Raw genomic sequence first — 129,867 nt, 5'->3', positions numbered from 1 at the left:
AGCCAGCCAAGGAGAACTTTCCTCAAAAAGCAAACATCTTTTTGTCTGGGACAGGCAAAACTTTTGCTTTCTCCTAATTCTCCCTAAAGCTAACCTGGTTTCCAAGGGTGGTGAGCTGCTGGTGCTCCCTCCCTCATCCGTCCATCACAAACTACTCTGGCCACAGCCTTGAGCTGTCTGCTTGGTTTTTAATGCATTTACTCTTCAAGCTGAACATCACAACAGCTTCTAGAGGTCAGGTAACCCTCCTGTGCTTTGGTTCTGTTCCTTTCTGCAGGGTTCTCTGCTGGCTGCTGAGTTGACGAAGCCGCAGTAGAAGAAGGGTGTTGGGAGCTTCCTCAACTCCATGTTCTTCTACAACTGCTGCCCTGGGATCTCACCGACCTCCAGGATGCAAGGTGGAAGACATCACCACTCAGCAGAAAGTTTAGGCAAGAAATGGGAATGAAATTTGGGCTGGAAACAGCACAGCCAAGACTTGTAGGAGCAGTGACTCACGTGGTGGATCCAGCGCCGCAGCTGGCGGTGCCGAGCTTCGCCTTTGAGGAAGCCCCAGGCCCACTTTGCTCTGCTTTGAGCCAGACCTCAAAGAGATGAACACTGGAAGACAACCACTTTGCCTGCTTCAGCTACCTGCTGCTTGTCTAGAAATGGCTTTTATTTGCATCAGGGACAGAGAGGGAGAAAAGTTAGGTTGGAAACTTTTCTTCCCCTTCCGAACAGCACCTGACCTGCCCGAATCATGATTGGTTGGGTATTGGGCACAGGTGATTCAGGGAAGAACAACCCTAGAGGTGCAGCTAAATTCCTGTTGTGTGATCACTGTTTATGTACACAATGACTGTACAGACCTGTGGACCTTCCATCCCCCTGGACCTTCCATCCCCGTGGACCTTCCACCCTGTGGACCTTCCATCCCCGCGGTCCTTCCCTCTCCACAGTCCTTTCATCCCCCTGGACCTTCCATCCCTGTGGACCTGTTCCCTGCACACCCCTAATGACTGGTTTCATGGGAGCACCACTAAGGAACTCCAGGCAGCTTGGGATGTTCCCAGGGAATAATTCTCCTTTGCTCTGTTCTGTACAGTCTGTCTCAATTCATCTGAGATGATTTTTGTATGTTGTATAATTTTATATTTTTTTAGGTTGATTTTTTTGTTTTTACTTTTATAGTTTTGTTTGTATTATAAACTTTTTATACTTTTTTTTACTTGATTGATTTTTTTTTTTTTTCCTCTGGACTAGAATCAGAAGCTTACAACTAAAATGGGAGAAGCCACAATCTCTGTTGTGTTACTCTGTCAGCAGTGTCTGTACCACAGAAGTGGAAAGGGTTTGGAAAGAATTCCAGAATCCCAGCATGGTGAGGGTTGGAAGAGACCTCTGGAGCTCACCCAGTCCAACCCCCTGCTCCAGCAGGGCACCCACAGCAGCTTGCCCAGCAGCACAATGCCCAGGGGGGGTTGGAAGCTCTCCACACAAGGACACTCCACAACCTCTCTGGGCAGCCTGCTCCAGGCCTCCAGCACCCTCACACCAAACAACTTTCTCCTCCTCTTCAGATGGAACCTCCTGGGTTCCACTTTGTGCCCATTGCCCCTTGGCCTGTCCCTGGGCACCACTGAGCAGAGTCTGGCCCCAGCCTCTTGCCCCCCACAGCTCCTTTGTCTCTTGCTGAGCATTGCTCAGCTCCCCTCTGGGGCTGCTCTTCTGCAGGCTCTCAGCTCCAGGGCTCTCAGCCTTTGCTCCTCACAGAGATGCTCCTCACAGGACCCTCAGCAGCTCTGTATCCCCCTCTGGACTCTCTCCAGCAGTTCTCTGTCTCTCTTGAACTGCGGAGCCCAGAATGGGACCCAGTACTCCATCTGTGGCCTTGCTAGGGCTGAGTAGATTTTTTTGTTCTTCTTTGCAAGTCCCCAGAAAAGCTATTTGGGTCTCCTCATCTCTGTAGCCCTCAAGGATGAGATTTGCAGGAGTCAGCTCTGATACAGGAGATGATTATCTTGCTCTTCAAGATGCAGCACTCTGTAGATCCTCTTCCTCTGTGTGTGTGTCTCAAAGACAAAGCCTCCTTGAAAGAAATCAGGATTGAAGAGGAAACGTTTGCACTATTGTTTGGAGGTTGGTTTCTTATTTGAGCTGTTGGCTGAAGTGTTGAATGGTTGTGGTATGTTCTGGGCTCTCTTTCTGCTTCCAATATATTTCATAGAAGGGTTGGGGTTGGAAGGGATCTCAAAGCTCATCCAGTTCCAACCCCTCTGCCATGGCCAGGGACACCTCTCAACTAGACTCAGCTGCTCAAGGCCTCATCCAGCCTGGCTGTGAACACCTCCAGGGAGGAGGTATCCACAGTGTACCTGGGCAACCTGTTCCAGTGTTTCCTCACCCTTACTGGAAAGAATTTCTTCCTCATCTCCAGTCTCAATCTGCCCTCCTCAAGCTTCAATCCATTCTCCCTTGTCCTTTATGTTCCACTGCTGCATCTCTCCCAGGTGCTGGCTGAGGAAAAAGGCTGTGTTGGTGCCCCAGGACCTTCTGCTGAGGGAAAGAAGCTGTGGGAGGCAGGGAGGTGCCATGGGGCTCTCTCTTCACTCCTGGGTAATGCTGCTGTGGGCTCCCCTCTCTGTGATCAGAAGGGGGAAACAGGAACAGGTTGCCCAAGGAAGTTGGAAATTCCATCCCTGGAGGGCTTCAATGGCCACTTTGGGACATGGTGTAGTGGCCATGGTGATGTTGGGTTGACAGTTGGACTTGGTGGTCTTAGAGGTGTTTTCCAACCTTTGTCATGCTGTAAAAATGCCATCAGGGGCATCTGTAGCTTCTGGTCAGAAGAACCTCTGGTCAGAAGCTGAAAAAAGAAGTGCTGTTTTGTTTTATTTTTTTTTTTTTTAATAATGAGGGTAGCTGGACAGTGTAGCAGATGATGACAAGAGGTGATGAGGTCTTCAACCTTAAAATCAAAGGGAAGAAGGCTGTAAAGAAAAAAAAATAAAATAAAAATTATATTTCTGTGGACTTCAGATGGGCTCTGTCCAGTTCTTGCCAGCAAAAGGAGTTAAGGCATTGGAGTTGAGTGCCAGCACTGAGGGGTGAAGTGGCTCTTAATTTACAACTTGGTGTATGGTGTAGGGCTGGTCTGGGAGTAGGGACCATGGGCGTTTAGGTGGTCAGATGTTAAGGGCTGGTGTGGTGTGCAGGTAACACCAACCCTTGGGGAGGAGCAGAGAGCAGGAGGAAAGCAGCTGTGCCCTTAGCATCTGAAAGAGATGGGGGTTCCACCAGCCCCTCAGCTTCAAAGGAGGCTGCTTGGGGGTTCTCAAAGAACAGACCTTGGAGCAACCAAGCCATGGGAGACAGCTGAAGGCCAATCACAGCCTGGGCTGCATCCAAAGCAGCACTGCCAGAGAGCCAGAGAGGTGATTCTGCCACTTTGCTCTGCTCTGCTGAGACCTCACCTGCAGTGCTGTGTGCAGGGCTGGAGCCCTCAGTACAGGAAGGACATGGAGCTGATGGAGAGGGTCCAGAGGAGGCCAGGAAAATGCTCAGGGGGTTGGAGCAGCTCTGCTCTGAGGCCAGGCTGAGGGAGCTGGGGGTGTTCAGCCTGCAGAAGAGAAGGCTCCAGGGAGACCTAAGAGCAGCCTGCCAGGACCTGAAGGGGGCTACAGGAAGCTGCAGAGAGACTGTTGCAAAGGCTGCAGGGACAGGACCAGGGACAATGGCTTCAGACTAGAGCAGAGCAGATTGAGATTGGATGTGAGGAACAAGTTCTTCACTGTGAGGGTGGTAAAACACTGGAACAGGTTGCCCAGGGAGGTGGTTGAGGCTCCATCCCTGGAGATATTGAAGGTGAGGCTGGAGAGGGCTGTGGGCAACCTGATCTAGTTGGGGATGTCCCTGCTGAGTGCAGGGGGTTGGACTGGATGAGCTTTGGAGGTCCCTTCCAGCCCAGACCATTTTATGGTGGATGCTGATGGGCAGTGCAGGCAGCATGGATGCTGGCTGGGACATGGCCAAAGTCACAGCTCACACACTGAGGAGGATGGAGACCTTCATCTGGGTTGGCTTAGGTACTGCAATAGGAACTGGGAAGGGAATCAATCCAGCATCCCTCCTGGCCTTCCAAGTTCAGCATCATTCCTGGCCTCCCTGCAACAAAAGAATTCAGCCACTGGCTTTGGTGGGACCATGATTCAGAATCATAAAATTGTCAGGGTTGGGAGGGACCTCAAGGCTCAACCAGTCCCAACCCCCCTGCCATAGGCAGGGACACCTCACACTACAGCAGGTTGCTCACAGCCACATCCAGCCTGGCTGCAAAAACCTCCAGGCATGAGGCTTCCACCACCTCCCTGGGCAACCTCTGCCAGTCTCTCACCACCCTCATGGGGAAGAACTTCAGCCCAGGAACTGCAGCCAGCTGGAACATGGCTGGAAATGAGGATGGAACTGAGCAGGTTGCTTTGGGTGCTGAGTCTGGGAGGGGAGCCAGAAGGAGCAAGTCTGAAGTGAGCAGTAAGGTGGCCACAGGGTTCTAACATGGGATATCAGTGCTGAATGTTGCTCTGGAGCACCTCTACACGTCAGCATCTTCAAAGTGTTTTAAAGGCACACTTGGTGTCACATCATTGCATCTCCACAGGTCTGGTGAGGAGCAGCTGAGGGAGCTGGGGTTGTTCAGCCTGGAGAACAGGAGGCTGAGGGGTGACCTTCTGGCTCTTGATAACTCCCTGAAAGGAGGCTGGAGCCAGGTGGGGGTTGGTCTCTTCTCCCAGGAAACAAGCAACAGGATGAGAGGAAATGGTCTCAAGTTGTCCCAGGGACAGTTTAGGTTGGAGATGAGGAACAATTTCTTCCCCAAAAGGGTTGTGAAGGCCCGGACCAAGCTGCCCAGGGCAGTGGTGGAGTCCCCATCCCTAGAGGGGTTTCAAAGCTTTGTAGATGTGGTGCTGAGGACCATGGTTGAGTGGTGAGCTGGCAGTGCTGGGTTAAGGGTTGGACTGGATGACCTTAAAGGTCTCTTCCTACCAAAACCATCCCATGGTTCTATGGATCGCTTTGATACCTCAAAGAAGAGCAAAACTCACCACAATTACAGTTTGTTGCTTTTTTTTTTTTTTCTGATGTAAACTTCCACTTTATTAGGCAATAAATAGAAAAAATAAGAAATAATAAATAGATAAATTAATTGTCACAAACAAGTTTCTGTTCCTGACAACTGCAGCTGAATAAATAGAAGAGTGGAGACCAATTCCAGTGAAGTGTTTTGGGGGGATGGAGACACTTGAGAACATGGTGTGGCTTATCTCCTAGAAACCCAGAAGTTCAACCTGAGAACTCCAAAGGCTACAACATCATTTTTAAGGAACTCCATGAAAGGTTAGGAGCTGGATCCCTCAAAGCCCCCCAAACATCTCACAGGCTACCTACTCTACTATTGTTTTGGTTTGGTTTTTTTTTTTTTTTTGTCTTCTCCACAGGTCAAACATCTCCCCAAGGTTGTGGAGAACCAGGGGGCTCACAGGGAGCTGTCTGGAGAGCTGAGGTGATTCATCAGCCTGTCGATGGTGACCGTGCGGATTTGAAAGGCATGGAAGATGCTGCAGAGCTTCATTCTCTCCTTGAAGGACATCTGCCCTGCACTCACCAATGCCTGTGGGACATTGCTGCTGGGCTTCAGGGCCTGGGGAGAGGAAGGGGTGTTACAAACCATCCCAGAGAGTGGAGAAAACAGAAGCTCTTTAGGCTTTTTGCCCCCCTGAGTGATAAATGACAAGACTTAGACACTAGGATGTGTTCTCCTAAATGACAGATTTGATGATACCTTCAATGAAGAGACTGACCCCAACCCAAACCCTCAGCACACAGCTACACAGCTTTGAAACCTCTCCAGGCATGGGGTCTCCACCACTGTCCTGGGCAGCCTGGCCCAGGTCTTGACAACTCTCAGGAGGAAAAAATTGTTCCTCATGTCCAACCTAAACCTTCTCTGGGTCAGCTTGAGGCCATTCTCTCTTGCCCTATCTCTTGTTTCTTGAGAGAAGAGACCAATCCCCACCTGGCTCCAACCTCCTTTCAGGGAGTCAGGAGAGCCAGAAGGTCGCCCCTCAGCCTCCTCTTCTCCAGGCTGAACACCCCCAGCTCCCTCAGCTGCTCCTCCCCAGCCCTGTTCTCCAGACCCTTCCCCAGTTTCATTGCTCTTCTCTGGACCTGCTCCAGCCCTCAATGTCCTTCTTGGAGTAAGGTCCCCAAAATGGACCCCAGGATTCAAGGTGTGGCCTCACCAGTGCCCAGCACAGGCAGACAATCCCTACCCTTCTCCTGCTGGCCACACTGATCCAGGCCAGGATGCTGGTGGCCTTCTTGACCACCTGGGCACACTGCTGGCTCATCTTCAGCCAGCTGGCAACCAAACTCCCCTTGCCCCTTTCCACTGGTCAGTTTCCAGCTGTGGAAGCCTGGAGCACTCATGGGGTTGTTGTGACCCAAGTGCAAGACCCAACACTTGGCCTTGTTGAACCTCAAGTAGCAGCAAGGAAGGACAGCAACCCTTACTCTCATCATCTCATCAATAGCTGCCAGCAGCTTTTGGTCACTGAGGTTCTTCAGCTCTGCCCTGTAGGCTTTCAGATCCTCATAGATGCCCTGCAGGCACTGGCTCTGCAAAAAGGCAAAAGCATGAAGAGTTCAAAGCTTTAAACACAGAGCAAGGAACAGGAGGAGCTCTCTTGGGAAGCTCTTTACCATGTCAAAAGTAGATCTTTCCAGGCCCAGACAGTTTCCAGTCTGCAAATGAAAGAAGGAATGAGAGATGAGAATGATTTTTGTGGCAGTGTGAATTGTGTGGCTGTAGCAGGACAACAGGATGCTGAAACTTGAGATGTGTCCATGCAGACTGAATTTCTTTCTTTCTTTTTTCTATACCTCTGGGTCCTGAGCTATGCAAGCTCTGATGGTGTTGATTTGCTTCTTGGTGATGTCTTCAAGATCAATTTCTTCAAGGGTACATTCAAAGCCCAGGCTGTCAGGCTCCTGTGTGGGAAGGGGGGTAAGAAGGGTTGGTTGTTGGGTTTAATGGGAATGAGCTCAGGCTTTGCCCAGATTTTAGGTAGAATCATGGAAGCATTTTGGTCAGAACAGACCTTCAAGACCATCAGGTCCAGCCTTTGCTTTAAGTTATTCTCCCAGACATCAAATCTATCCAGGGCTTTGCATCACTATGGTTTTAAATGTAAAAGAACTCTTAGAGAGGGAAAACTGAATGATGGCATCTACCCAGAGCTTTCAGAGTGCTCGCTGAGCCAGTGCTAGGGAGGGCACAAAGTACCTCTTCAGTGGTGGGGGCTTTTCTGTCTCTCTCAGGTGGAGCTTGCAATGGTAACAGGGAGTTTTAGCAGGGAAAAAGTCCCCTTGGCACGGTTGCCAGGGGGGGCTTCATGGTGGGAAGAAGTTTCAGCACCAAACCAACCACCCTGCCAGCAGCAGCACGAGAAGGTGACCAAGTTAAGAGCAAGGATTTGCTCCTTGCTGCAAGGATTCCCCCAGCTCTGCAGGGCCTTGGGGAAAGGGCTCAAACCTGAGAGTGCTCAAAGCAGTAAAGGGCCTTGAGGATGAGCAGAGGGCTGGAGCTGCTCTGCTCTGGAGACAGCCTGAGAGAGTTGGGGTTTGCAGTCTGGAGAGGAGAAGGCTCCCAGGAGACCTCCCTGTGGCCTTCCAGGATCTGAAGGGGGCTCCAAGAAAGCTGGGGAGGGACTTTTGAGGGTGTCAGGGAGTGATAGGACTGGGGGGAATGGAGCAAAACTAGAAGTGGGGAGATTTAGATTGGATGTTAAGGAGAAATTCTTCCCCATGAGAGTGGTGAGAGACTGACACAGGTTGCCCAGGGAGGTGGTGGAAGCCTCCTGCCTGGAGGTTTTTGCAGCCAGGCTGGATGTGGCTGTGAGCAACCTGCTGTAGTGTGAGGTGTCCCTGCCCATGGCAGGGGGGTTGGAACTGGCTGAGCCTTGAGGTCCCTTCCACCCCTGACAATTCCATGAGTCTATGATGATGTCCATGCTTGTGAGGGCTGAGAAGGACACCTCTCCTAAAGCCTTGGTCAGGGGAGGCAGGAAAGCAAAAACCAGGCATAGAGTCTCAAAGGGAGGCAACAGAGGGCATCCAGCCTCTGGGGTACCTTCAGCAACCCATCACTGCCCCATCAATTCCTGCCTGGGTTCCACCACTGCTTCATCACCTGCTGGCTCAGCGCTATGACTGCTTCATCACTGCCTGGTTCAATACCATCACCACTTCATCCCCTCCTGCCTCTAGGTACCATCGTTGTCCCCTCACTGCCCACCACTCACCCATCACCTCCTACCCAGGTACTATTGCTGCCTCCTTCAGTATCCTCACTTTCTATCACTGCCTTCCTGGGTACCAACCTGTCCTATTACTGCCTGCCTGGCTACCATCCCTGTCTCCTTACTGCCTGGCTTGGTATCCTCACCAACCCATCACCAGGAGGTCACCACCTGGATATCATCATCACCTTCCTGGGTACCAACTGTCCTCCCCAACCCATCACCAGCCACCTGAAGATCATCACTGCCCCATCACTGCCCACTTGGGCACCACCTCCAATCCATCTCCACCCTCCTGAGAACCATGACTGCCCCATCACTGACTCCCTGGGTACCATCTCCAACCCATCACCACCCTCCTGGGTACCAGCACTTTTCCATCATTTCCCTCTTGGCTACCAGCCATCCTCCCCAAACCCATCACCACTCTCTTGGGTCCCACCACTGCCCCATCACTCCCCACTGCCCACCCAAGCCCTGTCAGACCTTCAGCCGATGGAGGGAGACGTTGGCAGCTGCCAGCAGCTCCCGGGAGTGGTTCAGCCAACGGGTCCGGTTGTGCCGGGGGGGTGGTAGTGCCCAGGCAGGGGTCGGAAGTGCCAACGCCAGGCAGAGCAGGGGCAGCAGCCGCCAGCCTGCTGCCCGCTGCCGCCTGCGGAGCCGGGGCTGGGCACGGCGAGGCGCTGCCTGCCCGCGGCTGCCGCTGCTGCCGGTACCGCTCCGCTCCATGCCGCCGCCGGGGGAGGGATGCTGCTGTCGGCCGGACCTCGGCGGCTTTTATAGAGGGGCGGAAGAAGCGGGGGTTCCCTTTCTTCTCCTTCCCTTTTCCAGGAGCAGCCCGGGGAGCACTGGGCAGCCCGGGAATCCCGGGGCACCGAGGGAGGAGGAGGGGGGGGAATGGAGCTTCTTGGGGGGTTGCCAGAGCCTGAGGATGCTGTGGAGTAGAGCTGGGCACTGGGAAGGCTGCAAGTGCTTGGTCAGGAACCACATGGAGGGGCAACAAGGCCACCAGCATCCTGGCTTGGGTCATCAACAGCGTGGCCAACAGGAGCAGGGCAGGTGTTGTGCCCCTGGACTGGGCACTGGTGAGGCTGCACCTTGAATCCCAAGGTCAGTTTTGGGCTCCTCATTCCAAGAAGGACATTGAGAGGCTGGAGTGGGTTCAGAGAAGGGTGAAAAAGCTGGGGAAGGGTCTGGAGAGGAGCATCTGAGGGAGGTGGGGTTTGTTCAGCCTGGAGAAAAGGAGGCTGAGGGGAGACCTGGTTCTCTCCAACTCCCTTAAAGGAGGTTGGAGCCAGGTGGGGGTTGGTCTCTTCTTCCAAGGAACAAGTGACAGGATGAGAGGAAAAGGCCTCAAGCTACATCAGGGGAGGTTTAGACTAGACATGAGGAACGATTTCTTCCCACTGAGGGTTGTCAAGCCCTGGGCCAGGCTGCCCAGGGCAGTGGTAGAGTCCCCATCCCTGGAGGGGTTTCAGAGCTGTGCAGATGGGGTGCTGAAGGACATGGTTCAGTGGTGAGCTGGCAGTGCTGGGTTTATGGTTGGACTGGATGAGCTTGGAGATCTTTTCCAATCTAAATGATTCTTTGTTTCTAAGTGCAAGGTCATGCACAAGCTGGCAATGAAGGAGAGCAGCCCTGAGGAAAAGGACTTGGGGGTCCTGAGCGGGTGTGTGTAAAGCTGGACGTGAGGCAGCACCGAGCACTGCCAGCCCAGAGCCAGATGTATCCTGGGCTGATCCCCAGCAGGGTGGGCAGCAGGGGCAGGGAGGGGATTCTGCCCCTCTGCTGTGCTCTGCTGAGACCCTCCCTGCAGTGCTGGGGCAGCTCTGGAGTCCTCAGCACAGACAGGGACCTGTTGGGGCAGGGCCAGAGGAGGCCACAGCAATGCTGGCAGGGCTGGAAGCCCTCTGCTGGGAGCCAGGCTGAGAGAGTTGAGGTTGTGCAGCCTGGAGAGGAGAAGGCTCCAGGGAGACCTTCTGGTGGCCTGGCAGTGCTGAAAGGAGCTGAGCAGGAAGCTGGGGACAGACTTCTGAGCAGGGCCTGTTGGGACAGGACATGGGGGATGGTTTGAACTAAAAGAGGGAGGTTTAGATGGAGAGAAGGAGGAAATATTTTTAAGGTGAGGATGGTGAGAGCCTGCCCCAGGTTGCCCACAGAGGTGGGAGATGCCCCATGGCTGGAAGCATCCCAGGTGAGGTTGTTTGGGACTCTGAGCAACCTGCTCTAGTTGGGGCTGTCCCTGCTGACTGCAGAGGGGTTGGGGTAGATGACCTTGAGAGGTCCCTTCCAACCCAAACTATTGAACTATTCCCTTCCCAAGCAGCATGCTTATAGAAAAGGAAGAATTACTCAAAGTATTTTTATGATCCATGGATAAGCTTTAATTTTCCATTGTTTATTACGGAAAATGAGAACAAGGAGATATCGTTAATGAATATTCATGAGAGCCTGCCCAGATATTTGCCTTTTTGTTGTTGTCATACTTGCTATAATCCCCCAATACTTCAACATGAATTGATGCTACACATGCCCCTAGAGTCACAGAATTGTTTGGGTTGCAAAACCCCTCTGAGATCATCCAACCATCAACCCAACACCACCTTGGCCACTAAACCATGTCCGCAAGTGCCATGGCCACAGATTTCTTGATCACCTCCAGGGATGGGGACTCCACCACCTCCCTGGGCAGCCTGTTCCAATCCCTGACAACTCTTGCAGCAAAGAAATTGTTCTGAATCTTCAACCAAACCCTTCCCTGGCACAGTTTCAGGCCATTTGCTCTCCTTCTATCACCTGAGCCTAGGGAGAAGAACCCAACCAACACCTCAATGCAACCTCCTCTTTTCAGGGGGGAGCTGTAGAGAGCCAGAAGGTCTCCCCTCAGCCTCCTTTTCTCCAAGCTGAACACCCTCAGCTCCCTCAGCTGCTCCATCCCCAACCCTTTTCTCCAGACCCTCCAACCTAAACCTCCCTGGCACAATTTTCACTCTTAGCCTGCCCCCCCCAAAAAAAAACAGCTGGAGAAGCTTTATCCATCCCTGAGCTCTGCTGGGAAGTCAGTGGGAATTCTGCTGTTGGGAGCAGGATGAATCAGGAGCTTTACAAAGGGCCTTTTTCAGGTTCTTTTTTATTTGAATTGCTCTTTGTTTCCCATAAGCAGGTGGTGGTGGCTCTGCAGCCTGGCTGCTGTGGGTGACCAGCACTGCCTGGTTTCCCAGCCTGGCTGTGTGTTTTCCACTCCAGCACCAGTCACTGGTCATGGGCTGTGGTTTTTCAGCTGCTGCAGGACACTTTCTGGTTTCTGACAGAGAAGTGAGAGGGACCTGCAGGGTCTCCTTGCATGCCTGTTCTTGAAAAGGCACAGCTCTGGCTTTCCAGGTTTCCTTGCTCAGTCATTGCATTGCCTTCAGCAGGAGGTTTGCCCTTCACTGAGGCACAGTCTCAGAGAATCATAGAATGCTCTGGGCTGGAAGGGACCTCCAGAGATCATCAGGTCCAACCCCCCTGCCAGAGCAGCATCACCCAGGGCAGTCTGCACAGGAATGCATCCAGGTGGGTTTGGAATGTCTCCACAGAAGGAGACTCCACAACCTGTCTGGGCAACCTGCTCCAGGGCTCTGTCATCCTCACACCAAAGAAGTTTCTCCTCATGTTGAGCTGGAATCTTCTATGTTCCAGTTTGTCTCCATTGTTCCTTGTGCTATCACTGTGCAGCACCCAAAAGAGCCTGGCCCCCTCCACTTGACCCCCACCCCTCAGCTATTGATAGACATTGATCAGATCCCTCTCAGCCTTCTCCTCTCCACACTAAACAGCCCCAGGGCTCTCAGGCTCTCTTCACAGGAAGATGCTCAAGTCCCCTAAGCATCCTCCTGCCTCTCCCTTGGACTCTCTCCAGCAGGTCTCTGTCTCTTGAATTGGGGAGCCCCAAACTGGACACAGGATTGCAGCTGTGGTCTCAGCAGGGCAGAGTAGGTCATCCAGTCCAACCCCCCTGCAGTCAGCAGGGGCATTGAGGCACTTAGTGCCATGGTCTAAGTTGACCTGGTAGTATTGGGTGATCAGTTCGACTTGGTGATCTTGGAGGTCTCTTCCAACCTGGTTGATTCTGTGACAGCCCCAACTGGATCAGGTTGCCCACAGCCCTCTCCAGCCTCACCTTCAATATCTCCAGGGATGGAGCCTCAACCACCTCCCTGGGCAACCTGTTCCAGTGTTCCACCAGCCTCATGGCAAAGAACTTGTTCCTCACATCCAATCTCAATCTGCTCTGCTCTAGTCTGAAGCCATTGTCCCTGGTCCTGTCCCTGCAGGCCTTTGCAAACAGTCTCTCTGCATTCTTCTTGCAGCCCCCTTCAGGTCCTGGCAGGCTGCTATTAGGTCTCCCTGGAGCCTTCTCTTCTCCAGGCTGAACACCACCAGCTCCCTCAGCCTGGCCTCAGAGCAGAGCTGCTCCAACCCCCTGAGCATTTTCCTGGCCTCCTCTGGACCCTCTCCATCAGCTCCATGTCCTTCCTGTACTGAGGGCTCCAGACCTGCACACAGCACTGCAGGTGAGGTCTCAGCAGAGCAAAGTGGCAGAATCACCTCTCTGGCTCTGCTGCCAACACTGCTTTGGATGCAGCCCAGATTGTGATTGGCCTTCTGGGCTTCAAATTGGACACCAGCTTCTGGTTTGTGGTGTTCCTGTGCTGCACTTCAGCATCTACTGGGATGTAAGTTAAGGTTCTTTGGTCCACAAAGAGTAAGATTTAGCTTGAATACCTTTAGAGGTCTTTGTGTCATAGACCCATGGAATACATTGGTTTGGAAGGGACCTTTCAAGGTCATCCAGTCCAAACCCCCTGCAGTCAGCAGGGACATCCCCAACTAGAGCAGGGCTCTCAGAGTGCAGCTGCTATTGAGTGGATGTTGTGTGTAGAGCAGTATCTCAGAGGAAGCTTTGCCTGGAGGGGCCTCTTTGTCCTTGTCCACAGCAGAAGGGTTGGAACTGGATTATCCTTAAGCTCCCTTCCAACCCAAACCAGTCTCTGTTTCTCTGATTCACAGTGAGAGCCAGGAGAAAGGACTTTCCTTCCTTCTCCTGAGTCTCAGCTCCCAGAGAGTTTTCTTTGTGATCTGAGGTAGTGAGATGGGGCAGAAACTGGGGCTAGAGTGTCCAAGATGTGCTGCTGAAAGCTTGCTGTGATGGCAAGGGCATCATCCCAGAGGACATCCCCTCCAAAAGGCCATGGAGGAGTGAAAAATAGAAGCCACACAAGTAGGGCAACCACATAAGTAGGACACTTCTGACTCCCTTTTATGCAAGTCACTTAACTATATTTTGCTTTCTCCCAGTAATTTCTCTCTCCTGTGGCTCACAGACAGCTTGCAGAACACATCCTGTGGTTGCTCAGCTGTCTCCAAAGCAGAGAGGTGCTCTTGGGCAGCATTCCCCCAGCCCAGGGGTTGGCTAAGGCGTCTCTGAAAGGTGAGGGAGGTTAAAATTGCTGAGAAAATGGGATCACAGAAATCACAGAAGCACTCAGGTTGGAACAGACTCTCAGCATCACCAAGTCCAACCATGAACCCTACTCCACAAGGCTCACTCCTAAACCATAGCCCCAAGCACCACAGCCAAACCACCTTGAAACACAGCCAGGCTTGGGGACTCCACCACCTCCCTGGGCAGCACATTCCAATCCCTGATGGGAAAAATGTTTCCTGCTGTCCAATCTAAACCTGCCCAGACATATCCTGAGGCCATTCCCTCTTGTTCTGTCACTAATTCCCTGTGAGGAGAGACCAGCACCAACCTCTCCACAACCTCCTTTCAGGTAGTTGTAGACAGCCATGAGGTCTCCCTCAGCCTCCTCTGTTTCACACTAACCATCCCCAGCTCCTTCAGTCTCTCTCCATCAGATTTATTCTCCAGGCCCTTCACAGCTTCCTTGCCCTCCTCTGCCCTGGCTTCAGCACCTCCACATCTCTCTTAAATTGGACCTGCTGAAACTCCAGCACTCTGCAGACCCAAATCCTCCCAGAGCAACAATCTCACAGGTTTCATGGGGAGAATCCCCAGAGCAGAGGCTGAACACGGTGCTGACAGGGTGGTTGTGGTGCTTTGGATGGCTGGTGAGTTGAAACTGGTCCTTTTCTGCTCTTTTTGCCCAGGAGGGACGTGGATCTGCTGGGGTGGGTCCAGGGGAGGCCAGGTTGGAGGGCTGGGGAGCCTCTGCTGCAGGGACAGGCTGGGAGAGTTGGGGCTGTTCAGCCTGGGCAAGAGAGGGCTCCAGGGAGCAACCTTTCAGTACCTGAGGGGGCTGCAGGAGAGCTGGGGAGGGACTGTTTAGAAGGGCTTGGAGTGATAGGATGAGGGATGATAGTTTGAAACTGGAGCAGGACACATTTAGGTTGGACATGAGGAGAAGTTCTGCACAAGGAGGGTGGGAAGACACTGGAACAGGCTGCCTGAGGATGTGGCTGAGGCCCCATCCCTGCAGACATTCCAGATCAGACTTGATGTGTCTCTGAGCAGCCTGCTCTGGCTGGAGGTGTCCCTGCTGCCTGCAGGGGGGTTGCACAAGATGACCTTGGAGGGTCCCTTCCAAGCTGATGCAATCTGTGCTATCTGTAGTCTCTGCCTGCCTGCACTCCTGGTTTGGATGTGGGCTGAAGGGGGAGTGCATGGTGTGAGGCTCCTTTAGCTGAGGCTTACCTCAGAGAGATGTATCAGATATTAACTGCTGAGTCCTCACAAGGAGGCAATGAAGCCTTCACAACACATTTACTGTGGGCAGCTGGTCTGTCTGGTTTTCACTCCCAGCCTCATCCATCTGTCTGCCTCCTCCCTCTCAGTGCCTCCTGGATCTCACCAGCCTTGAGTCTGAGCAAAGCATTTGCTAACTCCTGTGCCTGCTCTGCTCCCACAGCAGCTCTCTGTCCAGCTGATTTGCTCAGGGCTGGTGGCCAGCCTGGAGGAGGAGGAGGCCACACACCTCACCATCAGGACTGGTCCCCTCCCAGTTATTAAAGGCCTGTCTGATGTAGCCACACAAATCAGAGTAATTTTAGATCTGTGGGGTGGGCTCTAGTGTTCCCCAGTGGTTAGGTGTAGTCTGACATCTAAGAGTAATATTATTTGGGGGAGCTAGATGGAAGGATATTTTCCATGCCAGCAGCATCCAGAAGTGTCTAGACGGCTGGGTGCCAGATGAGTGCCAGAGGCTCTTCAGGAAGCCCTCTGCCTTCCCTAGGAGAAGAGAAAGGGAAGAAGGGAGAGAGACTGAGGGGCTGGGAAAGAAACTAAGGCAGCTGGGATGGAAAGAAGAACAATGCCATGGGATAGAGACACAGAGACACAAAGCAACATGGAACCCAAGCCCTGAGGGCAAGGATGGCACCACTGGCACCACTGCTGCTGGGGGCAGGCACTGGGCAAGTCCCAGCCTGGGCTCAGCAGCAGATGGGAACCAGATTCAGGAGCTGGATTCTGGAGCTGGGTTGAGGAAGACAGGGATGGGGCTGGAAGGCAGAAGGGACAGAGTTCTGCTGGGACAGCAGCCAGGGAAGAAGAGGCTTGAGCCTGGGGATCCCTCAGCTTGCTGCTGCAGATGGCCTCCATGGGCTGCAATCCCTTGGTGGGCACTTGAGGCTCAGCTGTGCTGTCTGCTCCTCCCCACAGCTGCCCCCTCTGCCTTCCTGCTCCCCAAGGTGGGGCAGAGCTGTGGCAGTGCCCTTGGTGTGCAGAGCAGCAAGTGTGAGGCAGAGGCTTTGTGCCCCCCAGGCCTTGGCAGGACCTCTGCCCATCAGCTTCTGCCTGCTAGCAGCAGCCCCTGGCTGTGCCAAGCTGCCCTGAGCTTCAGCAAGAGCCTGAGTGAGCAGAGCCTGAGCTGGGCACTCACAGCCCCCAGCAGAACTGGTGCTGGTGCAGCTCAGAGCAGGCCAAAAAAAAAAAAAAACAACCATTTGGTTTGCAATGTAAAAAACCAATCCATGTTTCTTTCCTGCCTGTGCTGTCTTGCTCTCAGGCAGCCAGGTAGGGTCGTGGGGGTGGTGAATTATTGAAGCAACAAAGCGAGGAGCAGATCATGCCCACCTTTGGGAGCAGAGAGCAGTAATTGCCTACCTTGGGAGTGCTGTGATTTTACACAAGGAAAAATCATTCCACTGCCTTTTTTTTTTTTTTTTTTTATCTTTTTCAGCCAGGAACTGCTCAGGCTGAGATGAACCTCCAGAGAAGAAGGAGAAGCAGAACCATCCTGGCTATCAAACTGCGCTGTAGTCAAACTCTGAGCCTAGCTGAAAGAGAAGGGAATAATAACAATGGTAATAAGGATGAGGATAAGAAGAAAGAATAAGGATGAAGATTATTATTAATTATTAATTAATATGCTATTAACATGGAATTAATAACAATAAATAAAAATAATGATAATAATAATCATAAAGATGATAATAATAATTATAATGATAACAATAATTATAATAATGATGATACTAATAATGATAAAGATGATAATAATGATAACAATAATGATGATAATGATAATGATGATAATTATAATAATGATACTAATAATGATAAAGATGATAATAATAATAATGATAATGATGATGATAAGAAGAAAGAATAATAGTAAGGATGAAGATGATTATTAATTATTAATTAATATACTATTAACATGGAATTAATAACAATTAAAATAATAATGATAATGATAATTATAATGGTGATAATAATGATAATTATAATAATGATAATGATACTAATAATGATAAAGATGATAATAATGATAATGATAATGATGATAATAATAATTATAAAGATAATTATAATAATGATAATGATACTAATAACGATAAAGATGATAATAATGATAATAATGATGATATGAAGAAAGAATAATAATATGGATGAAGATGATTATTAATTATTAATTAATATATTATTAACATGGAATTAATAACAATAAATAAAAATAAGAATGCTAATAATGCTAATAATGCTAATGATATAATGATAATAATAATTATTATAATGATAAGATGATGATAATGATAATGATGATGATCATGATAATGATAATGATAACGATGATGATAATGATAGTAATGATAATGATGATGATAATGATAGTAATGATAATGATGATAATGATATAATGATAATGATAATGATAATGATAATGATAATGATAATGATAATAATGATGATGATAATGATAACAACAACAACAAAGGAACCCACTTAGGAAAAAAAAAAAACAACCAACCCAACCCTCCCCCCCCCCCAACCCCTCAGGCCAGCTTGGTTTTGAAGACTTTAAAAAGAGAGTGGTGAGGACCAGGGGGGATCTGCTCCAGCCACATCCTTCTAAAAAACTGGGAGATTCCTGGAAATGTTTGGTGAGCCCTAAGGCACTGCCTGGCAACCTCTGGTGTCAGCCTGGGCTTGTCCGCTCTCCCCTCCTACAACCAACAACTCAGTTTTGTCTTCAGTGTGAGGAAGAAATTCTTTGCAGTGAGGGTGGGGAGACACTGGCACAGGTTGCCCAGGGAGGCTGTGGATGCTTCCTGCCTGGAGGTGTTCAAGGTCAAGTTGGATGAGACCTTGAGTGACCTGGGCTGATGGGAGGTGTCCCTGCTCATGGGAGGGGGGGGGGTTGGAACTGGATGATCCTTGAGGTCCCTTCCAACCTAAAGCAGTCTGGGATTCTGTGAGTCGTGGTTGCTCTCCAAGCCCAAGTGAAATGAAGGCCTCTATGCTTGCAGAGTAGAAGAGTCATGAACACCACTCCCTGTCAGCTCCATCCCCACAGCTTCTCAATGCTGACCAATACTCAAAGGGTGGGTGGCAGGAGGATGTGGCCAGGCTTTGTTCAGTGGTGCCCAGTGACCGGACAAGGAGGAACTGACACAAACATCAGAAGTTCCAGCTAAACATGATGAGGAACTTCTGTAATTGAAGGGTGGCAGAGCCCTGGTGCAGGCTGCCCAGAGAGGTGGTGGAGTCTCCTTGTGTGGAGAGCTTCCAACCCCCACCTTGGCCATTGTGCTGCTGGGCAAGCTGCTGTGGGTGCCCTGCTTTAGCAGGGGGTTGGACTGGATGATCTCCAGATGTCCCTTCCAACCCCACCATGCTGGGATTCTATGACAAGCTGGACTGATGGCCCAAGGACAATGGGATGAGGTTCTACAAGGCCAGGTACCAAGTCACAGAATTAACCTGGTTGGAAAAGACCTTTGAGATCATCCAGTCCAACCCAGCACCCAGCACCATCCAATTAACATGGAAAAAGTCCTGCAACTGGGATTTTTGGTTTGGTTTTGGTTTTGGTTTACTGATTTACTACTCCTTATTCAAAGTGATTGGACTGGATGCTCTCCAGAGGTCGCTTCCAACCTCCACCATGCTGGGAGTCTGTGATTCTATGACAAGCTGGATTGATGGGCCAAGGACAATGGGATGAGGTTCTACAAGGCCAGCTACCAAGTCACAGAATCAGCCTGGTTGGAAAAGACCTTTGAGATCATCAGGTCCAACCTATCACCCAGCAGCATCCAATCGACACAGAAAAAGTTCTGCAACTGGGACATTTTTTTTTTTAACTGATTTACTACTCCTTATTCAAACTGGTTGGACTGGATGTTCTCCAGAAGTCCCTTCCAACCTCCACCATGCTGGGATTCTGTGACAAGCTGGACTGATGGGCCAAGGACAATGGGATGAGGTTCTACAAGGCCAGGTACCAAGTCACAAAAGCACAGAATTAACCTGGTTGGAAAAGATCTTTGAGATCATCCAGTCCAACCCAGCACCCAGCACCATCCAATCAACACAGGAAAAGTCCTGCAACAGGAATTTTTGTTTTGTTTTTGGTTTTGTTTTACTGATTTACTACTCCTTATTCAAACTGGTTGGACTGGATGCTCTCCAGAGGTCACTCCCAACCCCTCCCCATGCTGGGGGTGCCGTGGGCTGCACTGAGCTGGGTATTTCCTACCCAGGACAGCAGCTCTGTGATATTCTCTCTACCCTAACATGTAAAACTGCAGGCTGGGCTGGATGATCTCAGAGGTCTTTCCCAGCCTTGAGGACTCTGTTATTGTGAACTAGGGGAGTTTTCTCCACCAGCAGGTCCTCTCTGAAGGCCAGGTGGCACCTTGTAACACATCTTCCCTGGGAAGAGAGGGGCTGTCTGTGGGAGGAGAGGAGGTGCTTGTAAGGAGAATCCTAGTCCCTGCAATTATAATTAGGTCTAATTCTGCAATAATTGCATGGATCTCTGTAATTATGCAGTAATTACCCACACACAGATCCAGACACATATGTAAATTCAAGCCTCAGCAGCATCATCATCATAGAGAATGGTTTGGGCTGGAAGGGACCTCTCAAGGTCACAGAGTCCAACCCCCCCCTGCAGCTAGCAGGGACAGCTGCAGCTAGAGCAGGATGCTCAGAGCCCCAAACAACCTCACCTGGGATGCTTCCAGCCATGGGGCTTCTCCCGCTTCTCTGGGCAACCTGGGGCAGGATCTCCCCACCCTCTTCTTAAAAACATTTCCTCCTTCTCCACAGTCCGAGTCTCCCTCTTTCAGTTCAAATCCTCCCCCCTTGTCCTGTCCCAACAGGCCCTGCTCAAAAGTCTGTCCCCAGCTTTCTGCTCAGCTCCTTTCAGCACTGAGAGGCCACCAGAAGCTCTCCCTGGAGCCTTCTCCTCTCCAGGCTGCACAACCTCAACTCTCTCAGCCTGGCTCCCAGCAGAGAGGTTCTTCAGCCCTTCTTTATATCCCAGCCAGGCTAACAGCTCCTCCTGGATGGCTGCTCCCTAAAAAGCAGCAAAAAAACCTTTGTGTGGAGTAAGATTTGCAGATGCTGCAGTAGACAAACCTGATTTTTAGGCTACCTCTCTCTCTCTCTTAGGGAGGATTGACCCTGGATCAGTTGTCTTGCTCCTGGATGATATTTTGAATGACCCAGGGTCACCACAACAGAAGCTTCTGATTTCTGTTGGCAAAGCGAAGAGTTGAAACCTGCCTGGGTGTTTTTTCAGCTGTTGGTGATTTGCCACTGAGGAATCCCCTGCAAGACGTAACCTCAGGCATGTTCTGAGGGCTCATGAATGTGAAAGCTCAAGTTGCATCATCAGATGTGACTTCTGAGTCAAAGTGACTTTCCTGACCCTGCACTCAGCTCTGGGAAACCCGGAAGATCTGAGTGTCAATCACCTCCACCTCCTGCCTCTTCTCCCTGTTGGCTACCAACGAAGCTTCTGTCGTTTTCCCCTCAATCCTGCCATGACCCACAGACTCCTCTCCTTCTCCCTCTCTCTCTCCCTCTCCCTCTCCCTCTCTCTCTCCCTCTCCCTCTCTCTCTCTCTCTCCCTCTCCCTCTCTCTCTCCCTCTCCCTCTCCCTCTCCCTTTCCCTCTCCCTCTCCCTCTCCCCCTTGTGTCCTTAGGTGGATAGTCAGACTGCCCCCCCCCAATCCATGGGTGTTTGCTTGCAGGGCCCCTTCCCAAGCTTGCATCCTGATGTCATGAGGCATCACATTTGGATTGCTCAAAGGGAAAGGGATGGAGCTGGTGGTGTCCACGGGAGGGGTGCAGGGATCCCCTCAAAGCAAGGGTTGCTGTCTGGGAAGTAACTTCTCACACTGCAATGAGAGGAGTGTTTGAAGACCAGCCTAGAACATGAGAGGTTTTCCTCAGTCACTGTCTGCCTGAGATAAGGCAGGAGCTGCACTTTTTTATCCCTTTCCCCCCCTTTCCTTTTTTCCCCCAGTAACTTTTCCAGTTGGATTTTGGAGCTCATCAACTGACTGCAAGGTTGACTGCAAAATTTTCTGTTCAAAGCCCAGCAGCAGCAGCAGCTGCAGTGCCACCACTGCCACTCTGAGGGATGCTGCACTCTGCTTGGGATGCTTTACAGCAAACAGGAGATGTGGGCAAGCTGCAGCAACCCTTCCCCACCCAACCAGGCTTGGTGGTGTGGGTAAACCCCACAACCACTCTGGCTTTTGTTTCACAGAATGATGAATGCTGAGGGATGGAAAGGACCTCTGGAGATCACCCACTCCAACCCCCCCTGCTCCAGCAGGGCACCCCCAGCAGCTTGCCCAGCAGCACAATGCCCAGGGGGGGTGTGATGGTTTGAAACTGTCTTTTTAATTTTTCCTTGCAAAGTTCAGAACAGAGAAAGTGAAAGAATGTAAATAAGTCACTATTGGGTGTAAGAAAGCAAAATAACGATTGTTCTAAACACTTCCATTGGATAGATAGAAATGTTTAAGAACTATTACCCAAAACAAAGTGGGCACTCTGCACATTCTGCGTTCGGCAGTGGGGGCAGTTGCTGGGCTGTCTGGCTGCTGTTTCTTCTTCTCTTCTGGCTGAAGATAACACGTACTGACCTTGGCAGCTAAGTTAACAACTTTCTGCTTAACTAACTCTGCTTCTCTGTCCAGGGGGGTCTGGGGGTGAAGCTCCTGGGAGAGAGAGGCCCCTTTGGGAGGGTCCCCTTGGGGGGAAGCAAAGGGAGATCGGTTGTGCTTTTTCTGTTGATTGTATATATTTGTGAATGTTGTGAATTTTGTATATTTGTACATATTCATTGCATTTCATTGTAGATTTTAGACTCTGCTTGTAAATACAGCTTTTCATTTGCTTCCAGACTGAGCTAGCCTGGTTATTGTTGGTGGGGGGGAATTTCAGCTCACACCGACACAGGGGGTTGGAAGCTCTCCACACAAGGAGACTCCACAACCTCTCTGGGCAGCCTGCTCCAGGCCTCCAGCACCCTCACACCAAACAACTTTCTCCTCCTCTTCAGATGCAACCTCCTGGGTTCCACTTTGTGCCCACTCCCCCTTGGCCTGTCCCTGGGCACCACTGAGCAGAGTCTGGCCCCAGCCTCTTGCCCCCCACAGCTCCTTTGTCTCTTGCTGAGCATTGCTCAGCTCCCCTCTGGGGCTGCTCTTCTGCAGGCTCTCAGCCCCAGGGCTCTCAGCCTTTGCTCCTCACAGAGCTGTTTCAGGTCACTTCAGCATCTTTGTAGCCTCCCCTGGACTCTCTCCAGCAGTTCCCTGTCTCTCTTGAACTGGGGAGCCCAGACTGGACCCAGGACTCCAGCTGTGGCCTCAGTAGGGCAGAGCAGAGGGTGAGAACCTTCCTCAACCTGCTGGCCACACTCTTCATGCAGCCCAGGACCCCATTTGCCTTCTTGGCCCCCAGGGCACCTTGCTGGCTGGTTGTGAACTTCTTGCTCCCCAGCACTCCCTAGTTCTTCTCCACAGATCTTCTCCAGCAGGTTCACAGCACCACAGCACATTAGAGGTTGGAAGGGACCTCCAGAGTTCATCAGGTCCAAGCCCCCTGCCAGAGCAGCATCACCCAGGGCAGTCTGCACAGGAATGCATCCAGCTGGGTTTGGAAAGTCTCCAGAGAAGGAGACTCCACAACCCCCCTGGGCAGCCTGCTCCAGGGCTCTGGCACTCTCACTGTGAAGAAGTTTCTCCTCATGTTGAGCTGCAATATTCTATGTTCAAATTTGAACCTACTGTTCCTTGTCTTATCGCTGTGCACCACCCAAAAGAGCCTGGCCCCCTCCACTTGACCCCCACCCCTCACATATTGATACACATTGATGAGGCTCACTCCATCAACTCTCTGGGTTTTGTTCTAAAGTTTTATTACGTTAATAGAATTAAAAGTCTCCCATGAGGAGCCTCATGAGGCTGGATTGGTGCTGCAGTGCAGGGGGATGTGGCACTGTGCTGTGCCTGCAGCTGAGCAGCAATGCCTTTCTCACCCATCACCCTCCAGCCTTCCGATGGGCATCAGCTGCTCCTCCATCTCTCCACCCTCTCTTCCCCTCCCAGCCCTGAAATCACCCTGGTGAGTAATGTGGCTGGTGGCAGTGGCTGCTGTGGTTCGTGTGTGGGCAGGGAGCTCTGGTTTCTGCTGAGCCCAGCGCGGCCAAGCTGCTGCCACCACTTTCAACACTGCTTTCACTTTCCGTTCCCACTCCCTGCAGCAGTTCTCATCCGGGGTTGGTGGGGGGCGGGGTGGGTTCCCTGCCCTTTCATCCTTCCCCTCCATCTCCTGTCTCCTGCCTCTGGGGCTCTGCAGCTGTGGTGGGAGAAAGAGGTGGCTCTGGCTGTGCTCTTTTTTTGCTGCTTTTGTCGTCTCCAGTTTAAAGGGCAGGAGAATGGGGCCAGGATTTGTTCAGTTGTGCCCAGTGACAGGACAAGAGGTAAGGGGCACACACTGGAACATCAAAGAACCACAGAATCAACCAGGTTGACCTCCGAGATCATCAAGTCCAACCTATCACCTAATCCCCAACACCTCCTGACAACTAACCCATGGCTCCAAGTGCCACATCCAAGCTTGTTTTGAACCCCTCCAGGGATGGTGACTCCACCACCTCCCTGGGCAGCACATCCCATGGCCAATTACTCTCTCCGTGAAGAACTTTCTCCTTACCTCCAGCCTAAACCTCCCCTGGGGCAGCTTGACACTGTGTCCTCTCCTTCTGTCACTGGGTGCCTGGGAGAAGAGCCCAACCCCCACCTGGCTACAACCTCCCTTCAGGTAGTTGTAGACAGCAATGAGGTCTGCCCTGAGCCTCCTCTTCTCCAGGCTGAACACCCCCAGCTCCCTCAGCCTCTCCTCACAGGGCTGTGCTCCAGACCCCTCCCCAGCCTTGCTGCCCTTCTCTGGACACCTTCCAGCATCTCAACATCTTTCTTGAATTGAGGAGCCCAGAACTGGACACAGCACTCAAGGTGTGGTCTAACCAGAGCTGAGCACAGGGCAGGATGACTTCCCTGCTCCTGCTGGCCACACTATTGCTGATCCAGGCCAGGATGCCATTGGCCTTCTTGGCCACCTGGGCACACTGCTGGCTCCTGTTCAGCTGCTGTCACCCAGCACCCTCAGGTCCCTTTCCACCTGGCTGCTCTCCAGCCACTCTGTCCCCAGCCTGTAGTGCTGCTTGGGGTTGTTGTGGCCAAAGTGCAGCACCTGGCACTTGGATTTGTTGAATGCCATCCTGTTGGACTCTGTCCACCTGTCCAGCCTGGCAAGATCCCTCTGCAGAGCCCTCCCAGCCTCCAACAGATCAACTCCTGCCCCCAACTTGGTGTCATCTGCAAACTCACTGATGGTGAACTCTATCCCCTCATCCAGACCATCAATAAAAACATTGAACAGGATGGGGCCCAGCACTAGTGCCTGGCTGCCAGTGGCACCATTCATCATCACTCTCTGGGCTCAGCCATCCAGCCAGTTCCTAACCCAGTGCAGAGTGCTCCTGTCAGTTCCATCTGAACATGAGGAGGGACTTCTGTGATTTAAAGGTCACAGAGCCCTGGAGCAGGCTGCCCAGGGAGGTGGTGGAGCCTCCACTTCTGGAGAGATTCCAAACCCACCTGGACACGTTCCTGTGTGACCTTCTCTAGGTGACCCTGCCTTGGCAGAGGGCTTTGACTCAATGGTCTCCAGATGTCACTGCCAACCCCTCCCATCCCCTGATTTCACCTGGCTGTGGTCTTTCACCCAGTGAACAGGAGAGGCATTGATCTCAGCTGAGCAGGAGATGCCTCAGCATGGTTGGAGGCTGGATGAGGCCTTGAGCAACCTGGGCTAGTGGAAGGAGACCCTGCCCATGGCAGGGGGCTGGACCTGGGTGATCTTTAAGGTCCCTTCCAACCCAAACCACTCATTCTATGATGGCTTTTTGCATTTCTTTGGTGTGTGATTGCCATTAACGATGGATCCAAGCCGCCACCTCACCCTGAGGAAGCAGGATGAGGCCATGGCTCATGCTTTTGGTGCTGAGCCAGCTGATGATTCAATACCCCTAAATAGTTCTGAGATGCACAGTGCAGGGTTTCGGGTGCCTGGGGATACCCAGGGAGCTGCTGCCATGACTCATGGGGAGAGCATTCTCTGGGGAGAGGGAAACAAGAGGCAGGCCAAAGGACCTGGAGGAGTTGGCTGAGGACCCATCCTGCTCTGCCTAGAATGTGGTGGAAGGAAGTCCTGAGTGAAAGGAGCTCCTAGGGCTTGGTGGGGAGGGTGGGAAAGGGAGCAGCTCTTCCCCCTAAAGCAAGCAACCTGCCCTAGTAGCAGATGCCCCTGGTGAGTGCAGGGGGATTGGGTGACCTTGGAAGGTCCCTTCCAACCCAAACAATTCTCTGATTTTTAAATGCTTAGATGAAAATAATTATAGCCTGGGTTGGGTTGGAAGGGACCTCTCAAGGTCATGCCAGTCCAACCCCACAGCAGTCAGCAAGGACATCCCCAACCAGAGCAGGCTGCTCAGAGCCCCAGACAGCCTGACCTGGGATGGTTCCAGGGATGGGGCTTCTACCACCTCTCTGGGCATGACCTCTAAGGCCATGTAGATTCTGTGGTGTGAGCAAAGTGCCACCTGACTTCCAGTGCTGAGTCCCACAGCTCAGCTGGATGCCTGCTAGCCATCCTCATTCCACCAAAGCTGGGTCACATCGTGTTCCTGGAGATGCCTTCCCACCAGGTCAGGGTAAGGGCAGGCCCTGCTGTAAGAGGTGGTGGGAAACAGAGGGGGGGTTGGGTTTGGCCCAGGTCAGTGAGCCAGCTCCTGTCTGCTTGTAGGTTGTCAGAGCAGAAGATGCTCTGTGTGAGCAGTGATTCCTGAGCAAGCTTTATGGCTGCCCCCTCCCTGGAGCTGTTCAAGGCCAGGTTGGATCAGACCTTGAGCAGCTTGGGCTGGTGGGAGGTGTCCCTGCCCATGGCAGGGGCCTTGGAGATGGATGATCTTCAAGGTCCCTTCATAGAATCATAGAATCAACCAGGTTGGAAGAGACCTCCAAGACCATCCAGCCCAACCTATCCCCCAGCCCTATCCAATCACCCAGACCATGGCACCAAGTGCCTCATTCAGGCTTCTCTTGAACACCTCCAGGGATGGTGACTCCACCACCTCCCTGGGCAGCACATTCCAATGGCAAATCTCTCTCTGTGTGAAGAACTTCCTCCTAACATCCAGCCTAGACCTCCCCTGGCACAACTTGAGACTGTGTCCCCTCCTTCTGCTGCTGAGTGCCTGGGAGAAGAGCCCAACCCCGACCTGGCTACAACCTCCCTTCAGGTAGTTGTAGACAGCAATGAGGTCTGCCCTGAGCCTCCTCTTCTCCAGGCTAAACACCCCCAGCTCCCTCAGCCTCTCCTCACAGGGCTGTGCTCCAGACCCCTCCCCAGCCTCGTTGCCCTTCTCTGGACACATTCAAGTCTCTCAATGTCCTTCTTGAACTGAGGAGCCCAGAACTGGACACAGCACTCAAGGTGTGGCCCATCCCAACCCAGTCTATTCTGTTCCATGAATCTAAGCAGAGGGACTAGCTGGCTTGCTGAGTCCATGGGGAAGGTGACCACCTTAGAATAGAATCACAGAATCAGTCAGGGTTGGAAGGGACCACAAGGCTCAGCCAGTTCCAACCCCCCCTGCCATGGGCAGGGACACCTCACACCAGATCAGGCTGGCCAGAGCCTCATCCAGCCTGGCCTGCAAACACCTCCAGGGATGGGGCCTCAACCACCTCCCTGGACAACCCATTCCAGGCTCTCACCACTCTCATGGGGAAGAACTTCTTCCTCATGTCCAGTCTGAATCCCCCCACTTCCAGCTTTGTTCCATTCCCCCCAGTCCTGTCACTACCTGAGATCCTAAAAAGTCCCTCCCCTTGCAAACAAAGAACCTTTTGGTGCTTAAAACCATCCCAGCTAAGAACAGTTAAAAACACTCACAGCAGCTGCTGTGCTTCCAAAGCCCAGGTTGCCTCATCCTCAGAAACAAAAGGGGAAGGTTTGCAGAAGGGCCTGAGCCCAGGGTTTGGGGTGGCAGTTGGAATGTTCATCTCTTTGGGACTGGGCAGTGCCAGGGGGCACTCAGGGCTGTGCTTGTGGCACAGCCACTGGCACTGGCTTGGGCTGAGCCATGAGAAAACCACTCTGTGGAAAGGTGCCCATAACACACAGCACAGCCACATGGAGTCACAGGGTGGCTTTGGTTGGAAGACCTTTCAGATCATCCAGTCCAACCCCTAACCCAGCACCGCCAGCTCACCCCTAAACCAAGGCCCTCAGCACCACAGCTCCACAGCTTGGATACCCCTCCAGGGATGGGGACTCCACCACTGCCCTGGGCAGTGAAAAAATTCTTCCTCAAGTCCAACCTAACCCTCCCCCGGGGCAACTTGAGGCTGTTTTCTCTTGTCCTACTGCTTGTCCCCTGGGAAGTGAAGCCAACCTCTCAGCTCATTTCACCTCAAGGCCTTTAGAAAGGGTTTGCCTTCATGTTCCAGGTTGCTCTCAATGGCAGTCATTGCAAGTCCATATTAACTTGGGTTTTTTTCTCCATGTGAGGTCACTTCTGGGAGGGATGGCAACATTCACCTCCAGCCTTTCAGCCAGAACAGCCAGCAGAGGACAAGGCTGGACCAGGGATCAGTTTCACCTTCACATTTTGGCCATTAAGAGGAAGTTCTTCACACTGAGGATAATGAAATGCTGGAACAGGTTCTCCAGAGATGTGATGGAGGCCCCATCCCTGCAGCCATTTGAGGTCAAACTTGATAGGACCCTGAGCAAACTGATCTAGTTGGAGATGTTCCTGCTGAGTGCAGGGGGGTTGGACAGGATGCTCTTCAAGGTCCCTTCCAACCAAATGCATTCTGTGATTCACCTGAAGATCCAGCATGTGTGGGAGGGCAAAGTCCTTACACAGGCTGGGGAGCTGAAGCCCTTCAAGGCTGGAGCACTGCTTTTCTTCCCCTGGTTTCCACCAAAGAGGAGTGAGGAGCCTGCAGATGGTTAACTCCTCATGTAGCTGCTGGCTGCCTGCTTCAGCATCAGCAGAGCAAAGCTGCTGGCTGCCTGCTTCAGCATCCCAGATGCTTCAGCAACTGCATCCAGTTCTGGAGCCTCTGTTACAAGAGGGATCTGGACATGCTGGAAGGGCCCAGAGAAGGGCCATGAGGATGAGCAGAGGGCTGGAGCTGCTCTGCTCTGGAGACAGCCTGAGAGAGTTGGGGTTGTGCAGTCTGGAGAGGAGAAGGCTCCCAGGAGACCTTCTTGTGGCCTTTCAGTGTCTGAAGGGGGCTCCAAGAAAGCTGGGGAGGGACTTTTGAGGGTGTCAGGGAGTGATAGGACTGGGGGAATGGAACAAAGCTGGAAGTGGGGAGATTCAGACTAGAAGTGAGGAAGAAGTTCTTCCCCATGAGAGTGGTGAGAGCCTGGAATGGGTTGTCCAGGGAGGTGGTTGAGGCCCCATCCCTGGAGGTGTTTGCAGCCAGGCTGGATGAGGCTCTGGCCAGCCTGATCTGGTGTGAGGTGTCCCTGCCCATGGCAGGGGGTTGGAACTGGCTGAGCCTTGTGGTCCCTTCCAACCCTGACTGATTCTATGATTCTATGATCAGCAAATCAAAGCTCTGGCTGCCCTGAGTCCAGCAGCTGCCTTTCCACTCTTGGACCTTCTTGCAGCATGTGCTGTGGGTGAGGTTGGGCTTTGTGTGAATAGTGGCAGTGGGGAAGTGGTGTGGATCCCTGTTCCACATCCCCAAATGGCTCTCCAGATCGTTTTGAAGCCGCAGAGCTCTGCAAAGTCCTTCTCCATCTGCTTTAGTTGCTTTGGGGGAGGGGATCGATCCTTGCAGCTGCAGCTGCTGGCTGCTCCAGCAAAGCTTCCTGAGTGTTCCAAGCTGGAGCCTGCCCGAGGGTGTCAGCCCTACCTTTGCACCTGGGGAAGTTCCTCCTCCCACAGCTCAGCTGGCAGTTCCAGTGCCGGGCAGCGGCGGAGTGCTGAGCTGGCTGCCTGGAAATGACGACTCAGGAGCTCCACCCGAAACCCTGCAATTCCCTTTTGTCACCCAGCTGAAGCTGTTTCACTTTTCTTTTTGAAGGCAACTTTCTTCCCCAAGCCTGCAGTCGCTGGGAAGCTGAGAGCTGGCTGGGTACAGTGGTGACCAGGATCTTCTGCCAGCCTCTGATGGCTTCAATCTTTCCATCAGCAACAAAAGCAGCATCCCCAGGTCACAGAGTCACAGGCTGATCTGGACTGGAAAGGACCACAAAGATCATCCAGTTCCAACCCCCCCTGCCATGGACACCTCCTGCTAGCCCAGGTTGCTCAAGGCCTCATCCAGCCTGGCTTTGAACACTTCCAGGCTCAGAGCTTCCACAACTTCATCAGCTAAGGTGACCTCATTTCATTTTCTAATGAAGCACAATTGGGCATCAAGTCCTTCAGGGTTGGGCCAGATGATCCTTGGGGTCCCTTCCAACCTGGCATTGGAGCCTCCACAACTTCATCACCTAAACATAATGGGTGGTGACCCCGTGTCATTTTCTAATGAAGCACAATTGGGCATCAAGTCCTTCAGGGTTGGACCAGATGATCCTTGGGGTCCCTTCCAACCATGGCATTCTGTGAAGTCATGGACTGGAAGAGGCTGTGAAGGGGCACCACTGAGAACTGGGATCATTTGTTTTACATTGATTCTTTTGTCACAGAATCACAGAAAATTGTCAGATTTGGAACGGACCTCAAGGCTCAGCCAGTTCCAACCCCCCTGCCATGGGCAGGGACACCTCACACTACAGCAGGTTGCTCACAGCCACATCCAGCCTGGCTGCAAAAACCTCCAGGCATGAGGCTTCCACCACCTCCCTGGGCAACCTCTGCCAGTGTCTCACCACCCTCATGGGGAAGAACTTCTTCCTGACATCCAATCTGAATCTCCCCATTTCTAGTTTTGCTCCATCCCCCCCAGTCCTATCACTCCCTCACACCCTCAAAAGTCCCTCCCCAGCTTTCTTGGAGCCCCCTTCAGATCCTGGAAGGCCACAAGAAGGTCTCCTGGGAGCCGCCTTCTCTCCAGACTGCACAACCCCAACTCAGCCTTCAAAGCCTCCAGGGATGAGGCTTCCACCACCTTCCTGGACAACCTGTCCACCCCAAAATTAAAATGGTAAATAATATTCCAGCACCAAGGAGGACCTGCTGGTTGGCAGCAGGGCAGAAGGAAGGTTGATTTCCCCTTCCACCACCAAGTGCCTGAGAAAAGCTGCTGTAGGCTGAGCCATGGCACTTGCGGGCAAACCCCCAGTGGCTCTGCTGCTGCTGGTGGCCCTGCCTAGCATGCAGGATGTTCTTGGTCACCCCCACAGCAGAGGGTGGAGGATGAAGGCTCTCTCTCACACATGAGTTTCGTTTTTATTTACAATAAGAAGGAAGAGAAAGTCCCTGGGGGCAGGGGTGGGTCCTGCAAGGAAGCGAGACCTGACCAGAAGCCTCCTGGAGGTGACTTCTCCTTGGGGATGCCATCAGCAAGGCTGAGCCTCCCTGGGGCTCACTCAGGATGGCTTTGCTTTCAAGGGCTTGGGGTGGGTTGAAAGTCCCTTGCCATATTGACACCACCAGACTAGCTCAGTTTGGAAGCAAATGAAGCATCTAGTTACAGGCAAAACCAACAGTCTGCAATGGAACTTGGTGCCAAGGTTTAGTGGTCATGAGGTCTTGGGTGACAGGTTGGACTTGATAATCTTTGAGGTCTTTTCCAACCTTGTTGATGATTCTGTGCTTCAGGTGTTGATCTGTTGGAGGGTAGAAGGGCCCTGCAGAGGGACCTGGACAGGCTGGCTGGGTGGGCAGAGGCCAATGGGATGAAATTTAACAACACTAAGTGCAAGGTTCTACACTTTGGCCACAACAACCCCAAACAGTGCTACAGGCTGGGGACAGAGTGGCTGGAGAGCAGCCAGGCAGAGAGGGACCTGGGGGTGCTGGGTGACAGCAGCTGAACAGGAGCCAGCAGTGTGCCCAGGTGGCCAAGAAGGCCAATGGCATCCTGGCCTGGGTCAGGAGTAGTGTGGCCAGCAGGACAAGGGAGGTTATTCTGCCCTGTACTCAGCACTGGTCAGGACACACCTTGAGTGCTGTGTCCAGTTCTGGGCTCCTCAATTCAAGAGAGATGTTGAGGTACTGGAAGGTGTCCAGAGAATGGCAGCAAGGCTGGGGAGGGGTCTGGAGCACAGCCCTGTGAGGAGAGGCTGAGGGAGCTGGGGGTGTTCAGCCTGGTGTGCTGGTTTGGGGCCAGACACAGATCCTCTCTTGCCCCGAAAGGGACAAAAGAATGAGACTCACACAAACGGATTGGAGAGTGATGGAAAGTTTAAATGGAAAAAGCAATTGGTGAAGCTACAGAGAACTACAAACCACAAAGCATAGTGACAAAGAGTATCCCAAAGCGTACAGAACCCCTCACAGTATTCCCAAAGCTTCCCAATCCTTCCCTTCTTCCCACCTGAGGGTAAACCCAAACCCCCAGGGCTCTTTCTTCCCCCTCCCACTGCTAGGCAAGTCTCAGGCTGGCCAGGTCTGAGACTGCCCCCCCCTCCATTCTCCTCCTGGCATTAGGCCTAGTCAGGCCTAAGAGGCCTTGAGGATACTCCCCCGGCATTACCCGATAAGAGAGGACATCTCCCATGGGAGCAGAGAGGGAAGAAAGAGGAAGAGAATGACTTTGCAGATGGCCTTATAGGGTGCAGGATTTATGGGTAGAAATACGTCGTTTCCTGTGTCCAGCCCTGTGGGTGGGCACCCAGGACACCAGAGGTGTATCTCATGCGGCAGTGGCAGGGGGCACCCAGCCTAAACTGCCACACCTGGAGAGGAGGAGGCTCAGGGCAGAACTCATTGCTGTCTACAACTACCTGAAGGGAGGTTGTAGCCAGGTGGGGGTTGGGCTCTTCTCCCAGGCAACCAGCACCAGAACAAGAGGACACAGTCTCAAGCTGTGCCAAGGGAGGTATAGGCTGGATGTGAGGAGGAAGTTCTTCACAGAGAGGGTGATTGCCCATTGGAATGTGCTGCCCAGGGAGGTGGTGGAGTCACCATCCCTGGCGGTGTTCAAGAGAAGCCTGGATGAGGCACTTAGTGCCATGGTCTGGGTGATTGGATAGGGCTGGGGGATAGGTTGTGCTGGATGATCTTGGAGGTCTCTTCCAAACTGGTTGATTCTATGATTCTATGATTCTATAATTCTATGAATGCAATGAATAGGTGCAAATATACACTATCTACATTAGATATGTGCAGCTAACAGAAACAGCACAAAGCCAGGAAAGCTGTCCCTCTGCCTCCTCCGCCTTCCCTGCCTTCTCCAGACCCCCTCCTGGCAAAAGGAAGGAAAGCCAAGAAGCAGAGAGGCTGTTAGAACTTAGCTTTGAAGGTCAGTAGGTTATCTTCTTCAGGCAAGAAAGCCAGAAGAGAAAGGCAGAAGCACCCTGCTAGACTGGCCAGCAGGAACACACCAGGCAGACTGAACTTTGGGTTGAGTACTGACTCTTAAAGGTTTCTATCTCCCCAATGGAAGTGTTTGCTGAAGAGAATCCAAGGGAGAGCCAGGAGGATGCTTAGGGGACTTGAGCATCTCCCCTGTGAAGAGAGATGAGAGCCCTGGGGCTGTTTAGTGTGGAGAGGAGAAGGCTGAGAGGGATCTGATCAATGTCTATCAATAGCTGAGGGCTGGGGGTCAGGAGGGAGGGGACAGGGACAGGCTCTGCTCAGTTGCACCCTGGGATAGGACAAGGGGCAATGGATGGAAACTGCAGCACAGGAGGTTCCACCTCAGCATGAGGAGGAACTTCTTCACTGGAAGGGTCCCAGAGCCCTGGCACAGGCTGCCCAGAGAGGTTGTGGAGTCTCCTTCTCTGGAGCCTTTGCAGCCCTGTCTGGATGTGTTCCTGTGTGAGCTGTGCTGGATTCTCTGGTCCTGCTCTGGCAGGGGGGTTGGACTGGAAGATCTCCAGAGGTCCCTTCCAACCCCAACTTCCATCCTGTGAGCTGTGATCCTGTGAGGTGATGCTCACCATGCCCACGCCCTGTGTGCTGCTCCTCTGCCCTTGGGATCTGCTGAGTGGGTTCACAAAAAACCCAAACCAAACCCAAGCAGCAAACTAACAACAAACCAAAACCAAAACCAACCACGGAGGGGGAAAAAATACCATGAGAAGCCAAGCCACAAGGTTTGGTTTAGGGGAAGCATCTGGCTCATAAATGAGGTCTCTGTTCCCAAGGGTTGTGTTGATGTCAGCAAGATGTTAGCTCAGAGCAGAATGAATTTGTTATCAAATTTCCTGATTTAGTTTTAAGCTCATAGGTGAATTTAGGACCAAGGAAGAGACTTGAACACTTCAGAAATACGATGGTGAGAGGCCAGCTGGAGACAGGCAAGGAAAACCAAGCAGAATTTTCCCTGAGTGGGGAGGATGGGCTTAAGAAAGGGGTGTCAGAGGGGAGTGGATGGGAGCAGAGCATGGCACAGCATGGAGCAGGTCCTTACTGCCCAGGTCTTCAGGCAGCATGCAAAAAAATCCATGAGGAACATCAGAACAACTGAAAACCAAGCTCCAAACCAGCTTCCAGAGCTCTGTGCCTGTCATAGAATCATAGAATTGTCAGATTTGGAAGGGACCTCAAGGCTCAGCCAGTTCCAACCCCCCTGCCACGGGCAGGGACACCTCACACTACAGCAGGTTGCTCACAGCCACATCCAGCCTGGCTGCAAAAACCTCCAGGGATGAGGCTTCCACCACCTCCCTGGACAACCTGTGCCAGTCTCTCACCACCCTCATGGGGAACAACTTCTTCCTGACATCCAATCTGAATCTCCCCATTTCTAGTTTTGCTCCATCCCCCCCAGTCCTATCACTCCCTGAGATCCTCAAAAGTCCCTCCCCAGCTTTCTTGGAGCCCCCTTCAGATCCTGCAAGGCCACAAGAAGGTCTCCTGGGAGCCTTCTCCTCTCCAGACTGCACAACCCCAACTCTCTCAGGCTGTCTCCAGAGCAGAGCATCTCCAGCCCTCTGCTCATCCTCATGGCCCTTCTCTGGACAGCTTCCACATGTCCCCATGGCTGGTAAGGCAGGGCAGTGCCTGGCCCTCCATGGGCTGGGGGCTTGCTGTGGGTGCCATGAAGGTCAGGAGGGATGCAGCACTTCCTTACAGCCATGTGTCACAGCTCCTTCACCTGCCTGAGCTCCCCTTTTCCTCCACCCAAGAGAAGACTCTCGGGGGACCTCAGAGCTGCCTGCCAGGACCTGAAGGATCCTGCAGGAAGGCTGCAGAGGGACTTTTGCTGAGGGGGTCTAGAGACAGCCCAAGGGGCAATGGTTTGAAGCTGAGGCAGAGCAGGGTTAGAGTGGAGCTGAGGAAGAAGTTGTTGAGCAGGAGGGTGGTGAGACTCTGGCACAGGCTGCCCATGGAGGCTGTGGGGATGCTGAAGGCCAGGCTGAATGAGGACTTGAGCTGAGTCTAGCTGAGAGGTGTCCCTGGGTATGGTGGGGAGGTTGGAGCAGATGAGCTTTGAGGTCCCTTCCAACCTGAGCCATTCTAGGACTCTGTGCACGTTTGCTGGGAGCTCACTGATCCCTGGAGGCACCTCAGGTAGCACCAATGCTGGTGGGGACAGCTCTGTCCCACCCCATCCAGCACAGTCCTCTGCTTTGCTTCAGCTTTTCAAAGTCATTGGAATGTTTTCTCCCATCTATGTTTCTCCAAATATTTATTTCCTCCCCCCTAATTATTAGTGAGGAGCACTGGGCATGGAGGGAGTTGCTTCAGATACTTGAGGGGTGACCACTGAAGCTGGTCCCCATGGTGGAGCAGTGGCCACTGTCATAACAGAAGCTGCTTATTACTGTCCCTGCTGAGCTCACCCTGCAGAAACAACCTTCTGACTGAGAACCCTTGGAGCCCCCTTTGGGGAATTCAGCTCCAGGTTCCAGTACTGATACTGGGAGTCCCAAGTGGAACTGTGTAACTGCTCCATTCATGACAATAAAAAAAAAACCCCAAACATCAAGAACAGAAGAAAAACCAACAAGGTTGAGCAAAGCCATCCAGGTTCTCCCCAGGGATGCCTCTCCCAGCTCCTTCTGGAGACACAGAATTAGCTGCAGCTAATGGAGGGCAACAGGTTGGGGGATGTGGGAGCTTGTGGGACCTCCTCAGCCTCAGCACCTCATGTGTCTGCAAGGAGAGGAGATGTTCCTGGGCAGGGACACCTCACACCAGAGCAGGTTACTCACATTCAGCCTGGCTGCAAAAACCTCCAGGGATGAGGCTTCCACCACCTCCCTGGGCAACCTCTGCCAGTGTCTCACCACCCTCCTGGGGAAGAACTTCTTCCTAACATCCAACCTGAAATTCCCCAGCCTCACCACCTCATGTGTCTGCAAGGAGGGGAGATGTTCCTGCTGCCTACAGCAGCTGGTTTGGGGGACTTCTGCTCTCAGGAGGTACTTGTAGTACACACAGTGAGGTGCAGGCAGCCTGAAGAGGGGTTCATGGGGAGCCTCTGGAACTCACCTGGTGACCAGCCAAGCACTGACCCTTGAGGGTTCATGGGGAGCCTCTGGCACTCACCTGGTGACCAGCCAAGCCCTGACCCTTGAGGGTTCATGAGGAGCCTCTGGAACTCACCTGGTGACCAGCCAAGCACTGACCCTTGAGGGTTCATGAGGAGCCTCTGGCACTCACCTGGTGACCAGCCAAGCCCTGACCCTTGAGGGTTCATGGGGAGCCTCTGGCACTCACCTGGTGACCAGCCAAGCCCTGACCCTTGAGGGTTCATGAGGAGCCTCTGGCACTCACCTGGTGACCAGCCAAGCACTGACCCTTGAGGGTTCATGGAGAGCCTCTGGCACTCATCTGGTGACCAGCCAAGCACTGACCCTTGAGGGTTCATGAGGAGCCTCTGGCACTCACCTGGTGACCAGCCAAGCCCTGACCCTTGAGGGTTCATGGAGAGCCTCTGGCACTCACCTGGTGACCAGCCAAGCACTGACCCTTGAGGGTTCATGGGGAGCCTCTGGCACTCACCTGGTGACCAGCCAAGCACTGACCCTTGAGGGTTCATGAGGAGCCTCTGGCACTCACCTGGTGACCAGCCAAGCACTGACCCTTGAGGGTTCATGAGGAGCCTCTGGCACTCATCTGGTGACCAGCCAAGCCCTGACCCTTGAGGGCTCATGAGGAGCCTCTGGCACTCATCTGGTGACCAGCCAAGCACTGACCCTTGAGGGTTCATGGAGAGCCTCTGGCACTCATCTGGTGACCAGCCAAGCACTGACCCTTGAGGGTTCATGGAGAGCCTCTGGCACTCACCTGGTGACCAGCCAAGCACTGACCCTTGAGGGTTCATGAGGAGCCTCTGGCACTCATCTGGTGACCAGCCAAGCCCTGACCCTTGAGGGTTCATGAGGAGCCTCTGGCACTCACCTGGTGACCAGCCAAGCCCTGACCCTTGAGGGCTCATGAGGAGCCTCTGGCACTCACCTGGTGACCAGCCAAGCCCTGACCCTTGAGGGTTCATGGAGAGCCTCTGGCACTCATCTGGTGACCAGCCAAGCACTGACCCTTGAGGGTTCATGGAGAGCCTCTGGCACTCACCTGGTGACCAGCCAAGCCCTGACCCTTGAGGGTTCATGGAGAGCCTCTGGCACTCATCTGGTGACCAGCCAAGCACTGACCCTTGAGGGTTCATGAGGAGCCTCTGGCACTCACCTGGTGACCAGCCAAGCCCTGACCCTTGAGGGTTCATGAGGAGCCTCTGGCACTCATCTGGTGACCAGCCAAGCACTGACCCTTGAGGGTTCATGAGGAGCCTCTGGCACTCACCTGGTGACCAGCCAAGCCCTGACCCTTGAGGGTTCATGAGGAGCCTCTGGCACTCATCTGGTGACCAGCCAAGCACTGACCCTTGAGGGCTCATGAGGAGCCTCTGGCACTCACCTGGTGACCAGCCAAGCACTGACCCTTGAGGGTTCATGGGGAGCCTCTGGCACTCATCTGGTGACCAGCCAAGCACTGACCCTTGAGGGCTCATGAGGAGCCTCTGGCACTCACCTGGTGACCAGCCAAGCACTGACCCTTGAGTGTTCATGAGGAGCCTCTGGCACTCACCTGGTGACCAGCCAAGCACTGACCCTTGAGGGCTCATGAGGAGCCTCTGGCACTCACCTGGTGACCAGCCAAGCACTGACCCTTGAGGGTTCATGGGGAGCCTCTGGCACTCATCTGGTGACCAGCCAAGCACTGACCCTTGAGGGCTCATGAGGAGCCTCTGGCACTCACCTGGTGACCAGCCAAGCCCTGACCCTTGAGGGTTCATGAGGAGCCTCTGGCACTCACCTGGTGACCAGCCAAGCACTGACCCTTGAGGGTTCATGAGGAGCCTCTGGCACTCATCTGGTGACCAGCCAAGCCCTGACCCTTGAGGGCTCATGAGGAGCCTCTGGCACTCACCTGGTGACCAGCCAAGCCCTGACCCTTGAGGGTTCATGAGGAGCCTCTGGCACTCATCTGGTGACCAGCCAAGCCCTGACCCTTGAGGGTTCATGAGGAGCCTCTGGCACTCACCTGGTGACCAGCCAAGCCCTGACCCTTGAGGGTTCATGAGGAGCCTCTGGCACTCACCTGGTGACCAGCCAAGCCCTGACCCTTGAGGGTTCATGGGGAGCCTCTGGCACTCACCTGGTGACCAGCCAAGCCCTGACCCTTGAGGGTTCATGAGGAGCCTCTGGCACTCATCTGGTGACCAGCCAAGCCCTGACCCTTGAGGGTTCATGAGGAGCCTCTGGCACTCATCTGGTGACCAGCCAAGCCCTGACCCTTGAGGGTTCATGGAGAGCCTCTGGCACTCATCTGGTGACCAGCCAAGCCCTGACCCTTGAGGGTTCATGAGGAGCCTCTGGCACTCATCTGGTGACCAGCCAAGCCCTGACCCTTGAGGGCTCATGAGGAGCCTCTGGCACTCATCTGGTGACCAGCCAAGCCCTGACCCTTGAGGGTTCATGGAGAGCCTCTGGCACTCACCTGGTGACCAGCCAAGCACTGACCCTTGAGGGTTCATGAGGAGCCTCTGGCACTCATCTGGTGACCAGCCAAGCACTGACCCTTGAAGGTTCATGGAGAGCCTCTGGCACTCACCTGGTGACCAGCCAAGCACTGACCCTTGAGGGCTCATGAGGAGCCTCTGGCACTCATCTGGTGACCAGCCAAGCACTGACCCTTGAGGGTTCATGGAGAGCCTCTGGCACTCACCTGGTGACCAGCCAAGCCCTGACCCTTGGCAGTTCCTGCAATTGCACCCATTTTAGAGTGGAGTTTGAGCAGTGCCAGACTGGTCTCATGAGGTATGTGCCTGCTGGTTGTAACAGTCACACCATCAGGACCTGGTGGATTCTGTTGCAGAAGGAAGCAGATGTTATTACAGAGGAACTCCATGGCCTTAGAGGTCTTGTCCAACTGAAGCAGTTCTATGATAAGAATCTCTTCAGTTCACATCTTTCACACATTAGGAGCTTCCAAATCAAGAACTCTACACAAATCCTCTCTGCTCTCCAGAATTTATCAGCAAAAAAAAAAATCCCCAAAAAAACCTAAAATGCTCTCTGATGATGACAGATCAAGAACTGGACGCTGGAGCTGGAGGAGCACACCACCAGTGGACATCATCACATCTCCTGGGCCCCTCAGCTCAAGAAGGACCTCAGGGCACTGAGGCACAGAGCTGCTGCAGGCAGTGGAACATCTCCTGTGAGGACAGGCTGAGGGAGCTGGGGCTTGGAGCTTGGAGTAGAAGAGCCAGAGGGCTGCCCTCAGTGCTGGGGAGAAAGATGTGCAGGGCTGGAGCCAGGCTCTGCTCAGGGATGGCCAAGGACAGCACAAGGGGCACTGGGGGCAAGCTGGAGCAGAGGAGGTGCCATGGGAACAGGAGGGAAACCTTTCACTGGAGGAGAGCAGCCCCAGAAGGGATCTGAGCAATGCTCAGCAAGAGACAAAGGAGCTGTGGGGGACAAGAGGCTGGGGCCAGACTCTGCTCAGTGGTGCCCAGGGACAGGCCAAGGGGCAATGGGCACAAAGTGGAACCCAGGAGGTTCCATGTGAGGAGAAGGAGAAAGTTGTTTGGTGTGAGGGTGCTGGAGGCCTGGAGCAGGCTGCCCAGAGAGGTTGTGGAGTCTCCTTGTGTGGAGAGCTTCCAACCCCCCCTGGGCATTGTGCTGCTGGGCAAGCTGCTGTGGGTGCCCTGCTTTAGCAGGGGGTTGGACTGGGTGAGCTCCAGAGGTCCCTTCCTAGCCCTCATCCTTCTGTGGTCCTAATGCTGTGATGCTGTTCTGGCAGAGGGGGTAGGGGGAGGCTTGGGCTGGGTGATCTTTGGGGGTCTCTTCCAACTCCTCCCACTCATTCCCTGACCCACCCCCCCCTAGCAAGCAGCAGGCCAATCAGCAGGCATGTGGCTATGAAACAAAAGGTTTTCCATTTTTATTTTACATCTTTATACATAAAACTTCTCAAGGGAACTCCCTCTGAGCTCCCCCAAGGGCATGTTAAGAGCACATCTAAAAAAAAAAACCCAACCAACCAACCAACCAAAACCAAACCAACCAACCAAAAAAAAAAAAAAAACCAACAAAACAACCAACCAAAAAAAAAACCCAAAACCAAAACAAAAAAAACCAAAAACCAAAACAACCAAACCAAAACTGAAGGTCAGGTAGTCAACATTCACAAAATGTTGAGAACTGAGGGGGAGAAAAAAAAATATAATAAAATATTCCAGAACTGACTGAAAAGCTACAACTTCAATAATGAGGCAGGCATGGAGTTTTCTTTTGTGGGTTTTCTTTGTGTTTTTTTTTTGTTTGCTTTTTTTCCCCCCTCTTGGTTCTTTTCTTAACTTGTGTAGCACCGTTGAGCTTCTTTAGTTGAAGAACTACAGTGGAGAAGAATAATAACAACAAAAAAAATCCCCCTCCCCCACCCCAAAAAAAAGCAGTCAGTGGGAAAAGATCCTTCAAGAAAATATAAACAGAACCCAACCCCCCCCAAAAAAAAACTACAGTGGAGAATAAAAAACAAACAAACAAACAAACAAAAAAAAAACAACCAAAAAGCAATCAATGGGAAAAGATCATTCAAGAAAATATAAACAGAAACTCCCCCCCCCAAAAAAAACTACAGTAGAGAATAAAAAAAACCAAAAAAGAACACCAAAAAAAAGCAGTTAGTGGGAAAAGATCATTCAAGAAAATATAAACAGAAACTACCCCCAAAAAAACTACAGTGAAGAATAAAAAAATTAAAAAAAAACTACCCCAAAAAAACTACCCCCAAAAAAAAACTACAGTGAAGAATAAAAAAATTAAAAAAAAACTACCCCAAAAAAAAGTCAATGGGAAAAGATCATTCAAGAAAATACAAACAGAAACTACCCCCAAAAAAATTACAGTGGAGAATAAAAAAACAAAAAAACCTACCCCAAAAAAAGCAGTCAGTGGGAAAAGATCCTTCAAGAAAATATAAACAGAAACCCCCCAAAAATACTACAGTGAAGAATAAAAAAAAAAAACAAAAAAGGACACCAAAAAAAAAAGCAGTTAGTGGGAAAAGATGATTCAAGAAAATATAAACAGAAACTCCCCAAAAAAACTACAGTGGAGAATAAAGAAAACAAAAAACTAACCCAAAAAAAAAGCAGTTAATGGGAAAGATCACTCAAGAAAATATAAACAGAAACTACCCCCAAAAAACCTACAGTGGAGGATAAAAACCAAACCAAACCAAAAAAAAAAAAAAAACCAAAAAAAGGCAGTCAGTGGGAAAAGATAATTCAAGACAATATAAATAGACCCCCCCCCAAAAAAAACACTACAGTGAAGAATGAAAAAAACCAAAAAACTACCCCAAAAAAAAAGTTAATGGGAAAAGATCATTCAAGAAAACACAAACAAGAACTCCCCCCCAAAAAAACAACCAAACAACCCCTCCCCCCCCCAAAAAAAAAAAAATCCCCACAAACACCAACCCCCCAAACTCTAAACCAATTACAATAAAGTTAACCTCCCCCCTCTCTTCTCACTCCTGATCTGTAATGTTAGGACTGGACAGGTTCTGGTTGTTGTTGTTGAGGGCTTTGTTTGGCTTGGTTTTTTCTGGTATTCTGGGTATTTAGTGGCACAGGTGAAAAAAAAACAAAACCAAAACCAACCAAACAAACAAAAACAAACCAACAAAAAAAAACCCAAAACAACCCCCCAAAAATAAAATAAATTAAGAAGCAGAGGCCAAATCACCAGACAGAAAGCTTCAGACATGGTCAAGGACTAACACTGCTTTGCTTTTTTTTTTCTTCTTCCCCCCCCACCCCTTTTTTTTTTCCTCTTTTTTTTTTTTGTTTTATTTTTTTTCCTTTCTTCTGGACACACAGAGAAGCCAAAAAGGAAGCTGAGCTTGGGCTCTGCTCCCAGGTTCACTTTGCAGGCATCTTCTCTGCCATGTGCTTCTGCTGGCTCTCAGCGTGTCTGGGGGAGGGAGGAAAGAAAGAATCACAGAACTGTCAGGGTTGGAAGGGACCTCAAGGCTCAGCCAGTTCCAACCCTCCTGCCATGGGCAGGGACACCTCACACTACAGCAGGTTGCTCACAGCCACATCCAGCCTGGCTGCAAAAACCTCCAGGGATGAGGCTTCCACCACCTCCCTGGACAACCTGTGCCAGTGTCTCACCACCCTCATGGGGAAGAATTTCTTCCTAACATCCAATCTGAATCTCCCCATTTCGAGTTTTGTTCCATCCCCCCCAGTTCTGTCACTCCCTGAAACCCTCAAAAGTCCCTCCCCAGCTTTCTTGGAGCCCCCTTCAGATCCTGCAAGGCCACAAGAAGGTCTCCTGGGAGCCTTCTCCTCTCCAGACTGCACAACCCCAACTCTCTCAGGCTGTCTCCAGAGCAGAGCAGCTCCAGCCCTCTGCTCATCCTCATGGCCCTTCTCTGGACACCTTCCAGCCCCTCCAGATCCTTCCTGGAGCAGAGGAGAGGCTACAGAACTGGACACAGTTGTGTGTGATCTTCAGCAATGACCTTCAGCAAGGCAAGGAGACCTCACATCACCAGAGATGAAGCTTAGGAAGGGAGGTGGAACCCCAACCCACAGGGGTGGGGGGGGTTATGCTCCAGGGTAGTGTTTGAACAGCTTGCCCATTAGGTTGGACCTCAGGAAGAAGTTCTGCACAAGGAGAGTGGTGAAACACTGCAACAAGCTGCCCAAGGATGTGGTTGAGGCTCCATCCCTGGAGATGTTCAGTGTCAGACTTGCTGTGGCCCTGGGCACAGCCTGATCTAGTTGGAGGTTTCCCTGCTGATTGCAAGGGGGTTGGACAAGATGACCTCTGAGGGTCTCTCTCAGCCCTGTGCCATTTGTGACTCTGTCTGTGCTGCTCTGGCAGAGAACCAAAAAGAATATTTCCCTAAGGGAAAAAACAACACCAGGCAAGGGATGGGTGGTCTCTGCCCAGGCTCCTTCCTGGCAGGAAGGGAACAGGAGGTGGGTGAAGGGAAGAGGAAAGAAAACCCTTCTCTGGAGCAGTGGGAGGGGAGCTGGATTGGTTTGGGTCAGCTGGGATGGTGTGGGATTGGCTGGGATAGTTTTGGGTCAGTTGGAAGGTTTGGGCCAGCTGGGATGGTTTTGGGGTCAGCTGGGATGGTTTTGGGTCAGGTGGAAGGTTTGGGTCAGTTGGGATGGTTTTGGGTCAGGTGAAAGGTTTGGGTCAGTTGGAAGGGTTTGGGTCAGCTGGGATGGTTTTGGGGTCAGCTGGGATGGTTTTGGGTCAGGTGAAAGGTTTGGGTCAGTTGGAAGGGTTTGGGTCAGCTGGGATGGTTTTGGGGTCAGCTGGGATGGTTTTGGGTCAGGTGAAAGGTTTGGGTCAGTTGGAAGGGTTTGGGTCAGCTGGGATGGTTTTGGGGTCAGCTGGGATGGTTTTGGGTCAGGTGAAAGGTTTGGGTCAGCTGGGATGGTTTAGGGTCAGGTGGAAGGTTTGGGTCAGCTGGGATGGTTTTGGGGTCAGCTGGGATGGTTTTGGGTCAGGTGGAAGGTTTGGGTCAGTTGGAAGGTTTTGGGTCAGGTGAAAGGTTTGGGTCAGCTGGGATGGTTTTGGATCAGGTGAAAGGTTTGGGTCAGCTGGGATGGTTTAGGGTCAGGTGGAAGGTTTGGGTCAGCTGGGATGGTTTTGGGTCAGGTGGAAGGTTTTGGGTCAGGTGAAAGGTTTGGGTCAGCTGGGATGGTTTTGGATCAGGTGGAAGGTTTGGGTCAGCTGGGATGGTTTTGGATCAGGTGAAAGGTTTGGGTCAGCTGGGATGGTTTAGGGTCAGGTGGAAGGTTTGGGTCAGCTGGGATGGTTTTGGGTCTGCTGGGATGGTTTTGGATCAGGTGGAAGATTTAGGTCAGCTGGGATGGTTTCGGGTCAGTCTTTGGTCCCCCACAAAATGCTGGGCTAGGGGAGCTGGTGCCCCGTGCCACACAGCAAAGCCCCCCCCACCCTGAAGAGCCTCCAAAGGAAGATCAGTTGCTAAAGTGGCATGCATGGCCTGAAGGAAGCCCCAGGAGGCTGCTTCACCTGGTCAGGTCCTCGATGTCCACCAGCATGGCGTCCTGCTCCGTGTGCAGCTCGTCCCGGATGAGCAGCAGCTGCACCAGCTCCTCGTTCAAGCCTGGCACCAAGCAGAAAGGGGGTGAGTTGGTGATGCCCTGGGGGAGCCCAGGCTGGCAGCCAGCCATCCTCCTTCCCCAGCATGGTAGATGGTGTGGAGACCCTGGAAGGGACCTCCTCCGTGGATGTGTGGGGTTTGGGCTGAACTGGAAGCCCCTTGCCACTGCATCTTAGAAGCTCCAAGGTAAAGATGAACTTCTCAGAGCCCCTCTGCTCCAGAAGGATGCTCCATGGCATTGGATTCTTTGCTTGGGGTTGTGTCAAAGAGTGGGGAAGAAGCAGAAGAACGTGAGAGGAAGGCAGGAGGATGGGGCCAGACTCTTTTCCAACCAAACCAATTGTGTGGTTCTATGGGACCTGCCTGGGGGTTTGCCTGGCCCAGCCCCATCCCTTGCTGCTACTCACAGCTTGCTCAGGGCTGTTGTCCCAAAACATGGTTTTCCTGACTTTTTCCAGATATCCTCACACTGAGGTGAAGAAATATATCCATGGAGGAAAGGTCCTGAGAGTGGTTCCAAAACAAAGTGACCACTGATTATCCCAAGGCAGGGCCAACCTGCTGCACACTGTTCCTGGAGTTCCTCTGTCGCTTGGTCCTTGCTGCCTAGTGAGGCCACAGCTGAAGGACTGGGTCCAGGTCTGGGCTCCCCAGTTCAGGACAGACGGGGTGGGAGGGACAGGGTAGCCAGGGCTAGAGAGTCCAGGGCAGGCTGCAGAGCTGCTGAGGGGCCTGGAGCAGCTCTGTGAGGAGCAAAGGCTGAGAGCCCTGGGGCTGAGAGCCTGCAGAAGAACAGCCCCAGAGGGGAGCTGAGCAATGCTCAGCAAGAGCTGAAGGAGCTGTGGGGAGCAAGAGGCTGGGGCCAGACTCTGCTCAGTGGTGCCCAGGGACAGGCACAAGGGGCAATGGGCACAAAGTGGAACCCAGGAGGTTCCATCCGAACAGGAGGAGAAAGTTGTTTGTTGTGAGGGTGCTGGAGGCCTGGAGCAGGCTGCCCAGAGAGGTTGTGGAGGTCTCCTTGTGTGGAGAGCTTCCAACCCCCCCTGGGCATTGTGCTGCTGGGCAAGCTGCTGTGGGTGCCCTGCTGGAGCAGGGGTTGGACTGGGTGAGCTCCAGAGGTCCCTTCCAACCCTCACCATGCTGCAGTTCTGTGAAGCAAGCTCAGTGCTATTGACATGAACACTTTTGCTCCCATCCTTGAGTGCTTTCTAAATCAATGAGTTTCATTTTTTTTCCTCCTTTGCAACACAAAACAGCAAATCACAGCTTGATGGCATAGCTCTTCATCCTCAGCAGGGTGGCTTCCAAAAGAGATGCCAACCAACCAACACACAGAGGGAAGGAGCAGCACAGCAGCACCCAAACCAGCTTCCTTTTGACCTACAGCCACTTCTCTGGTGAGAAGTCTACCCCAAACTGGTTTATTAATTAATTGATTGGAAGATGTAGATTCAATGGAGGAAGGAAACCCTGGATCTTTAGACAGAGCAAAGACAGATTCTTGACAGTGAGGGTGGGGAGACACTGGCACAGGTTGCCCAGGGAGGCTGTGGATGTCCCCTCCCTGGAGGTGTTCAAGGCCAGGCTGGATGAGGCCTTGAGCAGCCTGGACTGGTGGGAGGTGTCCCTGCCCATGGCAGGGGGTTGGAACTGGATGATCTTGAAGGTACCTTCCAACCCATTCTATGAATCTATGAATCTATGAGGTGGTGTGGCACTGTCCCACACAATGATCCATGACACAGGAATTGCAGGAGTGGGTTTACCCCAGGGTGTTGGCTAAACTGGAGGGTTTATCCACTTCTGGATGGTTTGATGGCATGGCACCACATGATGGAGAGGGACTGTTTGCAGAGGCCTGCAGGGACAGGACCAGGGGCAATGGCTTGTTAGGAAGAATTTCTTTACTATGAGGGTGGTGGAACACTGGAACAGGTTGCCCAGGGAGGTGGTTGAGACTATATTCAAGGTGAGGCTAGACAGGGCTGTGGGGTCCTGATCAACCTGATCTAGTTGGGGATATCCCTGTTGACTGCAGGGAGGTTGGACTGGATGAGCTTTGGAGGTTCTTTCCAACCCAAACCATTCTGTGATTCTATGATTGTGTACAGCTCTGGAGCCCTCAGTACAGGAAGGACATGGAGCTGATGGAGAGGGTCCAGAGGAGGCCAGGAAAATGCTCAGGGGGTTGGAGCAGCTCTGCTCTGAGGCCAGGCTGAGGGAGCTGGGGGTGTTCAGCCTGCAGAAGAGAAGGCTCCAGGGAGACCTAACAGCAGCCTGCCAGGACCTGAAGGGGGCTACAAGAAGGCTGCAGAGAGACTGTTTGCAAAGGCCTGCAGGGACAGGACCAGGGACAATGGCTTCAGACTAGAGCAGAGCAGATTGAGATTGGATGTGAGGAACAAGTTCTGCACCAGGAGGCTGGTGGAACACTGGAACAGGTTGCCCAGGGAGGTGGTTGAGGCTCCATCCCTGGAGATATTGAAGGTGAGGCTGGAGAGGGCTGTGGGCAACCTGATCCAGTTGGGGATGTCCCTGCTGAGTGCAGGGGGTTGGACTGGATGAGCTTTGGAGGTCCCTTCCAGCCCAGACCATTCTGTGATTCTATGAAGATGCAGCCATAAAACCATGAGCAGCAGATGCTTCCAGGACAGGCAGACTTCCCAATACCAGGTTTGGAGTAAAAAGTGGGCTGTTAGGTGCCCTCTCTGATGGAGCCAACAGAGAGCTTTAGGAGAAATGCAGAGGGAGGAAGGGGAGGAAAGAAAGGAAGGAAAAAAGGCAAATCTGGAGAGACCTCCATCTGCAGCTGCTGTGGTGCTCCTCATACATGCAGAGGAGTTCCCATGCAGGCAGCAACATTTCTGTGTGTGCCCTGGAGGTCTGCTCTTCTTCAAAGGGGACAGAGGAAGGGATAACTAAGGAGTCTCACTTACTTTCTATCTGTGAGTGGAGATCATTGACTATCACTTGTAGCTGCCCAATAGTCATGTCTCGTAGGTCAGTGGGTTTTAAACTTCTCTTCATCAGGCATTCACTTATGTGAGGCATATGTGGCAGCTGGAAAGGAGAGGTCCATTTGTAACTCTTGTCTTCCAATCAGCTCTGTTTGGCACTGGGGATGTGCCTCCTCTCACAAGCCTGCCCCAAGGATTCCACCGGGACTACTCAACTGAGCTGAAACTTCCACACAAGGTTTGAGCCAAGTCTTACCATGTGCTGGTGTAAAGGGAGGGGAGGGAGCTGAGCAGTGGAGATCTCAGCAATGCTCAGCAAGAGCTAAAAGACCTGTGAGGGCCAAGAGGCTGGGGCCAGACACTTGTCAGTGGTGCCCAGGGACAGGACAAGGGGCAGTGGGCACAAAGTGGAACCCACGAGGAGAAAGTTGTTTGGAGTGAGGGTGCTGGAGGCCTGGAGCAGGCTGCCCAGAGAGGTTGTGGAGTCTCCTTGTGTGGAGAGCTTCCAACCCCTGCCCTGGCCATTGTGGTGCTGGGCAAGCTGCTGTGGGTGCCCTGCTTTAGCAGGAAGGTTGGGCTGGATGATCTCCAGAGGTCCCTTCCAACCCTCACCATTTTGTGATTCTGTGAGGGCAGCCTCATACCAAGGCAGGAAGGCTCCAGGATGGGATGGGATAAGCAGAGCACATCTTGGAGCATGAGCAGCACCATGCTTCCTAAAGGCATTAACATCCTTCACCCTTCATCATCTCATCTCATCTCATCTCATCTCATCTCATCTCATCTCATCTCATCTCATCTCATCTCATCTCATCTCATCTCATGCATCCATCCCCCTCCTGTAACACCCTGCGAAGCTGACCCATGCCAACCCTAACAACTCCTGATAACCAATCCATATCCCTGCTCTCTGCGGGTCCACAAGCTCCACCAGCAAGCACTGGTGGCCCATGTGCCCCTCTCCACCAGCAGAAGCCAGCAGCAGCAGGGCTGCTGTGGTTCCCCCCCTTCCCCCCACACCATCCCATGGCTCCTACTTACAAGATCTGCTACCGGTGACTTCTTCCTGTTCTGCTTCTCCACCTCCACCTGCATTTTGGCCATGGGCTTTGCCATAGCCAAGGCCATTTTGGCTTCAGCTTGGAGCTTCTTCTGCCTGGTGAGGAAATCCATGTCGTCAAGGGACTCTGACTCTTCCTCTGTTGTGTCTCTGTCAGAGTAGGATGAGCTCTGCTTGCTCTAGGAAAGCAGAAACTGAGTGTCACAGACCTACCCCCAGCCATGCCTCAGGGGTTTGCTCCTCCCTTAAGACAGTTTTGTCCACTTCCAGGAGGCAGAATGTCAACAGAAACACTGAAAAAACCACAGATTTCTTCTTATTTTCATCCATGTGGTTACCTTTAAAACTCAAGAGTGATTCTCAGGCAGGTCCCCTTGGCTATAGACAGCAACTTGAGCACTTGGAATGGAAAGAGAAGCCATCAATAGGTGGGGAAGAAGCCAACCAGATCAACAGGTGGGGAAGGACAGATTGGTTAGCATGGAGGAATGAAGCCTTGAGCAACCTGGGCTAGTGGGAGGTGTCCCTGCCCATGGCAGGGGGATCAAAAGTGGATGATCTTTAAGGTCCCTTCCATCCAAACCATTCTGTGAATCTATGAGATAAAAATCTGGGGCTGTGATGTTACTTTCACAAAGAAAAGACAGGGACCTGTTGGAGCAGGGCCAGAGCAATGCTGGCAGGGCTGGAAGCCCTCTGCTGTGAGGCCAGGCTGAGAGGGTTGGGATTGTGCAGCGTGGGAGGAGAAGGCTCCAGGGAGAGCTTCTGGTGGCTTTGCAGAGCTTAGAGGGATTGGTGAGAAAACTGGGGACAGGCTTTTGAGCAGAGCCTGTTGTGACAGGACAAGGGGTGATGGTTTGAAGATTCAGACTGCATGGAACAAAGAAGTTCCAGAGCCCAGAGAGGTGGGAGATGCCTCATGGCTGGAACCATTCCAGGTGAGGTTGTTTGGGGCTCTGAGCAACCTGCTGTAAGTTGCAGCTGTCCCTGCTGGCTGCAGGGCAGGGGGTGGACTGGGTGACCTTGAAAGGTCCCTTCCCACCCAAACCATGCCATGAGTCCATGAAAACTGGTGGGAGCTGGCACCACTTTGTATCCATTCCTGGCCTGATAATTACCAGAGCCAGAAAGAAAGGGAGGCTGAAGGAGGAAGGCAAACCACCACACGAAGGCATCTGCTCTACAGCAGCTTGGAGCCAGCCTGGGGCCATTCATACCTGCCCCTCAGCACCTCACATTTCTTTCATTGATGGCCATGGCACTTGGGGCCATGGTGGTGCTGGGCTGATGGTTGGACTGGATGATCTCAGAGGCCTTTTCCAACCGAAGCAACTCTGAGATGCTGCTCTGGGGTTGAGTGTCGCTGTTTGAACAGGATCAGCTCCCACCAAGCTTCCATGAGGGATGCCCTGTGTCTTCCACACTGCAGAAGCTGCAGAGGAAGGGTGCCCAGACCTACCATGGGTGACAAGGGAGTGTCCAGGCTGGTTTCTGTCTTGCTGTCATCGGCATCGCTGTCCTTGTCGCTGCCGCTGTCGTTCACGAAGCAGATCTGCAGGTTCATCCCACTTTGTAATCTGCAGGGACAAAGGGAGGGCTGACAACAGAGTCCCCCCAGCAGAGTCCCCCCAGCAGGGTCCCCCCACGCTGGCACTGCTGCCAGCAGCCTGATGGGTTGGGTGGCCAAGACGCTGCAGCCCCCTCTGCAGCGAGTCAGTGGCGGTTTAGAGGGATGCTCCTGTGCTGATGTCAGACTGGCCAAAGGAAAATGGAATCACAGAACCAGAGAATCATAGAATTATAGAGTCATAGAACCATAGAATCATAGAATCACAGAATGACAGAACCATAGAACCATAGAATGGTCCAGCCTGGAAGGGACCTCCAAAGCTCATCCAGTCCAACCCCCTGCACTCAGCAGGGACATCCCCAACTGGATCAGGTTGCCCACAGCCCTCTCCAGCCTCACCTTCAATATCTCCAGGGATGGAGCCTCAACCACCTCCCTGGGCAACCTGTTCCAGTGTTCCACCACCCTCCTGGTGCAGAACTTGTTCCTCACATCCAATCTCAATCTGCTCTGCTCTAGTTTGAAGCCATTGCTCCTGGTCCTGTCCCTGCAGGCCTTTGCAAACAGTCTCTCTCCATTCTGCTTGTAGCTCCCTCAGGTCCTGGCAGGCTGCTATTAGGTCTCCCTGGAGCCTTCTCCCGGCTCCCCCAGCTCCCTCCACCTGGCCTCAGAGCAGAGCTGCTCCAACCCCCTGAGCATTTTCCTGGCCTCCTCTGGACCCTCTCCATCAGCTCCATGTCCTTCCTGTACTGAGGGCTCCAGCCCTGCACACAGCACTGCAGGTGAGGTCTCAGCAGAGCAGAGCAAAGTGGCAGAATCACCTCTCTGGCTCTCTGGCAGTGCTGCTTTGGATGCAGCCCAGGCTGCCCTTGGCCTTCTGTGCTGCAAGCTCACACTGCCTGCTCCTGGCCAGCTTCTCATCCACCAGCACCCCCAAGTCCTTTTCCTCAGGGCTGCTTTCTATCCCCTCCTCCCCAAGCCTGCATTGATAGTGAGGATTGTTCTGGCCCAGGTGCAGGACCCTGCACTTGCTCTTGCTGAACCTCAGGAGGCTGCCCTGGGCACCACCTCTCCAGCTTGTCCAGGTGCCTCTGGCAGCCATCCTGTCCCTCTGGCATATGGACAGCAGCACTCAGTTGGTGCCATCTGCACACTGCTGATGGTGCCCTGGATCCTCCCCTCTAGAGCATTGATAAAAACATTCAAGGGCACAGGTCCCAGTAGAGACCCCTGAGGGACACCACTGTCACTGCTCTCCAGATGGACCTCAAGCCACTGAGCACCACCCTCTGGATCCAGCCAATTCCTTATGCACTGGACTCTCCACCCAGCCCATCCATATCTCTCCCACCTGGTGAGCAGGATGCTGTGGGACTGTGTCAAAGTCCTTGCAGCAGTCCAGAGAGATCACATCCAGATTCATCCCTTGCCCACTGACACAGCCACTCAGCCATAGAAAGCCACCAGGGTGGTCAGGCAGGATTTGCCCCTAGAGAAGCCACACTGGCTGTCTTGAATGACAGATGCAATTGATTAACTTAAGGCAAATGATTAACTCCAAATTCACTTCAAACCAATGATCTCATGCCAGCAAATAGTCAGCCAGCAAATCTCTCTCTCTCCAACCTGGCCATCATTTCGACTTTTTTTCTCCAAGAAGGTGGTCAACACCCACCCACAAGCCGAGCCAGCACCAGCAGTCCCCAGCGGCAGAGCAGGGGCAAGCTCCCAGCCAGCGGCAGTTCAGGCGGGGCCTGGGAACGCAGCAGCGCGGTGGGGACAATGCTTCTACCGCCACCTAGTGGCCGGCGCAGGAATGACAGAGAACCGCGCGGTCACATTGGATCACAGAATCACAGAACCATTCAGCTTGGAAAAGCCCCTCAGGATCACCAAGTCCAACCCAGAACCATACTCTGCAAAGTTCACTCCTAAACAATATCCCCAAGCACCACATCCAAACCACCCTGAAACACAGCCAGGGCTGGGGACTCTACCACCTCCCTGGGCAGCACATTCCAATCCCTGACCACTCTTGCTGGGAAAAAATGTTTCCTAATGTCCAGTCTAAACCTACCCAGTCCCTCTTGTTCTATCATTAATTACCTGTGAGAAGAGACCAGCACCAACCTCTCCACAACCTCCTTTCAGGTGGATGTAGACAGCCATGAGGTCTTCCTCAGCCTCCTCTGTTTCACACTAACCATCCCCAGCTCCTTCAGTCTCTCTCCATCAGATTTCTTCTCCAGGCCCTTCCTTGCCCTCCTCTGCCCTGGCTCCAGCACCTCTACATCTCTCTTGCATTGAGGTGCCCAAACTGGACACAGCACTCGAGGTGTGGCCTCCCCAGAGCTGAGTCCCAGGGGACAATCCCCTCCCTGCTCCTGCTGGACACAGCGTTGCTGATGCCAGCCCAAGATGAAGGGAGAGTACAAGATGAAACATTCCACAGAAAGTTGATAAAAATACACTGATTATATTAATTTAGAAAATATATAAGAGGATAAACCTGGTGAGGAGTAGCTGAGGGAACTGGGGGTGTTCAGCCTGGAGAAAAGGAGGCTGAAGGGAGGCCTCTAGGTGGCCCTGCTGTGGCAGGGGCACTGGACTGGATGATCTTTCAAGGTCCATTCCAACCTCTTAACATGGTGTGATTCTGTGACCCTCTGGCTCTTTACCCTCTGAAAGGACGCTGGAGCCAGGTGGGAGTTGGTCTCTTGTCCTGAGGAATAAGTGACAGGATGAGAGGTAATGGCCCCAAGTTACCCCAGGGGAGGTTTAGGTTGGCCATGAGGGGCAATTTCTTCCTTGAAAGTGTTGCCAAGCCCTGGCTCAGGCTGCCAGATGTGGTGCTGAGGGCCAAGGTTTAGTGGTGAGCTGGCACAGCTGGGTTAACGATCTTAAAGGTCTCTTCTAAGCCAAATGACTTTGTGAATCTCTATTTTTGATTTTGTGATTCTCTAGTTTTGATTTTGTGAATCTCTAGTTTTGATTTTGTGAATCTCTAATTTTGCTTTTGTGATTCCCTAGTTTTGATTTTGTGATTCTGTTTTTGATTTTGTGATTCTGTTTTTGATTTTGTGATACTCTAGTTTTGATTTTGTGATTCTCTATTTTCTCTCTAAATGTAAACATTTCTAGTCTCTATAAATGGTCCATAAAATAGCATTAGATGAAATACTTTTCTACAAAGCCCTGTGGTAATGAAACTCTTTGTTCAGAAGGGTAAAACCCCTCTTTGTGGCACCACTGTACCACCAGAGATTATTTTTGTGTCTTCTGGACCCCCCTACATTTTATTTGGACAGGTTCAGCCCACTTGAATTTTTCACCCTGTGAGGGGGTGAGACCCTGTGCCAGGTTGCCCTGAGGGGTGGGAGATGCCCCATCCCTGGAACCATTGCAGATCAGGTTGTCTGGGGCTCTGAGCAACCTTGAAATTATTAAGTGAAGCTGAAGTTTGAAGACGCTCACTGCATGAACTAGATCACAGAATCACAGAATGGTCTGGGTTAGAAGGGACCTCCAAAGCTCATCCAGTCCAACCCCCCTGCACTCAGCAGGGACATCCCCAACTGGATCAGGTTGCCCACAGCCCTCTCCAGCCTCACCTTCAATATCTCCAGGGATGGAGCCTCAACCACCTCCCTGGGCAACCTGTTCCAGTGTTCCACCAGCCTCATGGTGCAGAACTTGTTCCTCACATCCAATCTCAATCTGCTCTGCTCTAGTCTGAAGCCATTGTCCCTGGTCCTGTCCCTGCCTTTGCAAACAGTCTCTCTCCACCCTTCTTGTACTCTCCTTCAGCTACTGGCAGGTTGTTATTTGGTCTCCCCAGAGCCTTCTCTTCTCCAGTGATGACCATGAAAGTTCCTTTCCAACTCAACCCAATCTGGGATTGTGATCTATAATTCTGCACAAGCTTTTCAGGCCATGGTGGAGAGTCTGGACCACAACCAGCACCACCACACCACCAAAGAGCCTGGCTACAGCTGGTAATTCCTGGTGCAGCAGGTGCCAGGCCCTGCTGGGCGGTGTTAATTAGCCCTGAGTTGTAATTAGCAGCCAGTGGCTCCTTGCTTTAGCTGTCACTGCAGGGAGCAGAGCTGTTTTCCCTTTCCCACTCACTTGCAGGTGAGTTTAATTTCCCAGCTGCACCTCTCTGGTGTAAGAACAAGAAGATTCCCCCTGGCTTTATGCCTCTCCCAAGACTTTCTCTTTCTCCTGCACCATGGCAACAGGTAGCTCTTCACTCCCAGTGTGGGAGTTGTTTGATGTTCTCCCAGTGCCACCAGTCACTACCCAGCAACTGAACACAAACAACCCTTTCTGGAGCCTTCTGGGTGCACAAATTGATCTGTGGCACTGAACGCATTGCAGATGGTCCTGCTCACTGCAAGGGGGTGGGGGTGTGTGTGGACTAAATCACCTTTTAAGTGCTCTTCTGTGGCAGTTTTTCAGCTCCACCTTTAAAATTTTCCACAGATCTCCAACAGAAAGTGGTGGAGTGTAAATAAATCACCACTGGGTGTACAAAAGGAAAATACTGACAGTTCCAAACAATCCCTTTGGAGAGTTACCTACCATAAGAATTAGGCTGGTAAACTTTCTGTCTCTCCTTAATGTTGCGGGGGGGAGGGAATTTCAACCCACCACACCTTCCAACCATCCTGTGACTCTATTTTGAGCATTAACAGGGAGCTTAGTAAGGTCAGATCTGGAGGACTGGGGGCAGATCTGAGCTCCCCAGTTCAAGAGGGACGGGGAGCTACTGGAGAGCAGGGCAGGGGCTCATCTGCTGGAGAGCAGCTCCACAGAGAAGAACCTGAGAGTGCTGGGGGACAAGTTCACCATCATCCAGCAATGTGCCCTCAGGGCCAAGAAAGAAAATGGTGTTCTGTGGTGCATAGAGTGGCCAGAAGGTTGATGAAGATTCTCCTCCCCTTCTATTCTGTCCTAGTGAGGACACAGCTGGAGTTCTGGGTCCAATTCTGGGCTGCCCAGCTCAAGAGAGACAGGGAACTGCTGGAGAGAGTCCAGGGGAGGCTGCAGAGCTGCTGAGGGGCCTGGAGCAGCTCTGTGAGGAGCAAAGGCTGAGAGCCCTGGGGCTGAGAGCCTGCAGAAGAGCAGCCCCAGAGGGGAGCTGAGCAATGCTCAGCAAGAGCTAAAGGAGCTGTGGGGGGCAAGAGGCTGGGGCCAGACTCTGCTCAGTGGTGCCCAGGGACAGACCAAGGGGCAGTGGGCACAGACTGGAACCCAGGAGGTTGCACCTGACCAGGAGGAGAAAGTTGTTTGTTGTGAGGGTGCTGGAGGCCTGGAGCAGGCTGCCCTGGAGTGCCTTTCTGTGGAGATGTGCTCAGTGGTGAGGAAGCCCCCGGGTGGTTCCTGGAGGCAGGGCTGGCAGGCTGGCAGGGGGCTGTGTGCTCACCGGGAGGACAGGCTGGGCTTGCCGCTCTTGCTGCAGCTGCTGTACAGTCCGGGGCCATCGTCAAAGAAACTGCCCAGAGCCAACTTCTGCCTGATGGACTCCCGTTCATTCTTCTGGGCCTGAAAGGGAAGGCAGATGAGAGAGGATGAAGCTGCTGCACACACCAGGGCCCAGGAAGAAGAGTTGTCCCACCAAGTCCCAGCACCACACTCCTGACCCACCGCCACACTCAGCATCCCTCGTCCCACGCTCGGGTGGACCACATGGTCCTTCCCACCTGGGAAGCACATTGACAACTCTCTCTTTCCACCTATTAATAGAGATGAGCAGAGGGCTGGAGCTGCTCTCCTATGAGGACAGACTGAGAGAGTTAGGGTTGTGCAGTCTGGAGAGGAGAAGGCTCCCAGGAGACCTTCTTGTGGCCTTGCAGTACCTTAAGGGGACCTACAAGAAATCTGGGGAGGGACTTTGGAGGGTATCAGGGAGTGATAGGACTGGGGGGGGATGGAGCAAAACTAGAAGTGGGGAGATTCAGATTGGATGTTAGGAAGAAGTTCTTCCCCATGAGGGTGGTGAGAGACTGGCAGAGGTTGCCCAGGGAGGTGGTGGAAGCCTCATGCCTGGAGGTTTTTGCAGCCAGGCTGGATGTGGCTGTGAGCAACCTGCTGTAGTGTGAGGTGTCCCTGCCCATGGCAGGGGGTTGGAACTGGCTGATCCTTGAGGTCCCTTCCAACCCTGACAGTTCTATGATGTATCTATGCCCTCATCTGAGATGAGGCTGCATCTCAAATCCTGGGTTCAGTTTTGGGCCCTTCACTCCACAATGGACACTGAGGGGCTGGAACAAGTCCAGAGAAGGGCAACAAAGCTGGGCAAGGGTCTGGAGAACAGGGCTGGGGAGGAGCAGCTGAGGGAGCTGGGGGTGTTCAGCCTGGAGAAGAAGAGGGGAGACCTTCTGGCTCTCTACAACTCCCTGAGAGGAGATTGTAGCCAGGTGGGGGTTGGTCTCTTCTCTGTAGTCCCAGGTGATAGGAGAGGAAATGGCCTGAAATTGTGCCAGGGGAGGCTTAGTTTGGAGATGAGGAAAAATTTCTTTGCTGCAAGAATGGTCAGGGAATGGGACAGGCTGCCCAGGGAGGTGGTGGACTCCCTGGCCTGGAGGTGTTCAAGGAACCTGTGGCCATGGCACTGTGGGTCATGGTTTAATGGCCACGGTGGTGTTGGGTTGATGGTTGGACTGGAAGATCTCAGAGGCCTTTTCCAACCAAAAATTTCTATGATATGCAGCTACTGAGGTCATGCTTGCATCATCATCATCATCATCTTCCATGTTCCAACTCAAGCCTTACAAACCACCCACAATGCTTCTGCCAAGGTGCTTTGAGATGTGTTTTTAACCACTGCCATCAAATTATCTACTTAAAAAAAATAATTTTATATATATATATAATCTAAATACGTATGTGTATTTGGACAAACTACAAAGGGATTTAAAATGAATGACTGATCAAAACGATGGAGACCCCTGGGGAAGGATCAACGTGATGGAGATACCTCTGTAAGGATCAACATGATGGAGATCCCTGGGTGAGGATCAACATGATGGAGATCCCTGGGTGAAGATCAAGATGATGGAGATCCCTGGGTGAGGATCAAAATGATGGAGATCCCTGGGGAAGGATCAACATGATAGAGATCCCTGGTGAAGGATCAAAATGATGGAGATCCCTGGGGAAGGATCAACATGATAGAGATCCCTGGGTGAGGATCAAAATGATGGAGATCCCTGGGGAAGGATCAACATGATAGAGATCCCTGGTGAAGGATCAAAATGATGGAGATCCCTGGGGAAGGATCAACATGATAGAGAACCCTGGGTGAGGATCAAAATGATGGAGATCCTGGGAGATCAACATGATGGATCCTGGTGAGGATCAAAATGATGGAGATCCCTGGGTGAGTATCAAAATAATTGAGATCTCTGGGGAAGGATCAAAATGATGGAGATCCCTGTTTAAAATACTCAAGGTGCAACCAATGACAATCACAGATCTAAGCTCAAAACCAATACCAGCACTACCCTGGTGTCTGTCAGCCATGGCTGATACGCCAACAAATTCATCCAAGGTATTGAGAGAGGGACTATGCTGAAGGCCTCAAACATCTCGTTTGAAAATCATATCTAAATAATAACAAACAAAACATAATCCCCAATCAGGAGCACACCACAAAAGGAAACAGGGCAGGCAAGCACCAGCTGCTTCCAACCTGTTCATTAAAATAATTCAGCTTCCCATGTCTCAGCTGAGTGAAACCAAAGCACCTGTTTGGATACAAGGAAGTGAGAAACACCAAAATCATAGAATTATAGAATCATAGAATGGTCAGGGCCAGAAGGGTCCTCCAAAGCTCATCCAGTCCAACCTCCCTGCACTCAGCAGGGACATCCCCAACTAGATCAGGTTGCCCAGAGCCCTCTCCAGCCTCACCTTCAATATCTCCAGGGATGGAGCCTCAACCACCTCCCTGGGCAACCTGTTCCAGTGTTCCACCACCCTCATGGTGCAGAACTTGTTCCTCACATCCAATCTCAATCTGCTCTGCTCTAGTCTGAAGCCATTGTCCCTGGTCCTGTCCCTGCAGGCCTTTGCAAACAGTCTCTCTGCATTCTTCTTGTAGCCCCCTTCAGGTCCTGGCAGGCTGCTATTAGGTCTCCCTGGAGCCTTCTCTTCTCCAGGCTGAACACCCCCAGCTCCCTCAGCCTGGCCTCAGAGCAGAGCTGCTCCAACCCCCTGAGCATTTTCCTGGCCTCCTCTGGACCCTCTCCATCAGCTCCATGTCCTTCCTGTACTGAGGGCTCCAGACCTGCACACAGCACTGCAGGTGAGGTCTCAGCAGAGCAGAGCAAAGTGGCAGAATCACCTCTCTGGCTCTCTGGCAGCGCTGCTTTGGATGCAGCCCAGGCTGCCCTTGGCCTTCTGTGCTGCAAGCTCACACTGCCTGCTCCTGGCCAGCTTCTCCTCCACCACCACCCCCAAGTCCTTTTCCTCAGGGCTGCTTTCTATCCCCTCCTCCCCCAGCCTGCATTGATAGTGAGGATTGTTCCAGCCCAGGTACAGAACCCTGCACTTGCTCTTGCTGAACCTCAGGAGGCTGCCCTGGGCACCACCTCTCCAGCTTGTCCAGGTGCCTCTGGCAGCCATCCTGTCCCTCTGGCATATGGACAGCAGCACTCAGTTGGTGCCATCTGCACACTGCTGATGGTGCCCTGGATCCTCCCCTCTAGAGCATTGATAAAACCATCCAAGAGCACAGGTCCCAGTAGAGACCCCTGAGGGACACCACTGTCACTGCTCTCCAGATGGACCTCAAGCCACTGAGCACCACCCTCTGGATCCAGCCAATTCCTTATGCACTGGACTCTCCACCCAGCCCATCCATATCTCTCCCACCTGGTGAGCAGGATGCTGTGGGACTGTGTCAAAGTCCTTGCAGATAGATCACATCCAGATTCATCCCTTGCCCACTGACACAGCCACTCAGCCATAGAAAGCCACCAGGGTGGTCAGGCAGGATTTGCCCCTAGAGAAGCCACACTGGCTGTCTTGAATGACAGATGCAATTGATTAACTTAAGGCAAATGCTTAACTCCAAATTCACTTCAAACCAATGATCTCATGCCAGCTCCAGTGCTCACTACATACACCACCTTACACTGCCCAGTATATCCCAGAATGCCACCATGGGACCTCCAAAGATCATCCAGCCCAACCCCTCTGCTTAAGGAGGGGCACCCACAGCAGCTTATTTGGGGGTTAGCAGCAATTTGCCAGGCTCCTCATTTTGCCCTGAGATCCCCCTCCCAACCCTAGGGTAGAACATCCAGCTCCTAGTATCAGCTGATGGTGGCACTTCTGGAGTTGTACTGATGGGTACCAGAGTTGGTCCAAATAACCTTTGCTATGGTTCTGGCTCTTTGGAGGGGGGAAGAACCTAATTAGAGAGTGAATCATGGACTAATGGTTGCCAGCAGGACCCTGGCTCAGCTGGGTAGTGTCAGCACTCTGTGATTCATAGACTGACTGAATCATAGAACGTTAGGGGTTGGAAGGGACCTCCAAAGATCATCCAGTCCAACCCCCCTGCCAGAGCAGGATTTTCTAGGGCAGGTATAGTTTGGGTTGGAAGGGACCTTCAGGATCATCCAGATCCAACCCCCTTGCCATGAGCAGGGACACCTCCCACCAGCCCAGCTTGCTCAAGGCCTCATCCAGCCTGGCCTTGAACACCTCCAGGGAGGAGACATCCACAGCCTCCCTGGGCAACCTGTTCCTGTGTCTCCCCACCCCTCACTGGGAGGCATTTTAGTGATGTGAGGGGTTGCAATGCAGCAAAGCTGGTGGAGGTTGGGACCATTCCTTGGCCCCAAACAAGGTGCTGAGCCCATGCCTGGCCCTGGCTGGGGCACAGTCAGGCCACCAAAGCTATTTTTGCCAGGGTCTATCATTACCAGCCATGGACAATTACTATATTTAAAGCTGCAGAGCCATGGGCAGTGCCTCATTTTATCTCTGCAGAGCACAAGGGCTATTCCTGGATTTACAACCAGCTCTTGTCACCACAGAGCAGTTGTTTTGTTAAATCTCCTCCAGGGTGGATTTGCTGGGAAGCTCACAAACCAACTCAAAATGTGCATCTCAAGCCACGCTGCAAATCATCCCAAAGCCCCCAGGGTCTCCAAGAAGACCACATTTGGAATAATCTCTTTGGATTTTCTTTAGCATGAAGTGATCTGGAAAGGCAGAGGAAGGAAGGATTCCTGCCCTGTGCTGGTCCATCCAACAGCACTGAGTGCTTCCCTGCTCTCACACCTGAACTCCAGCAGCCTGGCAGGGTGGTGGGCAGCGTTTCCAGTGGCCCCTTCCTGCCCAGGGGGTGACTTCTGGCAGCCAAAAAGGTTCTTTTCTCACAGGCTCACAGGATATTAGGGGTTGGAAAGGACCTCTGGAGATCTCCAAGTCCAAGCCCCCTGCCAGAGCAGGAGCAGAGAATCCAGCACAACTCACACAGGAACACATCCAGACAGGGCTGCAAAGGCTCCAGAGGAGACACCTCAACCTCTCTGGGCAGCCTGTGCCAGGGCTCTGGGACCCTCCCAGGGAAGAAGTTCCTCCTCATGGTGAGGTGGAACCTCCTGTGCTGCAGTTTCCATCCATTGCTCCTTGTCCTATCCCAGGGCACAACTGAGCAGAGCCTGTCCCTGTCCCTTCCTTCCTGACCCCCAGCCCTCAGCGCTTGATAGACATTGATCAGATCCCTCTCAGCCTTCTGCTCTCCAGATTAAACAGCCCCAGGGCTCTCAGCCTCTCCTCACAGGCAGTGCTCCAGTCCCTTCCTCATCCTCGTAGCCTTCCCTTGGACTCTCTCCAGCAGCTCCCTGTCCCTCTTGAACCGGGGAGCCAAGAACTTACCTTTTTATAGCTGCCCTCCCCGCCGGGCGCGGCTGCTTTCCTGATGACGTCCCCCATGCCATCACCCTCCTGACTCATCTCCTTCGCTCCCAGCGCCTCACGTGGACACTGAAACGCTCCCTTGGGGGCATCTCAGGCCTTTCTCTGTTCTTCAGATAGCTCCCATGGGATGGAAAGCTTCTTCCTGGAGCCCAGACCCGCAGCCAGACGCTGCCCTCCCGGCCGGCCAGGGCGCTGCGAGCCCTCCGGCAGCCTCTCGCTTCCCCCTTCCACCTTGCTTTGCCCTAATAAAGTCAATGGCAGCGCTGCAGCCTTGGCCAGCTGCTGAGGGAGGCGAGGGCTGCACGGGCCAGGGAAGCTGTGTCCTGCTCCAGCCACTGCCAGAGCCCGATAAAAATAGCCCCAAGCCCTCAGCAGCTACACAAGGGCAGGAACAACCCCGGGGGCTGACGGCAAAATCCAAGTCCGGCGACGTAGGCACGGACAGAGGAGGCAGGAGGAGGAGGCTTTCTCCCGGGGTTTTCTCCGTGGGAGGTTATCCAGATGAAATCCCAGGGGCTGGAGGAGCTGCTGATGGCTTGGGGTGGTGGTAGAAGCCTCATCCCTGGAGGTTTTGAAGGCTAAGCTGGATGTGGCTGTGAGCAACCTGCTGTAGTGTGAGGTGTCCCTGCCCATGGCAGGGGGGTTGGAACTGGCTGAGCCTTGAGGTCCCTTCCAACCCTGACAATTTCTGTGACCCGATGATCCCGAGCAGCCCTCAGCCACCGCAATGGCAACCACGAGACAAAGTTTTTGTTTCCACCCTTTGACACAGAAAACCTCAGACAGGACCCCCCAGGAGCTATTTCTCGGGTAAATCAGCTTTCTCAGCTGGGAGAAACACATTCCTAACAGCTCAAGGAGGTGGTCGACCTCCACCTGCCACCCATCTGCTGGGCTTGTTATACCCCGAGGACCCCCACACCGCCTGCTCACTCCTTGGGGTGGCTGAGAACCCCAGAGCTGGATCCTGGAGGACTCAGCAGCTCACAAACCTGCACTGCTTGCAGACCAAGGCTCTCCTGGAATTCTAGGCTGCCCAAAACAGCATCTGATCCCCCAAACTCCACACAAATCCTGCCCTGAGCTGGTGCCTGACGGCTCAGCAGCCCCCAAACCTGCAGTGCTTGCAGACCAAGTCTCTCACAGAGGGCTCAGCAGCCCCCAACCTGCACTGTTTGCAGACCAAGGCTCTCCTGGAGGGCTCAGCAGCCCCCAACCCGCACTGCTTGCAGACCAAGGCTCTCCCGGAGGGCTCAGCACCCCCAACCCGCACTGTTTGCAGACCAAGGCTCTCCCAGAGGGCTCAGCACCCCCAACCCGCACTGTTTGCAGACCAAGGCTCTCCCGGAGGGCTCAGCACCCCCAACCTGCACTGTTTGCAGACCAAGGCTCTCCCAGAGGGCTCAGCAGCCCCAACCGCACTGCTTGCAGACCAAGGCTCTCCCGAGGGCTCAGCACCCCCAACCTGCACTGCTTGCAGACCAAGGCTCTCCCAGAGGGCTCAGCAGCCCCCAACCTGCACTGTTTGCAGACCAAGGCTCTCCCAGAGGGCTCAGCAGCCCCAACCCGCACTGCTTGCAGACCAAGGCTCTCCCAGAGGGCTCAGCACCCCCAACCCGCACTGTTTGCAGACCAAGGCTCTCCCAGAGGGCTCAGCAGCCCCCAACCCGCACTGCTTGCAGACCAAGGCTCTCCCGGAGGGCTCAGCACCCCCAACCCGCACTGTTTGCAGACCAAGGCTCTCCCGGAGGGCTCAGCACCCCCAACCCGCACTGTTTGCAGACCAAGGCTCTCCCGGAGGGCTCAGCACCCCCAACCTGCACTGTTTGCAGACCAAGGCTCTCCCGGAGGGCTCAGCAGCCCCCAACCCGCACTGCTTGCAGACCAAGGCTCTCCCGGAGGGCTCAGCACCCCCAACCCGCACTGCTTGCAGACCAAGGCTCTCCCGGAGGGCTCAGCACCCCCAACCCGCACTGTTTGCAGACCAAGGCTCTCCCGGAGGGCTCAGCACCCCCAACCCGCACTGCTTGCAGACCAAGGCTCTCCCGGAGGGCTCAGCACCCCCAACCTGCACTGTTTGCAGACCAAGGCTCTCCCGGAGGGCTCAGCACCCCCAACCCACACTGTTTGCAGACCAAGGCTCTCCCGGAGGGCTCAGCACCCCCAACCCGCACTGTTTGCAGACCAAGGCTCTCCCGGAGGGCTCAGCACCCCCAACCCGCACTGTTTGCAGACCAAGGCTCTCCCGGAGGGCTCAGCACCCCCAACCCGCACTGTTTGCAGACCAAGGCTCTCCCGGAGGGCTCAGCACCCCCAACCCGCACTGTTTGCAGACCAAGGCTCTCCCGGAGGGCTCAGCACCCCCAACCCGCACTGCTTGCAGACCAAGGCTCTCCCGGAGGGCTCAGCACCCCCAACCCGCACTGCTTGCAGACCAAGGCTCTCCCGGAGGGCTCAGCAGCCCCCAACCCGCACTGCTTGCAGACCAAGGCTCTCCCGGAGGGCTCAGCACCCCCAACCCGCACTGCTTGCAGACCAAGGCTCTCCCGGAGGGCTCAGCACCCCCAACCCGCACTGCTTGCAGACCAAGGCTCTCCCGGAGGGCTCAGTACCCCCAACCCGCACTGCTTGCAGACCAAGGCTCTCCCGGAGGGCTCAGCACCCCCAACCCGCACTGTTTGCAGACCAAGGCTCTCCTGGAGGGCTCAGCAGCCCCCAACCCGCACTGCTTGCAGACCAAGGCTCTCCTGGTCTCCTGGAGATCTGGGCTGCCCCAAACAATCCCTGCTCCCCCCCACCCCACCCCCCCCACCCCCAGACTCCACACAAATCCTGCCCAGACCTGTTTGGGTTCCAGCTGTGGATGGGTAGCAAGAAGCAGAAATAAGCTGCTGAGGGCTGGAATTCCTATAGGGAATCCTTAGAAAGATGGAATCTACAGCACAATTTCCCAGCTGCTCCTCAAAACCGTGGCAGACCCCCAACCAAAATGCCTCTTTCTGGGGGGGACACAACCAGGAAAAACTTTTAACACTAAACAATTTTCACACTGAGGAGTTTCAATACTGAATAATGTTGATGGGAAAGAATTTTATCACTGAATAATTTCAACACTGAAAAATTTTGATACTAAATACTTTTAATACTGAATAATTTGGACACTAAATAATTTTAATACTGAATAATTTGGACACAAAATGATTTAATACTGAATAACGTTGACACTAAATTATTTTAATATTGAATAATTTGGACACTAAATGATTTTAATACTGAAAATTTTTGAGACTGAAAGATTTTGATGCTAAATAATTTTAATACTGAATAATGTTGACACTGAATAATTTTAATACTGAATAATTTGGACACTAAATGATTTTAATATTGAAGAATTTGATTTTGATACTGAAAAATTTTGAGAGTGAAAAATTTTGATGCTAAATAATTTTAATACTGAATAATTTTGACACTAAATGATTTTGATACTGAAAAATTTTAAGACTGAAAAATTTTGATACTAAATAATTTTGATGCTGAACAATTTGGACACTAAATGATGTTAATACCGAAAAATGTTGATACTAAATAATTTTACCACTGAATAATTTGGACACTAAATGATTTTAATAGTGAAAAATGTTGATACTAAATAATTTTAATACTGAATAATTTGGACACTAAATTATTTTAATACTGAAAAATTTTGATACTGAAAAATGTTGATACTAAATAATTTTAATACTGAATTATTTGGACACTAAATAATTTTAATGCTGAATAATTTGGACACTAAATGATTTTAATACTGAAAAATTTTGAGACTGAAAGATTTTGATGCTAAATAATTTTAATACTGAACAATTTGGACACTAAGTGATTTTGGTACTGAATGATTTTGATACTGAATAATTTTGACACTGATTTTAATACTGAAAATTTTTGATACTGAAACATCCTAATACTGAATTTTTTTTTGACACTGAAAAATTTTAATACTGAATCACTTTGATGCTAAATGACTTTGATAGTGAAAAATTTTGATGCCAAATAATTGTAACACTGCCAAGTTTTGCTACTGCATAATTTTGAGAGCAAACAATTTTGCTGTGAAATAATTTTTAGTACTGAAAATTTCTGATGATGACAAATTTTGATACTGAATGACTTCAACACTGAATAATTTTGACACTAAATGATTGAATGTTGAATACTTTTGACACTGAATAAATTCAATCCTGAGCAATTCTGATGCTGAATAGTTTTAATACTGAACCATTTCAATCCAGAAAATTTTGATATTGAATGATTTTGATGCTAAATAATTTTAATACTGAACCATTTCAATCCAGAAGAATTTTGATATTGAATGACTTTGATATGGAATCAATTTAATACCGAATATTTTTTGATACTGAACAATTTTTGCTGCTGAATCATTTTGATTCTGAATCACTCTGCTGCTGAATCATTTTGCTACTGAATCATTTGAATACTGAATCATTTGAATGCTGACCAATTTTGCTACTAAATCATTGAAATACTGAAAAAATGTGCTACAAAATCATTGAAACACTGAAAAATTTTGATCCTAAATCCTTGAAACACTGAAAAAATTTGCTACTAAATCATTGAAACACTGAAAATTTTTGCTACTAAATCTCTGAAACACTGAAAGATGTTGATACTAAATCAAACACTGAAAAGTTTTGATTCTAAATCACTGAAACACTGAAAAATTTTGATCCTAAATCCTTGAAACACTGAAAAATTTTGCTACTAAATCAAACACTGAAAAGTTTTGATTCTAAATCACTGAAACACTGAAAAACTTTGCTACTAAATCATTGAAACACTGAAAACATTTGATACTAAATAATTGAAAGAATGGGGAAAAAAAGGATATTAACTAATTTTAAACACAGACCAATTTGAATATCCCTCCACAGTTCACAGGTTCCCCTATCAGATCCAAGTCACGCTGACATCTCCTCACCCCAGATTTCTGTTCTACTTATCAGCTCTCACAGCATCAAAATCCTGCCCCGCTGCATTCTTCTGCTGTGAAGTTTCAGGAAACCCCCAGCAATAACCAAGAGGATTGTTCAGTTCCATTCTTGGCCCAGGATGCTGCTTTGTAACTGGAATTCCCAAGGGAAACAAAGTCCTGCTCTGGATGTGTAATGGTTTTTACTTCCCCTGCACCGCTGACTCATTGTCTCCTTTCCTGCTCTTGCTGAATTCACTTCCTCTGCTGGCGTGGGGATGGATCCTGACACAATAAATCTAACAAAAAAACAACCCCAAAAAAACAAACCAAACCAAACCAAACCAGACTAATGCCCTGGCCTGGGAGGAAGGAAGGAAGTGATGGGCAGGAGCTGGGGGCTGGGGGCTGCGCCTGCACTGTGCCCCAAGCTTCCTCTTGGAGTGGGGGCAGTCACGGAGTCATGAACTGCTTTGGGTGGGAAGGGACCATCAAAGGTCACCCAGTCCAACCCCCCCTGCAGCCAGCAGGGACAGCTGCAGCTAGAGCAGGTTGCTCAGAGCCCCAAACAACCTCACCTGGGATGCTTCCAGCCATGGGCATCTCCCACCTCTCTGGGCAACCTTAGCCAGGCTCTCACCACCCTCATCTTAAAAACATTTCTTTCTTCTCTCCATCTAAATCTCCCTTTTTCAGTTCAAACCTCCCCCCTTGTCCTGTCCCAACAGGCCCTGCTCAGAAGTCTGTCCCCAGCTTCCTGCTCAGCTCCTTTCAGCACTGCAAGGCCACCAGAAGCTCTCCCTGGAGCCTTCTCCTCTCCAGGCTGCACAACCTCAACTCTCTCAGCCTGGCTCCCAGCAGAGGGCTTCCAGCCCTGCCAGCATTGCTGTGGCCTCCTCTGCCCCTGCTCCAACAGGTCCCTGTCTGTGCTGAGGACTCCAGAGCTGCCCCAGCACTGCAGGGAGGGTCTCAGCAGAGCACAGCAGAGGGGCAGAATCCCCTCCCTGCCCCTGCTGCCCACCCTGCTGGGGATCAGCTGAGGACAGGCTGGGGCTGGGCTGGCAGTGCTCGGTGCTGGCTCACGTGGAGCTTCTCTTCAGCCAGCACCCCCAAGTCCTTTTCCACAGGGCTCCTCTCCAGTCCTTCCTTCCCCAGCCTGGGTTGATACCAGGACCTTGCACTTGGCTCTGTTGAACAGGGGGCATCCCCTGAGCAGATCCCACATGTGCTCTTGTGGCCAAGAGAGCCAATGGGATCCTGGGATGTATCAAGAAAGGTGTCCAGCAGGGCTAGGGAAGTTCTACTTCTCTACTCTGCCCTGCTGAGACCACACCTGGAATACTGTGTCCAGTTTTGGGCTCCCCAGTTGAAGAGAGACAGAGACCTGCTGGAGAGAGTCCAAGGGAGAGGCAGGAGGATGCTTAGGGGACTTGAGCATCTCCCTGGGAGGAGAGACTAAGAGCCCTGGGGCTGCATCTGGAATATTGTGTCCAGTTCTGGGTTCCTCAGTTCAAGAGGGACAGGAAGCTACTAGAGAGAGTCCAGCACAGAGCCACAAAGATGCTGCAGCCAGTGGAACATCTTCCTCAGGAGGAGAGCCTGAGGGAGCTGAGGGCTCTGTAGCTTGGAGAGGAGGAGCCTGAGAGGTGACCTCATTGCTGGGGCTAAAGATGTGCAGGGGGAGTGCCCAGAGGCTGGAGCCAGGCTCTGCTGGGTGATGCCCAATGCCAGCACCAGGGGCAGTGGTGGAAGCTGAGGCATAGGAAGTTCCATGGAAGCAGGAGGAAGAATTATTTCCCTGTGAGGGTGACAGAGCCCTGGAACAGGCTGCCCAGGGGGGTTGTGGAGTCTCCCTCTCTGGAGATATTCAAGACCTGCCTGGCTGTGTTCCTGTGTGCCCTGCCCTGGGTGCTCCTGCTCTGGCAGGGGGTTGGACTGGCTGAGCTTTGGAGGTCCCTTCCAACCACTCTGTGATTCTGTGATCACCAAGTCCAACTGCTCACCTGGAGCTCACAATCCCACCACTGCTGCTAAGTCACCTCCCTCAGCACCACACCCAGGAGGCCAGCTGAACTTCTGGATGTCAAACCCCACAAGACAAATGAACTTTGTGGTTGTCTCAGGTTGGCACCACCAGCCTAGAAGTCCTTGCATGTCACATCACATCAGAAGGAATGGCCACAGCCACCACAGCTCCTTCAGCAGCCTGTGGCAATACTGTTGGAGGGTAGAGTTGGCCAGGGCCAGCTCACCCTGCTTTTCTTTTTATAGCATTCAAGGAAAGCTGAAAGGAGGTTGTAGCCAGGTGGGGGTTGGGCTCTTCTCCCAGGCACCCAGTGACAGAAGCAGAGGACACAGCCTCAAGCTGCATCAGGGGAGGTTTAGGCTGATGTGAGGAAGAAATTCTTCCCAGACAGAGAGATTGGCCACTGGGATGTGCTGCCCAGGGAGGTGGTGGAGTCACCATCCCTGGAAGTGTTCAAAAAGAGCCTGGCTGAGGCCCTTGGTGCCATGGTTGAGTTGATTGGATGGTGCTGGGTGATAGGTTGGACTGGGTGATCTCCAAGGTCTTTTCCAACCTGCTTAACTCTGTGTGATTCTGTGTGTGTGATTCTCACCTGGAGCAGGTCAGCTGGGCTGTCCCTAGGGCAGGAGCACATGGCCATGGAGCCAGCACCACAGGCAACACAGGGGTGGGGGACAGCCAGGCTCATCCTCAAGCTAGGTGAGGAAGTGGGACACATCCAGTTGTGTGTGCTTTAACCATGCCTCATTGTTCACAGACAAGCCAGCAGCTGCATTGAACCCTGGCTGTGCACAGGGAACACTTGCTGGAGTCACACAACCAGGGGATGGCTTTGCTTGGAAAAGACCTTGAAGATCATCCAGTCCAACCCTTAGTCCAGCACTGCCAGCTCACCACTAACCCCTGGCCCTCAGCACCACATCCACACAGCTTTGAAACCCCTCCAGGGATGGAATTTCTTTTTTTTTTTTTAGGGGGTATTAGGGGAAAAAAAAAAAAATCCTGAGAGTGTGGTGAGGCATTGGAAGAGGATGGGCAGGGAGGTGGTGGAGTCACCATGCCTGGAGGAGTTCAGGGGATGTGTGGATGTGGCACTCTCAGACATGGGTTAGTGGCTGTGGTGGTGTTAAGGCAATGGTTGGACTTGATGACCTTACAGGTCTGTTCCAGCTGAGATGATTCTGGGATTCTCTGAAGCTATGGAGACTCCACCACTGCCCTGGGCAGCCTGGGCCAGGTCCTGACAACCCTTTCCATAACAAAATTGTTCCTCATGCCCAGCCTAAACCTCCCTGGGGCAGCTTGAGGCCATTTTCTCTTGTCCTATCACTTGTTCCCTGGGAGAAGAGCCCAACCCCTACCTGGCCCCTACCTGGCTCCAGCCTCCTTTCAGGGAGCTGTAGGGAGCCAGAAGGTCTCCCCTCAGCCTCTTTTTCTCCAGGCTGATCAAGCCCAGTTCCCTCAGCTGCTCCCTACCACATCTGTTCTCCAGACCCCTCACCAGCTTTGTTGCCCTTCCCACCTGGCTTCAACCTCCTTCCAGGGATCTGTAGGGATCTAGAAGGTCTCCCAGTCTCTATTCCACAAAACTTTTGTTACATTGGAAAGCACAGAACAAAGCTCTCCTGAAGGGTCCCTGCACAGCAGCCTTCCAGTGCTACCAGTACAAGGCACTTAGAACAGGTCCCTGCAAAGTTAGGGATGAGCTGGATCATGTCCTGCTCCTGCTTCCCTAAGGTTTAGCAGCAGCCACAGGCAAGAGGCCAAGGCAGCAGCTCTCCAGCTCTGCTCCATGGTGAGTTTTGTGGCATTAGAGATTTACTCCAAGGCTACTCTCTCGAGGTTCTATTCAGCCATGAGAATTTGTATTCACTTGACTAAAAAGCTGCTGACAGCCTGCTATGTCTCCATGCCACAAAAGCCTAGGAAGCCCTAAAGAGGTGAAACAAAAGGGGAAAACAAAAAAAAAATAAGAGAAAATAAAAAAAAGAGAAAATAAAAAAAGAAGAGAAAAGAAAAAAGAGAAAATAAAAAAAGAAGAGAAAAATAAAAAAAGAAGAGAAAATTTAAAAAAAAGGGAACGAAAAGAAAAAGCCTAATAAAAATATTATTTAAGGAGCATTTCATGGTTTAACTTCTGATTGTTATGGGCCAGCTTCTATGGCTGGGTGCTTGGTGAGACCCTGGGAGGAGTGGGTACCAGCCAGCCTTGCCTGGGCCATCCCTGGGGCAGCTAGGCTGGCCTGTAGTGACACCAGTATCCCTGAGCCCCAGTGACACCAGTATCCCCCCAGCCCCAATGACACCAGTAGCCCCCAGCCCCAGTGACACCAGTATCTCCCCAGCCCCCAGTATCACAGAACATTAGAGGTTGGAAGGGACCTCTGGAGATCATCAGGTCCAGCCCCCCTGCCAGAGCAGGATCACCCAGGGGAGTCTGCACAGGAATGCATCCAGGTGGGGTTGGAAAGGCTCCAGAGAAGACTCCACAACCCCCCTGGGCAGCCTGCTCCAGGGCTCTGGCACCCTCACACCAAAGAAGTTTCTCCTCATGTTGAGCTGAAACCTTCTGTGTTCAAGTTTGTCTCCATTGGTCCTTGTGCTATCACTGTGCACCACCCAAAAGAGCCTGGCCCCCTCCCCTTGACCCCCACCCCTCAGCTATTGATAGACATTGATCAGATCCCTCTCAGCCTTCTCCTCTCCACACTAAACAGCCCCAGGGCTCTCAGGCTCTCTTCACAGGGAGATGCTCAAGTCCCCTAAGCATCCTCCTGCCTCTCCCTTGGACTCTCTCCAGCAGCTCTCTGTCTCTCTTCAACTGGGGAGCCCCAAACTGGACACAGGATTGCAGCTGTGGTGTCAGCAGGGCAGAGCAGAGGGGCAGCAGAACCTCCCTAGCCCTGCTGCCCACACTTTCCTTGCTGCCCCACAGGACTCCACTGGCTCTCTTGGCCACCAGGGCACATTGCTGTCCCATGCAGAACTTGCTGTCCAGTGACACCAGTATCCCCTCAATCCCCAGTGACATCAGTATCCCCCCAACCCCCAGTAACAGCAGCACCTCCACATTCCAGGTGTCTAAAAGACCCCCAAACAAGCCTTGCATGACCACAACAGCATGACCTGGACCAATTCTCAGAACACCACCAAGCAGGATGTACCTCAGGCCCCAACCCACCTAAAAAATGATTTCTAAGCAACGAAAAAAAGGGGAAAAAAATTTCACTTTTCCCAACAGATTTTTTGGGGTCTTTTTAACTTTCTTTGCATGTGGGGAGCCTGGTACCATCTCCAGAGCGACCCTCCTGCCAGCAGATAGCTCAGCCCCTGCCTGATGCCAGCACCCTGAGCCAAACCCTGTTCCCATGGGCAGCTGCTTGTTTGGAAGCTCCAGTTTTATGCAGGAGGAGTGTGTGTGTGTCTGTGTGTGTCTTTTAAAGCCACCCTAGAAACCAGCCCAATGAGATGATGTAAATCTAGACACTCATAAAAACACCCAAAGCCAGACAAAGCCAACAGCAGCCCAAAGCAATCCCATTTTTGCTCCATGCCAAGGTGGAGCTCTCAGGCCATGCTAAAAATACCACACTGACAAAGCACAGCAAACTGGCCAAGGCTGCAGGCCAGGGAAGCAGCCAGGTTGGGATCAAAGCCTTCATTTCTGTGCTGGCTTTTTGTTCTGGGGGAGCTCAGCACCTCACAAAGCATTACCCAGCGTGCATAAGCTGAGCTCCTCCTGGTCAAAGGGTAGGGGAAATGGGGAGCCCTCCCCAGAAAAAGTTGGCACAGGGAAATAAATCAGAACAGAAAGAAGAAAAGAGGAGGAATGAGGAGCAAACATGTATGGCATGAAGAGTGGCAGCAGCCTGTGTGGCTCCAGGATGCAGCCACAAGAAAGGTGTCCAATGCTGGGACATGGTCCTAGAAGGAAAATCACAGCCTGGGCTGCATCCAAAGCAGCACTGCCAGAGAGCCAGAGAGGTGATTCTGCCACTTTGCTCTGCTCTGCTGAGACCTCACCTGCAGTGCTGTGTGCAGGGCTGGAGCCATCAGAACAGAAAATACATGAAGCTGATGGAGAGGGTCCAGAGGAGGGCCATAAGGTTGGAGTAGCTCTGCTCTGAGGCCAGGCTGAGGGAGCTGGGGGTGTTCAGTCTGGAGAAGAGAAGGCTCCAGGGAGACCTAATAGCAGCCTGCCAGGACTTGAAGGGGGCTACAAGAAGGATGGGGAAGGTCTATTTACAAAGGCCTGCAGGGACAGGACCAGGGGCAATGGCTTTAAGCTGCAGAAGAGAAGATTTAGATTGGATGTGAGGAACAAGTTCTTTACTATGAGGGTGGTGGAACACTGGAACAGGTCACCCAGGGAGGTGGTTGAAGGTCCATCCCTGGAGATATCCAAGGTTGCTCTGGGCAACCTGATCTAGTTGGGGATGTCCCTGCTGACTGCAGGGATTTGGACTGGATGAGCTTTGGAAGTCCCTTGCAGCCCAGACCATTCTATGAAAATGCATGGCATGAAGAGTGGCAGCAGCCTGCATGAGCTCAGGATGCAGCCACAAGAAAGATGTCCAGTGCTGGGACCTCCTGACCAGGGAGGACCTGACCTGAATACAAAGCAAGGAACCTGACATAGCCATGTCCAAAATCCCAGGAGGATCCATGGAAGACTAATTTCTGGTGGACTTCCATGGCAGGGCAAGGCATAGGATAGAGAGCCCTTCCTCTGCCTCAGTGACAGGCAAAGGGGTGATGAGTTGAAACCAAAAGAGGGAGATTCAGACTGGAGAGAAAGAAGAAGTTCTTTACCATGAGGGTGGTGAGAGCCTGCCCCAGGTTGCCCAGAGAGGTGGGAGATGCCCCATGGCTGGAACCATCCCAGGTGAGGTAGTTTGGGGCTGTGAACAACCTGCTCTAGTTGCAGCTGTCCCTGCTTACTGCAGGGGGCTGGACTGGATGAGTTTTAAAGGTCCCTTCCAACCCAAACCAGTCTGGGATTCTATGATCCTATGCTTCATGGCACTGTGCCCCATCCCCATCCTCCTCCCTGCTGAGGACCTTATGTCCCAGCCATGACATCATCATGGCCAAGCTTTCTGCTTGATTTCTCCTACATAAACATAGGCTGAAGCTTTTTCCATGCATTGGCTTGCTCTTCTCTTTCCTTTATTTAACAGCTTCAAGACAAGGGGTGGGAGGAGGGAGGAGAGCAGAGCTCCACCCTTGCCACCTTCCTCCTCCTGGAGCAACCAGCAAAATCCCATCACCACCAGCTCCCAGTTTGAGCCAAACCCTGGGATTGAGGAACATCAAAGTATTAAACCTTGGCCTTTAGGCTCATGGCTTTTGGAGGGGGTTGGGAATCCAACCTTGACCTTTAGGTTCATGGCTTTGGGATAGGGGTTTGGAATTAAACCCTGACCTTTAGGTTCATGGCTTTGGGATAAAGATTTGGAATTAAACCCTGACCTTTAGGTTCATGGCTTTGGGATAGGGATTTGGAATTAAACCTTGACCTTTAGGTTCATGGCTTTGGGATAAAGGTTTGGAATTAAACCCTGACCTTTAGGTTCATGGCTTCGGGATAAGGGTTGGGAATTAAACCTTGACCTTTAGGTTCATGGCTTTGAGAGGGGGTTGGGAATCCAACCTTGACCTTTAGGTTCATGGCTTCGGGATAAGGGTTGGGAATCAAACCTTGACCTTTAGGTTCATGGCTTTGGGAGGGGGTTGGGAATCAAACCTTGGCCTTTAGGTTCTTGGCTTTGGGAAGGGGATGGGAATTAAACCTTGACCTTTAGGTTCATGGCTTTGGGAGGGGGTTGGGAATTAAACCTTGACCTTTAGGCTCATGGCTTTGGGAGGGGGTTGGGAATTAAACCTTGACCTTTAGGTTCATGGCTTTGGGAGGGGGTTGGGAATTAAACCTTGACCTTTAGGCTCATGGCTTTGGGAAGGGCTTGGGAATTAAACTTTGACCTTTAGGCTCATGGCTTTGGGATAAGGGTTGGGAATCAAACCTTGACCTTTAGGCTGATGGCTTTGGGAGGGGGTTGGGAATGAAACCTTGATCTTTAGGCTGATGGCTTTGGGATAAGGGTTGGGAATGAAACCTTGACCTTTAGGTTCATGGCTTTGGGAGGGGGTTAGGGTTGCTCCTCATCTTTGAAGCGTCACAGGAAGGTTTTGAAACAGCTTTTATCTGGTAAAACCATTTCTTTGGGCTTTTTTCCTCTCCCTTCCCCCGCCCTGCAATTTCCAGGTTTTCTGCTCGGTTTCACTGGAATATTGCTGGGTTGGGAGGAGAGGAAGCAATTCATAAAGAAGGAAGGAGATGAAAGGAGGTAACTGCAGCAGCTTAGCACATTAAGATGCAGGGATACCAGCCAAGCCTGCGCTATTGCTATTGCTATTACTATTGCTACTGCTGCTGCTACATGGCTCTCACCACCAAGCTCTCGCCCACCACTGACCAGCTCCCACTACCAGCACCCCGAGGGAAACAATGCAGAACCTTTAACCCTTGAGTTCCTGCAGGGATGCTGGGAAAACATCCGCTGCACCCGAACAATGGCCCCATTTATCACAGCAGCAGAGAGCAACAGGCTCGGGGCTGCAGAAAAATCAGAGCCTCTGAAACAAGCTGGGAGAGGAACAGAAAAAAAAAGGGGGGGAGGGGGGAAAAAAGGCAACAACAAACCTGGATTTTTTTTTTTTTTTGAGAAGGGAGGGGGTAAAAAAAAAGCTTCAATTTCCTGGATTGACAACATAGTGAAAAAAAATGTTTTGAACTCTCCTCTGCATGTATTGGATTTTTCAGGTTGGAAAAGAGCTCCAACCATCAACCTAAGACCATTAAGCCATGTCCCCAAGTGCCATGGCCACAGGTTTCTTGAACACCTTTCCAGGGATGGGGACTCCACCACCTCCCTGGGCAGCCTGTGCCAATCCCTGACCACTCTTGCAGCAAAGAAATTGTTCCTTATATCCAGCCACATTTCTCTCTTCCCTTCATGCCATACATTGCAATATGAGATATTTTTGCCTTAAAACACAGACTGAAGTTTGGATTAAGCATGGTGGTGGTGGTGAAAAATGAGGATGAGGCACCCTCCTGGGTAAAATCCCTTCTCCTGAGGGCCCAGCTTTGCATCTGGGAATGGCTGTGGAGTGTTTTGCAAAGCACACTACGCTGCACGTAGGCGAACACATTTCTCACTGCCATCGTCACTGCTGGAGGAGGAGGAGGAGGAGGAGGACTTGGGCATTTAATCATCCAGCAGGACCACCAAGCCCCAGAGAGGCCACTGCGGGTGCACCCAACAGCACCCACATCTCTTTAGAGGGACACAAAGCCACCATCTCAGCCCAGCCCAAGCCCTCACTCACCCCCACTACACAAGCCCTGACGCTGCTCAGCACACAGGATGTTGTTGCCTCCCCCCAGCCCTGCTGCCAGGCCCCTGTGTCCCCAGGGATGTGGGGGTGGTGGCTGTGATGGATGCTGAGAGAAGGAACCACTCGTCCCCAACCCCCTCCCCGCATCTTGCCTGCATTTGCTAGCAGAACAACATCAACCAGGAGGAGATGGCACCTGAACACATTGTCCCAAGGGCCAGCTCCCACCACACTTCCGGAAAGCAGGAATGGGCTGTGATAAATATTGGGTTTGTTCTGCTCCAGAACTGGCATTGCTCTGCAGCAGCCGTGCCAGGCTGCCACCCCGCAGCGGCTTCACCCGGCCCGGCAGTGGGGAACAGGCAGAGAGTGGGGGGCAAGAAGCAAGGGGCAGGCAGTGAGTGGAGTGCAGGGTGCAGGCAGCAGGGGGTAGGCAGCAGGGGGTAGGCAGTAAGTCAGATGCAAGAAGCAGGGGGGAGGCAGTGGGGTGAAGGCAAGAAGAAGGGGGCAGGCAGCAGGGTTCAGGAAGCAGGATGCAGACAGCAGCATGCAGGGTTCAGGCAGTGGGGTGAAGGCAGCAAGTGGGGTGCAGGATGCAAGCAGCTGGATGCAGGCAGAGAGTGGGATGCAAGAAGCAGGGTGCAGGCAGTGGGGTGTCGGCAGCAGGGTGAAGGCAGTGGGGAGTAGGTAGTGGGATGCAGGCAGCAGGGTGTAGGCAGTGGGGAATAGGCAGTGGGGTGCAGGAAGCAGGGTGCAGGCAGTGGAGAGTAGGCAGTGGGGTGCAGGCAGCAGGGTGCAGGGTGCAGACAGCAGCATGCAAGGTTTGGGCAGTGGGGTGCAGGATGCAGGCAGCAGTATGCAGGCAGAGAGTGGGATGCAAGAAGCAGGGTATAGGCAGTGAGGTGAAGGCAGCAGGCTGCAAGAAGCAGACAGCAGAGTACAAGGTGCAGGCAGCAGGGTGCAAGGTGCAGGCAGCAGGGTGCGAGCAATGAGCGGGGCGCAGGCAGCTGCGTGCCAAAGCCACCCTCTGCCGCTCCTCCGGACACCTCCAGAGCTCACCCCAGCACCCACCGCACCTTCGGGCATCACATGGGGAGCAAAATAGCCCTCCCCCGGGCACGGATGGCTGCTTTGAGAGCCCGGCAGAAGCTTCGGGACCCGCCCCCACCCCCCGCCCCTAACCCTAGCCCCGAGCTGCCGGGCCCGGCTTGGTGCGCGGCGGCGGCTCGGAGATGGAGTGCAGCTCATACCGGAGGTGCAGCTGGGATCAGAGAGGAGGCTCAGGCCTCGTTCCCCAGCTTCCCTTACCTGGTAGGGGCAGTTTTCCTGGTGGACCATCTCCGTGCATCATCCGCCGCTGCCGCCCCCAACCGCGGCAGCGCTCGCAGGCGCCGCTCCGCTCCCCACCGCCCCGCCGGGGGAGGAGGAGGAGAAGGATGATGGAGGATGGGGAAAAAAGGAGGACAGGAAGAAGAAGAAGAAGGAGCAGGATGGAAGCCCGGGCCGGCCGCTCGCCGGTAAGATGGATGCTGCTGCTCTGCTCCGCCTGCGCAGCGACAGCCCCGGTGGAACACGGCGGGGGGGGGACACAAACGACACAAAACCCCCGGTCCCGCCCCCGCCGCCGGCTGCACAAAGAGCGGAGAAGGGAAAAAAAACCCCAACAACCAAGGGAAAGGGAAAAAAATCCCACAAATTTCCCCCACCTCCCCACCCCCACCCCCCCTCCTGTAGACACTGCACTACGACCCCCACCACAACCCCGGAGCCGCAGTTCCAGCACCCCCTCGGCTTGGGGATGAGGGATGAAGGGATGGAGGGAGGGAAGGATGGGAGAAGGGTCCCAGGAACCTGTATCATCCCGTAAGGAGCTTGTGCCCCTGGCTAGCTGGCTGCTCTCTGGAATCTATGTCACCACCAAGGAACCTATTTCACCACCAAGGGACCTATGTCACCCCCAAGGAACCTATTTCACCACCAAGGAACCTATGTCACCCCCAAGGAACCTATTTCACCACCAAGGGACCTGTGTCACCCCCAAGGAACCTGTGTCACACCCAAGGAACCTGTGTCACTACCAAGGAACCTGCGTCCATGATGGATGGATGGATGGATGATGGATGGACAGCCTCTCCCTGGAACTTGTCACCCCTAAGGAACCTGTGTCACCACCAAGGGACCTGTGTCCCCACCCCAGGAGGCTGAGAGACACCAAGAGCTAGCACACAGTTTGTTTTTTTCCCCATCTGCAGCAGAAATCTAGCACAATCTCCCCTGGAAAAGGCTCTGTCCTACATTCCCAGCTAATTATATCTCCACCCTGCAGAGAGGGTGAACTGGAGGCCTCCAGCACAGCACCTGCTTGGGCTGGGCTCCCACCTCAGATGTGCCCTGGTTTTGGGCACATGGGGTGGAGGGAGGCTGATGGCTGTGCTCACCCAAACGCCCTTCTGCCACCACACCAGGCCCTGGGAATCACAGAACAGTGGAATCACAGAATCAGGGAATCAGAGGATCAGGGAATCATGGAATCATGTAGGTTAAAAGAGACCTTTGGAATCTCAAATCCAATCCATCACTGCCAGGTCACCACTAAGCCATGTCCCTCAACACCACGTCTCTGACTCGATGACCTTCGGAGGTCTCTTCCAACCCCTAACATCCTGTGATCTGGAGTCTTTCAAAGCCACCCTGGATGTGTGGCCTGCTCTAGGTGATCCTGCTTTGGCAGGGGGGGTTGAACCTGATGATCTCTGGGGGTCCCTTCCAACCCCTAACATTCTGTGATTCTGTGATCTCCATGACTTTGAAACTCCTCCAGGGATGGGGACTCCACCACTGCCCTGGGTGGCCTGGGCCAGGCCTTCACAACCCGTTTTGGTCTCTAAATAAAATTCTCCAAGGGAAAACAGGCCTCTGAAGATCAAACAAACACCCAGTGTAGGCTCTGCAGGGTCTTGGCTGGGTGAGCTGAGCTGGTGCTCACAGCTGGGGCACAGAGTAGCCGCCATGCCCCAGCACCCTCCATCCTTACACAGCCAGCAGGTGCCATCTGCAGAATACTCCATTGCTCCCCCAAAACAGCACTGGAATTCCCAAACTCTCTTCCCAGACAGCCAGCTCAGGCAGGAAGCCTGACACATGGAGGAAACGAATCCCTCATTTTCCCTTCTATTTCCAGAAGTCCTTAACAGCAGAGACTGGAAAGAATGGTGGAACCTGCTCTAGATGTCCCTGCTGAGTGCAGTGGGGTTGGACTAGATGACCTTTAAAGGTCCCTTCAGCCCAAGCTATTCCATCAGATAGCAGATAGCTTCTAACTCTGCATTTGCAACCTGCTGACTGCAGAGTTCTCCTTTAGGTCAAGTTGGCTCAGTTTGACTTCACCACTCATCTTCCAGGAGCTAAACCAGATCCCAACAGCCTCATCTGCAACAGTTTGGAGCCCTGGCCACAACTTGGTAGGGAGCACACAGCACATCTCATGTTCAAGCCCTAGTTTTGGCTGGATAGGGCTCATCCAAAGGGAATCAAAACACCTGGGGAACAATCATGGTTCACCAGTGTGCACTTGCAGCCCAGAGAGCCAAGCAGAGCCTGGGCTGCAGCAGGAGAAGTGTGGGCAGCAGGGCCAGGGAGGGGATTCTCCCCCTCTGCTCCACTCTGAGACCACACCTGGAGCTCTGTGTCCAGTTCTGGAGCCTCTGTTCCAAGAAGGATCTGGAGGTGCTGGAAGGTGTCCAGAGAAGGGCCACGAGGATGAGCAGAGGGCTGGAGCTGCTCTGCTCTGGAGACAGACTGAGAGAGTTGGGGTTGTGCAGTCTGGAGAGGAGAAGGCTCCCAGGAGACCTTCTTGTGACCTTCCAGGATCTGAAGGGAGCTCCAAGAAAGCTGAGGAGGGACTTTGGAGGGTGTCAGGGATTGACAGGCCAGGGGGGATGGAGCAAAACTCGAAATGGGTAGATTCAGATTGGATGTTGGGAAGAAATTCTTCGCCATGAGGGTGGTGAGAGACTGGCAGAGGTTGCCCAGGGAGGTGGTGGAAGCCTCATCCCTGGAGGTTTTTGCAGCCAGGCTGGATGTGGCTGTGAGCAACCTGCTGTAGTGTGAGGTGTCCCTGCCCATGGCAGGGGGGTTGGGACTGGCTGAGCCTTGAGGTCCCTTCCAACCCTAACAACTCTATGATTCCATGATTTTATGGTGCCATGGGTTGGCTTGCACCATGTTCTGGGTGCTCCTCCTCAGGCAGGCAACAACTCATTGCTTGCAATCAAAAGCAAGTCCATGTCCTTCCCTTTTTGGTTAGGCAAAGAGGGCTTTGTTCTGCTCCCAGCTGCAGCCAGCTGTGGCTAAATTCAGCAGTGCACATGACTGTGAAAGCCACAAACACTTGCTCACAGGGCAGCTCAGATTTGATCCCCTGGACCAGATGTGCCTCCAGAAGGGAAAAAAAAACCCAAGCAACAAAACAACAAAAAAAAGGCTTTAGTAGGATCATTGCTCTGCCCTAGTTTTCCCAGCTCCTCACTCATGCAAACAGGCTGGAGCAGCTGGGGGTGGGTGGGAAGTCCCTTGAGTCCTCATGCAGCTGGGTGACACAGATGCAGAGGAACCTCCAGATCCATCTTTGCTCCAACTCTCCTCCTTGCTGTCCATCACCACTGGGAATAAACTTGGGCAAAAGGAAAAAAAAAAAAAAAGCTTTAATTTTAAAATAATGAAAAATTTATCTGCCAAGTTTTTAAGAGAGGATGCAGTCATGCCCAGTTTTTCACTGGATCTGCAAAGAATCCTTCCGGAGCAGGTCTGGGAGGAGCAAAGGCTGAGAGCCCTGGGGCTGAGAGCCTGCAGAAGAGCAGCCCCAGAGGGGAGCTGAGCAATGCTCAGCAAGAGCTAAAGGAGCTGTGGGGGGCAAGAGGCTGGGGACAGACTCTACTCAGTGGTGCCCAGGGACAGCACAAGGGGCAGAGGGCACAAAGTGGAACCCAGGAGGTTGCATCTGAAGAGGAGGAGAAAGTTGTTTGGTGTGAGGGTGCTGGAGGCCTGGAGCAGGCTGCCCAGAGAGGTTGTGGAGTCTCCTTGTGTGGAGAGCTTCCAACCCCTGCCCTGGGCATTGTGCTGCTGGGCAAGCTGCTGTGGGTGCCCTGCTTTAGCCCTGCTTTAGGACTGACTGATCTGCAGAGGTCCCTTCCATCCCCACCATGCTGGGAATTCTGTGATCCCATTCAAGGAGGCAGCTATTTTCAAACACTGACATAAAAAAAAAAAAAAAAAGTCCTTTTTGCCTGCAGAAATCTGGGGCTTGCTCTGGGGAAGAATCTGTGGCAAGCTAAAAGCAGCTCCATGACGTAATCCCTGCTGCCATTTATCCTGTGCAGCACAAGGAAAACTCCCAAAATTCCTTCCCCTCACCCCCTCACCCCCACTTCCCACGAGTGGCTCTATCTATATCAGTGGTGACTCAGAGCTGCTCCCTGCACAGCAGATCCTCAGCAGGACTGCACCAACTTCCACAGGATCCCAGGATCCCAACATGGAAGGGTTGGAAAGGATCTCTGGAGATCACCTGCTAAAGCAGGGCACTCACAGCAGCTTGCCCAGCAGCACGATGGCCAGGGGGGGTTGGAAACTCTCCTGAGAAGGAAACTCTTCAAGGTGATGCAAGGGGCCAGGCATCGTCCTCCCCCTCTGGACTGACTCCTCTCTTCTGTATGCATCTGCAGTTTCCCTTCAGGAATGAGGTGGGCAGGCAGGTGGCAATTAAAGTGATGAGTGACTAAATGGAGTGAAAGGCTTCTGGCACTCATCCAGGTGGGTCAGTGGGAAGTGATGCTCCTGGAGCAAGGCAGTGAGGAAGAAGAGCTGCTGCTGCTGCTGCTCTCCATGGAGGCACAACCCCATGGGAAGTGATGCTCCTGGAGCAAGGCAGTGAGGAAGAAGAGCTGCTGCTGCTGCTGCTGCTCTCCATGGAGATACAACCCCATGGGAAGCCCCAGGAAACCCCCAAGAATCCCCAAACAGCCTCTCCCACCTAGGAAGAGAAACCTGAGGGTACCTGCACTGTTTTCTTTTGCCTTTCTTTTTGAGGCACCCTTTGGAGAAGAGGAGGCTGAGGGGAGACTCTCTACAACTCCCTGAGAGGAGGCTGGAGCCAGGTGGGGGTTGGTCTCTTCTCCCTAGTCTCAGGTGCCAGAAGGAGAGGAAATGGCCTGAAATTGTGCCAAGGGAAGCTTAGGTTGGAGCTGAGGAGCAATTTCTTTGCTGCAAGAGTGGTCAGGGATTGGCACAGGCTGCCCAGGGAGGTGGTGGAGTCTCCATCCCTGGAGGTGTTCAAGAAACCTGTGGCCAAGGCACTGTGGGACATGGTTTAGTGGCCATGGTGGTGTTGGGTTGATGGTTGGACTGGATGATCTCAGAGGGTTTTTCCAACCAAAACAACTCTGTGTTTCTGTGACTTTCAATTAGGGCACATACCATGATTCAAACAGCTTGAAGATTACTTCAGTTCCCAACAGGACACTAGCATGAAACATCTCCCTGCAAAACCAAGGTCTCCTCCAGAAGGGCTGGGAAGATGCTGCTCAGGGGTTGGGTCAATCCTGGTTGAGCAGTCCCAAGCCTGGACCTGTGCTATGATTAAGGTTGGTGACCTTACCCTTGGCAGTGAGCCACCAAGCAGTCCTGATGCCCTGGATGCTAGCAGGGTTATAGTGATGAGGACACAAGAAATTCAATTTTCATATTGGGGGTTGGACTAGAAGAGCTTGAAAGGTCCCTTCCAACCCAATCATTCTGTGATTCAATCCCACAGCACAGGCAGCAGCATTCCAGTTCCTGAAGGTGGCCTACAGGAAGGATGGAGAGAGACTGTTTGCAGGGACAGGATGAGGGGTAATGGCTTCACATAGAGAAGAGCAGAGTTAGACTGCCCCAGCTCCACCTTCACTAAGTCCTTCAGATCCCACCTCAACCACTTTGCTCTGCTCTGCTGAGACCTCACCTGCAGTGCTGTGTGCAGGGCTGGAGCCCTCAGTACAGGAAGGACATGGAACTGATGGAGAGGGTCCAGAAGAGGCCAGGAAAATGCTCAGGGGGTTGGAGCAGCTCTGCTGTGAGGCCAGGCTGAGGGAGCTGGTGGTGTTCAGCCTAGAGAAGAGAAGGCTCCAGGGAGACCTAATAGCAGCCTGCCAGGACCTGAAGGGGGCTACAAGAAGGATGGGGAGGGTCTATTTACAAAGGCCTGCAGGGACAGGACCAGGGACAATGGCTTCAGACTAGAGCAGAGCAGATTGAGATTGGATGTGAGGAACAAGTTCTGCACCATGAGGCTGGTGGAACACTGGAACAGGTTGCTCAGGGAGGTGGTTGAGGCTCCATCCCTGGAGATATTGAAGGGGAGGCTGGAGAGGGCTGTGGGCAACCTGATCCAGTTGGGGATGTCCCTGCTGAGTGCAGGGGGTTGGACTGGATGAGCTTTGGAGGTCCCTTCCAGCCCAGACCATTCTATGAGTCTATGATTCCTCCACTTACTCCCCATGGACACAGCACCTGGGTAAGGAAAGAAGCTGGAGCTTTACCAGACACTCTCCAATTCCTGCAGTGAAGCAACAAAATTCCATTAATGATCCACCTACAGGAGGAGAAATGCCTCAGCATCCCCAGGTCTGGGGGTGTGTGTGGAATCTGTCATTTCTGATTCTCTGCACATCCTCTAATTGTTTGCCCTCTCTAGCAGCACAAGGTGGGAAATGCTGGAAGGGCTATTCCTCCAGGCAGGAATTATGATGGTCCTTCATGCCTGGCCTCATTGGAGCCCTTTGTGCTTTCCCAGGCTTCTGCCCCAGGTCCAAGGAAATCATTAACAGGGAAGAAGGGATAAGAGAGGGAAGTTGTCAGCATGCCCAGCACCAGCTGAGGGCAAACACTGCTGCAAACCCCATAAAGCTGATCAGTAAAGCCAACCCCCACACCCCCCCTGTGTGGGAGGGAAGGGGAAGAGCCTGGCTCTTGTTACTCATAAAAGCCACGCTCAGCCCTTCTCTGAGTGGAATTGCAGAAGTTTTTGGTTGGAAGAGACCTTTAAGCTCATCCAGTTCAACCATGAACCCAGCACTGCCAGCTCACCACCAAACCAGGGCCCTCAGCACCACACCTACACAGCCTTGAAACCACTCTAGGGGTGGGAAGACCACTACTGCTCTGGGCAGCCTGGGCCAGGGCTTGACAACCCTTTTAAGGTAGAAATTATTCCTCATGTCCAGCCTAAACCTCCCCTGGGGCAACCTGAGGCCATTTCCTTTTGTTCTGTCGCTTGTTCTTTTGGTGAAGAGACCAACCCCCACCTGGCTCCAACCTCCTTTCAGGGAGCTGTAGAGAGCCAGAAGTTCTCCCCAAAGCCTCCTTTTCTCCAAGCTGAACACCCTCAGCTGCTCCTCTCCAGCCCTGTTCTCCAGACTTTTCCCCAGCTTCCTTGTCCTTCTCTGGACCTACTCCAGATTCCAAACCCAGCTGGATGTCGTGATCCTGGGCAACCTGCTCTGGATGACCCTGCTTTAGCAGGCAGATTTGACTAGATGAGCTCCAGAGCTCCCTTCCAACCCCCACCAGGCTGGGCTTCTGGGCTTCTGTGAGTGGATCTGCAGCCAATTCCATCAGCCCCAACCACTTTCCAGCCTTTTTTGGCCCCTGGGGGCAGGCGGTGCCATGCGGGAGCTCTGCCGCTCAGCGCCAGCAGAGGGTTTTGGCTCAGCTGCCATCAACCACAACCACTCAGACACAGCTTCTTCTTTTTCCACCTCCAAAACCAACCCCAAAAGCAGACCTTGCCCACCAGCTCTCCCCACAGCAACGTGCAGCCACTCCCAGCATAACTGACTCCCCACCCCCCCTCCCCCAGCAGCAGCTGCTGAAGGAGCAAGTCCCTGCCCAGCACTGCGCCCAACCTCATCCTCCTGCCTTTGCCTGGAGGTGCCAGGCACCAGCAGCAGCAGCAGCCACCAACAGCTGAAATACAGAAGGGGACACCCCCCCAACGCCCCCAGCTTCCCCTCAAAAGCCTCATTTTCAGCTCTGAGCTCTGTGCCTGGCTGCCAGCACCCAGCACCTCCCCAAAGCATCTGAAATCCAAACATGGAATATCCCCCCCCAGGCTGCAGCTCTACAAACAGTGATAGAGGAGGGCTGGAAAGGACTAAACCTCTTTCTTCTGCTGCCTGAGCTCCAGGTAACATCCTCAGCAGCTCTCTTTTGAGATCAGCTCTGACAGAAGTTTTTTAACAGAGCTAATAACCCAGTTAGACATGAACTCCCCTCCCTGTGCAGCACATCCAGGCTGGCTGCTGCATGCAGCTTGCAGGTCGGGTTTTCTATCCCTCCTCCCCCTCCTCCTCCAGGTGTTGTCTTCATTCAATTTTTCAAAATACCAATTCTTTATATTTGCAAGACATAAAGTTGCATCTGGTGTCCTCCCCCCCTTCATGCACCCTCACATTTTAACAGCAGGCAGGCAGAGGAATTGATGTGATTTACAGTGATGAAGAGGGGGGAAAATGGCATGGGAAGAGGGGAAAAGTGGCATGGGAAAGGGGGAAATGGGATGGGAAGGGGTGAAAATGGGATGGGAAAGGGGGAAAATGGGATGGGAAAGGGGGAAACAGGGATAGGAAAGGGGGAAAATGGGAAGAGGAGAAACTGGGATGGGAAAGGAGGAAAATGGGAAGAGGAGAAACTGGGATGGGAAAGGGGGAAACAGGGATGGGAAAAGGGGGAAATAGGATGGGAAGTGGGGGAAATTGGGATGGGAAAAGGGGAAAATGGGATGGGAAGAGGAGAAACTGGCATGGGAAAGGGGGAAAATGGGATGGGAAGAGGAGAAAAATGGGACAAGAAGAGGGGGGAAATGGGATGGGAAGAGGGGAAAACTGGCATGTGAAGAGGAGAAAAATGGGATGGGAAGAGAGGGAAAAGGGAGCTTTTCCCTTGTGAGGATGAAGGACAGGGTGGCCTTCAGCTTCCTCAGGCTGGGGTCAGCAGGAGTTCCATGGTGGGCTGGAAGCACAGAGAGAAATCCCAGGTCCCAAGTGCCCCACACTTAGCAACCAGTCCATGACTGCTTTGGGGCCAGAAGTAATTTCTGGGTGAAACATTCAACTCTGAGTTGTGGTGAAGCCAACCCCTCAGCCTGCAGTCTGGCCATGCAGCCAGCATAACCTGCACTTAATTAGGGGTGATTAATTAGCCTGTAGTATGGCAGGTACCAACAGGCTGCACCACCACCAAAAATCAGCTGAGAACTTCCCAATACTACATGAAGCCACTGGGAATCAGGGCCCAAAATCTATGGATGGGGATGGGATCACCTTGCCACTGATCACCTTGAGCTCATCTGACCTTTTCCATTCCCCCCTCCCCACCAGGCCAGGGAATGGCTGAGAGGGTTTATTATGGGTTGGCTTTGTGTTACAGCTCATTTTAATTGCAAACTGGATGGGCACAGCACAGAGCAAGGGAGCTGCAGGCTGAAGGAGGAACCAAATCATGCTACAAACTCACTCTGAAATGCAAAGTTCCTCTCTCAGCCAGAGCCCAAAGCCATAAATCCAGACACACAAACAGGTCTCAGTGGTGGCCTTTCCAGGCTCCCACACTAAAAGCCTCAGTTTCTGGAGACAAACCTCCCTCTGAGTCATGGCTGGGATAATAATAGACAGAAGAGGATTTTTGCACCTAGTTCTGATGTCCTGCAACTCCAAGCTTATGGACACAGGCTGGCAGAAACCCACTCTATTGTAGTCTCTCTTTGGGGTGGTCTGCTTGCACCATGCACACAGATCTCCAAAAGCCTGCAGAGAAGTTCAAATCCTGCCACTGTTGAGGTCTGAGGGCTTCTGAAGGATGTGATGGGTGGGTGGGAGGAAAGGCAGGTCCATGGCTCTTGGCTTAGGGTTGTGAGAGGGCTTTGGAGCAAAGGCAGGTCCATGGATCTTGTTTTAGGATTCTCAGAGGGCTTTGGAAGGATGTGACTGTTGGGTAGGTGCAAAGACAGGTCCATGGCTCTTGTTTTAGGATTCTCAGGGTTTTGGAGCAAAGGCAGGTCCATGGATCTTGTTTTAGGATTCTCAGAGGGCTTTGGAAGGATGATTGTTGGATGAGAGCAAAGGCAGGTCCATGGTTCTTTGTTTTAGGACTGTCAGAGGGTTTTGGAGGAAAGGCAGGTCCATGGCTCTTGTTTTAGGATTCTCAGAGGGCTTTAGAAGGATGTGACTGTTGGGTAGGTGCAAAGGCAGGTCCATGGCTCTTGTTTTAGGATTCTCAGAGGGCTTTAGAAGGATGTGACTGTTGGGTAGGTGCAAAGGCAGGTCCATGGCTCTTGTTTTAGGACTGTCAGAGGGCTTTGGAGCAAAGGCAGGGCCACGGTTCTTGTTGTAGGATTCTCAGAGAGCTTTGCAGCAAAGGGAGGTCCATGGCTCTTGTGTTAGGATTGTTTGATGTTCAGAAAATGGATGTAAAGATGATTTTCTGTGTTTGGCTCCCAACCCCACTGTGGCTCAAGGGAGAAAGAAAGAATAATCCTCTTTGTGCTGCAGCTGCCTGTGGGTCAGAAAGCTGATTACACTTAGAGACCACAGCTCATTCTGCCCTGGATATCAGTTACAAGCTGCACAAACAATACCATCAGTGACAAGAAACCCCATCCCTGCCTGCTCCTGACACTGCCAGCCTGCAAACCCAGCATCTCAAAAGCAGCCCTCAGGGTTATACCCCTGGGGTAAGGCAGGCACTGAAGCCTGAGGCTGGAGAAGAGCTAAAAATAACAGGATAAGCAAGGGTGGATCCTTGCTGAGCCTCATTAGTCATGGAGGGAGGGAGCCTGGTGGCACAGCAGCACCATATAAGAGCAAGAGAATGACTCTTGTCTCCTGAAATCAGATCTTCCCCCCCTCTCCTGTTGTGCCTCAGGCAGGCTTTTTTTCTCCAAGCAGCCTTGCTCTGGCAGCCTCCAGCTTTTACAAATGACACGGGGGAGTGTTTGCTGTGAAGGCTTTGAAGAGAAGGAAGACCAGGGGAGGTTGGTTCCTTGCAGGGTGTCTGCTGGAACTGGCCCAATATTGACAGGCAAGCAGAGGAGGCCCTTTATTATAGTTGGGGTTGGGTTTGTTAGGGGGTTGAGGTTTTTTCTTCATGACTGACAACATCTCTGTGTCAAAATTAAGGCTTGCAGTTGAGTGATGATTGAGCTGCCTGCTGGCAAAGGCAGTGCCTGCTCCCAGAAGATGAAGTGGGATGAGCAGGAAGGGGAAGGTGCAAGGTGCAGTGCTGTGTCCTGGGGTGAAGGCACACAGCTGAGGGATCAAGAACCAAGCTTCACCTGGTGGGAACCCTCCCCAGGGCTGCTCCAGCAGCACTCAGACACACCAACCTCACCAGTCCCATTGCTAGGATGTGGAGTCTCCTCCTGTGGAGAGCTTCCAACTCCCCTTGGCCATTGTGGTGCTGGGCAAGCTGCTGTGGGTGCCCTGCCTCAGCAGAGGGCTGGGCTGGACTGGCTGAGCTCCAGAGGGGGTGGGTCAAGAGGGAGGGGACAGGCTCTGCTCCCTTGCACCCTGGGATAGGACAAGGGGCAATGGATGGAAACTGCAGCACAGGAGGTTCCACCTCACCATGAGGAGGAACTTCTTCACTGGGAGGGTCCCAGAGCCCTGGCACAGGCTGCCCAGAGAGGTTGTGGAGTCTCCTCCTCTGGAGACTTTCAACATCCATCTGGATGCATTTCTGTGTGCCCAGTGCTGGATTCTCTGGTCCTGCTCTGGCAGGGGGGTTGGACTGGAAGCTCTCCAGAGTTCCCTTCCAACCCCTAACCTCCTGTGAGCTGTGATCCTGTCCTTTTCAACCCTCATCATGCTGGGATTGTGTGATACCCTCCATCTTCTCCCTTGGTGCAAACTGTAGTTCCAGCATCACAGCAGTTCTGCCATGCTCCAGAAAAACCCAGGGCCATCTCCTTGGCCAAGGGGACTCAACGATCTTAAGGTCTTTTCCAAGCAGGGACTTCTGTGCTGCTATGGTGAGTGACAACATCCAGCCCCTCAGCCCAGCAGATGTGGCAATGCTCTGCTGGAGGCTGCTGGGTGCTGAAGCTACATCCCAGGACCACCTCACTCAAAGTCACAGAATGACAGAACCACAGAAGGGTTTGGGTTGGAAGGGACCTTCAAGATCATCCAGTTCCACTCCCCTGCCATGGGCAGGGACACCTCCCACCAGCCCAGGTTGCTCAAAGCCTCATTCAGCCTGGCCTGGAACACCTCCAGGGAGGAGGCATCCACAGCCTCCCTGGGCAACCTGTTCCAGTGTCTCCCCACCCTCACTGTCAAGAATTTCTTCCTCATCTCCACTCTCAATCTCCCCTCTTCCAGCTTCAATACATTGCCTCTCATTCTGTCTCTCCCAGCCCTTGTCAAAAGTCCCTCCCTAGCTCTCCTGTAGCTCCCTTCAGCTACTGGAAGGTCTGGAGCCTTCTCTTCTCCAGGCTGTCCAGGTGGCCACATCTTTGCATGACTTGGCTACCTGGCCAGCTCAGCTCAGCTCAGCTCAGCTCAGCAAAGTGCCTGCAGTTTTCCAGCACCTCAAACCTGAAAATTCCTGGGAGTGCTGCAGGCCCTTTGGGAGTGCTCAGAACACCTGGGAGCAGGGAGCACCATGTCATGCCTGCTCCACAGGACTGCCCTTACACACAGTGCCTCCTTGTTCCCCAGGCCAAAGCACAGACAATCCCCATTTGTTCTCATGGCAGAGGCTGTCTTCTGAGCTTCTCCAAGCACCAGGTTCATCCTAAACCACCATTCAGCTCTCCCAGCCCCTTTCCCAGCAGAACTAGTGGCCACACAATGTGTTGAAGGCTCAGCACCCTATTCCAGCATCAGTTTGGAGTGTAACTGGAACAGTGGTGCTTCAGCTTTGGTACAGCAACACTCATGAAGACAAACAAGAAGTCAAATGCAAGGAGGACAAGAGAGCAGAACTGCAAAGAAAAACCCTGCATTACACCAATGCCAGCCTTAAGGGAGAATCAAACACTCAGCCCATCCTCTGTCCTAACACAGGCTCTGCTTTCAACCACAGAATGGTAGGGGTTGGAAGTGACCTCTGGAGATCATCCAGTCCAAGCCCCTGCCAGAGCAGGATCACCTAGAGAAGGCCACACAGGAGCACATCCAAGTAGGTTTCAAATGACTCCAGAGATGGAGACTCTGGGCAACCTGCTTCAGGGCACTGTGACCCTTAAATTACAGAAGTTCCTCCTCATGTTCAGATGGAATTTCTGATGTTCCAGTTTGTGCCCCTTACCCCTTGTCCTGTCACTGGGCACCACTGAACAAAGCCTGGCCCCATCCTCCTGCCACCCACCCTTCAAGTATTGATCAGAACTGATGAGATCCCCCTCAGGCTGCTCTTTTCCAGACTAAAAAGCCCCAATTCTCTCAGTCTTTCCTCATCAGAGCTGCTCCAATCCCCTCAGAATCTTTGTAGCCCTTTGCTCTACCCTTTCCATCAAGTCCCTGCCCTTCTTGAACTGGGGAGCTCAGAACTGGCCCCTGTACTCTGGCTGTGACCTCACCAGGGCAGAGAGGAGGATACAAAAGGCATATTTGATTCTCCATTTCAAGTCAGGGATGTCAAATCCATCATTAGAGCCCTGCACTGCTGGGACAGGCTGAGGTGGCTCCAAGACTTTTGCAAACAAGCCCAGGGATGGTTTTGCAAAGCTTCAGGAATCAGGTATTGGGTTGAAAAAGAGATGGTGGAGGCAACACACAAAGTAACCTCCCCCACCCTTGGCTTTCATGGCACTGCTTGGAGAGCAGAGGTTGGTATTACTCCAAGGAATACTCATCCAGCAGGGCTAGGGAGGTTCTGCTCCCCCTCTGCTCTGCCCTGCTGACACCACAGCTGCAATCCTGTGTCCAGTTTGGGGCTCCCCAGTTGAAGAGAGACAGAGAGCTGCTGGAGAGAGTCCAACAGAGTCCAAAGGATGCTTAGGGGACTTGAGCATCTCCCTGTGAAGAGAGCCTGAGAGCCCTGGGGCTGTTTAGTGTGGAGAGGAGAAGGCTGAGAGGGATCTGATCAATGTCTATCAATAGCTGAGGGGTGGGGGTCAAGGGGAGGGGGCCAGGCTCTTTTGGGTGCTGCACAGTGATAGGACAAGGAACAATGGAGACAAACTGGAACAGAGAAGATTTCAGCTCAACATGAGGAGAAACTTCTTCTTTGGTGTAAGGGTGCCAGAGCCCTGGAACAGGCTGCCCAGGGGGGTTGTGGAGTCTCCTGTGGAGACTTTCCAACCCCACCTGGATGCATTCCTGTGCAGACTCCCCTGGGTGATCCTGCTCTGGCAGTGGGGTTGGACCTGATGATCTCTGGAGGTCCCTTCCAACCTCTCATGTACTCTGCTGCTGTGATCACCACACTGGAAACATCAGTTAGCATGTCCAAGGCATGGAGATGCTTCTGGTGGCTTTCACTGTGGGAAGTTTCTTTGAGCAAAAGCTGTTACTTCTGTGCCAGACATGTACTGTGTTCCATGTTTACTGCTTTCCCTTCAAACACAGAACTTTTCCAGGCAAAAAAAAAAAAAAAAAAAAGAAAGATGAAAGTGTTTAATAAAGCTGCAATTGCTACATGAAACGAGCTGGGATGAAATGCTGTCCCTTGGGGATCAAAGGACATCTGCAGGCTGGGATCCAGCCCTCAAACTACTCTTCCAGTTTTGTTTGGCCCAGTGCAGAACCTGAGAAGCAGAGTAATTAGCAGCCATGCCTTAAGCAGTGTGTGGTCACAGACTCACGGAAGGCTTTGGGTGGGAAGGGACCTTTCAAGGCCACCCAGCCCAACCCCCCCTGCAGTCACCAGGGACAGCCCCAACTACAGCAGGATGCTCACAGCACCAAACAACCTCACCTGGGATAGTTCCAGGCATGAGGCATCTCCCACCTCTCTGGGCTACCTGGGACAGGCTCTCACCACACTCAGGGTGAAAAAAAAATTCTTTTCCTTCTCTCCAGCCTCTTTTAGTTTCAAACCATCACCCCTTGTCCCTGCTCAAAAGTCTGTCCCCAGCTTTTTTGATTGGCCCCTTTTAAGTCCTGAAAAAGCCACCAGAAGGTCTCCTTGAAGACTCCTTCCCTCCCCCAGCTGAGTTCTCCAGGCTATATTCCACAGTCAAGCTCCTGCCTCCTTAGCATGCAGCTTCCTAAAAGCTCAGCCCTGCCTGGCAGGTGAAGACCTTGGAAGAGTTTTTTAGATGCTGCAGAAGCTCTCCAGCAGCTATAATTAGCAGCAGCAATTTAAATGGCATTAACCTTCAGCTAATTGCAGCTCCAAATTACTTCATGAGTAAGGAAGTGTACAGGTAACGAGGTAGGAGGGACTGCAAGATGGGAATCTGGAGTGCAGCTCCTGGGGGATACCAGAGCCTTCTGCTTTGCATCTGACCAAGCTGTGCAAGGAGTTGGATACAGGAACAGCCCAGGACCACCACTGCAAACCTCATCTTAGGTTTGGAAAATGTGGGAAACCCTCATCCACACATCTTATGGACAGCCTGGGAAGCAGGTACAGCTCATCCAGCATCTGAGGAGGGAAAAGGCCTGGAAGAGCTCCTGAGACAACATTTTTGTGCAATGGAATGTTAATAAGGTATGGAAATTTTAGGCATTTTGGGCAGCTGAGGATGTACCTTAACTGAATTCCAGAGGAAGAGGAGGACAAGGCTGTAGGCAGGGCTGGTCTGTAGGCACATGCCCTGATTTTCACCCACTTTGCCCTTCCTGGAACAGGCAACTGCAGAAAGGTCCTGCAGATCCCAGGCTCACAGGATGTTAGGGGTTGAAAGGGACCTCCAAAGATCATCAAGTCCAACCCCCCTGCCAGAGCAGGACCAGAGAATCCAGCACTGGGCACACAAGAACACATCCAGACAGGGCTGCAAAGGCTCCAGAGAAGGAGACTCCACAACCTCTCTGGGCAGCCTGTGCCAGGGCTCTGGGACCCTCCCAGTCAAGAAGTTCCTCCTCATGGTGAGGTGGAACCTCCTGTGCTGCAGTTTCCATTGGCCCTTTTCCTATCCCAGGGCACAACTGAGCAGAGCCTGTCCCTGTCCCTGTCCCCTCCCTCCTGACCCCCAGCCCTCAGCTATTGATAGACATTTATCACACCCCCTCTCAGTCTTCTCTTCTCCAGACTAAAAAGCCCCAGGGCTCTCAGCCTCTCCTCACAGGGCAGTGCTCCAGTCCCTTCATGTCTTTTACAAGGCTGCAGGATGTGTCCCTGCTGCTCCCAAGAGCTCCCAGGTCAGCCTAAAGATGAAGAAGCTTGAGTGGCTTCCTCCTCAGAAAAGGACTCTTTCATCTTGGCAAGGCACAGCTAGAAGCTGTCTTCAGGATTTCTAACCTGAGAAATAATAGATGAGGGAGCAGGAGGTGAAGGAAACAGCCAGGATCTTGTGCCAGGATCTCCACTGAGCTATTGGGAATTCTGCAGGAATGCAAACGATGCAGCAATTAGAATAATGCAAATTAATGAGGGTACAGTGGCTGAAACCCCACCAGGCTGTGCTGCCATTCAGCCAGACCTGGGCAGGCTGCAGGGCTGGGGGATAGGAACCTCATGAAGTTCAACAACAGTAAGTGTGGGGTCCTGCACCTGGGGAGGAAGAACCTCCTGCAGCAGGACAGGTGAGGGGGGACCTGCTGCAGAGCAACACAGAGAAGGACCTGGAATGAGCTGCCCATGAGCCAGCAACGTGCCTTGGGGGCCAAGAAAGCAAATGATGCCCTGGGGTGCATGGAGTGTGGCCAGAAGGTCAGGGGAGGTTCTTCTCCTCTACACTGCCCTAGTGAAGCCAAAGCTGGAGTCCTGGGTCCTGTTCTGGGCTCCCCAGTTCCAGATAGACAGAGAACTGCTGGAGAGAATCCAGGGGAAGCTGCAAAGCTGCTGAGGGGCCTGGAGCAGCTCTGTGAGGAGCAAAGGCTGAGAGCCCTGGGGCTGAGAGCCTGCAGAAGAGCAGCCCCAGAGGGGAGCTGAGCAATGCTCAGCAAGAGACAAAGGAGCTGTGGGGGGCAAGAGGCTGGGGCCAGACTCTGCTCAGTGGTGCCCAGGGACAGCACAAGGGGCAGTGAGCACAAAGTGGACCCCAGGAGGTTGCATCTGAAGAGGAGGAGAAAGTTGTTTGGTGTGAGGGTGCTGGAGGCCTGGAGCAGGCTGCCCAGAGAGGTTGTGGAGTCTCCTTGTGTGGAGAGCTTCCAACCCCCCCTGGGCATTGTGCTGCTGGGCAAGCTGCTGTGGGTGCCCTGCTTTAGCAGGGGGTTGGATTGGGTGAGCTCCAGAGGTCCCTTCCAACCCCAACCACGCTGGGAAATGCACCGAATAGAGAAAAAAAATGACTCAGAGGTGAATCTTTTTTATCAAAACTTGTAAGAGCAGCTTATCATCAACCTCCTGTCAGGCAAAGGAGACCTAGATGAGGTTGTCCACTCACAACCTAGGTACAAAACTCTGTTATTTCCCCAAGTCCCTCTTCAATAAATTCAATACAGGCATTACATTAAATAAAAAGTTTAGATTAACTTTAAGTTTACATTAAATTTTTAATACCTCACTAAAAGCCTTTCACATTCCCTGTGGATCACCCAACAGCAGCAGCTTTGGGATGCATAAAGAATTAAGCACTTTAATATAGTTCTCTCTTTTTTTTTTTTTTTTTTTTTTTTCAGCCTTGCCATCTTACCAGCCTGGAGCTGTTCAAGAAAGATGTGGACAAGGCACCTGGGGACATGGATTAATGACCATGCTGGGCTTGGGTTGAAGGTTGGACTTGATGCTCTTAAAGGTCTCTTCCAACTAAAACAATTCCATAATTCTATGATTGCAAATCCCAGCCAAACAGTTCCTCTCCTCTTCTCTCCTCTTCTCTCCTCTCCCCTCCCCTTCCTTTCCTTTTCTCTTTATTTTCCTTTCCCCTTTCCTCTCCCCTCCTCTCTTCTTCTCCCAGTCCTCTCCCCTTTCCTCTCCTTTCCTGCCCAACCCCTCTGAACTCCAGATACTTCCTCCAGCCCAGCCCAAAACAGTGGTGTTGGACTGGATGATCTCCAGAGGTCCCTTCTAGCCCCCACCATGCTGGGAGTCTGTGAAAAGAGATCTATAGATCACTGAGCAGGAAACCCAGACTGAGGTTATAAAGATAGAATCATAGAATTGTTAGGGTTGGAAGGGACCTCAAGGCTCAGCCAGTTCCAACTCCCCTGCCATGGGCAGGGACACCTCACACTACAGCAGGTTGCTCACAGCCACATCCAGCCTGGCTGCAAAAACCTCCAGGCATGAGGCTTCCACCACCTCCCTGGGCAACCTCTGCCAGTCTCTCACCACTCTCATGGGGAAGAATTTCTTCCTAACATCCAATCTCAATCTCCCCACTTCTAGTTTTGCTCCATTCCCCCCAGTCCTATCACTCCCTCACACCCTCCAAAGTCCCTCCCCAGCTTTCTTGGAGCCCCCTTCAGATCCTGGAAGGCCACAAGAAGGTCTCCTGGGAGCCTTCTCTTCTCCAGACTGCACAACCCCAACTCTCTCAGGCTGTCTCCAGAGCAGAGCAGCTCCAGCCCTCTGCTCATCCTCATGACCCTTCTCTGGACACCTTCCAGCACCTCCAGATCCTTCCTGGAACAGAGGCTCCAGAACTGGACACAGAGCTCCAGGTGTGGTCTCACAGAGTGGAGCAGAGGGGGAGAATCCCCTCCCTGGCCCTGCTGGCCACACTTCTCCTGCTGCAGCCCAGGCTCTGCTTGGCTCTCTGGGCTGCAAGTGCTCACTGCTGGCTTCTGCTGAGCTTCTCATCCCCCAGCACCCCCAAGTCCCTCTCCTCAGGGCTGCTCTCCAGCCAGTCCCTGCCCAGCCTATATCAGTGCCTGAGATTGCCCTGACCCAGCTGCAGGACCTTGCACTTGGTCTTGTTGAACCTCCTGAGGTTGGCTTGTGCTCACCTCTCCAGCCTGTCCAGGTCCCTCTGGATGGATCCCTTCCCTCCAGCTGTCTGCTGCACCACACAGCTTGGTGTGGTTGATGAACTTGCTGAGGGTGCACTCTACCACTGTGGTGACACAAATGGCTGCAGGGAAAGACAAAGTGTCCCAGAATGGCACCAGCACTTGAAGAAGCTGGAAAGTCTCCAGGAGCAGAGCGATTATGTGGCACCTCACGTCTTAAGGCAACTACTGCAGATAATTGCAAGAGGGAAACTCATTTTCCACCAGAGCCATCAGCTCTCTGCTCAGAGAAGCAAGATTGATTTCAGATCCAGGGTGCTGCATGAGGGCTGGAAGAAATATTTTCAGAGCTTTTTGGTTGGAGCTAAGGAAGCTTCTCATGGAAAAGTGGAATTATTCCATAGATTCACAGAATGGGCCAGGCTGGAAGGGACTTCCAAAGCTCATCCAGTCCAACCCCCTGCACTCAGCAGGGACATCCCCAACTAGATCAGGTTGCCCACAGCCCTCTTCAGCCTCACCTTTAATATCTCCAGGGATGGAGCCTCAACCACCTCCCTGGGCAACCTGTTCCAGTGTTTCACCACCCTCCTGGTGCAGAACTTGTTCCTCACATCCAATCTCAATCTGCTCTGCTCTAGTCTGAAGCCATTGTCCCTGGTCCTGTCCCTGCAGGCCTTTGTAAATAGACCCTCCCCATCCTTCTTGTAGCCTCCTTCAGGTCCTGGCAGGCTGCTATTAGGTCTCCCTGGAGCCTTCTCTTCTCCAGGATGAACAAGTTTTCTCAGCCTGTCCTTGTAGCAGAGCTGCTCCAACCCCCTGAGCACACAAGACCCCCATGAAGACTCCATGCTATGGGTAGAGTGGTTGGAAACTGCTCCTTGGAAAAGGTCCTGAGCATGCTGGCTGACAGTGGACGAAGATGAGGCAGAGTGTGCCCAGGTGGCCAAGAAGGCCACCAGCATCCTGGCTTGGATCAGCAATGGTGTGGCCAGCAGGAGCAGGGCAGGGATCGTCCCCCTGGACTCGGTACTGGGGAGGCTGCACCTGGAATCCTGGGGTCAGTTTTGGGCTCCTCACTCCAAGAAGGACATTGAGCGCTGGAGCAGGTCCAGAGAAGGGCAATGAAGCTGGGGGAGGGTCTGGAGAAGAGGGCTGGGGAGGGGCAGCTGAGGGAGCTGGGGGTGTTCAGCCTGGAGAAGAGGAGGCTGAGGGGAGACCTTCTGGCTCTCTGTAGCTCCCTGAGCAGAGGCTGGAGCCAGGTGGGGATTGGTCTCTTCTCCTAGAGAACAAGGATCAGGATAAGAGAAAGTGGCCTGAAACTATGCCAGGGGAGGTTTAGGTTGGAGATGAGGAACAATTTCTTCCCCCAAAGGGTTGTCAAGGCCTGGCCCAGGCTGCCCAGGGCAGTGGTGGAGTCCCCATCCCTGGAGGGCTTTCAGAGCTGTGTAGCTGTGGTGCTGAGGGTTTGGTGGTGAGCTGGCAGGGCTGGGTTCATGCTTGGACTGGATGACCTTAAAGGTCTGTTCCAGCCAGAAGAGCTCTGTGATTCTACAAATGCAGGGTGAAAAGCCAGGGTGTCTGCCTCATGCAAAGGGCAGAGACTTCTCCAAGACAGACCCAGCATGACCTCTGCCTGCCCACCCCCTGCATGGGGGCTGCTGCTGGCTGCCCTGAGCTTACCAAACCCTCACTTCACTCCAGCTGCTCCAGCAATCCCTGCCTGCTTACACTTCACCCCTGCTGCTTTCTGCTTGCCACATTTATTTTATTACCTTTCCCAAATGCTTGCAAAAGCTTGAGGAAGTTTGAGTCATGCTCCTGAAGAGCTTTGTCAGCAACAGCTTTTTGCTGCTGGGCTGGAGCTAGTCTGGCTTCCCAGTGCTCCCCAGCAGATCTGCAGAGTGGTTTGAGTGGCAGTTTTCCCTTCAGATGCCTTTTAAATACCTCCTGCCTGTCACTTCTCTCTCTCTCCACACAGACCATTATTTCCCACAGTGTTACAGATCCCCCCAGCCCACTCCCCTCCCCCACCTCCACAGGAGCTGCTGTCCTTCAGCAGCCCAAATAACAGGTTGGACACAGCACAGGGTGATTCCATGGATGAAATCCCACTGCCCTCCCATTTATCACCCCCAATCCCCACCAAACAGATGCACAAGCACATCATTATTGCCCTGGCACAGAACTGCTCCTGCTGCCCACCGTGATGTCAGCCCCACAGGCTCAGGCAGGTTGAATCTTCATAGACTCACAGAATGGTCTGGGTTGGAAGGGACCTCCAAAGCTCATCCAGTCCAACCTCCCTGCACTCAGCAGGGACATCCCCAACTGGATCAGGTTGCCCAGAGCCCTGTCCAGCCTCACCTTCAATATCTTCAGGGATGGAGCCTCAACCACCTCCCTGGGCAACCTGTTCCAGTGTTCTACAACCCTCATAGTGAAGGACTTGTTCCTCACATCCAATCTCAATCTGCTCTGCTCTAGTTTGAAGCCATTGCCTCTGGTCCTGTCCCTGCAGGCCTTTGTAAATAGACCCTGGTCATTTACCCAGGTCCTGGCAGGCTGCTATTAGGTCTCTCTGGAGCCTCTCCTCTCCATGCTGAACACCCCCAGCTCCCTCAGCCTGGCCTCAGAGCAGAGCTGCTCCAACCCCCTGAGCATTTTCCTGGCCTCCTCTGGACCCTCTCCATCAGCTCCATGTCCTTCCTGTACTGAGGGCTCCAGCCCTGCACACAGCACTGCAGGTGAGGTCTCAGCAGAGCAGAGCAAAGTGGTTGAGGTGGGATCTGAAAGACTTAGTGAAGGTGGAGCTGGGGAGAGCTATGAGGCTCCACACAGCACAATTCCTTCACTGCAGGATTACACCAACAAAAGGAGGCTCTGAGAGGATGAAGAGGCTCGCTTGCAGGAAAGCTCCCTTTGGAAATCCTCAGAATTTGCTACTGGTGAAGCCCAACACCAAAAGGACTCTTTGAAAAGACATTTGTTGGTATTGTACTGAACCACAGAATGGTTTGAGTTGGAAGGGACCTCACAGATCATCCAGTTCCATGGGCAGGGACACCTCCCACCAGCCCAGCCTGCTCAAGGCCTCTTCCAACCTGGCCTTGAACACTTCCAGGGAGGAGGCATCCACAGCCTCCCTGAGCAACCTGTGCCAGTGTCTCACCACACTCACTGGGAAGAACTTCTTCCCAATCTCCAGTCTCAGTCTCCCCTCTCCCAGCTCAAAGCCATTCTCCCTCATCCTGTCTCTCCCAGCCCTTGTCAAAAGTCCCTCCCCAGCTCTCCTGCCTCCCCTTCAGGTACTGGAAGGCTGTTCTAAGGTCTCCCTGGAGCCTTCTCTTCTCCAGGCTGAACAGCCCCAACTTCCCCAGCCTGTCCCCATAGGGGAGGCTCTCCAGCCCTCTGACCATCTTCCAGGGCCTCCTCTGGAACCTCTCCTGCAGTTTCCATCTCCCACAGGAACCAGTCACTCACCAGACCACTGGGAAGCAGAAGCAGCTGGCTGGAGTCCATCACCCAGGGGAATTCACTCAGCTAAAGGAGCATCATTCATCAAGGAAGAATCTCTGTGCTGTCACCTCACCTATTTAGCACTTTCCTTAATGAAAGGCTCTGCAGCAGCCATGAAGATAAAGGTTTGGGGTTGTATGGGGGTTTGTTTTGTTGTTTGGTTGTGGGTTGGTTTTTTTTGTTGCTCAGGATTATTAATCACAGGCATTCTGCCTGGCCCAGTTTCCCAAGCAGCAAACATACATCTTCCCAATCTGGGTAATTACCAAGGTTCCTCAAGCAACAAGCATTTTCCAGTACCTAAGAGATGTTCTGCCAGCTTAATGACATTGCACCCTTTGGCAGAATCATTAATATCTCCCCAGCCTCATCTCACCTCTGAGCTGGGTGGGAAATTGGCCAAAGGAAAGGGCTCTGTTCATTCCTCCACAGCAGAACATGAAGGTGATCAGAGGGCTGGAGTACATCTCTCCTGAAGCCAGGCTGAAAGACTTGGGGTTGTTCAGCCTGGAGAAGAGAAGGCTCCAGGGAGACCTTAGAGCAGCATTGCAATATCTGAAGGGCACCTCCAGGCAGGCTGGGGAGGGACTGTTCAGAAGGGGCTGTGGGGATAGGACAATGGTTTGGAACTGGAGCAGGGCAGAGTTAGGTTGGACATCAGGAGAAGTTCTGCACAGTGAGGGTGGGGAGACACTGGAACAGGCTGCCCAGGGAGATGGCTGAGGCCTCATCCCTTTGGACACTGAAGATCAGACTTGCTGTGTCCCTGGCAGCCTGCTCTACTTGGAGGTGTCCCTGCTGCCTGCAGGAGGGTTGGACAAGATGACCTTGGAGGGTCCCTTCCAACCCAATGTATTCTGTGACTCTCTGCACTGCAGTGATGCATAACCCCCCTGCACTCCATCCCACCCCCAGGGACAATGGCACAAAGCAAACCCAAACCCCTCCTGGGATGGAAAGGACAGAGGAGTTTCCACAGCTCAAAGGTTTGGTTTCCACATCAGCTAAGTCTGACAACAAATAAACTGCCCTGAAGAACCTCTGTCATCATGACCTGGACTCAGCCTTTGACTTAAAGCTGAGAGCCCTGGAGCTGTTTAGCCTGGAGAAGAGCAGACTGAGAGGGGATCTCATCAATGTTTACAAGCATCTGAAGGGTTGGGGGCGGGGGGGCAAACAGAAGGGGCCTGGTTCTCTTCATTGGTGTCCTGTGATAGGACAAGGAGCAATGGACACAGCCTGGAACACAGGAAGCTCCACCTCAACTTGTTAGGAAGAAATTCTTCCCCATGAGGGTGGTGAGAGACTGGCACAGGTTGCCCAGGGAGGTGGTGGAAGCCTCATCCCTGGAGGTTTTTGCAGCCAGGCTGGATGTGGCTGTGAGCAACCTGCTGTAGTGTGAGGTGTCCCTGCCCATGGCAGGGGGGGTGGGACTGGCTGAGCCTTGAGGTCCCTTCCAGCCCTGACTATTCTAGGATTCTATGTCAAGTGGAGGAGGCCAGACTCTTTTGGGTGGTTCACAGTGATAAGACAAGGACCAACAGGGACAAGCTTACACAGAGAAGATTTCAGCTCAACATGAGGAGAAACTTCTTTACTGTGAGGGTGACAGAGCCCTGGAGCAGGCTGCCCAGGGGGTGTGGAGTCTCCTTCTCTGGAGACTTTCAAGATCCATCAGGACTTGTTCCTGTGGGGCCTGCTCTAGCAGAGGGGGGTTGGACTCAATGATCTTTGGAGGTCCTTTCCAACCCCCACCATTCTGTATCTCTCCAGCTGCCCAGTGGAGTGTTAAATGGTCAAATTGAAGAGGCACAAGAGCTGCCAGGTGGACAGAAAAGGTCTTGCTGGGCCCTCTATGCTGTGGGACTGCCAGAAATGCAATTTCCTGCAAGCCAGAAGTCTAATTTTGAGCATCAAGTGTGTCAGAAGTTAATGCTCTGATAGTTCTTGTCTGGGGAAAATTGCTGCCAGGCATTAAACTCTCCCTGCCCTCTCCCAGCGCTCGCAGCCAAGACAACATTGTCTAGAGGGAGGTGAAGAACCCAACACTTCCAGCAGGCACCATCAAGTGAGGAGGACTTATTTGAAGTGAGAACAAACTCACTGCCAACCTTCAAGCAACCAGGTGCTCCCTAAATGCTCAGGATGACACACCAAGGGAGACCAAAGATTGGCAATGAGCAGCACCAAAGCTGGGGGGTTGATCCCAGTCCCTGTTCCCAGCAGCCCTGCTACACTCACAGGAGGTTAGGGGTTGGAAGGGATCTCTGGAGAGCTTGCAGTCCAACCTCCCTGCCAGAGCAGGACCATAGAATCCAGCACAGGGCCCACAGGAACACATCCAGACAGGGCTGCAAAGGCTCCAGAGAAGGAGACTCCACAACCTCTCTGGGCAGCCTGTGCCAGGGCTCTGGGACCCTCCCAGTGAAGAAGTTCCTCCTCCTGTGCTGGAGTTTCTATGCATTGCCTCTTGTCCTATCCCAGGGTGCAAGGGAGCAGAGCCTGTCCCTTCCCTCTTGACTATCAGCCCTCAGATATTTATAAACATTTATTAAATCCCCTCTCAGTCTTCTCCTCCCCCCACATTCCCAGGGCTCTCAGCCTCTCCTCACAGGCCAGTGCTCCAGTCCCTTCAGCATCCTTGCAGCTCTCCCTTGGACTCTCTCACTCACACTCTTGTAGGGCTTTCTCAAGCTCCTGTTAGGCACAGAACCATCATTGATGGACCCATTCTTCTTCCCAGCTGGGTCAACACATTGGGTCAACACATTTCTCCTTCCGTGATGTCTGCTCTTTCCCACCTTCCTCTTCCACACTCCTCTACTGCTCCATCAAAAGCAGGCCCCTGCCTGTGGACAACTAGGAAATGATTTAAAAGATCCACCCCACACTGTAACCGAATACTGGATTTAAAACTTCAGCAGCCATGGTATGAGGCAGCAGTAAAGTCACAAGCAGAAGAAACATGGTCCATGACAACTCCCATCCTTTGGCATCTCCTGTCAGCCACCAAATCCTTGGGCAAAAGTTAAATCCTTTTCACATGCAGAACTGAACCTTTCCAAACCCATGCATCATGAATTTAGGTGCCACTAGCAGCCACAGCTCCTCTTCACCAAGTCTCAGGGTCCACCCAAAGTGGTCCACAGACCTCCATGGGCAGCCAACCACTGATGAAACACAGCTCTGAGCACACCAGGAGCACTGTGCCCACCTCCAGTAACTCAAAATTGACTCAAGGACCAAATAAGTTAGAAAGAAACAAATTCAAATTCCTAACACACTGTAAATCCCAGGATCCCAGCATGGTGGGGCTGGAAGGAACCTCTGGAGCTCACCCAGGCCAACCCCCTGCTAAAGCAGGGCACCCACAGCAGCTTGCCCAGCAGCACAATGCCCAGGGGGGGTTGGAAGCTCTCCACACAAGGAGACTCCACAACCTCTCTGGGCAGCCTGCTCCAGCCCTCCAGCACCCTCACAACAAACAACTTTCTCCTCCTGCTCAAGTGGAACCTCCTGGGTTCCACTTTGTGCTCACTGCCCCTTGGCCTGTCCCTGGGCACCACTGAGCAGAGTCTGGCCCCAGCCTCTTGCCCCCCACAGCTCCTTTAGCTCTTGCTGAGCATTGCTCAGCTCCCCTCTGGGGCTGCTCTTCTGCAGGCTCTCAGCCCCAGGGCTCTCAGCCTTTGCTCCTCACAGAGCTGCTCCAGGCCCCTCAGCAGCTCTGCAGCCTCCCCTGGACTCTCTCCAGAAATTCCCTGTCTCCCTGGAATGGGGAGCCCATATCTGGACACAATACTCCAGCTGTGACCTTGCTAGGGTAGAGCAGATGGGGAGAAGAACCTCCCTTGACCTCCTAGCACAAGTCTTAAGCCTAAGGCTAAGTTCTGTGCCTGGGCAGTCAATGCTTCTGTCACAGGAACCTGCTAACAGGCACCTATCCTTCTTGACAGCACAGGTAGCAATATGGCTGAGCATGTGCCCAGGTGGCCAAGAAGGCCAATGGCATCCTGGCCTGGGTCAGCAATAGTGTGACCAGCAGGAGCAGGGAAGTCATCCTGCCCTGTGCTCAGCACTGGTTAGACCACACCTTGAGTGCTGTGTCCAGTTCTGGGCTCCTCAGTTCAAGAAAGATGTTGAGATGCTGGAATGTGTCCAGAGAAGGGCAGCAAGGCTGGGGAGGGGTCTGGAGCACAGCCCTGTGAGGAGAGGCTGAGGAAGCTGGGGGTGTTTAGCCTGGAGAAGAGGAGGCTCAGGGCAGACCTCATTGCTGTCTACAACTACCTGAAGGGAGGTTGTAGCCAGGTGGGGGTTGGGCTCTTCTCCCAGGCACCAGTGACAGAAGCAGAGGACACAGTCTCAAGCTGTGCCAGGGGAGGTTTAGGCTGATGTGAGGAAGAAATTCTTCCCAGAAAGAGAGATTGGCCACTGGGATGTGCTGCCTGAGGAGGTGGTGGAGTCACCATCCCTGGAAGTGTTTAAAAGAAGACTGGGTGAGGCCCTTGGTGCCATGGTTGAGTTGATTGGATGGTGCTGGGTGATAGGTTGCACTGGATGATCTCAAAGGTCTTTCCCAACCTGGTACATTCTGTGATTTTAGTGATGCTAAGGGAAAACACAGCCTCCAGCACAGCCTCCCCCATACAGGACACTTCTGCAGAAGTCCTGGAGGCTGCAGGGATGAGCTTTTTATCCCCAGTGCCTGCAGTGAGCCTCCTCTGTGGCCAGCAGGATTCATTCAGCAGTGCCATCCATCTGCAGACCGTCGCAGGCACTCAAGTCTCCTGGTGGCTCGGCTGAGCCTCTTCCTCTCCTCCAAGTGGTTCTTTTTTTTAATTGAGTAGGGAATTTGCAGATATTCTTTTCAGCAAATACATCCTATTGATTGTAATTACCATCCTCAGAGAGGCAAGGGAAAAGAATATTAAAGCCATTAAGGATGCTCTGGATTTTATTAGAGTCATTAGCGGGACAGCCAGCGGAGTGGTGTCGCTTCCCAAGCACCTTCAGCAGCTCCTAAGCTCCATAAATCATCTCCTGGCACATTTGTTACAGCTCCGGGCACAGCCAGGAGTTGAGAAAAACGAGGGGAAAAAAATCAATGGGAGAGGAAGGCTTCCTGCAGCTGGGTGATGAGATTAAGAAGGCGCTTGGACAGCAGAAGGTTCTAACTGCCTTCAGGAAAGGTGAAGTTTCTCCTCTTGGGTAGGTGTCCAGCAAGCTCAAGAGCCACCTAACCCAACTCAGACAGCTTGTGCATGGCAGGGTGGGATTGGAAGCAGCTCATCTACCCAACTGCAGCTCTAGAAGCAGTTACTTCACCCTCATTTGGAGAACACCAGGTTGGACAAGGCCTTGAGCAACGTGGGCTAGTGAATGGCATCCCTGCTGATGCCAAGGAGGTTGGAACTAGATGATCCTCAAGGTCCATTCCAACCCCACCCAATCTATCAACCTATGAAACATCCTCCATTTCTAGACTTCTTCTTCCCATGGGCACCTGACCCGTGTGAGTCCTCTCAAAGCCACCAGACAAATGTGGCTGTATGGAACTGGGTAGCATGACAGCAAGTCCCCATCTTGAGGGTAACTTGCCCATGAACAGACCCAGCACCCAGCACCACCCAACCCCAGCATTCTGCAGGTCTCTCACCAGCATCATTTAAAACATTATTTAATGGGGCTGCTGATGCCAAGCAGAAAGTCTCCAGCCACTTCCTCAATCACAGAGTGTTAGGGGCTGGGAGGGACCTCAAAAACTCATCCAGTCCAACCCCCTGCCAGAGCAGGAGCACCTAGAGCAGGTCACACAGGAACACAGCCAGGTGGAGTTTGAATATCTACAGAGAGGGAGACTCCACAACCCCCCTGGGCAGCCTGTTCCAGGGCTCTGTCACCCTCACAGGGAAATAATTCTTCCTCCTGTTTCCATGGCACTTCCTATGGCTCAGCTTCCACCACTGCCCCTGGAGCTGGCATTGGACATCACCCAGCAGAGCCTGGCTCCAGCCTCTGGGCACTCCCCCTGCACATCTTCAGCACCAGCAATGAGGTCACCTCTCAGGCTCCTCCTCTCCAAGCTACAGAGCCCTCAGCTCCCTCAGGCTCTCCTCATGAGGAAGATGTTCCACTGCCTGCAGCATCTTTGTGCCTCTGTGCTGGACTCTCCCAAGCAGTTCCCTGAGGTCCTTCCTGAACTGAGGGGCCCAGAACTGGACACAATATTCCAGATGCAGCCTCACCAGGGCAGAGCAGAGGGGCAGAAGAACCTCCCTTGACCTACTGACCACAACCCTTCTCATCCACCCCAGGATGCCCTTGGCCTCCTTAGTCACCAGAGCACATTGCTGCCTCATGGTCAGCCTCCCATCCACCAGCACCCCCAGAATGCTTGCGGTAGGAGCTTCTCAACCACCATTATCCTGTCTATGACTCAAGGAACCAGCCTTGGCCCTCACATCTTGTGTCGTGCAACTGCATCTGGAAGCTAAGCAACAGCCCATGGGATTGATATTCATTTTCTCCAAACTTCCCAGCAGCTGGGGCTGGCCCCATCCTCTTGTCCCCTGCCCTTCAGCTCTTGCTGAGCAGTGAGAAGATCCCCTCTCCAGGCTAAAATAAGAATGAATTTTCTCTCTTCCTAACACATTCTGCTTGCGGTTGGAGCAAGGTAGTACATCTCCTCTGTAGTTGCTTCCTGGCTGGTTTCAGTTCATGATTTTCATGTTTACAAACACTTGGGCTTCCAGCAGGGCAAGGCAAGGTTTTGTTGGAAATAGCAAGACATCAAACTGCAGGAAAATGTCAAGGGCAAGAGGAAATTAAAAAAAAAAAAAAAGAAAATAAAAAGGGAAAGGGAAAGTGAAAGGAAAAGGGGAAAAAAAGAAAAAGAAAGAAGAAAAAGGAAAAGGAAAAGGAAAAGGAAAAGGAAAAGGAAAAGGAAAAGGAAAAGGAAAAGGAAAAGGAAAAGGAAAAGGAAAAGGAAAAGGAAAAGGAAAAGGAAAAGGAAAAGGAAAAGGAAAAGGAAAAGGAAAAGGAAAAGGAAAAGGAAAAGGAAAAGGAAAAGGAAAAGGAAAGAAAAAGGAAGATTTTTTCTCTTTGGTCTGGTTTTAGTTGGCCTCGAAGGTACTGAGTTCCTGCAGCTTGTTGGGATGGGTGTTACAGACACATCCTGAACAGTGCAGGAGGGGATGCTGGTACCATGGTGGGCATCACACACCTCATCTGAGCTGGCCTGGAGGTGAAATGTCTCTTCCCAGTGGGGTCTGAGCTGCTACCAACACCCCTTTCCCCTTGCCTCAGGTGGGAAATGGAAAGAGCAGAGCTGGAATACGTCATCCACCTCCTTCCCCTTGGGAAAAGGAGAATCCAAAGGAAAGTAAACCAGGTCCAGGTGTGTCCAGGACCACTGGTTGGGTGGAGGGTTCAGGAAGGAGTCTCTCTGGGGCCACACACATTGCAAAAACTTCTGTCTGTGGAGCAGAAAACTCCAGTTTAAGGGGACTGGAGCTCAGCCCTACCCACTGGAGATGCTCTCAAGGTGCTGAGCAATTTGGTGTTCAAATCTGGGTGTCCACCATAGAATCACAGAATCATAGAATTGTCAGGGTTGGAAGAGACCTCAAGGACCATCCAGTCCCAACCCCCCTGCCATGGGCAGGGACACCTCACACCACAGCAGGTTGCTCACAGCCACATCCAGCCTGGCTGCAAAAACCTCCAGGCATGAGGCTTCCACCACCTCCCTGGGCAACCTCTGCCAGTCTCTCACCACCCTCATGGGGAAGAACTTCTTCCTAACATCCAATCTGAATCTCCCCATTTCGAGTTTTGCTCCATCCCCCCCAGTCCTATCACTCCCTGACACCCTCCAAAGTCCCTCCCCAGCCTTCTTGCAGCCCCCTTCAGATACTGGAAGGCCACAAGGTTTCCTTGGAGTCTTCTCTTCTCCAGACTGAACAGTCCCAACTCTCTCAGTCTGTCCTCATAGGAGAGGTGCTCCAGTCCTCTAACCATGGCTCAAATCAGCTTCATGTACTGCTGAGGCATGCTCAGGTTGCACAGCACAAGCTGCAAACCCCAGATCTCAGCAGGGCAAGTCAGGGCGTGAGGCAGCAGTGAATGCCTTTGAGCTCACAAGAGGGAACGGGAGAATGGAGGAGGAAGAGGAGGAGGAGAATCCTCAGAGGCAAAATTCCTTAGGTGACACCTCACCTGGTTAAGCACATGCCCTGAGGCAATGAGTTTCCAAGCAGCTTGTTTTATCAGATAATGCCTAGAAATAACCTCCCCAACCACAAAACCGACCTTCCCCCCCTCCCCTCACCTCCCCTTCTGCACAAATGACTGTCATTAAGGATGTCACCTGTCAGCTCCTCAGGGTGCTGAGGCTACAGTGTTCAGGCTGTGGAAAAAAAAAAAGCCATCCTGCACAGCAGCTGTCCCACTCCTCTACCAGCTTCTCATGCCCAGCAGCCACCCAGATTTCTCACCAATTAGCTGTCATTCAAAGATTTGAAGGGTGGGGGGGAAATCCCCACCTCCCTGAGGCAGATGACTTCACAGGAAGGAAAAATGGGATGGAATGCCTCAAACCCAGAAATAAATAAATAATCCTAAAGCCATCAAGCATGCCAGTGGGGAGGCTGCAGGGCGTGGGTGGTGAGGCACACATCCCTCAGCCCCGTGTGTCATCACCTCCCAGGGCTCCTGCAGTGGTTTTGGGGAGATTTCGGTGGATTTCCTTTAATTCATACCTAATGGAAGAGGCTCAACCAGCTGTGTGTGCAGTGTTGGTTCATCTAACCATCACCACACCTTCACATCCCAGAAGTTACACATAATTCCCATACCACTCTGGAGACAACATGACCGTGCAATGATTTTTAGGGTTTTCTGTAAAAAACACGTTTTGGGGGCGGGCAGGTTTCAGCTCAGGCCAACACCAGGTTCTTACCATCCTTTATGAATGGACAACACACACCACCAGTCTGCCCCTGCCCCCAGCCAGCAGAGAAGCTTCTCCAAGAGAAAACCACCTCCGAAGACAACCCAGCAGTGAAGGAGCCACACCGCTCCCACCGGGCACTGGCGCCAGCTGCTGCCCCATCCCCGGGCTGCAAAGATGCTCCGGCAAAGTTCGCTCCTCCGGTCTCTCGCTTCCCCGGACGCACCGCAGCACAGGACTGGGGGACACCGATCCCCACCCCTTCCGTCACCCGTTGCCGGTCCCGGTATGGAAGGGCATCCCCCAGCAGCCCGGTGCGTCCCGCTCCGCCGAGTCCGGTTCCCCCGGCGGAACCCTTCACGGCCATAACCGGCCTGGGAGTCACCACCCTGGTGCTCGCCGCACCCTCCCGGTCCGCCAGCCTTGCCAGTACGACTCACCGAGGCGGGGTTGCTCCGTTGTCTTCGCTCCTGCTCCCGGCACTGCAAACCAGCCAAGTGCCTTTCCAAGGCCGCCCAGTCCATAGCCGGTGGCTGCGGTTCGCGCGGGGGTTGAGCTCCGCCGCCGCTCCTCCGCGCCCGCCGCCCGCCCGGTCCCGCCGTTCCCCCGCGCCGCCGCTCCTGCGGGGGCAGCGGCGGCGGGCGCTGGTGCGGCCGCGGGCGGGAGGCGGCGGCGGCGGTGGTGGTGGTGTTGGGGCGGCGGCGGGGAGAGGCGGCGGAGGGGGAACCGCGGCAGCGGGCATCGCCGCCGGGGCAGCGAGGAGGCTGCCGGAGCTCCGGTGGGGAGGGCAGGTAACCCCCGTCCTCCTCCTCCTCTTCTTCTTCTTCCTCCTCCTCTTCTTCCTCCTCCGAGTCCTCCAGCGCCGCCAGGTCCAGGCTGCTGGGGGACGGCGAGGACTTGCCCTCCGAGCACGGCGTGGCTTTGCTGGAGTTGGACTCCGAGCTGGAGCGGCTGCTGCCGGCGTCGCTCCCTAAATCCATCCCATCCTCCCGGGAGTCCTGCCGGGGAGAGAGAAGCGAAAAAACCACCTCGTCAGACAAACCGGCACCGGCTCCTAAACCCCACTGAGAACCGGCCGTGCCCGGGGCGGGCCGCCCGCCTTTGCCGGGGGCCGCCCCCGCACACCGGAGCCGCCGCTAGCACCGTGGGGCGGCCCCGGGCGGGAGGCGGCGGCGGCGGCCCCGGTCCCGCTCTCGGAGCGCCCTCCGCGGGCGGAGCGGGGAGGAACGGGGCGGGGGACGGGGCGGTGCTGCCCGCGGCAGCCTCGGGGGGAGCGTGGACGGGGCCGGGTCCTGGAGAATCGCTGCCGGGTGGGGAGAAGCCGGGGCCTGCCGGGGGGGGGAAAGCCACCGGAGGGAGCCGAGGCCAGGGGAGGGGAAGCTGGGGTCGGGCAAAGAGACGTCCCCGGGGAAGGAAACCGGAGGCTGTCCGGGGGAGATGCCGCGGGGGAAGCCGGAGCCGCGCCGGGGCAGCCGGGGCCCAGCCAAGGAAACCGCCGCGGGGCAGGGGAAGCCGGGGCAGGGACCGTGGAGCCGCCCCGCGGGGAGCTGGGGCAGCCGGGGTGTGGCCGGGGGAATGGGGCCAGGCCGGGAGAGACACCGCGGAGGGAGTCGGGGCCTGGCCGGGGGAAGCTCCGCCGGGCAGCGGGAAGCCTTGGGCCGGGCCGGGCCGGGCCGGGCCGGGGGATGCCGCCTCGTTGGCGCCGGGCCCCTCCGGCCTGGTGGCTGAGGGCAAGGCAGGGCTTGTGCCGCCGAGGGGCCGTGGCAAGGGTGTTTAGCTGGGCGAATGAGGCTCTTGGTTTCGGCATCGGTCGTGCCTCAGGGTTTGTGAGTTTTTAATGACAAGCCAAGTGCGACATACAAACGTTCCCACTTTAACAGGATCCTCTCACTCATTTTAAAAGGAGCCTCTAAGGCTGGGTGGTGGAAGTTGTGTGTTGGTCGCACAGGAGCACCAGGAACTGGTGTCTGCACTCTGAGCTTTGGGTGGCAGACCCCTGCAGACCCAACCCAGTAGACACCTGCAGACCCAGCCTGGCAGATCCCTACGGACCCGGCGCAGTAGATACTTAAAAGCCTGATCCAGTAGACAAACCTGACCCAGCAGATCCCTACAGACCCAACCCAGTAGATACTAGAGACAATCAAATAGCCATCGGCAGACCCAATCCAGTAGATACCTGCAGACCCAATCTGGTAGATCCCTACAGACCCAACACAGTAGATGCTTAAAAACCTGATCCAGCAGACACCTACAAACCTGACCCAGCAGATCCCTACAGACCCAACGCAATAGATACTAGAGACAATCCAGTAGACATCTACAGACCCAATCCAGTAGACAACTGCAAACCAAAGCTGGCAGATCCCTACAGACCCAATGCAGTAGACACTTAAAAACCTGATCCAGTAGACACAACAAACCTGACCCAGCAGATCCCTACAGACCCATTGCAGTAGATGCTTAAAAACCTGAGCCAGTAGATACCTACAAACCTGACCCAGCAGATCCCTACAGACCCAGAGGCAATCCAATAGACATCTACAGACCCAACCCAGTAGACACGTGCAGACCCAGCCTAGCAGATCCCTATAGACAGAACGTGGCAGATCCAGAGAGATCTGACCCAGCAAATCCCTGTTGACCCAGCTCAGCAGATACCCACAAGAAGGGTGCAAGAATCATAGCTGGAAGACACCTTTATGATCACTGAGTGCAACCTTCAGCCTAAGCCCACCATGGCCATTAGACCACCTCCCAATGTGCTGTGTCAAAGAGTTAAGCCTTGATCATGGAAATACTGGCAGAAGCCTGTACCAGTTGCACACCTGTAAGGTTGGGTGGCAGGTGGCATTTGGCCTACTTGGCAGGGCATAATTCTGTAGGTGAGTCTGAGTTAGTATCTCCACCACCCTCAGGGGCAAATATCTGCTGAGCAAAGTGGAGGAGCTGCCTCACTGCTTCCAGCCTGGCAGGCACAGGCTGCTCTTGCAGCCCAGAAAGCCAATCACATCCTGGGCTGCAGCAAGAGAAGTGTGGCCAGCAGGGCCAGGGAGGGGATTCTCCCCCTCTGCTCCACTCTGTGAGACCACACCTGGAGCTCTGTGTCCAGTTCTGGAGCCTCTGTTACGGGGAAGAGGTGCTAGAAGGTGTCCAGAGAAGTGCCACAAGGATGAGCAGAGGGCTGGAACTGCTCTGCTCTGGAGACAGCCTGAGAGAGTTGGGGTTATTCAGTCTGGAGAGGAGAAGGCTCCCAGGAGACCTTCTTGTGGCCTTCCAGGATCTGAGGGGGGCTCCAAGAAAGCTGGGGAGGGACTTTTGAGGGTGTCAGGGAGTGATAGGACTGGGGGGGGATGGAGCAAAATTAGAAGTGGGGAGATTCAGATTGGATGTTAGGAAGAAGTTCTTGCCTATGAGGGTGGTGAGACACGGGAAGAGGTTGCCCAGGGAGGTGGTGGAAGCCTCATGCCTGGAGGTTTTGAAGGCTAAGCTGGATGTGGCTGTGAGCAACCTGCTGTAGTGTGAGGTGTCCCTGCCCATGGCAGTGGGGTTGGAACTGGCTGATCCTTGAGGTCCCTCCCAACCCTGACAGTTCTGTGATTCTATGATCTCACAGTGTCCCCGATGGATTAGCCACATTTCTTTGAGTGCACTGATAATATCTCCTGGAAAATGAGAGAGCTCCCCTCCCATGCAGCCCACTGAATTTCCCAGTGAAGCACCAGTCCACCATGACACAGGCAAGCCATCCCCAGCTGCATTTCGTAGGTGGACAAGCCTGTTCCAGCCACTGTCACCAACCTTCAGCCCAACACACCTGAATTGGTTTTTCCCGTTTTTCCATGCTGCCAGACCTTGCAGATGCCTGCTTGCTGTTTTCACACACTGGTGTTCCCTCATGAGGTTACCAGGAACGTTTGTTTGATGATTGTCCTGCTCTGAGCTGCACCAGCACCAGTTCTGCTGGGGGCTGTGAGTGCCCAGCTCAGGCTCTGCTCACTCAGGCTCTTGCTGAAGCTCAGGGCAGCTTGGCACAGCCAGGGGCTGCTGCTAGCAGGCAGAAGCTGATGGGCAGAGGTCCTGCCAAGGCCTGGGGGGCACAAAGCCTCTGCCTCACACTTGCTGCTCTGCACACCAAGGGCACTGCCACAGCTCTGCCCCACCTTGGGGAGCAGGAAGGCAGAGGGGGCAGCTGTGGGAAGGAGCAGACAGCACAGCTGAGCCTCAAGTGCCCACCAAGGGATTGCAGCCCATGGAGGCCATCTGCAGCAGCAAGCTGAGGGATCCCCAGGCTCAAGCCTCTTCTTCCCTGGCTGCTGTCCCAGCAGGACTCTGTCCCTTCTGCCTTCCAGCCCCATCCCTGTCTTCCTCAATCCAGCTCCAGAATCCAGCTCCTGAATCCAGTTCCCATCTGCTGCTGAGCCCAGGCTGGGACTTGCCCAGTGCCTGTCCCCAGCAGCAGTGGTGCCAGTGGTGCCATCCTTGCCCTCAGGGCTTGGGTTCCATGTTGCTTTGTGTCTCTGTGTCTCTATCCCATGGTATTGTTCTTCTTTCCATCCCAGCTGCCTTAGTTTCTTTCCCAGCTCCTCAGTCTCTCTCCCTTCTTCCCTTTCCCTTCCACTCAGCTGGTGGCCAGCCCATCCCTGCCTGTTGACAGCCTCTGCAGTTTCACCCTAGAGCACATGAAACACATTTCAGAGCAGAGCTAGCCTAGTGCCAGCATGGTTGGATGAACTACATTTAACAGCTTCTGATAACAAGCAGCCTTAAACCAGTCTGCCTTCAGCCAGCCAAGGGAGAACCTCGTTTTTTTCTGAAGCATTTCTGTTTCAGAGCAGATCCCCCCCATGCCTTGTTTGCATTAAAACCTCCTTCTCCCTGAACACAAGAGCTGTAAAGCACGTTCTGGCGGCTGCAAGGGCTCCTGTTCACACTCTGCACCCTTTAAAATTCCTCTGGACCTCCAGGTTTTCATCATCCTGCAGAAGGAACCTGTTTGATGTCGGCTTGTCCAGGAGATAAATGCCAGGTGTGTGGTGAATAGCAAACATCTGCTCCCTGCTCCTGGAGGGTCGAGAGGAACACGCCCTCCAGCTGTAATTAGAAATGCACAGAGCTTCCCACAGGATTCCTAATGTCTGCTGTCTGGCTGCAAGGGACAAAGAGGAAAGACTCTCAGGAAAGCTTTGTCACCGGCCAGGGATGGGCTGGGCACCAGATGAGTGCCAGAGGCTCTCCAGGAACCCTTTGCCTTCACCAAGGGAAGAAGGGAGAGAGACTGAGGGGCTGGGAAAGAAACTAAGGCAGCTGGGATGGAAAGAAGAACAATGCCAGGGGATAGAGACACAGAGACACAAAGCAACATGGAACCCAAGCCCTGAGGGCAAGGATGGCACCACTGGCACCACTGCTGCTGGGGGCAGGCACTGGGCAAGTCCCAGCCTGGGCTCAGCAGCAGATGGGAACCGGATTCAGGAGCTGGAAGGGCAGAGTCAGGTGGCCAACATCTGGTCCCTAAAGTCACCACTTGGATTCAAGAGGTTTTTTCCCCCCATTCCTCATCTTCTATAATAATTTTCTGCCATGTATCTCGTGGTTCCATCCTTAGCGAGCTCACTCTGGAGGTGCTCATAGATTCATAGGATGGTTTGGGTTGGAAAGGATCTTCAAGACCACCCAGTTCCAACCCCCCTGCCATGGGCAGGGACACCTCCCACCAGCCCAGGTTGCTCAAGGCCTCATCCAACCTGGCCTTGAACACCTCCAGGGATATCAATAGCCTCCCTGGGCATCCTGTTCCAGTGTCTCACCACCCTCAGTGTAAAGAATTTCTTCCCAATCTCCAGTGTAAATCTGCCTTCCTCAAGCTTCAGTCCATTCCCTCTCATCCCATCACTCCCAGCCCTCGTGTTCTAACCTTTCATGACAAATAAAGCATCTTCCAGCTCTGGCCAAGTGCAATAGTTGTGGTTTCTTCTTTCTGAGCCTGCAGGAGCTGGAAAGGTCCCTGGCTTCCTTCATGTCACCACCTCCATTCTGGGACATCTTCAAAATATCCAGCCTAGTAAATATTCCCCATCCCAGGAATCACAAACCACCACAGCTGTCCCCAACCACAGCTGTCTGCAACACACCATGGCCCTTGTCGAGCACCAGCTGCAGAGGAAGAGGAGGGAGGAGACATCCCTCTGGGGTGTCACTTGGCAGCACCGTCCCATGCACAGCCCCCAGCTTCTCCTCACAGCTCAGGCTGAGTGAAACAAAGGGAAAAATACAAACAAACAAATTTGTGGTGTGGAGAAGAGTCTGGCCCTGTCCTGCCTGCAGGCACCATGGTGACAGACACCTTCCAAGACTTGGAACTCCTGGAGAGGAGGAGGCTGAGAGGGATCTTATTAATGCTTCCAAATATCTCAGGGGAGGGTGTCAGGAGGATGGAGCCAGACTCTTCTCAGGGGTGCCCAGTGACAGGACAAGAGGTGATGGGCATAAACCTGCACATAGGAAGGTCCATCTAGACATGAGGAGGAACTTCTCTGAAGGTGGTGGAGCCCTAGAAGAGGCTGCCCAGAGAGATGGTGGAGTCTCCATCTCTGGAGACTTTCAAGGCCCACCTGGATGTGTTCCTTTGTTATCTGCTTTAGGTGACCCTGCTCTGGCAGGGGGGTTGGACTGGGTGATCTTCAGAGTTCCCTTCCAACCCCTGCCATGCTGTGATTCTGTGAATTGGTGTTTTAAGGCCAAATTAAATAGAGGAGCACCAGAGGCTTGACATCTGCTGCTCTGGCCTCTGAGGACCTTTCTCTTGATTAATCTCCCACAGGCAGCCTGGCTCCCAGCTAGTGCTGGGAGGAACCACTCACAATTTCTAGCTGAGACTGGGGAGATTTAACAAAGTCCTGAGTAAGGCAGCCCTGGCCAGCTGCCTGCCTGAGCTGTGCTGAGCTGTGCCAGCCTCCCACTCATGTCTTAGTTAACTCCAGTGGGTAGCTGGTCACATCAGTGTTCCCCAGGGCTCAGCACTGGAGCCTCTTCCCTTGAGTATCTTCAGCAATGAGCTGGGTGAGGGGATTGAGGGCACCCTCTAGAAGTTTGCAGATGACACCAAGCTGGGCAGGAGTTGAGGGTAGGGAGCATCTCCAGAGGGGTCTGGACAAGGCTGAGAGCCCTGGGGCTGTTGAACCTGGAGAAGAGAAGCCTCAGAGGGGATCTTATTAATGTTTAGAAACATCTGAAGGGGGGGTGTCAAAAAGAAGGGACCAGGCTCTTTTCAGTGGTGATCTGTAGTAGGACAAGGGGTAATGGGCACAAAGTGGAGCCCAGGAGGTTCCACGTGAACAGGAGGAGAAAGTTGTTTGTTGTGAGGGTGCTGGAGGCCTGGAGCAGGCTGCCCAGAGAGGTTGTGGAGTCTCCTTGTGTGGAGAGCTTCCAACCCCCCCTGGGCATTGTGCTGCTGGGCAAGCTGCTGTGGGTGCCCTGCTTTAGCAGGGGGTTGGACTGGGTGAGCTCCAGAGGTCCCTTCCAACCCCCACCATGGTGGGATTCTGTGATTCTATGACAAGCTGGATTGATGGGCCAAGGAGAGTGGGATGAGTTTCTACAAGGCCAAGTACCAAGTCACAGAATCACAGAATTAACCTGGTTGGAAAAGACCTTTGAGATCATCAAGTCCAACCCAGCACCCAGCACCATCCAATCAACACAGAAAAAGTCCTGCAATTGGGATTTTTGGGGTTATTTTACTGAATTACTACTCCTTATTCAAACATAAAAGCTCATCTCCTCTCCAGGAAACCACAAAGAACATCCTGCAGTCCCTGCACGCAGCTAATCCCCATCACAGACCACTAATGCTTTGGGACTATGCACATGGACATTGCTCCATGTTTCTCAGTCCAGTGCATCCCAGCAACCAACAAACCAAACACATCCCACCCCTGAAATGCACAACATGTACAGCATGGGATTGTTCAGCCTGCCGAAGAGAACACTCTGGGGGGACCTCAGAGCTGCCTTCCAGGACCTGAAGGATCCTGCAGGAAGGCTGCAGAGGGACTTTTGCTGAGGGGGTCTAGAGACAGGCCAAGGGGCAATGGTTTGAAGCTGAGGCAGAGCAGGGGTAGAGTGGAGCTGAGGAAGAAGTTGTTCAGTGTGAGGGTGGTGAGACTCTGGCACAGGCTGCCCAGGGAGGCTGTGGCTGCCTCCTGCCTTGGTGTTCCAGGTTGGACTCCCCAGCTGAGTCTGGCTGAGAGGTGTCCCTGGGCATGGTGGGGAGGTTGGAGCAGATGATCTCTGAGGTCCCTTTCAACCTGAGCCATTCCAGGATTCTGTGATCCTCTGATTTCATTGGAAAAGGAACCATCTGTGCTCTCATGGACAGCCCTGCCCAGGCAGCTGCATCTCCCCTAGCACTGCTGGAGGACACAGCTCAGGGCAGCTCCCGTGGCCATGAGAGGACCCTCCGTGGGGATGGCTGTTCCGTGGCACCGTTTGGATTTGCAGGTTTAACTCTTCCAATTTAGCAAATTAATCCTTTGCTTAATTTAGAGGAGGGCTGAAGGGGGAGGGTGACTGCAGGAGGCAGCAGGAGGCTGGCTGATTAGATTCTCATTAAAGCTCTTCTGTTGGCAGAGGAGGGAACAGAGGTGGTGTGGGGAGCTAATGGCAGTGTCTCAAAACTAATCACAGAATCGGTCAGGGTTGGAAGGGACCACAAGGCTCAGCCAGTTCCAACCCCCCTGCCATGGGCAGGGACACCTCACACCAGATCAGGCTGGCCAGAGCCTCATCCAGCCTGGCTGCAAACACCTCCAGGGATGGGGCCTCAACCACCTCCCTGGACAACCCATTCCAGGCTCTCACCACTCTCATGGGGGAGAACTTCCTCATGTCCAGCCTGAATCTCCCCACTTCCAGCTTTGTTCCATTCCCCCCAGTCCTGTCACTACCTGAGATCCTTAAAAGTCCCTCCCCAGCTTTCTTGGAGCTCCCTTCAGATCCTGCAAGGCCACAAGAAGGTCTCCTGGGAGCCTTCTCCTCTCCAGACTGCACAACCCCAACTCTCTCAGGCTGTCTCCAGAGCAGAGCAGCTCCAGCCCTCTGCTCATCCTCATGGCCCTTCTCTGGACACCTTCCAGCCCCTCCAGATCCTTCCTGGAACAGAGGCTCCAGAACTGGACACAGAGCTCCAGGTGTGGTCTCAGAGTGGAGCAGAGGGGGAGAATCCCCTCCCTGGCCCTGCTGCCCACACTTCTCCTGCTGCAGCCCAGGCTCTGCTTGGCTCTCTGGGCTGCAAGTGCTCACTGCTGGCTCCTGCTGAGCTTCTCATCCCCCAGCACCCCCAAGTCCCTCTCCTCAGGGCTGCTCTTCAGCCAGTCCCTGCCCAGCCTGGATTTGTGCTTGGGATTGCCTCAACCCATATGCAGGACCCTGCACTTGGTCTCCTAATCCCCTCCTAGGTCTTGTTCATCTTTTTTTGGCTCTGTCAGCCCCCTCTTCCCCATGCTTGGATTTGATTTTGACAGCAATAAAAGCTGCTGGGTTGGCTCACCCTCTGGCAGGGCTTTGGAGGACAGACCTCCTGTGGTTCTTCCCCACCACATCATCCCTGTCACTTCCAGGAATGAGGCATCTACAACTTGCCCACAGAAGCTGTGGATGCCTCATTCCTGGAAGTGTTTAATACCAGGCTGGATGAGCCTTTGAGCAGCCTGGGCTAGTGGGAGGTGTCTCTGCCCATGGCAGGGGAGTTGGAAATGGATGATCTTGAAGGTCCCTTCCAACCCAAACAATTCTATGATTCCCCAAGGACTGCTGGGATAATGCCTGCATCTAGGATAGCAGCACCAGGTGAAGAGTTCTGCTTATTTCTTGTCCTGGTGTGCATGGTCATCTCCTCCCCCTCATCCTGCCCATGCCCATCCCCTCCAGGATGACACCATCCAACTCACCCAACTGTCCTGCTGTCCTTGAGAGACACCTGGCATCTAGGAGACAGGAGAGCTGAGATGGGTTGATGCAGAAACCTGATCTTCATCCCTCCTCCTCATTGAATCACTTAGGCTGGAAGAAACCTCTGAGGTCAAGCCCCTCTGTTAACCCACCACTGCCAGCTCACCACTGAACCAGGGCCCTCAGCACCACATCTCCACAGCTCTGAAATCTCTACAGGGGTGAGGACTCCACCACTGCTCTGGGCAGCCTGGGCCAGGCCTTGGCAACCCTTTTGGGGAAGAAATTGTTCCTCATGCCCAACCTAAACCTCCCCTGGGGCAATTTCAGACCATTTCCTCTCATCCTATTGCCAATCCCCACCTCACTCCAACCTCCTTTCAGGGAGCCAGAAGCTCTCCCCTCAGCCTCCTCTTCTCCAGGCTGAACACCCCCAGCTCCCTCAGCTGCTCCTCCCCAGCCCTGTTCTCCAGACCCTTGCCCAGCTTTGTTGCCCTCCTCTGGACCTGCCCCAGCCCTCAATGTCCTTCTTGGAGTGAGGGAACCCAGAAATGAACCAGGATTCAATGTGTGGCATCACCAATGCTGAGTACAGGGAGATGATCCCTGCTCTGGTCCTGCTGGCCAGTCCTCCTCTCAACCATCCAGAAGCAGGTCAGCTATCCCACACTTTTCCACCTGGGACACACTGCTGGGGGGTGATCTCAACCATCCAGAAGCATGTCTTGCTATCCCACATTTTCCCAAGAGGGACATACTGCTGGGGGTGATCAACACTTGGTGAAGTTCTGAATTCCTCTTACTTTCTGCTCTCCATCCTGCTGGGGCTGCTTTCCCCATGCCAATTCCAGCCTGGCAGGCAGGGGAGGGCAAATAAAACACTTTGAGTCAACCCCAAGCAAGGTCAATAGGGATCCTCCTTATCTGTCAGAAGGCTTCTGGAATTCAGTGTAATCATCAAGGCTGGGGAAGGGGAAAAAAAAAAAAAGCCCTTTAATAAACTGGCCTGGCAGGCACGTGGGTGAGGAATGCAAGGAGGGAAATAGCTGAAATAGTTCAAACACCAAGTCTGCAGCAGCCCTGCTGCATCTCAGTGTTGATGGTGGTGCCTCTCAAGCCATGAACTCAGGAATTCCAGCATGTGCAGGGAAGGTTACCCACTGTGTCTTGCACAGAAATCCCTCCTGCCCAGGATTCTTTGGGCAAAACCCTGGCAAGGAATCCACCCTTAAATTAAACTTCAAGGAGGAGAATGATATCTGCCTTGGGGGGGGGGGGGGGGGGGGTGGGGGGGGGTAAACACTTTAGTTATCAGAGCTGGGGTTGGAAGATAACTATCACCCAAAGTAGGACAGAGCTCTGCTCCATCAGGATCACAGCAGATTTCATCCTGGCTGAGCTGAAGCTGGTAGCCCTTAGAGCAAGAACCAACATTCAGGAATTTCTGCCAGCTTTTTGCTGCACCCGAAGGGATCCAGCCCACTGCCTGAGCAGGGCTGAGGGTTTATGGCTGGGACCATAAATATCTTACATTGAATCACCAGGAGGATGAAGAAGAGTGTGGCCATCAGGTCAAGGTAGACCACAGCTGGAGTCCTGGGTCCAGTTCTGGGCTCCTCAGTTCAAGAGAGACTGAGACCTGCTGGAGAGAGTCCAGGGGAGGCTGCAGAGCTGCTGAGGGGCCTGGAGCAGCTCTGTGAGGAGCAAAGGCTGAGAGCCCTGGGGCTGAGAGCCTGCAGAAGAGCAGCCCCAGAGGGGAGCTGAGCAATGCTCAGCAAGAGCTAAAGGAGCTGTGGGGGGCAAGAGGCTGGGGCCAGACTCTTGTCAGTGGTGCCCAGGGACAGCACAAGGGGCAGTGGGCACAAAGTGGAACCCAGGAGGTTCCACTTGAGCAGGAGGAGAAAGTTGTTTGGTGTGAGGGTGCTGGAGGCCTGGAGCAGGCTGCCCAGAGAGGTTGTGGAGTCTCCTTGTGTGGAGAGCTTCCAACCCCCCCTGGGCATTGTGCTGCTGGGCAAGCTGCTGTGGGTGCCCTGCTTTAGCAGGGGGTTGGACTGGATGGAGGTCCCTTCCAACCCTCACCATGCTGGCATTCAGGAATTTCCAATCCAGACCCTATTAAACCACAGCCCTAGGAAACAGTTTGTGAAATAAAGTTTGGCTCTTCCTTACCTACTCATGGAATTTTCCCAAGCATATTGCTTGCCAAGAAGCTTTGCTGTCCTTCCAGCACTCATACAGTTCAGTTCAGCTCAGGGGCAGATTCAGGTTACACATAACCAGGCCCAGCTTAAAGCATCCAGAGCCTGGCATGAAGGGAACCTGTGCCCTGAGAATGGGGACAGTGCAATGCCTGCTGAAAGGGATCCTGCTGCAGCTGCCCTTCAGAGGTGGGATCAAGTTCCATTCATCTGCTCAATCTCCATTTAATTCTGAGCCTCCAGCTGCTGCTGATTCCCAGTTTCCAGCCAAGGCCAATCATAAGCTTCAATAAGGCCAAGGTCCTGCATTTGGGTCACAATAACCCCTAGCAGTGGTCCAGGCTTGAGGCAGTGTGGCTGGAAAGGGACCCAGGGGTGCTAATGGCCAAGCAGCTGAAGAGGAGCCAGCAGTGTGCCCAGGTGGCCAAGAAAGCCAAAGGCATCCTGGCTGGGATCAGCAATGCTGTGTCCAGCAGGAGCAGGGAGGGGATTGTCCCCTGGGACTCAGCTCTGGGGAGGCCACACCTCGAGTGCTGTGTCCAGTTTGGGGCACCTCAATGCAAGAGAGATGTGGAGGTGCTGGAGCCAGAGCAGAGGAGGGCAAGGAAGGGCCTGGAGAAGAAATCTGATGGAGAGAGACTGAAGGAGCTGGGGATGGTTAGTGTGAAACAGAGGAGGCTGAGGGAGACCTCATGGCTGTCTACAGCTACCTGAAAGGAGGTTGTGGAGAGGTTGCTGCTGGTCTCTCCTCACAGGGAATTAGTGACAGAACAAGAGGGAATGGCCTCAAGGTGCAACAGGGGAGGTTTGGACTGGGCAGTAGGAAACATTTTTTTCCCAGCAAGAGTGGTCAGGGATTGGAATGTGCTGCCCAGGGAGGTGGTGGAGTCCCCAAGCCTGGCTGTGTTTCAAGGTGGTTTGGATGTGGTGCTTGGGGCTATAGTTTAGGAGTGAGCCTTGCAGAGTAGGGTTCTGGGTTGGACTTGGTGATCCTGAGGGGCTTTTCCAACCTGAATGCTCTGTGTTCCTGTGATCTCTCATTCTTCCCTTGCCTCTGCAGCTTTCCCAGCCCCTGCACATTGAGATGCTGTGCAGGTCTGCAGGAGTGTACGGTGCTGCCGCTGCTGCGCTGCCCTCTGATGATTTATGATGTGCCTAATGCAGCCCTGCCACAGCAACAGCTCAATAAGCAGGCACCAGGAGGGAACCACTGCAGAATCATTGAATGGGTTTGGGTGGAAAAGACCTCCAAGATCCTCAAATCCAACTGTCAACCCAACACCACCATGGCCATCAAATCATGTCCTGAAGTGTGATGTCCACACACAAGGACACTCCACAACCTCTCTGGGCAGCCTGCTCCAGGCCTCCAGAATCCTCACACCAAAGAACTTTCTCCTCCTCTTCAGATGGAACCTCCTGGGGTCCACTTTGTGCCCCTTGTGCTGTCCCTGGGCACCACTGAGCAGAGTCTGGCCCCAGCCTCTTGCCCCCCACAGCTCCTTTAGCTCTTGCTGAGCATTGCTCAGCTCCCCTCTGGGGCTGCTCTTCTGCAGGCTCTCAGCCCCAGGGCTCTCCTCCTTTGCTCCTCACAGAGCTGCTCCAGGCCCCTCAGCAGCTTTGCAGCCTCCCCTGGACTCTCTCCAGCAGTTCCCTTTCTCTCTTGAACTGGGGAGCCCAGATCTGGACCCAGGACTCCAGCCAGGGACTCACTAGGGCAGTGAACATGGTAGGGAGAACCTCCCTTGACCTGCTGGCCACACTCCACTGGACACTTCCCAGTAGTTCCCTGTCTCTCTTGTACTGTGGAGCCCAGAAATGGACCCAGTATTGCAGCTGGGACCTCACTAGGGCAAAGCAGATGGTAGGGAGAACCTCCCTTGACCTGCTGGTCATATTCCACTGACCTCTCTCCAGCAGTTCCTTTTCTCTCTCTTGGACTGGGGAGCCCAGAACTGGACCCAGTATTGCAGCTGTGACCTCACTAGGGCAGAGAAGATGGTGGGGAAAACCTCCCTTGACCTGCTGGCCACACTCCACTGGCCTCTCTTACCCACTTGGTTCTACCAAACATTCTGGAGAGCTGATAGCCCGAAATTTCTCACGCCCTGCATTAGGAATCTGATCAGCTGGCCCTGGGAGGTGTTTTGGTGCTCATCTGTATTCACAGAACGAACTGTAAAGTAAAAGAAAAGGGGAAAAAAAGCCCCAAAATTCCCCATGTGCCACAGGAACCCAGGGAAAATAAACCAAGTAAGTCCAGGACAGGTGGCTGTGAGGACACAAGCCACCTTCCTTCCCTGATGAGGAATTCTCCTTTGCTTGCAACAGATGCAGCTCTTCCCATTTGTTTTCTGCATAAATCTACATATTAGGCTGAAAGCAACTCTGTCAGCCTTGTCCTGCCTCACTTCCATCCCTCATTGCTCTTTGCAGCTGATTGCTTCCCAGTGTGGGGCTGAGGAATCCAAACCCAGCCCCCCTCTGCCAAACTGCCCCATTTTAGGGCTTTTCCAGCCCCAGAATGTGACAGGAGGGCTGGTGGGCTCTGACCATGTAGTGATGGAAGTTGTGATCTTTCTTAGCATAGAGTTGTTTTGGTTGCAAAAAGACTTCTAAGATCATCAAACCAAACCATTGACCTCCAACACCTCCACCTTTGGTTGGAAAAACCCTCTAAGGTCATCCAGTCCAACCATCAACCCAGCACCACCGTGGCCACTAAACCATGTCCCACAGTGCCATGGCCACAGGTTTGTGGAGCACCTCCAGGGATGGGGACTCCACCACCTCCCTGGGCAGCCTGTGCCAATCCCTGACCACTCTTGCAGCAAAGAAATTGTTCCCAATATCCAGTCTAAACCTCCCCCTGGTGCAATTTCAGGCCATCCAAACAACTTTCTCCTCCTGTTCAGGTGGAACCTCCTGGGTTCCACTTTGTGCCCATTGCCCCTTGGCCTGTCCCTGTGCACCACTGACAAGAGTCTGGCCCCAGCCCCTTGCCCCCCACAGCTCCTTTAGCTCTTGCTGAGCATTGCTCAGCTCCCCTCTGGGGCTGCTCACCAGCCCCAGGGCTCTCAGCCCCTTTGAGAGCCTTTGCTCCTCACAGAGCTGCTCTGGTCCCTTCATCATCGTCACAGCCTCCTTTGGACACTCTCCAGTAGTTCCCCATCCCTCTGAACTGGGAAGCCCACAGCTGGACACAATACTCCAGATCTGGCCTCAGTAGAGCAGAGTAGAGGGTAGGAGAACCTCTCTTGACCTGCTGGCCTGGGCTGGCTTGAAGATAATCTCTTTTACTGGTGCTGGTGGGAGGGAAGGTGGCTTCATGCCTAGGTGAAAGCCAGGGGAAGTGAAGGGTGGCTTGGAGGCTGAATTCAGTGACTGAACCAAACCTCTGCCTGTCTGGAAGGGTGGAAACATTGCCTGGTAGGGACTACAGGGCAGGGGACAGCATGCAGGGGACCTGACTCCAGCTGCTGGCCAGTCACAGAGGTGCTCCCCAGGGCTCAGCCCTGGGCCACTGCTCTTTAATGTCAGCATCAATGATCTGGGTGAGGGGATCCAGGCACCCTCAGCAGGTCTGCAGATGAGACCAAGTTGAGCAGCAGTGGTGGTCTGCTGGAGGGTAGGGAGGGTCTCCAGAGGGAGCTGGCCAGGCTGGATTGCTGGGGCAAGGCCAATGGGATGAGGTTCAACAAGGCCAAGGGACAGTCCTGCCCTTGGGTCACTGTCCACTCCTCTGAGCCACACTTCCTAAGCTTACCTAGGAGGATGTTATGAGACCAAGCTTTGTGTTCCTCTGGAGCTCAGGGCAGCAGGGCTCAGGCACAGAAGCACTTTTCAAGCAGCATAAACCCTGATCCTACATTACAGAATCACAGAATTGTTAGGGTTGGAAGGGACCTCAAGGCTCAGCCAGTCCCAACCCTCCTGCCATGGGCAGGGACACCTCACACTACAGCAGGTTGCTCACAGCCACATCCAGCCTGGCTGCAAAAACCTCCAGGCATGAGGCTTCCACCACCTCCCTGGGCAACCTCTGCCAGTCTCTCACCACCCTCATGGGGAAGAACTTCTTCCTAACATCCAATCTGAATCTCCCCATTTCTAGTTTTGCTCCATCCCCCCGAGTCCTATCACTCCCTGAAACCCTCAAAAGTCCCTCCCCAGATTTCTTGGAGCCCCCTTCAGATCCTGGAAGGCCACAAGAAGGTCTCCTGGGAGCCTTCTCCTCTCCAGACTGCACAACCCCAACTCTCTCAGTCTGTCTCCAGAGCAGAGCAGCTCCAGCCCTCTGCTCATCCTCATGGCCCTTCTCTGGACACCTTCCAGCACCTTGTAACAGGAGCTCCAGAACTGGACTCAGTAGCTGGCAGAAATAAGCTGAAGTGAACTCCCAGCCCCAACCCAAACTCTCCAAAGGGTAGGACAGGGCAGCACATCAGTGCCATGCATCTTTGTATGCCTGTGGCTGATACTGTCCACATGGCCATGCTGGGCCTCCTGCTGGTGGTGGTGCTGGGAGTGGGTGAAACAGAAAGTGGATAATCCTCTTAGTGGGGCTGGCACCAGCTGCCACAGCCTCTGCTGTGCTCCAGTTCCCACCACTGGCTAAGCCTCACTGGAGGTTTTGTTGGTAATGACAGGGGGGAGGGAGGATCAGCATGCTGAGGGCATGGCTGCTTGGGCTGGGAGAAAGGAGGAGAAGTACTAAAATAACTGCAAGGGGGAAAAGGAATGTCTTGGAAGAGGCACTGAGTCAGCATCATCGTTGTGATGGAGGATGGACCACTGTGGCCACCCCGTGTGGTGGGGACTGGTTCCTGGTGCCTCTGCTTGTGCTGGGGCTCACCAGAGACACCCCTGTGACCCAGGGTCTGATACATGCTCCTGAAAGTCCAAAGCTCTTTTTCCCTGAGGCTGGTGGGGCTGTTGCCTCTGCCCCAAGGGCTGGTGCAGTCATAAGGGTCAGAAAAGCTCTCCCAGCTCATCCAGTCCAACCAGCAACCCAACACCACCATGGCCACTGACCCATGTCCACAGTGCCATGGCCACAGGCTTCCTGAACACCTCCAGGGATGGGGACTCCACCACCTCCCTGGGCAGCCTGTTCCAATCCCTGACTACTCTCCCAATAATGAATTGTTCCTAATATCCAACCTAAACCTCCCCTGGTGCAACCTGAAGTCTTTTCCTCTTGTCCTTGTTACTGGAGGGAAGAGACCAATCCCCACCTCACTCCAACCTCCTTTCAGGGAACTGTAGAGAGCCAGAAGCCCTCCCCTCAGTCTCCTCTTCTCCAGGCCCCAGTCCCCTCAGCCCTGTTCTCCAGACCCTTCCCCAGCTCTTCTCTGGACCACTCCAGGCTGCCCAGCTCTGACCACAGGGATGGCTGAAGAAAGCCTTTAGCTTTCCAGAAACTGCTTTCCCCATACCCAGAGGTGTCCTGAGAGCAGGGCAGGTCTGCCTGCAGCTCCTCACCTGGGCACCTTCCTCCTCTTATCACATCCATGGAAACAAAAAAGCATCCAATTCCTACATTGCCACACAACTGGAAAGAGCTTACCCTCAGAATGAGATTAGGGGAGCCATTCATTGAAGGGGAATTAATAAGTGTGCAGCTCTTGGCTGCTGGGAGCTAGAGAAAATTAAAGGAGCCCCTGAAGGGTTGGAAGGAAAAAAGCCCTTCAAGGGCTGGATGGACAGATGGACAGCACATGGCACTGGGTTTCCCCTTCTCATCTCAAGAGTGTAAGCTCCTTAGGGTGTCATAGGCTCAGTGCTCCTCAGGATCCTGCCTCAGGAGGTCAGAGGCAGAGGTGGGCAGTGAGAGCTCCTGCAGATCCAATTAGGAAGGACTTTCCCAGCTGGCTCCTCTCCGTCCTTGTCATGGTTATTAATGGCTCTGCACAGACCTGGGCTGCAGGGCTGGGGTGGATGGAGGAGCAGCAGCCACTTTCCACCCTAGACAGGGCTCCCTTAGGGCTGGAGCCATGCTGGGCTTCCTTAGGAAGCATCTTCTCCCTCTCCACCCCTGGCTTGACAACCTGGGCAGTGGGATGTCCAGCACATCTCCCAGGGCTGCTAACCATGGCTGAGGAGCCACAAGCAGCCCTTTCTGCAGCCCTTTCTGCAGCTCTTCTGCCCTGCAAAACACCTGACCGGCAGCAGTTCCTCTGTGCCCTTCTCTCTGGAAAAGGAGACAAAGCAGGAGCAGGGACAAGAAATGCCTTTCCCCAGAGGATGCAGCAGGTTTGCAGGCACTCAGGACCAGAGCTTGGCCTCTGCATGGAGCAGATCTGTGGGACACGGCTTAGGAACCAAACATCTCCTTCCCTCCCACAGCAGGAAAGTGGGGGCTTCCCCTGGGTGCAGAGCAGCATCTGAAGCCAGATCCCTCCAAAACAGTCAGAGGAAAGGACCCCTGGAGCCAGGGCTGTGCTGCTGAGAGGCTGCACCTCTCCTCCCCCACCAGCCCCCTCTGGGGAGCCCTGGAGACCCCAACCATGGGTTCAACCTGCCTCCTGCTCCTCTCTGCACACCTCCAGCTGCTGGTTTCGAGGTGCTGAGTCACAAAGGCAACCAAACAGCAAGAGGTGTTGGATCTGCAGGGAATCACAGGTGGATTTTTTGGCCTGTCTCTGCAGATGGGGTTGCAATGAGATAGCCAAGTTCCAAAAGGCTCCTAGAAAGCAATCAGATGCTTGCAGGGTCTCACTTACACCCATAAATGACCACGAAGTGGAAACTGAGCTGGATTCTCTTCCTTTGAAACCCTCCTGGCTGCTAGATGCACGAGCTAGCTTAAGGTCACACCAAGAAGCCTGCCCTTGACATATACTTTAAGCCAAAAAAACCACAACCCAGCCAACATAAAATCCAGCAGACAAATCAAATTAAGGCCATAACCATTGACTTAGGGGCAATTAGGATCTCTCTCAAGGATCCAGCAGATTAATGAGGGAGGCAGCCAGTTGCAGGCTGCTGCTGGGCAGATCAATTTGGGATACATTTGATGATGCCAAGCCCCAGCTCCTACATTTTGCTGCCTAACAGCTTTGCAAGCTGCTGAAAAAGCAGCAAGAGGGCTCAGGGCTGAGCTGGGGCTCTGAAATGAGAAATGCTGAAGCTCTTTGCTAGCCTTCAGCTTCCTCCCCAGTGCCTGCAGGAGCCCTGCTGTGTCTGAGCTCTGAAATGAGAAATGCTGAAGCTCTTTGCTATCCTTCAGCTTCCTCCCCAGTGCCTACAGGAGCCCTGCTACATCTGAGCTCTGAAATGAGAGATGCTGAAGCTCTTTGCTACCTTCTAGCTTCCTCCCCAGTGCCTACAGGAGCCCTGCTGTGTCTGAGCTCTGAAATGAGAGATGCTGAAGCTCTTTGCTAGCCTTCAGCTTCCTCCCCAGTGCCTGCAGGAGCCCTGCTGTGTCTGAGCTCTGAAATGAGAAATGCTGAAGCTCTTTGCTAGCCTTCAGCTTCCTCCCCAGTGCCTACAGGAATCCTGCTGTGTCTGAGCTCTGAAATGAGAGATGCTGAAGCTCTTTGCTACCTTCTAGCTTCCTCCCCAGTGCCTGCAGGAGCCCTGCTACATCTGAGCTCTGAAATGAGAGATGCTGAAGCTCTTTGCTAGCCTTCAGCTTCCTCCCCAGTGCCTACAGGAGCCCTGCTGTGTCTGAGCTCTGAAATGAGAGATGCTGAAGCTCTTTGCTGGCCTTCAGCTTCCTCCCCAGTGCCTACAGGAGTCCTGCTGTGTCTGAGCTCTGAAATGAGAGATGCTGAAGCTCTTTGCTGGCCTTCAGCTTCCTCCCCAGTGCCTACAGGAGTCCTGCTGTGTCTGAGCTCTGAAATGAGAGATGCTGAAGCTCTTTGCTGGCCTTCAGCTTCCTCCCCAGTGCCTGCAGGAGCCCTGCTGTGTCTGAGCTCTGAAATGAGAGATGCTGAAGCTCTTTGCTACCTTCTAGCTTCCTCCCCAGTGCCTACAGGAGTCCTGCTGTGTCTGAGCTCTGAAATGAGAGATGCTGAAGCTCTTTGCTACCTTCTAGCTTCCTCCCCAGTGCCTGCAGGAGTCCTGCTGTGCCTGAGCTCTGAAATGAGAGATGCTGAAGCTCTTTGCTGGCCTTCAGCTTCCTCCCCAGTGCCTACAGGAGTCCTGCTGTGTCTGAGCTCTGAAATGAGAGATGCTGAAGCTCTTTGCTGGCCTTCAGCTTCCTCCCCAGTGCCTACAGGAGTCCTGCTGTGTCTGAGCTCTGAAATGAGAGATGCTGAAGCTCTTTGCTGGCCTTCAGCTTCCTCCCCAGTGCCTACAGGAGTCCTGCTGTGTCTGAGCTCTGAAATGAGAGATGCTGAAGCTCTTTGCTGGCCTTCAGCTTCCTCCCCAGTGCCTGCAGGAGTCCTGCTGTGTCTGAGCTCTGAAATGAGAGATGCTGAAGCTCTTTGCTGGCCTTCAGCTTCCTCCCCAGTGCCTGCAGGAGTCCTGCTGTGTCTGAGCTCTGAAATGAGAGATGCTGAAGCTCTTTGCTGGCCTTCAGCTTCCTCCCCAGTGCCTGCAGGAGTCCTGCTGTGTCTGAGCTCTGAAATGAGAGACGCTGAAGCTCTTTGCTGGCCTTCAGCTTCCTCCCCAGTGCCTGCAGGAGTCCTGCTGTGTCTGAGCTCTGAAATGAGAGATGCTGAAGCTCTTTGCTAGCATTCAGCTTCCTCCCCAGTGCCTGCAGGAGTCCTGCTACGTCTGAGCTCTGAAATGAGAGATGCTGAAGCTCTTTGCTGGCCTTCAGCTTCCTCCCCAGTGCCTACAGGAGTCCTGCTACGTCTGAGCTCTGAAATGAGAGATGCTGAAGCTCTTTGCTGGCCTTCAGCTTCCTCCCCAGTGCCTACAGGAGTCCTGCTACGTCTGAGCTCTGAAATGAGAGATGCTGAAGCTCTTTGCTGGCCTTCAGCTTCCTCCCCAGTGCCTACAGGAGTCCTGCTGTGTCTGAGCTCTGAAATGAGAGATGCTGAAGCTCTTTGCTGGCCTTCAGCTTCCTCCCCAGTGCCTACAGCAATCCTGCTGTGTCTGAGCTCTGAAATGAGAGATGCTGAAGCTCTTTGCTAGCCTTCAGCTTCCTCCCCAGTGCCTGCAGGAGTCCTGCTGTGTCTGAGCTCTGAAATGAGAGATGCTGAAGCTCTTTGCTTCCTCCCCAGTGCCTACAGGCATCCTGCTGTGTCTGAGCTCCTTCAGATGTGGGCTTGGTTTTCCACCCTACCTTTTCCTCATCTTACAATCACAAAGGGCTCAAGTCCCAGTGCCTTTACCTAGTGCCTTTCAGTTTGCAGCAGTGGCAGGAGGGGAGCCAGACGGGCAGTTGCCTTCTCAGGCATTCGGACTGGGCACTAATTAAAGGGTTTTTCTCCCCTCAAGCTGTGCTCCTGCAGATGTGGATAAAGAGGGTGAAAGCCAAGTGCAGCCTGAGAGGGTCGATTTTCAGTGTACTCACATTCATCTTCCAACCCTGGGCTCCTCTTTCAAGCCATTTTGTGAGAGATCCCAGCACTTGTGGGGCCAGGCAGAGCTTATGGCTCAGCTCCCTCCTTCCCCTGCCCTCCAGTGGCCATTCCTCCTCTGGGACTTGCCAGGTGAGTTGAAATTGGGGAAAAAAAGAAAAAAAAAAAAAAAAAAAAAAAAAGAAGACTTTTAATTAATTTGGCCTCAAAGATTGCAGCTCAGCTCTTCCAGCAGCTGTCACATCCCACCGGAGGAGCTGCGGTACCGATCGCTTCCGACAGAACCTCTGCTCCAAATGGGAGACGAGGCTGGGGCTTGGCTTAGCACCAGGGAGGCAGGGAGGGAGGGAGAGAGGGAGGGATGGAGGGAGAGAAGGAAGGATGGAGGGAGAGAGGGAGGGATGGAGGGAGAGAGGAAGGGATGGAGGGATAGGAGGGATGGAGGGAGAGAAGGAAGGATGGAGGGAGAGAGGAAGGGATGCAGGGAGAGAATGAAGGGATGGAGGGATAGGAGGGATGGAGAGAGAGGGAGGGAGGGATGGATGGATGGATAGATGGATAGAGAGAGGGACAGGGGGATGGATAGGTGGATGGATGGATGGATGGATGGATGGATGGATGGATGGATGGATGGACGGGGGATGGATGCATGGATGGATGGATGGATGGATGGATAGATGGATGAATGGATGGACAGGGGGATGGATGGATGGATGAATGGATGGACAGGGGGATGGATGGATAGATGGATGGATGGATGGATGGATGGATGGATGGATGGATGGATAGATGGATAGAGAGAGGGACAGGGGGATGGATAGGTGGATGGATGGATGGATGGATGGATGGATGGATGGGGGATGGATGGATGGATGGATGGATG

General features: G+C 53.1%; 2 protein-coding genes across 5 annotated transcripts; both read right to left on the bottom strand.

Annotated features, from left to right (window-relative positions):
* Positions 1-5,515: 5,515 nt before the first annotated feature.
* IL12A (interleukin 12A) lies at positions 5,516-9,068 on the bottom strand. The gene is made up of 5 exons (XM_054386197.1): positions 8,826-9,068; positions 6,922-7,029; positions 6,742-6,783; positions 6,553-6,657; positions 5,516-5,680 (listed from the first exon to the last, which is right to left on the bottom strand). Exons 1-5 carry the CDS (start codon positions 9,066-9,068, stop codon positions 5,516-5,518), a joined length of 663 nt encoding a protein of 220 aa, XP_054242172.1.
* Positions 9,069-41,681: 32,613 nt separating this feature from the next.
* On the bottom strand, positions 41,682-108,351 carry SCHIP1 (schwannomin interacting protein 1). 4 transcript variants are annotated; one of them, XM_054386375.1, is made up of 7 exons: positions 107,800-108,351; positions 54,928-55,046; positions 49,389-49,506; positions 47,911-48,108; positions 46,849-46,972; positions 43,822-43,915; positions 41,682-41,733 (listed from the first exon to the last, which is right to left on the bottom strand). In XM_054386375.1, the coding sequence occupies exons 1-7, from the start codon at positions 108,337-108,339 to the stop codon at positions 41,682-41,684; spliced, it is 1,245 nt and encodes a 414-aa protein (XP_054242350.1). In that variant the 5' UTR covers positions 108,340-108,351. The 4 variants fall into 4 exon arrangements, with proteins under 4 accessions (XP_054242350.1, XP_054242348.1, XP_054242349.1 ...); XM_054386373.1 differs by lacking the exon at positions 107,800-108,351 and adding an exon at positions 60,399-60,476; XM_054386374.1 differs by lacking the exon at positions 107,800-108,351 and adding an exon at positions 60,399-60,476 and having other exon boundaries at positions 54,928-55,040.
* Between the last annotated feature and the right edge of the window lie 21,516 nt (positions 108,352-129,867).

This window comes from Indicator indicator, chromosome 13, assembly GCF_027791375.1.
Source record: "Indicator indicator isolate 239-I01 chromosome 13, UM_Iind_1.1, whole genome shotgun sequence".
NCBI classification, from domain to species: domain Eukaryota; kingdom Metazoa; phylum Chordata; class Aves; order Piciformes; family Indicatoridae; genus Indicator; species Indicator indicator.
The sequence above is the reverse complement of the archived record's forward strand: the minus strand, read 5'-3'. Positions and strand labels throughout refer to the sequence as shown.

Excerpts from the sequence above, each read along its gene's own strand:
- IL12A (XM_054386197.1), bottom strand. The coding sequence starts at position 9,068 with ATGGAGCGGAGCGGTACCGGCAGCAGCGGCAGCCGCGGGCAGGCAGCG. Across the intron at positions 7,030-8,825 it reads TCTCCCTCCATCGGCTGAAG|GAGCCTGACAGCCTGGGCTT; the intron begins GTCTGACAGGGC and ends CTTCCCACACAG. Across the intron at positions 5,681-6,552 it reads CTATTGATGAGATGATGAGA|GCCCTGAAGCCCAGCAGCAA; the intron begins GTAAGGGTTGCT and ends TCCTCTCCCCAG.
- SCHIP1 (XM_054386375.1), bottom strand. The coding sequence starts at position 108,339 with ATGGATTTAGGGAGCGACGCCGGCAGCAGCCGCTCCAGCTCGGAGTCC. Across the intron at positions 49,507-54,927 it reads AAGCCCAGCCTGTCCTCCCG|ATTACAAAGTGGGATGAACC; the intron begins GTGAGCACACAG and ends TTGTCCCTGCAG. Across the intron at positions 41,734-43,821 it reads GACATCGAGGACCTGACCAG|ACACGCTGAGAGCCAGCAGA; the intron begins GTGAAGCAGCCT and ends TCCCTCCCCCAG.